Raw genomic sequence first — 144,179 nt, 5'->3', positions numbered from 1 at the left:
TGTAACTTCTTCTTTAAGAGGCTACTCTGACCTCCACTCGTTACCTGTATTAATGGCACCTGTTTGAACTTGTTATCAGTATAAAAGACACCTGTCCACAACCTCAAACAGTCACACTCCAAACTCCACTATGGCCAAGACCAAAGAGCTGTCAAAGGACACCAGAAACAAAATTGTAGACCTGCACCAGGCTGGGAAGACTGAATCTGCAATAGGTAAGCAGCTTGGTTTGAAGAAATCAACTGTGGGAGCAATTATTAGGAAATGGAAGACATACAAGACCACTGATAATCTCCCTCGATCTGGGGCTCCATGCAAGATCTCATCCCGTGGGGTCAAAATGATCACAAGAACGGTGAGCAAAAATCCCAGAACCACACGGGGGGACCTAGTGAATGACCTGCAGAGAGCTGGGACCAAAGTAACAAAGCCTACCATCAGTAACACACTACGCCGCCAGGGACTCAAATCCTGCAGTGCCAGACGTGTCCCCCTGCTTAAGCCAGTACATGTCCAGGCCTGTCTGAAGTTTGCTAGAGTGCATTTGGATGATCCAGAAGAGGATTGGGAGAATGTCATATGGTCAGATGAAACCAAAATAGAACTTTTTTGGTAAAAACTCAACTCGTCGTGTTTGGAGGACAAAGAATGCTGAGTTGCATCCAAAGAACACCATACCTACTGTGAAGCATGGGGGTGGAAACATCATGCTTTGGGGCTGTTTTTCTGCAAAGGGACCAGGGACGACTGATCCGTGTAATGGAAAGAATGAATGGGGCCATGTATCGTGAGATTTTGAGTGAAAACCTCCTTCCATCAGCAAGGGCATTGAAGATGAAACGTGGCTGGGTCTTTCAGCATGACAATGATCCCAAACACACCGCCGGCAACGAAGGAGTGGCTTCGTGAGAAGCATTTCAAGGTCCCTGGAGTGGCCTAGCTAGTCTCCAGATCTCAACCCCATAGAAAATCTTTGGAGGGAGTTGAAAGTCTGTGTTGCCCAGTGACAGCCCCAAAACATCACTGCTCTAGAGGAGATCTGCATGGAGGAATGGGCCAAAATACCAGCAACAGTGTGTGAAAACCTTGTGAAGACTTACAGAAAACGTTTGACCTGTGTCATTGCCAACAAAGGGTATATAACAAAGTATTGAGAAACTTTTGTTATTGACCAAATACTTATTTTCCACCATAATTTGCAAATAAATTCATAAAAAATCCTACAATGTGATTTTCTGGATTTTATTTTCTCATTTTGTCTGTCATAGTTGATGTGTACCTATGATGAAAATTACAGGCCTCTCTCATCTTTTTAAGTGGGAGAACTTGCACAATTGGTGGCTGACTAAATACTTTTTTCCCCATGTAGTAGGATTACTTTATTGATACAGTATGTAATAGTTATTCCTCCCAAACCACCCCTCATTGTTTGCAGTAGCTACATCCCACAAAGCTTTTTTTTTCCAACCATTTCACTTGACAATATTTGCAACTGTGGTACCTTGATTATCTACATAACAATTTGATTAACATAGTTGAACATGAGGAAGATAACAAAAGTTTATGTGCTTTTACATAAAATATAACATCATTCGGTTATAATTGAGATATTTTTTGTGTGCATAAAAGCCTGAGACATTATTCAGAAAAAGAGGTTGAATTCATTCTCATAAAAATGCATTCAGCGCTCACCCTAAGAAAAAAATGTATAGCAATAGAAAATAATTTACATTGAAATAAAAAAGCAAAATCAAGCCTCTGAACCAAACTCTAAAATAAAATAGAAGTTTATCACAAGCAGAGGATCATTGGTGATTCGGGGAGATGATGTCATATTCAGGAGACACGTCTTCCTTGACCAATGAGATGTAGGTACTATCTTCTTCTTTAGCTCTCTTCTTTTCACCCTTTTTGCTATTTAGTCACAAAAACATTGTTATCTGAGATGATTTTAGAGCCAAGTTGTGCAGTTCTGAAAATAGTAACATAAAGGAAGCGTCTACTGTACAGGAAGTTGCAACCTGTTTTGTAAGATTAAGATCACTTTATTGCACACAAGGTCCAACCGAAATTTGACTTCCTCTTTTAACCCAACATCTCTGAAAGAAACACATATATACACATATATAAACATTTTGGAGAGGTGTGGGGGGGCTGCAGCACTGTCCCGCAGGTTGACGTTTATTGTCATGAATGTAGCCCTGGAGGCAGAACGGAGCGAGTTTCGCTAGATGGGTCAGCTGCAAAGATTTTTTGTCTTAATTTAAGGTTAGGGTTAGGCATTATGGTTAGCTGTGTGGTTAAGGTTAGGGTTAAGTCGGTGTAAAATCAAATGTTATGACTTTTGGCTATGTCAGCTAGTGACCACTGCAGAGCTGCCTCCAGAACTAAATTAATGACGGAAAACACTAACCTGACACTGGGTGTGTGGGTTGCTCAAGGGCACGCAATGGCATCAATGATTTGATACCAGCAACCCTGGCTGGCTCGCCTCTCTAACCGCTAGGCTATGGTCTCTGGTTCCAACTTCAGTTAGCCAAACGGAGCTAAAAGGTTTTCCTTGATTATAATGTACCTCTCTCAGACAGTCCTACCTTGATTAACTTATTGATAAAAAAAAAGCTAAATATAACAATGATAAGAATTTTATGCCTCCTGACCTTATGCCAAATGTCCCCATGTGTTCAACTGTGGGGTTGTTATGTTGTCTTACCATTTAGAAGGACTGGTCAGATAGACAAGGAGGGCCACATTAAGGCTGAGGGACAGGCCAATGATTATCCAGGGAAAGACTGCAACATCCCTCTTCTCTGACCCAGGGATATCTATGAGAAGTGATACAAACTAATTGGTACGAAAACACTTTGTTTAATTTATCCAACACTATTCTACTTTAGTTCTACTCTTTACCCCACTAGCTAGGTTTCCATCCAATTGGCGACAGATATTCATGTGGAATAAAATGTGCACGTTTCCACCAAACTGACTTGTTGCAGATATAATCACTGCGTGATGACGTAATGCACACAAAATGTACATTTATGCTTAAGTTGTCATGTACCGAATAACTCTAGCGATAGTTTTGTCACAAAAACTGTTGCATTAAATAGCAAATGTGCCTACTCTGATCTTAGCAGATGCACTTTAGCTAACAGCACCCAGATACAGTGCGGGTACGCTGTGCTGGTAGGCTAGTCTACATGATGAGATTATTATGGATAAGAGTGAGAATATTTTTATTTGTCAAACTGCAGCCAAGCATCGATCATGTCACCAGAATCAGACCCTTGATATTTATTGGAAAGTAGCATCAAAATAACCATGCGCTTTCACCACCCTGTGAAGTTCATAATTTATTTAATTTGAAGCCTAATAAACTGCATGGTTTCCCGAGTCATAGTGGAGGACCACACACCATATCATTACTTGACTCCAAGTTTATACTTCGATATGATGGTGGTTATTTAAATATTTGCAATAAAGGCATTTCCCCAACAAATTGTATCAAAACTTCCTGTTTCCATCACTTTACTAGCATAAACATTGTGGATGGAAATGTGGTAACTGACATACACTGCATTACCAAAAGTAAGTGGACACCTGCTCGTCGAACATCTCATTCCATAATCATGGGCATTAATATGGAGTTGGTCCCCCCTTTGCTGCTATAACAGCCTCCACAACAGCCTCCACTTCTGAAAAGGCTTTCCACTAGATGTTGGAACATTGCTGCAGGGACTTGCTTTCATTCAGCCACAAGAGCATTAGTGAGGTCGGGCACTGATGTTGGGCGATTAGGCCTGGCTCGCAGTCGGCGGTCCAATTCATGCCAAAGGTGTTCGATGGAGCTATGACTTACAATGGCTAGAATAACTCTACAAGGCTTTTAGGTACCAACTGTGTGAGTATCTCTAGTTTGGGGGATACTGAAGAGAGACTTTGGAAGGCATTTGCAGGAGTATCCACCAGGTTGAGGCTCATGCAACCAGAAATGAAGCCATATCCAGAATACCTTATAAAGGTACCGATAAATAAATACTTTAAATGTAAGTATTCAGGAGAAGTAAAACCCGACCTAACAAATACAGCAAGGCCTTAGCACTTTAACACAGTCTCAAAGTGGGAAGAGGAACTAAACTAGGGCCCACAGTGTTGTAAGCTTTAGTCAAACTCTGTGAAGACGCACTAACAGGTCTGGTTAAAATACAATACAAATGTAATGGGAAACTGAGTTGAAGACAAAGAAGGCATAATGCCCTTTACTGTAACATTATTTTTAGAGAAATTGCAGTAATGGTCATTTATGTTGATCTTTGACTACATGCACTTCCATTACAACTACACAAATTGACACTGAAATTAATCTGACAGTTTACACATTACTGATACTTTATCAGGCATTGTTGAAACCAATTTCTTCCACTTCCGGCTGTGATCAGTTGCATTATTATCATTACTTCTTGTCATCACTCTTCAAAAGTGGGTCTGATATGTCTGTATAAGTGAAAGATTGTGGGCGGAAACAAATCGTCTGTCCTTGGTTGCAACACTAACTATCGAGTTCCAAACTGCCTCTGGAAGCAACGTCAACACAAGAACTGTTCGTCGGGAGCTTCATGAAATGTGTTTCAATGGCCGAGCAGCTGCACACAAGCCTTAGATCACCATGCGCAATACTAAGCATAGGCTGGAGGGGTGTAAAGCTTGCCACCATTGGACTCTGGAGCAGTGGAAAAACGCGTTCTCTGGAGTGAAGATTCACAAATCTGGGTTTGGCATTCTCCATATTATACACATGTACATGTTACAAACAGCCAATCTTGAAATATGTACACATTTTCTTATAGACATCTTATAGAAATCTTTCTTATAATAAAACTGCATCTAAATATAAAAGGCATGGGGATTGCAGTGTGTGTTGGGATTGGAGTGTGTGTTGGGATTGCAGTGTGTGTTGGGAATGCAGTGTGTTGGGAATGCAGTGTGTGTTGGGATTGTAGTGTGTGTTGGGATTGCAGTCTGTGTTGGGAATGCAGTGTATGTTGGGAATGCAGTGTATGTTGGGATTGCAGTGTGTGTCTCAGTTGGTAGAGCATGGTGCTTGCAATGCCAGGGTTGTGGGTTTGATTCCCATGGGGGACCAATACAGAAAACATTTATTGACTCTACTGGAAGTCGCTCTGGATAAGAGCATCTCCTAAATTACTAAAATGTAAATGTTAACCAAGGTGGTTTGCTGGGTTGGTTGATTATGGTCTATATACAGTACAGTAAGGCTGGACGGTAAACAGTACAGAGGGACTTCCTTGATTGTAGCACCAGGAAAGATAGAGGAGTAAGAGACTGGGACATGAAGTGACAGTTCACACCCATCAGAGTCTCACACAGGGCTCCTGATCACGAGGAGGAGAGAGCACACAGAGAGGTCATGTGCTGATTAAGTCTACTTTTGTGCATGGATCGAAAGACAAACTATTTAACCATTATATATTTTTGTCTCGTTACATTGAATGACCGTTAAAATGTAATTATGACTACGTAATGTAATGGTAATGTTCTATTAATGTCACGGATTCTGCCGAGACTGCTCCTCCTCCTGGTTCGGGCAGGCTTCGGCGTTCGCCGTCCCCGGAGTACTAGCTGCCACCGTTGAATGTTTCTTGGTGTGATTGCTTTCGTCTGTCTTTTACACCTGTGTCCGTTTGTGTTCTGATTACTTGTCCTATAAGTTCCTTGTTTTGCTTAGGTTAGATTGTGTGTTGTTTTTCGCCTGTCCGTTGTGCTGCTTGTTTCGTATCTGTTTTCTTGTTTATTTGTTTTACGCACAGTTTGCGTATTGCTCGCCTCTGTTTTATTGTTGAGGCCGTTTACTGTATTTTGCCTTTCGGTTGTCTCAGTAAACTTTATTGGACTAAGCTTCGGTGTCCTGCGCCTGACTTCCACACTTCATACACCTCAGCCCTTGACAATTAATCATTTAGGGCAAGGCAACCCATTGCTTCATAAGGCTTTATATAGCCTAGGCATAATTATTTATGAATGTAGTTAAAGATATTTATGAGCAGATATTAACACCTCTGTCATACATTATATGAAGTCACTCATAAGGAGTAATTTATTCATGTGCTTGTAATGTGTTATGAAGACGGCATTCATGTAAACTGTTAACATAACTTTTTCTTTGACATACTCTCTAGGAATTATTGCAAAATACATCTTAGTTTAATAAAAGTGATAAGAAGGTTGTCATAAAAAATTATGAAAGCAGTTAAAAAATATTAATGAGCAGTTATTAGCGCCTAAGTTGGGGATTATAGTGTATTATAAGGAGTCACTCATAAGGAGTTATACATGTGCTTGTAATGCATTATGAAGAAGGCATTCATATGAACTGTGACCATAAATGTTTCTTTGACATACTCTCTAGGCATTACAGCAAAATAGTTGAATAAAAGTGCTAAGAAGGTTGTTATGAATGACACTGTAGCACTCATAAAGTTGTAATGAAACATTATTATCAGATGTGTATTGCTACATGTTGTTATTATCACAACACCATTTCATATTTTAGTTCACACTTGTCTTGTGCTCCAGACCAGTAGACACAGACAGAGATAGTGACCATACAGAAAGAGGAGAAAGAGGAGAGAGACCCCAGTGCTGTGGTTGATTCATCGAGGCAGGATGTGGGTCCTCATCTGGGCAGCTCTACTTCTCTCCCTGACAGAGAGAGACACATGCAAACGTAAGGTGCCTTTTATCACTTCTATTGTTACTATAATAATCATTAGTAGATGTGGTAGTAGTATTGGTATGGCAAATATCTCAATAGATACTATATCATAAAATTTTTACGAACAAGTGAAGTAGTATCCAAGTGCTTTCTGCATTACTCATGGCTGTATTAATTTCCCTCCATCAGAACAGCCACAAACACCACCACCAACAAGAGCATCACCCTGGACCATCACCTTCAGTCCAGCAGAGATAACAACAGAGAAGGGATTATGTGCTGTTATTTCATGTACCTTCAGTCATGCAGAGAACTTCAATCTTACTGCAGCAATATGGTTTAAATGCTTCACTGTTGCACACTGTTGCCAGGCATAAGTTGTTATCATCACAACTTGTAGAGTCAGCACCTTTTGCAGTACACGTCCTTGAGCGCGGTTTAACAAAGAGGCAGTGTGTATGTGTCTGTGAGAAATACAAGTCTGTCTCACCCTACTCCCTAACATTCCTCACATGAATCACAGCTTGTTATGTTAAACAATTTATATCAGTACAGTACAAACCTATTATGTTTAATCATTAATGCGTTCTTTCTAAGCTAGGCATCACATCCAGTTATAAGAAAATAGTCCCCCACAATGGAAATGTGGTAACTTACATAAACTACATGACCAAAAGTAAGCGGACACCTGCGCGTCAAACATCTTATTCCTTTGCTACTATAACAGCCTCCACAACAGCCTCCACTTCTGGGAAGGCTGTCCACTATATGTTGAACATTGCTGCAGGGACTTGCTTCCATTCATCCACAAGAGCATTAGTGAGGTCAGGCACTGATGTTGGGCAATTAGGCCTGGTTGGCAGTCTGCGTTCCAATTCATCCCAAAGGTGTTCGATGGGGTTGAGGTCAGTGCTCTGTGCAGGCCAGTCAAGTTCTTCCACACCAATCCCGACAAATCATTTCTGTATGGAACTCGCTTTGTGCACGGGGGCATTGTTATGCTGAAACAGGAAAGGGCCTTCCCCAAACTGTTGCCACAAAGTTGGAAGCACAGAATCATCTAGAATGTATTTTTATGCTGTAGTGTTAAGATTTCCCTTCACTGGAACTAAGGGGCCTAGCCCGGCCCATGAAACAATGTGCTTTATAAAGAGGTGTTTATGATACTATAGTTTATTAAACTCTGCATAAACTGAGTATAAACAACATATAAAAATTAGTCGCCACTTTATAACACACATTGTTGAAGAAAAGTTTACCATTAAATCACACTGCCAGATTATAATGAGATTAATGGTGAATTTTGCACTTGACACAAATTTTGTACTATGAAAATGTTGTCCTCTACATCTGTGTGATTTGAGCTGAATTTGAGCAGAAATTCATTGGTGATTCTTCTTTACTCAAATTGTAAAATGTAACACTAGTCCTATACGTACACAGCATTTTACATTGAAGTGCTTACAGTATGTGTCAGGCTCCCTTCAGCTTGGTAGTATGGGGACCTCCATCTCTGTCTGGCCAACTACATTTCTGCTCACACACATCACGCTGCTGTTCTTGTATTCTGAGGCAGACATGGTGATGATGCTGTTCACGGTTTGGGCACTCCTCGAGACGATGACGCTGTAGCTAATATAGACCCCTAACATTGGCCAATCAATCACTGGTAAGGGAACCCCCTGACTGACACATACACAGCTCAGGACCTCTACTTGGACCACACACACAGAGCCATTCAGGAACTTGGGACGGTCTAGGGAAGACCAATCAATATTTTTTACATTCAACATCATGAGATATGGCTTTCTTATCTGAGACTCTTGAAGAATAAGTACTGTACTGTATTTTGATAATAAGGGAATGCTCTGAAAGTGAATGTTCTTACATTTGACAGTTAAAGTCACTGTTTTCTCCACTGTAATGTTGACCTTCCTGTAGAAGCCCACACGTGAGGTTGATGTTGTGATGGTCGGATTTAGGAGTGAAAGACAATGTAGCCTCACTGAATCCATTCTCTGCTGTTGATGGATTATCCTCAAATACATGCCTAGGTTCTCTGTCCCTCTCCAGTCTATGCCAACAAAATCTTCTTCTCATCTTCGCGGGCAGAGGTCATTTAGTTTGAGTGCATATACTGCGCAGGTCAGTGTGGCCCACTTTCCCTCTGTGAGAGAGGGTGTCTCCACAGTGGGTTTCTTCTGGGTTAGAGCTAAGCAGAATAGGTGAAGTTTAAACACTTTGACAATTAATTTTTCAAACATTTTCATGCAGATTATGCTTTGATGTGAAGAACATGATTATTATCGTTTGGTCGTTCTGCAACAGTGACAAAATATGCTGCAATTCAACATTATTAGAATTCAGACTGTGTAGTCTACATTTGTTCTCACTTGGACGCATAAGGTGACATTTTCATCAAGCAAACGCCTGTTCAAAATTACTGTAACACTCATAATCTGTAGCGTGATTTAAGACAATGAAAGTAGTATTATGTTGACATTGTTACCTACAGTGGGGGAAAAAAGTATTTAGTCAGCCACCAATTGTGCAAGTTCTCCCACTTAAAAAGATGAGAGAGGCCTGTAATTTTCATCATAGGTACACGTCAACTATGACAGACAAAATGAGAAGAAAAAAAATCCAGAAAATCACATTGTAGGATTTTTAATGAATTTATTTGCAAATTATGGTGGAAAATAAGTATTTGGTCAATAACAAAAGTTTCTCAATACTTTGTTATATACCCTTTGTTGGCAATGACACAGGTCAAACGTTTTCTGTAAGTCTTCACAAGGTTTTCACACACTGTTGCTGGTATTTTGGCCCATTCCTCCATGCAGATCTCCTCTAGAGCAGTGATGTTTTGGGGCTGTCGCTGGGCAACACGGACTTTCAACTCCCCTCCAAAGATTTTCTATGGGGTTGAGATCTGGAGACTGGCTAGGCCACTCCAGGACCTTGAAATGCTTCTTACGAAGCCACTCCTTCGTTGCCCGGGCGGTGTGTTTGGGATCATTGTCATGCTGAAAGACCCAGCCACGTTTCATCTTCAATGCCCTTGCTGATGGAAGGAGGTTTTCACTCAAAATCTCACGATACATGGCCCCATTCATTCTTTCCTTTACACGGATCAGTCGTCCTGGTCCCTTTGCAGAAAAACAGCCCCAAAGCATGAGGTTTCCACCCCCATGCTTCACAGTAGGTATGGTGTTCTTTGGATGCAACTCAGCATTCTTTGTCCTCCAAACACGACGAGTTGAGTTTTTACCAAAAAGTTCTATTTTGGTTTCATCTGACCATATGACATTCTCCCAATCCTCTTCTGGATCATCCAAATGCACTCTAGCAAACTTCAGACGGGCCTGGACATGTACTGGCTTAAGCAGGGGGACACGTCTGGCACTGCAGGATTTGAGTCCCTGGCGGTGTAGTGTGTTACTGATGGTAGGCTTTGTTACTTTGGTTCCAGCTCTCTGCAGGTCATTCACTAGGTCCCCCCGTGTGGTTCTGGGATTTTTGCTCACCGTTCTTGTGATCATTTTGACCCCACGGGGTGAGATCTTGCGTGGAGCACCAGATCGAGGGAGATTATCAGTGGTCTTGTATGTCTTCCATTTCCTAATAATTGCTCCCACAGTTGATTTCTTCAAACCAAGCTGCTTACCTATTGCAGATTCAGTCTTCCCAGCCTGGTGCAGGTCTACAATTTTGTTTCTGGTGTCCTTTGACAGCTCTTTGGTCTTGGCCATAGTGGAGTTTGGAGTGTGACTGTTTGAGGTTGTGGACAGGTGTCTTTTATACTGATAACAAGTTCAAACAGGTGCCATTAATACAGGTAACGAGTGGAGGACAGAGGAGCCTCTTAAAGAAGAAGTTACAGGTCTGTGAGAGCCAGAAATCTTGCTTGTTTGTAGGTGACCAAATACTTATTTTCCACCATAATTTGCAAATAAATTCATAAAAAATCCTACAATGTGATTTTCTGGATTTCTTTTTCTCAATTTGTCTGTCATAGTTGACGTGTACCTATGATGAAAATTACAGGCCTCTCTCATCTTTTTAAGTGGGAGAACTTGTACAATTGGTGGCTGACTAAATACTTTTTTCCCCCACTGTACGTACCAGACACTGAGACTCGCACCCTCTCAGGAAAAACATACATTTGATCATCTCCCCATGTTAACTTGAATCTATACTCGCTTTCTCCTTCTTGCAGGTCTTCAAGTAAAAAGCTGCAAGACCTTTCAGGACCTCTCAGGAACTGCCAATCAACACTGCACAGCTCTGCATCTGTTTAAAATACAGGTGAAAGTGGATCTCCTTTGAACCAGACTCTGCGTATGTAATCAGTAATGTTGCCTGGGTACGTGAATTTAGATGATATAGGAATGCACCGTCCAGCCTCTACTGTAACGTCTTGAGTCACTGTGATGGAGAACTCTGTACCTGTCTCACGAAGCTCTATAAAAAATAAGAATAACATTACATTTAAATTTTTTGACCAGCCAAAGCTTACAAAGAGAGTAATCTTATTCCAAAACATGTTACTTGACTCTTTTGTCAAGTCATACAAAATTATACTGTACCTATGCACTGACTACAGCTTGCTGTTATGACCCAGCGGATAGCCACGGTGGCAGATCTTAACCGGCATCTTCTGTTATCAGAGGACATAAGGAATCAATATTTATAAAAAAATTAAATTAAAATGTATGCACTCACTAACTGTAAGTCGCTCTGGATAAGAGCGTCTGCTAAATGACTAAAATGTCTAAAATGTAATGAGACACTAATCTATGCTGTAATAGAGAATATACAATTGGTTTCCGTAAACAGCTAACCAAATGCAAAAAACGATTAATCACTTCATAATATGCTGATAAATGACAGTTTTTTCAGTCTTTACACTAATGCATGAGGGCAGTTCTATTTCAGATTCAAATCATTGTGCATATGGTTCACATTGGTCTGTTATTTTATCCCAGGATAACACTTCAGTTTTTTGTGCATCTCAACGTATTACAAAAACAACAAAAAGCAAACAAAAATTCATTGGTAGAGCATACACAACTTCAATATTTTATGCTGCTGGTTGATCTCTACTAATAGTTGACTAATATCTGAATCAATAGATATCTTTGGCCCCGTGCACACTTAGTTTATACAACTGATGCACAACACAATTGACACCATGGCTGTGATAGCTGACATTTAGGTGATACAATAAAGAGTTTAAACAACCAATGTACAGGCTTCCACAATGCTTACGTAATTATATTTGTGCAGAAAAACCCTGTTTTATCACAACGGTTGTGCAAAATGCATCAGTTGACTATGTTTTACTTAGTTGTTTACCCACTTAGGTTTACCCTCAATTTCAGTTCAATTCCATTCAGTTTGACTTTGACTTACAATGGCTAGAATAACTCTACAAGGCTTTTAGGTACCAACTGTGTGAGTATCTCTAGTTTGGGGGATGCTGAAGAGATACTTTGGAAGGCATTTGCAGGAGTATCCACCAGGTTGAGGCTCATGCCACCAGAAATTCAGCCAAAATGAAGCCATATGAAGAATCTCTTCTAAAAGTCACGATAACATGTATTGTAAAAAACAGTTTTTTCTGCAGAATGAGGCCTGTTCAGGAGACCTGTACTTAACACCACTCTTTCAACAGCAGCAACACATACATAAGTCGCTCTGGATAAGAGCGTCTGCTAAATGACTAAAATGTAAAATGTAAATGTATTCCTAGAGCTGGCCGCCCAGCCAAACTGAGCAATCAGGGAGGTGACAAAGAACCTGATGGTCACTCTGACAGAGTTCCAGTTCTTCTGTGGGGATGGGAGAACCTTCCAGAAGGACAACCATCGCTGCAGCACTCCAACAATCAGGCCTTTATGGTAGAGTGGCCAGACGGAAGCCACTCCTCAGTAAAAGGCACATGACAGCCCGCTTGGAGTTTGCCAAAAGGCACCTAAAGACTCTCAGACCATGAAAAACAAGATTCTCTGGTCTGATGAAACCAAGATTTAAGTCTTTGGTCTGAATCCCAAGCGTCACGTCTGGAGGAAACCTGGCACCATCCCTACGGTGAAGAATGGTGGTGGCAGCATCATGCTGTGGGGATGTTTTTCAGCAGCAGGGACTGGGAGACTAGTCAGGATCGAGGGAAAGATGAATGGAGCAAAGTACAGAGAGATCCTTGATGAAAACCTGCTCCAGCGCGCTCAGGACCTAAGACTGGGGTGAGGTTCATCTTCCAACAGGACAACGACCCTAAGTACACAGCCAAAGCAGGAGTGGCTTCGGGACAAGTCTCTGAATGTCCTTGAGTGGCCCATCCAGAGCCCAGACTTGAACCCGATCGCACATCTCTGGAGAAACCTGAAAATAGCTGTGCAGCGACGCTCCCCATCCAACCTGACAGAGCTAGAGAGGATCTACAGAGAAGAATGGGAGAAACTCCCCAAATACAGTTGTGTCAAGCTTGTAGCGTCATACCCAAGAAGACTTGAGGCTGTAATCGCTGCCAAAGGTTCTTAAACAAAGTACTGTTTATAGGGTCTGAATACTTAAGTAAATGTGATATTTCTGTTTTTTATTTGTAATAAATGTGCTAACATTTCTAAAAACCTGTTTTTGCTTTGTCATTATGGGGTATTGTATGTAGATTGATGAGGGGAAAAAAACAATTTTATCAATTGTAGAATAAGGCTGTAACGTAATTTTTCTTGGGAAAAGTCAACGGTTCTGAATACTTTCCAAATGCACTGTAAGTGAATGATTGTGGAAGAAAAAAAATCTAATTTGTTGCTGATTTTGAATAAGGTATACAATCATCACAAAATACACTATTTAATCAAAAGTATGTGGAAACCCCTTCGAATTAGTGGATTCAGCTATTTCAGCCACACCTGTTGCTGGCAGATGTATAAAATCGAGCACACAGTCATGCAATCTCCATAGACAAACATTGGCAGCAGAAATGGTGTAAATGGTGTAAAGCTCGCCGCCATTGGCTGGAATGGTGTAAAGCTCGCCGCCATTGGACTCTGGAACAGTGGAAACGCGTTCTCTGGAGTGATGAATCACGCTTCACCATCTGGCAGTCCGACTGACAAATCTGGGTTTGGCAGGTGCCAGGAGAATCGCTACCTGCCCCAATGGTGCCAACTGTAAAGTTTGGTGGAGGAGAAATACTGGTCTGGGGCATGACAATGCCCCCGTGCACAAAGCGAGGTCCGTACAGAAATGGTTTGTCGAGATCGGTGTGGAAGAACTTGACTGGCCTGCACATAGCCCTGACCTGATCCCCTCGAACACCTTTGGGATGAATTGGAACGCCGGTTGCGAGCCAGGCCTAATCGCCCAACATCATCTTGTGGCTATATGGAAGCAAGTCCCAGAAGCAATGTTCCAACATCTAGTGGAAAGCCTTCCCAAAAGAGTGGAGGCTGTTGTAGCAGCAAAGGGGGGACCAACTCCATATACAGTACAAGTCAAATGTTTGGACTCACCTACTCATTCAAGGGTTTTTCTTTATTTGTATGGTTTTCTACATTGTATAATAATAGTGAAGACATCAAAACTATGAAATAGCACATATGGAATCATGTAGTGACCAAAAACGTGTTCAACGAATCAAAATATATTTAATATTTGAGATTGTTCAAATAGCCACCCTTTGCCTTCACGACAGCTTTGCACACTCTTGGCATTCTATCAACTAGCTTCACCTGGAATGCTTTTCTAACAGTCTTGAAGGAGTTCCAACATATGCTGAGCACTTGTTGGCTGCTTTTCCTTCACTCTGTGTTCCGACTCATCCCAAACCAACTCAATTGGGTTTTGGTCGGGGGATTGTGGAGGCCAGGTCATCTGATGCAGCACTCCATCACTCTCCTTTTTGGTCAAATAGCCATTACACAGCCTGGAGGTGTGTTGGGTCATTGTCCTGTTGAAAAACAAATGATAGTCCCACTAAGCCCAAACCAAATAGGATGGCAAATCGTTGCAGACTGCTGTGGTACCCATGCTGGTTAAGTGTGCCTTGAATTCTAAATAAATCATTGACAGTGTCACCAACAAAGCACCCCCACACCATAACACCTCCTCCTCCATGCTTTATGGTGGGAACTACACATGCAGAGATCATCCGTTCACCCACACCGCGTCTCACAATTTGAACTCCAGAACAAAGTACACATTTCCACCGGTCTAATGTCCATTGCTCGTGTTTCTTGGCCCAAGCAGGTCTCTTCTTCTTATTGGTGTCCTTTAGTAGTGGTTTCTTTTTTTTGTTGTTCTTTTTTAAAAAATTGTATCTTCTATCAATGTAATTGTCTGCATCACTTCCAATCCCCCATGTTTTTTTTATATATACTCCCCATAACTTACTTTTCAACCCCGCCATCCTTTCCCTACTTGGAGTAAATTAGTGAACAACAATGCCCAGGCCTCTACTTCCGGTCTATACTTACTATCTACACCTTATGGACAGAGTTTAATTTTACAATAATTCTATTATATATTTATTTATTTATTTATTTTTTGCTCCTGAACTTCTTCTACTCTCAACCTCTCCGATCATTTTCATGATGTCCATCCGGTTTGCTTCTATATGCCATATCTTTCTAACTGTGCTCTTTCCCAAAAGCTCCCAACATACAACCTATATACTTATTATGGACACAGTATGCTTACATTATTAGCTATCTTTGTTATTATTTGTTGTTATTTGTTATTAGTCCCATCCTTCAACTCTATTCAATACCTCCCATCTATCTCTTAACACCATCCATATAGGATTTCTATTTGCCATATATATTTCAACCGTACTGTGATGTTTTACAAATGTTCTGAACCTTTCTATTCTCATTGCTTCTACAGATTGTGAATTAAAAATAAACATTTTTGCTAAAAGTATTATTATATTATTGATTGATTGACTATGACTTTTCAGATCACCCAGTAGTGGTTTCTTTGCAGCAATTCGACCATGAAGGCCTGATTCACACAGTTCCCTCTGAACAGTTGATGTTGAGATGTGTCTGTGACTTGAACTCTGTGAAGCATTTATTTGGGCTGCAATTTCTGAGGCTGGTAACTCTAATGAACGTATCCTCTGCAGCAGAGGTAACTCTGGGTCTTCTATTCCTGTGGCGGTCCTCATGAGAGCCAGTTTCATCATAGCGCTTTATGGTTTTTGCGACTGCACTTGAAGAAACTTTCAAAGTAATTGAAATGTTTCATATTGACTGACCTTCATGTCTTAAACTAATGATGGACTGTCGTTTCTCTTTGCTTATTTGAGCTGTTCTTGCCATAATATGGACTTGGTCTTTTACCAAATAGGGCTATCTTCTGTATACCCCCCCATACCTTGTCACAACACAACTGATTGGCTGAAACGCGTTAAGAAGGAAAGAAATTCCACAAAATAATTTTTAACTAGGCACACCTGTTAATTGAAATGCATTCCAGGTGACTACCTCATGAAGCTGGTTGAGAGAATGCCAAGCGTGTGCAAAGCTGTCATCAAGGCAATGGGTGGCTATTTGAAGAATTAAATTTAATTTTGATTTGTTTAACACTTTTTTGGTTGCTGCATGATTCCATATGTGTTATTTCATAGTTTTGATGTCTTTACCATTATTCTACAACGTAAAAAATTGTAAAAATTAAGAAAAACCCTTGAATGAGTAGGTGTGTCCAAACTTTTGTCTGGTAGTGTAAATGCCCATGATTTTGGAATGAGATGTTCGACGAGCAGGTGTCCACATACTTTTGTTCATGTAGTGTATTTTAAATACAACCCAGTAGCCTCTAACATTGGTTATAAACGGAATACATAGTCAGTTGCACAACTCAACGCATTCAACCAAAATATGTCTTATGCATTTAACCCTGTCTTTCAGATTTTCCACTTTGGCTGCTCGGGAATTCAAACCAGCGACTTTCCGGTTACTGGCTCAACGCTCTTAACCTCTAGGCTAACTGTCGCTCACAGTAAGTGCATTCAGCACGCTTCTGAGTTACTTTAGAATATGGCAGCAAACGTGTTTTTAACTCCCACGGGCAGTACCCTTTTTGCAGCAGATCTTACATATTGGGGAAATGACTTCATTTATCAGACCACAGAGGGCTTCAAAAACAGTGAGAATATTGCCTGCGTCTCTCTATCCAATGCAAGGTATTTTCCATATTATTCACATGTACATGTTACAAACAGTCAATCTTGACATATGTACACATTTTCTTATAGAAATCTTTCTTATAGTGAAATAAAACTGCATCTAAATATAAAAGGCATGGGGATTGTAGTGTGTGTTGGGATTGTAGTGTGTGTTGGGATTGCAGTGTGTGTTGGGATTGTAGTGTGTGTTGGGATTGCAGTGTGTGTTGGGATTGTAGTGTGTGTTGGGCATGGTGCTTGCAAAGCCAGGGTTGTGGGTTTGATTCACACGGGGGACCAGTACAGGAAAAAGTACAAAAATGTGATGACTCACTACTGTAAGTTGCCCTGGATAAGAGCGTCTGCTAAATGACTAAAATGTAAATGTTAACTAATGTGGTTTGATAGGTTGATTGATTATGGTCTATATACAGTATAGTATGGCTGGACGGTATACTGTACAAAGGGACTTCCTGGATCGCAGCACCAGGTTAGAGGGAGGAGTAACAGACTGGGGACATGAAGTGACAGTTCACACCCATCAGTCTCACACAGGGCTCCTGATCAACAGGAGGAGAGAGGTAATGTGCTGATTCAGTCTAATTTTCTGCATGGTTCGAAAGACAAGCTATTTAACCATTATATATTTTTGTCTCGTTACATTGAATGACCGTTAAAATGTAATTTTGACTACGTAGTGTAATGGTAATGTTATATTAATCATTTACAGCAACACATTGCTTCATAAGGCTTTATATAGCCTAGGCATAAAAAATTATGAAAGCAGTTAAAAAATATTAATGAGCAGTTATTAGCGCCTATGTTGGGGATTATAGTGTATTATAAGGAGTCACTCATAAGGAGTTATACATGTGCTTGTAATGCATTATGAAGAAGGCATTCATATGAACTGTGACCATAAATGTTTCTTTGACATACTCTCTAGGCATTACAGCAAAATAGTTGAATAAAAGTTCCAAGAAGGTTGTTATGAATGACACTGTAGCACTCATAAAGTTGTAATGAAACATTATTATCAGATGTGTATTGCTACATGTTGTTATTATCACAACACCATTTCATATTTTAGTTCACACTTGTCTTGTGCTCCAGACCAGTAGACACAGACAGAGATAGTGACCATACAGAAAGAGGAGAAAGAGGAGAGAGACCCCAGTGCTGTGGTTGATTCATCGAGGCAGGATGTGGGTCCTCATCTGGGCAGCTCTACTTCTCTCCCTGACAGAGAGAGCCACATGCAAACGTAAGGTGCCTTTTATCACTTCTATTGTTACTATAATAATCATTAGTAGATGTGGTAGTAGTATTGGTATGGCAAATATCTCAATATTTACTATATCCTAAAAAGAAATGTGAACAAGTAAAGTAGTATCCAAGTGCTTTCTGTATTTATCACCCTGGACCTTCACCTTCAGTCCAGCAGAGATAACAGCAGAGAAGGGACTATGTGCTGTTATTTCATGTACCTTCAGTCATGCAGAGAGCTTCAATCTTACTGCAGCAATATGGTTCAAATGCCCTGAAAATGGCAAATGTGATCAGGATGAAGACATAATTATCCACTCTGAAACTCCCTCTAAAGCTCAGGAGGGTTATAAACAGAGAGTGTCTCTACTGGAGACTGATCTGACAAAGAAGAACTGTAGTGTGATCATCAACGACATCAGAGAGAATGATGCTGGAGAGTATCAATTCAGACTGCTAAGTGCATATACATACTCCAAGAAAGTGAAAATCACAGTGAAAGGTATTTCATGACTATTATTACCAGTTACAGTGACAGACTATTACTGTACTTCATTGTATACAGTACACACTTGCCAAGTTCCCTCTCAAGTCTCCCTTATTATAAAGTCCTCTCATAACAGGACAAGATGTCATTACTGGGAAGACTCCTATTCAGACTTAACACATCAATGCTGCTCTCCTTTGGCTGATTATGTGTCACTGCTGTTTAGTACACAGATGTAATAATAATAATAATAATATGCCATTTATCAGACGCTTTTATCCAAAGCGACTTACAGTCATGCGTGCATACATTTTTTTTGTGTATGGGTGGTCCCGGGGATCGAACCCACTACCTTGGCGTTACAAGCGCCGTGCTCTACCAGCTGAGCTACAGAGGACCACGTAAAACTCACTTCTGTGTTTGTATTTCGTGTCTCCAGCTCTGACCCAGAAGCCCTCAGTGTTGACTCCTCCTCTGACAGAGGGAGAACCAGCCACTCTGACCTGCACCACCCCGGGGATCTGCTCTGGAACGCCTCCTAACATCACATGGAGATGGAGAGGGACAGGAGACAACATCACCGAGCTCAGAGATAATACCACCATACAGAAGAGAGAGGACCTGACTAGCATCACAACATCCCACTTCTCAACTTTGACCTTTACCCCCTCAGCTGAGCACCACAACATGAAGGTTACGTGTCAAGTAACCTTTCAGAAAAAACGTCAAATTGAAGAGACAGTAACTTTGAATGTGACATGTGAGTACCATGTCACCTACATTTTACATTAAACACCTTATTACATAGAATCTTTGAAACCTAGGAATAACCTTGATAATAAGCAAATGATACAATATGCATTATATACACAGTTATGTCATGGCTTTGACCTTTTCCCTTGCTTTTTAATCATGATCCATTGTAATTAGTCCCTCAACCAATATAATTTGAATTTAGTGTATGTGTAACAATACATGTGTAAAATTAGAAACTCTATGCACTCAAAGATGTGAAAGACCCCCAAATAACTGGAAATAAAACAGTGAAGGAGGATGGTACCCTGGGTCTGACCTGCAGTGTTGACAGTTACCCACCATCTGACATCACTTGGAGTAAGAACGGGACAAGTGCCCCACTTCAGAATTACACTGGAAATGCCACTCTCACCATCTCCAATGTGACAAGAGAACATGCTGGGGAGTATGTGTGTACAGCGCAACACCTCAACAGGACTATGACAGCTTCCACTGTTGTCACTGTGATGTGTAAGTACATACTTGATTGAAATATACAAACTCATTTTATATTTTAAGATCTGGAATTACTCTGGCATGTTTTTAACATCAATCTAGCACTGATACCTCTCTCATCACTGTCTTTTTCCAGACCATCCTGTGATTCTTCCTGGCTCTGGGTGTGTGGATCAGGCAGAGGTCATGACCTGTGTGTGTGTCAGTCAGGGGGTTCCCTTACCCCTCATAGAGTGGCCGCTGTTGGTGCTCAACACAGAGAACACTACGTCAGTGTTGGGTTCCTCAGTGAACAGCACCCTCAGCCTGCCTGTTAGAAACCACAACAACACCACTGTGGAGTGTGTCAGCAGAAATGTGGTGGGTGTAGTGAGAGAGAAGTTGCAGGTCACCCAACATAAGAGCCAAGAAAATCAAAGAGGTAAATATATAAGTCAAGTTACTTGATTAGAGAGCCACAGCTTCCCAATCCCACCCAATGTATGCAATATTGAGAATGTTCTGTAGAATTAGTCGGAAAATTCTATATTTTTCTTCCAGAGGATATGAAGTAATGTGACCCAATTCTAATACAGAGTTGTTGTTGTCTTTTTAGAGAAGGAACGGGACGGCATTATAGCTATGCTGTCGGACCGAAAACTGATTATTGCGTTTGTGATTGGTGCAGCCCTCTCAGCCACCATCTGTTGTATCTTCCTGTGTTTGACAGGGAAATGTAAAAGGTACATGCATTCTATTACTGAAGTACATTTAGTGTTAACTGAGTGTTGTTTTTAAAATCAATTGCAGATTGTCTTTAGAAATTCATAAATACTATGAAGAGAATTATGTATATTGTCAAAAGTGCCAATGCCTTGCACCATATTGTAATGTATGTGCTTACTAACCCCTCCAAAGTATAGTTACTGAGAAATTTCATTTATTATATTTTCCTTAGACAAAAAGAGAGGATCCCAAAGGATTCAGACTCCAAAAGCCCTTTCATGAACCTGGAGATGGTGGCATGTGAAGACCAACAGGTGCAGTACCAGTTTCTTTCTTTATTCAGCTTTACCAACATTCAGTTAGCATTGACATGCCAATAGGAGTTGATAAGACAGCATGAACAGATCTGGGACCACCAAGCTAACAAAAGACTCCTAACACAGTGTTTTCTGTAATGTACTCCATAGATGGATGCAGGACAGGCTGTGGGGGGCGAACAGACCCCTCTGCAGGGGGTGCTGAGGGAGGGAGCTGAAAATGGAGGGCCCCAGACCAGTGGAGCCGTGGGAAAATATGCCACAGGGGAAGAACCAAATGAAGTGGACTACGTCAGTATCAACTACTCCCTACTGAAGAAGAAGACTCCTGAAGAGTCAGAGAAGAAGACCACCCCCACAGAGTCAGAGTACGCCAAAATCAAACGAGAGAAGAAGAAAGAAGGGGATGAAGATGGAGGAGAGGGGAGTGGAGTGATGGAGGAGGAGAAAGAGAAAGAGAACAGTAAGCCAGCAGCAGAGACAGATGAGGATACAGCGCTTTACTCCAACGTCAAGGCTATTATGGGCGGTGAGTGACACAGCAATTTTCGCGAGGAAAAGTTGGGGATAGCATACAGGATTATACAGCCATGGGTTCTTATATAATTTTCTGAATCCAGATTGAACGTTTTATGATGATACTGGGACTTTTGTTCAACTGAAACTACTGTAGTTAATCGTTTTGGTGTTGTTTCCTCATGTGCTGAATCCAGTTGGAATGTTTTATGTTAATACAGAGACTTTGTTTAATAACTGAAACTACTGTAGTTAAAAGTTTTGGTAAATGCTTTATTTTACAGCCCTGTGTCAGATGGTACTGTATGTGCCTGGTGGTTGTACAATTTTAGTTTTGTAACGATTCTGTTTTGTCACCATGAGGAAGGACTGACAAAGATGTGGTTTGGAAAAGTAGAGAGGTCAAACCATTTCTTGTTTTTCTCCTCTTTCCTTTCATTTTTGCATTTCGATTTGACAAGGGGGTGGGGATATTAGGTAGTATGTGTGGTTGTAACCAATATATTTCTGTACATAGAATACTGATTTACTGAAGAAAATGGTGTCAAAATGTTATAAAGAATTCTCATTTTGGGCTAGCCAGAGAGCTCAAATGAAATGAATCAGGAAAACAAAAACATTATGCTTTTAAAAGTTGTGTGCTATAGACGGGTTGGTTGTCTAGCCACAAAACAGATGCGTGCACAGCTATTGGGCAAAACAGACGGGTAGGCTTAGATTGTTGACAACATGTAAACTATATTTTGTCTCCACTGTTTATTGAAAATAAAAATACATTTGCACAATGAGCATTTGTTGTCTCTCAAATACATTATTACAGTTGTTGGTTAGCTAGCTAACGATTTTTTGACATATTAGCATAGACATGACATCAGTCAAAATAAGACATGGTATCAAGAACAAATAAAACTAGCTGAAACGAGCCACCTACGATTCCCCACATGGCAGCTTTGTGTCATTGTTGCTACTGTAGCTATCTGGCCACCCAGATTCACGATAACACACGGCCTTCTGCCCCATTGAAGCGTGTGTATCGTTTTCGTGACATTGTCAACTAACCCATCTATGAGAATATTTTTCTATTTATAAGTGTGCATTATTTCAACATTGTTTTATATTGAAGCACTACCTCACTTTTAATGGTTTTGTGTATTTTCATTGGTTTGTTCTCTGAAATCTGTTCAAAGCATGTATGAATGGTGTCTTTTTTAGCTATTTCCAACCTACCATCTCCACAAATTTAATTCAACAGTAATTATAGGCTACCGATGGTATAAATCAGGGCTGGGCAACTTTGATGGGGGTGGGGGCCACAAAAAATATGAACTCATCATGGGGGGCAGCAGTGGCTCGCGGGTCTGCCTACCCACATCCATACTCACACTTGTAGCCAGAGCCGGCCCTAGCCTTTTGGGGGCTCTAAGCTAAATGTTGTTTCCCCCACCTTGCGAGCACAACATTTTAGGGCCCCCCTAAACCACAGAGATTTCTTTTTTTTTTTTTTTTTTAATTTCCTGCAATTCTACACAATTTGCTTTGGGACTTAGAGAAATGTTGCAGTTTTAAAGCAAGTTTGCTGCAAACTTACACATTTTGTCATGGGGTTCAGAGAAGATTTTGCAATTTTATAACTAACTTCATGCTATTTTACTAATTTTGCCATAGGGCGGAGAGAATAATGAGCAGTTTATAGCCAATTTCCTGCAATTCTACACATTCTTACTCCAGGTGATGTTAGATCATTATGGTGGGTAGCTGTCAACACTGCAGGTCAGATTCAGGGTATCACCCTCTCTCACTGTGTTACTACCAGAGATATTGGGTTTCTCCACATCTAGAAAACAAAACGCAAACACAGTTAATCATGTTCACGAAACTGCCAACAGCTCCACGGACTCGTCCTCTAAACAGAGCAAGGCCCTGGTCTTGGTGAGAATCCTCACACCCACGCTGATGTCCACCATACAAGGCCACCAGGGGCACAGGAATGGCTGACATCCCACCAAAGAGCGAGGCGACCGCCCACCCCCTACGGAAAACCGTAGGCAGGGCCACCCCCTTGGCTTTCCGCGCCTCCAGGCTGGCCTCCCTCCTCTCTTCCAGGCTTTTCTCTGTGTCCATCTCGAAGGCCAGCAAGGCAAAGTACACTATGTCCCTCTGCACCGAGAGGGCCTCCAGGATCACCACCACGCTGTGTGCTGGAGACTCTGAGTGAACGCCATGACCACCACGTTGTACCGCAGGAACTTGACTCGCCCCATGTAAGCTTACGGGTCAAAGGGCAAGGCTGCTGGGACGGGTGGCAGGTCACACAGGCAGAAGTCTGGGTGTTTGGGGTGGGGTAGATGGCCAGATCCTCTGGAGGGGTGGGGGAGAGGGGGAGGGCGGCCCCTTCATCCTCAGGGCCCACACCACGGAGGGCGTTAAGGAAGGCAGCCTTGGCTGTGAGAAAGGGGAGGATGGACATTAGCATACGACAGCACATAGGAACAGACACACATCTTAATAGTGGAGGATTACATTTCTTGGGCACGTAATTGATCAATTCAATTGCCATATCAGTTAATGTCATTGACTGGCTGTTGGGTCCACACGGCTTAATACCGAGGTATTTATCAGTCTCTGATTAGAAGTCAAGGACAAAATTTGACATTCACAGCCCATGTGGACCGGTAAACGTGGACCTTTCTGCTTAATCATTTGGGGATAAAACAAAATTCATAAAATTAAACAGAATAACAATGTATACTACATAATTGGTCAAATTAAAGTATTGTGTAAACACACACACAATCTTAGATCGAACTAATTGTTTTACCTAGTCAGTTGCACAACTGAATGCATTCAACCAAAATGTGTCTTCCGCATTTAACCCAACCCTTCTGAATCAGAGATGTGCGGGGGGCTGTCTTAATCAATGTCTACGCCATCAGCATTCAGTTGTTGGGGGTTAACGGCAGATTTTTCCACCTTGCCGGCTCGGATTTCGAAATAGCAACCTTTCGGTTATTGGCCCAACGCTCTTAACCGCTAGTCTACCTGCCTTAACTTACACCTAGATGAAAAGCCCTAAGGGCAGATCTTAATAGGGAAAGCAATCCCTATTCCCAATTATCAATAGCAGATATATCCAGTGGCAACGCGTCATTCAGGGCAGAACCCCACCTGTTTTTAGCCCCACCTTTTTAGGTTTTGGGTTGTCTGTTTTGCATGTTATTTTGGCATTAATACGTGTCACATATCAGTTTGTAAAAAAACTAAAATAATCATTGAGTTAATAAAGCCGCATACAAACTTGGTGTCTTTTTTGCTTTCTTGAGTAAGGCAGCTCCAAAATGCAGGTGTTTAAACCTAGCTCAATGCTTTCTATGGTGATGGGGCAGCCAGTGGAAAATATGGAGCATAGGGGTTGGTAATGTTCTCTAGTTGCGCCGTGATTGGCTCAGTGTTCTGTCACTCTGACTGGGAAAATACGTTTTGAACGGTCATCCAACTCGGAATTGTAAGTCGGGAACTCTGGCTCCGACCTGAAGCTCCGACCTGAAGATCACTGACATCATCATGATTCAACATTGTTTTTTTTCCAAGTTCCCAGTTGTCTTGAAAGCACCACAAATCCAGATAATGCCAGACTTTGATGACAGAATTTGCCCACAAAGGACCGCTGCGCCACCTTCCTGTTCAAGTGTGCACAGCACAACAAGCTGAGTCCAAAAATGTATTGTATGTTGCTGCATAAATGATGTAATATGCCAGGGAGATATGTATACTGTAGCTAAGAAAGTAATACTAAGTGTATGTTGTGTAGTAAGCTGTTAGTGGCCCATGTGCTTCACCCTAATAATTTAGTCCCTTTACCCCTCTTAATTTTGCCTACTGTTCTGACTTGAAAGTGCACATGTAGCCTATAGCCTGTTTTAGAGAAATGTAATCATCGAATATTGTAAGAGGTTTCATTGTCTGCTTATATGCCCCCTTTATTTATCCTACAGTTCTGACTTGGTGTGCAGGGAGAATACTGTAAGAATGGCCCATGTTCTGAATTCTGTCACTGTACATTTCAAAAGTGCTGAGCAAATAGTTATATTGACTACATCCGTCCTAACTCGATCATTAATGTCTTAATCGAAATGACGGATTGCCTCTTATCCACTCATCGTCCCCTTATGCCATAGTTTGTACATCTCAATTGTCAGTAGAAACCACATTTGTTTAAGCAAGTCAGCCATATCAGCTATGTAAATTAGGCTAAATGAACTGTTTCGCTGCCAGACAAGGCTCCGCTGATAGCCAAGTGTATCAGTGGGAAGGTGTTGGGACTGCTGTTGGGACTCTGCTGTTTGGACAGCTTTATGTACAGTAGGCCCTAACAGTTTGTGGGCACTGTTAGAGTGCAATTCATGTATTGTTTAGTGTTGTGTTGTGTAGTGGCATGCATTAAAAAATGGACATGCTAAAATCGCCACTGGATATATCCTCAATCCAAGCGAAGTGTGCTGACTGTCTAATAGATCTATTTACAGGCTCTGTACTGTGAGTGGAACGTTCTAATCCTGTAGTCTCACCCTTAATCCAGTATGAGCACATACTCACACACATGACAGAGTACATGATCTTCATACTGACAGTTTGTTTGAGTGGAAACAATGGCAAAGGGACATGTTTTCATCTTAATTTTCTTCTAGTCCAAACCTAAGGAATAATATATGTATTTATAGTGAGTTTGTCCAGTAGGTCTTTGAGAATTCCTTGATTGTGACAGGTTAGTTTCTCTTCTTCAACCTGTGACACTCAACAAAGGAAAGACATTTTATTTTCACAGTATTAAAACAAAGAAGTAGGGTATAACTCTGTATTAGAATTTCTGTGTCACTTCTATGATAATGCCTTAATTTACTCTAACAATACTTAGTCTGATGTGAGTTTTCAACCTGGGCCTCTTGCCTGGCTATCCATGAACGTAGCAGTAGTATATAGCCTCGTTATTGTTATTTTATTGTGTTACTTTTTATTATTTTTAACTTTAGTTTATTTGCTAAATTTTTTCTTAACTCTTTCTTGAACTGCATTGTTGGTTAAGGGCTTGTAAGTAAGCATTTCACGGTAAGGTTGTATTCGGCGCATGTGACAAATACAATTTGATTTGATTTGATGATACTCAGCAGATTCCTACAGTACCAAAGAAACAACCACCATCACACAATCAGATTTTCTGTGTGAAAGGCAGTTGGATTGTCTCAATTTTCTGCTACTGTAACCCAAATCACACACCCTCTGTACATGGAACGGGCACGGACCGTGCCGGACTGGATACACGCACCACTGGTCTGGTGCGAGGAGCAGACACGGGCCGGACCGGACTAGGAACACGCACCACTGACTTGGTGCGAGGAGCAGGAACGGGCCGGGCTGGACTGGGAACACGCACCACTGGTCTGGTGCGAGGAGCAGGAACGGGCCGGGCCGGACTGGCGACACGCACCACTGGCTTGGTGCGAGGAACAGGAACGGGCCGGACCGGACTGGGAACACGCACCACAGGTCTGGTGCGAGGAGCAGGAACGGGCCGGGCCAGACTGGCGACACGCACCACTGGATTGGTGCGGGGAGCAGGCACGGGCCGTACCGGACTGGGAACACACACCACTGGCTTGGTGCGAGGAGCAGGAACGGGCCGGGCCAGACTGGCGACACGCACCACTGGCTTAGTGCGAGGAACAGGAACGGGCCGGACCAGACTGGTGACACGCACCACTGGCTTGGTGCGGGGAGCAGGCATGGGCCGTACCGGACTGGGAACACGCACCACTGGCTTGGTGCGAGGAACAGGAATGGGGCGGACCGGACTGGGAACACGCACAACTGGTCTGGTGCGAGGAGCAGGAACGGGCCGGGCCGGACTGGCGACATGCACCACTGGCTTGGTGCAGGGAGCAGGCACGGGCCGTACCGGACTGGGAACACTTACCACTGGCTTGGTGCGAGGAGCAGGAACGGGCCGGGCCGGACTGGGCACACCCACCACTAGCTTGGTGCGAGATGCAAGCACGAGGTGTACCGAACTGAGAACTGACGTTAGAGATCTCTGACTGTACCAGTCTTTCACTCTCCGCGCCCAGTCCTCCTCCCGTGAGGACTCCTCCACGAGTGCATTGGTCGGGTCTCTTCTCCATCGATCCCCGACCACCCTTTTAGCCCCACCCAAAAAGATTATTGAGGCTGTCTCTCGGACTTCCTCCTCGGCCGGCGCCTTCTGCGTTGCCATTGCTCCTCTCTAAACCGGGCCTCCACTGTCTCCTCCCAAGGACGGCGATCCATCCCAGCCTGAATCTCCTCCCATGTCCAGGATCCCTTTCCGTCCAGGATCTCCTCCCATGTCCAGGATGTCTGCTCCTGGGCACGCTGCTTGGTCCATTTTTAGTGGGATCTTCTGTCATGGGCGTTGAAGGACGGGTCAGACCAAGGCGCAGCGTGAAATGCATACATGTTTATTACAATAATAAACACACGAACAAAACAACAAAACAACGTAACGTGAAGTCCTCAGGCTAAACACAATACAAGCCTCTACACGGAACAAGATCCCACAACTAATGATTGCCAATAGGCTGCCTAAGTATGATCCCCAATCAGAGACAACGAGCGACAGCTGTCTCTGATTGGGAATCACACCCGGCCAAACATAGAAATACAACACCTAGAACGTAAACATAGAAATAACAACATAGAACTCCACACCCTGACTCAATATACTAGAGTCCCATAAGTCAGGGCGTGACAGACATCCAGCCAACTTGACACAACTGTGGGAAGCATTGGAGTCAACAGGGGCCAACATCTCTGTGGAACGCTTTCGACATCTTGTGCAGTCCATGCCCCGACGAATTGAGGCTGTTCTGAGGAAAAAAGGAAGGGTGCAACTCAACATTAGGAAGGTGTCCTTTAATGTTTTGTATACTCAGTGTGTATTAAGTCACTAAAAAAAGTGCCATTTAAGATTGATTTATTGAAACCATAATATCAACTGGTTATATTATATCCTGGAGCACAATCTTCAAAATGTAAGTAATCTCAGCAGTGGCACTTGCTTGTTAACTCAGCATTAAAAGAAACGTCCTCTCACTGTCAACTGTGTTTATTTTATATTATACAGACATGTGACTAACATAAATTGAATAATGTGTCCCTGAACAAAGAGGGGGTCAAAATCAAAAGTAACTGTCAGTATCTGGTGTGGCCACCAGCGGCATTAAGTACTGCAGTGCATCTCCTCCTCATGGACTACTCCAGATTTGCTAGTTCTTGCTGTGAGATGTTACCCCACTCTTCTACCAAGGCACCTGCAAGTTCCCTGACATTTCCGGGGGGAATGGCCCTAGCCATCACCCTCCGATCCAAGAGGTCCCAGACGTGCTCAATGGGATTGAGATCCGGGCACTTTGCTGGCCATGGCAGAACACTGACATTCCTGTCTTGCAGGAAATCACGCACAGATCGAGCAGTATGGCTGGTGGCATTGTCATGCTGGAGGGTCATGTCAGGATGAGCCTGTAGGAAGGTGTGATGTCACGAGAGGCTGTGTCCTGGAGGGACGTTACATCCCCCTGAGGTGGCTGCAAACCCAGACAGCTATGGCTCCATCTGCTGGTATGGTCAGGAACTCCACCCCTCTATGGCCAATCTTCCCACGCAGCTGAAACAAATGAGGGGCTGATGAGCTGAAGGTTTGTTGAAGGGAAGAGACACGGTCTCCAAGCTGGGCTCTCTGGAGGACAAGAGTGCTGCACGTCCACTTCCATGAGGAATATAAGGATTTGGAGATACTTACCTTTGGGAAATACTCACCTTTGGATATATGCACCTGTGGAAATACGTGAGAGACATTTGGAAGGACTTTTTGCTGGGTTGGCCACTAGCTGCAACGTGGACTACAGTAAGGCTGGGGAAAAGTTATCTGAGCGAGTGAGAATTATGATTTTGGATGTGGAAGAGACATCCCTGAACTGTTAACCCTTAAAGAGCCACAAGAGAACAGAATTTTGTTATATTTTCGTTAATTTCCCAAGACCTATAATAAAATCCTTGTTTTGTTTGAACCTTGTCTCCTTGCACTACTTGAGCAATCCCGCTGAAAGCTGTGTAGCCTCTCGTGACGTCACAGATGGTGGAGAATACGGGCACGCTCAAGCGTTAATAGTGCATGTCAGAGGAGGATACCGAAGGTTTGATCACCCAGTTTTCCAAGTTGGCCGTAGGCTCCCCGCCGACTGAAATGGAGGACATATTGAAAGCCCTTGTTGCTGGCCAGCACGCCCAGATGCAAGCAAACGTGGCTCTCTTGGAGGAGCAAAAGAAAGCCAACCTTCTGAAGGCAGAGGAATTGCAGTTGCAGAGACAGAGGGTGGTCCAAAATACCCGCCCAATAAAGGCAAGTGACTTTATATCTAAGATGGGAGCTACCGATGACATTGAGGCATACCTGCATGCATTTGAGGCCACGGCCACTAGGGAAGCCTGGCCCAAGCAACAGTGGGTTGGTCTGTTAGCCCCCTTTCTAACCGGGAATCGCTGAATGCTGTCCGGGACCTGGGCCCTGACCAGGTTACTGACTATGATGCCCTGAAGTCTGAGATCCTCAGCAGATATGGACTCACAAAGTTTGGTATGGCCCAGCGCTTTCACAGTTGGACCTTCCAACCAGACCAACCTCCTCGGGCGCAGATGCATGAACTTGTCCGAATCGCAAGGAAATGGCTGGATCCGCAGAGGAATACAGCAGCGGCGGTGGTGGAGGCCGTTGTGGTGGATCGTTACCTACGCGCCCTGCCTTATGAGGCAAAACGGTTCATCAGTCAACAGGCCTTGACCACGGCTGATCTGACCGTGGAAGCTGTGGAAAAGTACCAGGCCACAGCGGAGATGCTGAATGCTTCCCGAAAAGACCCCAGGAGTGCGGCCCCACCACAAATGAAAAGAACCCGTCCAAAGGACCCCAAGGTCTCGAACCCAGCCACGTCAGGACTTATCCCGGCTCCAGGGGGAGCCAGAAACCAGGCGGGTCCAAGAAGAGTACACCAGGAGGGGGAAACTCGACAGTGTTACCGGTGTGGGGAGATGGGACATATCTCCTGGCAGGGTGGGAAACCAGCCGAGGAACCTATGCCCACTGCGGAGTCCTCCAGCTCAGCACCCACACACCGTTTTGCCTCGCTCTTGGGAGTCGTAGATGGCGGCCCCGATCGACCCCCCACCTGCCCGGTAACTGTGAATCACCATGATGTGGAGGCCTTACTGGATTCTGGTAGCCGGGCCACCCTGGTGCGTAAGGATTTGGTGGGCCCAACGTGTCTGACCCCGGGGAAAGTCCTCCCAGTTTCCTGTGTCCATGGGGACACCAGAGAATACCCCATTACTGAACTTACAATGACCAGCACACGGGGAACCATACACACGACGGCGGGGTGGTTGATTCCCTCCCCGTCCCTGTCCTAATTGGACGAGACTGCCCAGCCTTTTACCCACTCTGGAGAGAGTCTCAGGAGAGGATAACCCGAGTACCTCGGAAACGGAGAGGCAAGACTCATCCTGGGAAGGCTCCGGTGCAATCCTCCGAGTTACTCACTCCCGCCCGGGCTCTGATAGGGATGGCAGGTGCCCAGACCGACACAGAGACGGAGCTACAGAATCTGGACAAAGAACTGTCTGGTCTGAAGGGGACCGCTGAGAGGTATCGTTTGTTAAAGCAACAGTTAGACATGAAGACAGAAGAGTTAGATATCCTCCAGGCTAAACTCCAACAGAGCTCCTTCCCTAAGCAACAGGAGGAGCTGGAGAGGCTGCGCAGGACCATCGAGGAGTGTGAGGAGACCCTGCGCAGTAGTAAGGAGGTCCAGAAGAAGGCAGAGGAGAAGTACAAGGTGTTGGAGAACAAGATGAAGAATGCGGAGGCAGAGAGAGAGAAGGAACTGAAAGCTGCTCAACAGAAGCTAAACTCTGCTAAAACCAAGGCTGATGCGTTCAGTAAGAAACTCAAGGAGAGACAACAGGAGGCTGAGTCCCTGGTCCTAGAGTTGGAGGAGTTGAAGAGAGAGCAGGCTGGCAAGCACCACGGCAATGCGGACGCCCTCTCCCGGCGTGATGCCTTCTTCGCTGCCTTTACCCCGACGAGGACGTCGGTCCCGAGGAGGGGGATGTGTGATGTCACGAGAGGCTGTGTCCTGGAGGGACGTTACATCCCCCTGAGGTGGCTGCAAACCCAGACAGCTATGGCTCCATCTGCTGGTATGGTCGGGAACTCCACCCCTCTATGGCCAATCTTCCCACGCAGCTGAAACAAATGAGGGGCTGATGAGCTGAAGGTTTGTTGAAGGGAAGAGACACGGTCTCCAAGCTGGGCTCTCTGGAGGACAAGAGTGCTGCACGTCCACTTCCATGAGGAATATAAGGATTTGGAGATACTTACCTTTGGGAAATACTCACCTTTGGATATATGCACCTGTGGAAATACGTGAGAGACATTTGGAAGGACTTTTTGCTGGGTTGGCCACTAGCTGCAACGTGGACTACAGTAAGGCTGGGGAAAAGTTATCTGAGCGAGTGAGAATTATGATTTTGGATGTGGAAGAGACATCCCTGAACTGTTAACCCTTAAAGAGCCACAAGAGAACAGAATTTTGTTATATTTTCGTTAATTTCCCAAGACCTATAATAAAATCCTTGTTTTGTTTGAACCTTGTCTCCTTGCACTACTTGAGCAATCCCGCTGAAAGCTGTGTAGCCTCTCGTGACGTCACAAAGGGTACCACATGAGGGAGGAGGATGTCTTCCCTGTAACGCACAGCGTTGAGATTGCCTGCAATGACAACAAGCTCAGTCCGATGATGCTGTAACACACCGCCCCAGACCATGACGGACTCTCCACCTCCAAATCGATCCCGCTCCAGAGTACAGGTCTCGGTGTAATGCTCATTCCTTCGACGATAAACGCGAATCCGACCATCACCCCTGGTGAGACAAAACCGCGACTCGTCAGTGAAGAGCACTTTTTGCCAGTCCTGTCTGGTCCAGCGACGGTGGGTTTGTGCCCATAGGCAACGTTGTTGCCGGTGATGTCTGGTGAGGACCTGCCTTACAACAGGCCTACAAGCCCTCAGTCCAGCCTCTCTCTGCCTATTGCGGACAGTCTGAGCACTGATGGAGGGATTGTGCGTTCCTGGTGTAACTCGGGCAGTTGTTGTTGCCATCCTGTACCTGTCCCACAGGTGTGATGTTCGGATGTACCGATCCTGTGCAGGTGTTGTTACACGTGATCTGCCACTGCAAGGATGATCAGCTGTCCGTCCTGTCTCCCTGTAGCGCTGTCTTAGGCATCTCACAGTACGGACATTGCAATTTATAGCCCTGGCCACATCTGCAGTACTCATGCCTCCTTGCAGCATGCCTAAGGCACGTTCACGCAGATGGGCATCTTTCTTTTGGTGTTTAAGTTTTCATAACTGTGACCTTAATTGCCTACCGTCTGTAAGCTATTAGTGTCTTAACGACCGTTCCACAGGTGCATGTTCATTAATTGTTTATGGTTAATTGTTCATTGAACAAGCATGGGAAACAGTGTTTAAACCCTTTGCAATGAAGATCTGTGAAGTTATTTGGATTTTTACCAATTATCTTTGAAAGACAGGGTCCTGAAAAAGGGACGTTTATTTTTTTGCCGAGTTTAGAAGCCTATAGCTGTGCAATGGTATATAGCCTTGTTCTGTTGATTTAGCAAACAAAACGCTCTTATTTCCCAAGCCCTTATCACAGTCAAGACATGCACATGTAGGCCTATGAACACGAGAGTCAAAGCAAATTAACTTTGCCTTCAAGACAAAAACTTTTTTTATTTTCAGCACATTCCACCAGATAGTTGTACAGTCGAGTCTCATGCCCATACCTACCTCCAACATTGACCTTTTTTTGTTTGAAGTGCTGTCATTGTCACCATGAAAATGCTTAAAACTTGTCTCAGCAGCATACATATTTGATGCAACAAGGGTAGAAATTGCTTATTTGGTCAATATTACTTACCAAGCAAAACAGAACTGTTTTATCGAGGTAGCTTACAATATCCTGTGCTTTTTAATTTTGTCCATAGGCACATACAGACAAAGCTTGGCTACATTGTAACCGCGAAGCGGCCACAGTGCGCTCACATATGGGGCTCAGCCAGGACTGACTTTTGAAACTGAATTAACACATTTTAACAATCTGATATAACTGATTGATGTTGGGAAAATAGATGACGAAATGAATGGCGTCAAATGCTTGTAAACAGCTTGGGGAGAAAAAATATTTCATATACAGTATTTAATCATGTAATTATGGCGATTCTACAAGAGGCTGCGATACAGCAAAGCCTAATCAGACATGTTCATCATGGTTCTTACAGGCAAAGTGACATTACAAAATGTGCTTGTGGTGAACGCCTCTCAAATGAAATGTAACAACACCCTGAGTGCATCGAACATGAAACAACGAAACAAATGTAACAGCACAACAAAATAGACAAGCAATTTCATTTTGTATGTGCCTTTCCATTTTAAACACCAGTGGAGCAACTAGTGATTTCTAAACGCCAACTTATGCTTGATGTGAAAATGTGGTCGGAGGCTTCATATGGAGAGCGTGACGCAGTTACGGAACCCGGAGGCATGCAGAGGCCAAATCGAGCTCCGTACTGCATTGCTGTGTACCTCCCAAACAATGCAAAGGGCGCCATATAGCTCCGCATTGACATGATTGGTTGATGGTAGGTGGGGATGGGAGGTCCTTTATAAACACAAACTCACTTCCTTGACAACAGCTCTGCTCAACAGCTCTGCACTGCTCCAAGAAGAGCAAGAAGTGTGAATGCCCTGACTTCTGCAGAGGCTGTATCACTGTAAATGCTGCACAGCCTATGCAGACAACAGATTGACCATGAAGGGCCTTTAAAAGCCAATTGTAGCTTGATCTGGAAATATGGCGCCATATGGATGGTGTGAAGCAATTGCGGAGCCTCCGGAGGCATGCAGAGGCCAAATTGAGCTCCATACCTCATCGCCGTGCACTGCCACAATTGTGTAACAATGCGGAGGTCTCCATATAACTGTAGATGCCAGATTGACCATGCAAAGCCTTTAAATGCACTGAACCAAAACAGTGGCTGCCATGAGCAATTTACCCCAACTTTTTTTTTTTTACAAGAAATTATCATGATCTATTGGGTATTTTGTTATTTTCAATTATCAGTAATGTTGAGTACACCCCCTCCCCCGTCGTCTCAAGATGAATGGTTTTGCCCACTTGAAAGTTTTGCAAGTTTTGCTTCCCCACTGCAATGCCCCCCCAATTGAAATGCAAAACTAAAGGAACAGAGGAGAAAAACGGGAAATGGTTTGAGACCTCTACCCCATGGTGACAAAACAGAAACATTACAAAAGTAAAATTACACTTCCTTAAAAAACATTACAAAATGTCAACATAGAATAAATGGTAAATGAACTGAAATAGTTGTATAAAAGTAGTTTTCTTTGTTTGTTTTTTATTTTTGTGTAAATTGTGCTTAACATTAATATCATCGGGATAATTACTGTTAGAAAAACAAATCTGGAGACGGTAGGTTGAAAATAATTTAATAAATACACCATTTATACATTATTTGAACAGATTTTAGAGAACATACAAATGAAAATACACAAAACCTTCCAAAGTGAGGTAGTGTCTCAATAACAAAACAGTACAGATTCATACATAAATAACAAAATATTCTCATAGCACACACAACTTTTAAAAGCACAATTAGATGTATTTATTGCATATTGCACCATTATTCTGCACTATATGAGTATTCTATGTTCAGAAGTATAATGATTACAATGACACGTCCTACCCCTACCCCATACCCCCAACACTTTGCCTGAAAGTGGGGGTGTCAAATAAATTAATAGAATTAAAGCATTTTTAAAACCAATTTCCTGCAATTTTATGCTGTTTCTTCACAGGGGGAATCCATATTTATGAACAGACACAACAATTTTTCTTAGGTTCTTCCACAATAAATGATATTGAACTAGAGTACTTGAATGAAGAAAGTATATAGGGCAGAGAAAAATGTGCGCATTTATCTAAATGACAACATTGCGCAACAATGCCTAATTTTGTGTCAAGAACTGCAACGCTGCTGGGTTTTTCATGCTCAACAGTTTCCCTTGTGTATCAAGAATGGTCCACCACCCAAAGGACATCCAGCCAACTTGACACAACTGTGGGAAGCATTGGTCAACATGGGCCAACATCTCTGTGAACGCTTTCGACACCTTGTGCAGTCCATGCCCGACGAATTGAGGCTGTTCTGAGGGCAAAAGGGGGGAGTGCAACTCAATATTAGGAAGGTGTCCTTTAATGTTTTGTATACTCAGTGTGTATTATGTCACTAAAAAAAGTGCCATTTAAGATGTATTTATTGAAACCGTAATATCAACTGGTTATATTATATCCTGGAGCACAATCTTCAAAATGTAAGTAATCTCAGCAGTGGCACTTGCTTGTAAACTCAGCATTAAAAGAAACGTCCTCTCACTGTCAACTGTGTTTATTTTATATTATACAGACATGTGACTAACATAAATTGAATAATGTGTCCCTGAACAAAGAGGGGGTCAAAATCAAAAGTAACTGTCAGTATCTGGTGTGGCCACCAGCGGCATTAAGTACTGCAGTGCATCTCCTCCTCATGGACTACTCCAGATTTGCTAGTTCTTGCTGTGAGATGTTACCCCACTCTTCTACCAAGGCACCTGCAAGTTCCCTGACATTTCTGGGGGGAATGGCCCTAGCCATCACCCTCCGATCCAAGAGGTCCCAGACGTGCTCAATGGGATTGAGATCCGGGCACTTTGCTGGCCATGGCAGAACACTGACATTCCTGTCTTGCAGGAAATCACGCACAGATCGAGCAGTATGGCTGGTGGCATTGTCATGCTGGAGGGTCATGTCAGGATGAGCCTGTAGGAAGGGTACCACATGAGGGAGGAGGATGTCTTCCCTGTAACGCACAGCGTTGAGATTGCCTGCAATGACAACAAGCTCAGTCCGATGATGCTGTAACACACCGCCCCAGACCATGACGGACTCTCCACCTCCAAATCGATCCCGCTCCAGAGTACAGGTCTCGGTGTAATGCTCATTCCTTCGACGATAAACGCGAATCCGACCATCACCCCTGGTGAGACAAAACCGCGACTCGTCAGTGAAGAGCACTTTTTGCCAGTCCTGTCTGGTCCAGCGACGGTGGGTTTGTGCCCATAGGCAACGTTGTTGCCGGTGATGTCTGGTGAGGACCTGCCTTACAACAGGCCTACAAGCCCTCAGTCCAGCCTCTCTCTGCCTATTGCGGACAGTCTGAGCACTGATGGAGGGATTGTGCGTTCCTGGTGTAACTCGGGCAGTTGTTGTTGCCATCCTGTACCTGTCCCACAGGTGTGATGTTCGGATGTACCGATCCTGTGCAGGTGTTGTTACACGTGATCTGCCACTGCAAGGATGATCAGCTGTCCGTCCTGTCTCCCCTGTAGCGCTGTCTTAGGCATCTCACAGTACGGACATTGCAATTTATAGCCCTGGCCACATCTGCAGTACTCATGCCTCCTTGCAGCATGCCTAAGGCACGTTCACGCAGATGGGCATCTTTCTTTTGGTGTTTAAGTTTTCATAACTGTGACCTTAATTGCCTACCGTCTGTAAGCTATTAGTGTCTTAACGACCGTTCCACAGGTGCATGTTCATTAATTGTTTATGGTTAATTGTTCATTGAACAAGCATGGGAAACAGTGTTTAAACCCTTTGCAATGAAGATCTGTGAAGTTATTTGGATTTTTACCAATTATCTTTGAAAGACAGGGTCCTGAAAAAGGGACGTTTATTTTTTTGCCGAGTTTAGAAGCCTATAGCTGTGCAATGGTATATAGCCTTGTTCTGTTGATTTAGCAAACAAAACGCTCTTATTTCCCAAGCCCTTATCACAGTCAAGACATGCACATGTAGGCCTATGAACACGAGAGTCAAAGCAAATTAACTTTGCCTTCAAGACAAAAACTTTTTTTATTTTCAGCACATTCCACCAGATAGTTGTACAGTCGAGTCTCATGCCCATACCTACCTCCAACATTGACCTTTTTTTGTTTGAAGTGCTGTCATTGTCACCATGAAAATGCTTAAAACTTGTCTCAGCAGCATACATATTTGATGCAACAAGGGTAGAAATTGCTTATTTGGTCAATATTACTTACCAAGCAAAACAGAACTGTTTTATCGAGGTAGCTTACAATATCCTGTGCTTTTTAATTTTGTCCATAGGCACATACAGACAAAGCTTGGCTACATTGTAACCGCCGAAGCGCCACAGTGCGCTCACATATGGGGCTCAGCCAGGACTGACTTTTGAAACTGAATTAACACATTTTAACAATCTGATATAACTGATTGATGTTGGGAAAATAGATGACGAAATGAATGGCGTCAAATGCTTGTAAACAGCTTGGGGAGAAAAAATATTTCATATACAGTATTTAATCATGTAATTATGGCGATTCTACAAGAGGCTGCGATACAGCAAAGCCTAATCAGACATGTTCATCATGGTTCTTACAGGCAAAGTGACATTACAAAATGTGCTTGTGGTGAACGCCTCTCAAATGAAATGTAACAACACCCTGAGTGCATCGAACATGAAACAACGAAACAAATGTAACAGCACAACAAAATAGACAAGCAATTTCATTTTGTATGTGCCTTTCCATTTTAAACACCAGTGGAGCAACTAGTGATTTCTAAAAGCCAACTTATGCTTGATGTGAAAATGTGGTCGGAGGCTTCATATGGAGAGCGTGACGCAATTACGGAACCCGGAGGCATGCAGAGGCCAAATCGAGCTCCGTACTGCATTGCTGTGTACCTCCCAAACAATGCAAAGGGCGCCATATAGCTCCGCATTGACATGATTGGTTGATGGTAGGTGGGGATGGGAGGTCCTTTATAAACACAAACTCACTTCCTTGACAACAGCTCTGCTCAACAGCTCTGCACTGCTCCAAGAAGAGCAAGAAGTGTGAATGCCCTGACTTCTGCAGAGGCTGTATCACTGTAAATGCTGCACAGCCTATGCAGACAACAGATTGACCATGAAGGGCCTTTAAAAGCCAATTGTAGCTTGATCTGGAAATATGGCGCCATATGGATGGTGTGAAGCAATTGCGGAGCCTCCGGAGGCATGCAGAGGCCAAATTGAGCTCCATACCTCATCGCCGTGCACTGCCACAATTGTGTAACAATGCGGAGGTCTCCATATAACCGTAGATGCCAGATTGACCATGCAAAGCCTTTAAATGCACTGAACCAAAACAGTGGCTGCCATGAGCAATTTACCCCAACTTTTTTTTTTTTACAAGAAATTATCATGATCTATTGGGTATTTTGTTATTTTCAATTATCAGTAATGTTGAGTACACCCCCTCCCCCGTCGTCTCAAGATGAATGGTTTTGCCCACTTGAAAGCTTTGCAAGTTTTGCTTCCCCACTGCAATGCCCCCCCAATTGAAATGCAAAACTAAAGGAACAGAGGAGAAAAACGGGAAATGGTTTGAGACCTCTACCCCATGGTGACAAAACAGAAACATTACAAAAGTAAAATTACACTTCCTTAAAAAACATTACAAAATGTCAACATAGAATAAATGGTAAATGAACTGAAATAGTTGTATAAAAGTAGTTTTCTTTGTTTGTTTTTTATTTTTGTGTAAATTGTGCTTAACATTAATATCATCGGGATAATTACTGTTAGAAAAACAAATCTGGAGACGGTAGGTTGAAAATAATTTAATAAATACACCATTTATACATTATTTGAACAGATTTTAGAGAACATACAAATGAAAATACACAAAACCTTCCAAAGTGAGGTAGTGTCTCAATAACAAAACAGTACAGATTCATACATAAATAACAAAATATTCTCATAGCACACACAACTTTTAAAAGCATAATTAGATGTATTTATTGCATATTGCAGCATTATTCTGCACTATATGAGTATTCTATGTTCAGAAGTATAATGATTACAATGACACGTCCTACCCCTACCCCATACCCCCAACACTTTGCCTGAAAGTGGGGGTGTCAAATAAATTAATAGAATTAAAGCATTTTTAAAACCAATTTCCTGCAATTTTATGCTGTTTCTTCACAGGGGGAATCCATATTTATGAACAGACACAACAATTTTTCTTAGGTTCTTCCACAATAAATGATATTGAACTAGAGTACTTGAATGAAGAAAGTATATAAGGGCAGAGAAAAATGTGCGCATTTATCTAAATGCCAACATTGCGCAACAATGCCTAATTTTGTGTCAAGAACTGCAACGCTGCTGGGTTTTTCATGCTCAACAGTTTCCCTTGTGTATCAAGAATGGTCCACCACCCAAAGGACATCCAGCCAACTTGACACAACTGTGGGAAGCATTGGTCAACATGGGCCAACATCTCTGTGAACGCTTTCGACACCTTGTGCAGTCCATGCCCCGACGAATTGAGGCTGTTCTGAGGGCAAAAGGGGGAGTGCAACTCAATATTAGGAAGGTGTCCTTTAATGTTTTGTATACTCAGTGTGTATTATGTCACTAAAAAAAGTGCCATTTAAGATTTATTTATTGAAACCGTAATATCAACTGGTTATATTATATCCTGGAGCACAATCTTCAAAATGTAAGTAATCTCAGCAGTGGCACTTGCTTGTAAACTCAGCATTAAAAGAAACGTCCTCTCACTGTCAACTGTGTTAATTTTCAGCAAACTTAACATGTATAAATATTTGTATGAACATAACAAGATTCAACAACTGAGACGTAAACTGAACAAGTATAACAGACATGGGACTAACAGAAATGGAATAATGTGTCCCTGAACAGAGAGGGGGTCCAAATCAAAAGTAACGGTCAGTATCTGGTGTGGCCACCAGCGGCATTAAGTACTGCAGTGCATCTCCTCCTCATGGACTGCCCAAAATTTGCCAGTTCTTGCTGTGAGATGTTACCCCACTCTTCCACCAAGGCACCTGCAAGTTCCCTGACATTTCTGGGGGGAATGGCCCTAGCCGTCACCCTCCGATCCAACAGGTCCCAGACGTGCTCAATGGGATTGAGATCCGGGCTCTTTGCTGGCCATGGCAGAACACTGACATTCCTGTCTTGCAGGAAATCACGCACAGATCGAGCAGTATGGCTGGTGGCATTGTCATGCTGGAGGGTCAAGCTCAGTCCGATGATGCTGTAACACACCGCCCCAGACCATGACGGACCTTCCACCACCAAATCGATCCCGCTCCAGAGTACAGGTCTCGGTGTAATTCTCATTCCTTCGACGATAAACGCGAATCCGACCATCACCCCTGGTGAGACAAAACCGCGACTCGTCAGTGAAGAGCACTTTTTGCCAGTCCTGTCTGGTCCAGCGATGGTGGGTTTGTGCCCATAGGCAACGTTGTTTCCGGTGATGTCTGGTGAGGACCTGCCTTACAACAGGCCTACAAGCCCTCAGTCCAGCCTCTCTCTGCCTATTGCGGACAGTCTGAGCACTGATGGAGGGATTGTGCGTTCCTGGTGTAACTCTGGCAGTTGTTGTTGCCATCCTGTACCTGTCCCACAGGTGTGATGTTCGGATGTACCGATCCTGTGCAGGTGTTGTTACACGTGGTCTGCCACTGCGAGGACGATCAGCTGTCCGTCTTGTCTCCCTGTAGCGCTGTTTTAGGCATCTCACAGTACGGACATAGCAATTTATCGCCCTGGCCACATCTGCAGTACTCATGCCTCCTTGCAGCATGCCTAAGGCACGTTCACGCAGATGGGCATCTTTCTTTTGGTGTTTTTCAGAGTCAGTAGAAAGGCCTCTTTAGTGTCCTAAGTTTTCATAACTGTGACCTTAATTGCCTACCGTCTGTAAGCTGTTAGTGTCTTAATGATGTTCCACAGGTGCATGTTCATTAATTGTTTATGGTTCATTGAACAAGCATGGGAAACAGTGTTTAAACCCTTTGCAATGAAGATCTGTGAAGTTAGTTGGATTTTAACCAATTATCTTTGAAAGACAGGGTCCTGAAAAAGGGACGTTTCTTTGTTTTCCGAGTTTAGAAGCCTATGGCTGTGCAATGGTATATAGCCTTGTTCTGTTGATTTAGCAGACAAGATGCTCTTATTTCCCAAGCCCTTATCACAGTCAAGATACACCTATTTTATAGTAAAAAAAACATGATGTACTATAACAGAATAAAATATAACCAAATATGTTTTGAAAATGAAAAAAGTTGGCAGTGGGAAGTGACGCTCATCTCCAGTCTGGAGCAGTTAATCTCAGAGTGATCATTTGAAACAGGGCTCAATATAGCCAGTTGAAATACTTTTTTTTCAGGGTGGGCTTAATGATTCTGATGAAAATATGCTCTTTGTCTTTATTAAACTAATGTTTTTGCATTTTATCAGTGTGGAACATGTCTATGTTTAGTGGGGTTATATCCTAACCAATTCTAAACTAGTAGTTTGCAAAGTAGCCTAAGTGGAAAATAGACAAGACACAATTATTCCAAAACTGCAACCCATTGTTGGAACACATATTTGTGATAAAACTGTCGCCGTTTTGCAAGGAATTTAGCTTGTGTATCCCATCAGTTAGATACGTTTTATAGGCATTTATATCTGTAGGCCTAATGGGAGCTTGTGCAAGCACTCAGGACGTGTGTGTAGAGGGAGCGGTCAGAACGCAATTGAATGAGTGACACAGAGCGAAAAGGGAATTTAGGGAGAAGAACTGCGTTATTGGCTTGGTTTATTTTTTGTTGTGCCCCGCAAATGCACATGTAGGCCTATGAACACGAGAGTCAAAGCAAATTAACTTTGCCTTCAAGACAAAAACATTTTTTATTTTCAGCACATTCCACCAGATAGTTGTACAGTCGAGTCTCATGCCCATACCTACCTCCAACATTGACCTTTTTTTGTTTGAAGTGCTGTCATTGTCACCATGAAAATGCTTAAAACTTGTCTCAGCAGCATACATATTTGATGCAACAAGGGTAGAAATTGCTTATTTGGTCAATATTACTTACCAAGCAAAACAGAACTGTTTTATCGAGGTAGCCTACAATGTCCTGTGCTTTTTAATTTTGTCCATAGGCGCATACAGACAAAGCTTGGCTACATTGTAACCGCGAAGCGGCCACAGTGCGCTCACATATGGGGCTCAGCCAGGACTGACTTTTGTAACTGAATGAACACATTTTAACAATCTGATTTAACCGATTGATGTTGGGAAAATAGATGACGAAATAAATGGTGTCAAATGCCTGTAAACAGCTTGGGGAGAAAAAATATTTCATATACAGTATTTAATCATGTAATTATGGCGATTCTACAAGAGGCTGCGATACAGCAAAGCCTAATCAGACATGTTCATCATGGTTCTTATAGGCAAAGTGACATTACAAAATGTGCTTGTGGTGAATGCCTCTCAAATGAAATGTAACAACACCCTGAGTGCATCGAACATGAAACAACGAAACAAATGTAACAGCACAACAAAATAGACAAGCAATTTTCTTTTGCACGTGCCTTTCCATTTTAAACACCAGTGGAGCAACTAGTGCTTTCTAAAAGCCAACTTATGCTTGATGTGAAAATGTGGTCGGAGGCTTCATATGGAGAGCGTGACGCAATTACGGAACCCGGAGGCATGCAGAGGCCAAATCGAGCTCCGTACCACATTGCTGTGTACCTCCCAAACAATGCAAAGGGCGCCATATAGCTCCGCATTGACATGATTGGTTGGTGGTAGGTGGGGATGGGAGGTCCTTTATAAACATAAACTCACTTCCTTGACAACAGCTCTGCTCAACAGCTCTGCACTGCTCCAAGAAGAGCAAGAAGTGTGAATGCCCTGACTTCTGCAGAGGCTGTATCACTGTAAATGCTGCACAGCCTATGCAGACAACAGATTGACCATGAAGCGCCTTTAAAAGCCAATGTTTGCTTGATCTGGAAATTGCGGAGCCTCTGGAGGCATGCAGAGGCCAAATTGAGCTCCATACCTCATCGCCGTGCACTGCCACAATTGTGTAACAATGCGGAGGTCTCCATATAACTGTAGATGCCAGATTGACCATGCAAAGCCTTTAAATGCACTGAACCAAAACAGTGGCTGCCATGAGCAATGTACCCCAACTTTTTTTTTTTACCAGAAAGTATCATGATCCATTGGGTATTTTGTTATTTTCAATGATTAGTAATGTTGAGTACACCCCCTCCCCCGTCGTCTCAAGATGAATGGTTTTGCCCACTTGAAAGTTTTGCAAGTTTTGCTTCCCCCCTGCAATGCCACCCCCCCAATTGAAATGCAAAACTAAAGGAACAGAGGAGAAAAACAGGAAATGGTTTGACATCTCTACCCCATGGTGACAAAACAGAAACATTACAAAAGTAAAATTACACTTCCTTAAAAAACATTACAAAAACTTGCTTCTTTGTACAACTAGCAAATATTATTTTGGAAAATGTACAACCACCAGGCACATACAGTACCATCTGATACAGGGCTGTAAAATAAAGCATTTACCAAAACTATTCAAAGCGGCATTGTAGCTCGGATTGAATCCTGGCCTGATTCTGATACTGCAGTTGCAATTATTGGCAGGTTACAGTGGCTTGCGAAAGTATTCACCCCTTGGTATTTTTCATATTTTATTGCCTTACAACCTGGAATTAAAATAGATTTTGGGGGGGTTTGTATCATTTGATTTACACAACATTACATTTACATTTACATTTACGTCATTTAGCAGACGCTCTTATCCAGAGCGACTTACAAATAGGTGCATTCACCTTATAGCCAGTGGGATAACCACTTTACAATTTATTTTTTAATTTATTTTTTATTTTTTGGGGGGTGGGTGGGTTGGGGTAAGGGGGGGGTAGAAGGATTACTTTATCCTATCCCAGGTAATCCTTAAAGAGGTGGGGTTTCAAATGTCTCCGGAAGGTGGTGAGTGACTCCGCTGTCCTGGCGTCGTGAGGGAGCTTGTTCCACCATTGGGGTGCCAGAGCAGCGAACAGTTTTGACTGGGCTGAGCGGGAACTATGCTTCCGCAGAGGTAGGGGAGCCAGCAGGCCAGAGGTGGATGAACGCAATACCCTCGTTTGGGTGTAGGGACTGATCAGAGCCTGAAGGTACGGAGGTGCCGTTCCCCTCACAGCTCCGTAGGCAAGCACCATGGTCTTGTAGCAGATGCGAGCTTCAACTGGAAGCCAGTGGAGTGTGCGGAGGAGCGGGGTGACGTGAGAGAACTTGGGAAGGTTGAACACCAGACGGGCTGCGGCATTCTTTATGAGTTGTAGGGGTTTAATGGCACAGGCAGGGAGCCCAGCCAACAGCGAGTTGCAGTAATCCAGACGGGAGATGACAAGTGCCTGGATTAGGACCTGTGCCGCTTCCTGTGTAAGGCAGGGTCGTACTCTCCGAATGTTGTAGAGCATGAACCTACAGGATCGGGTCACCGCCTTGATGTTAGCGGAGAACGACAGGGTGTTGTCCAGGGTCACGCCAAGGCTCTTCGCACTCTGGGAGGAGGACACAACGGAGTTGTCAACCGTGATGGCGAGATCATGGAACAGGCAGTCCTTCCCCGGGAGGAAGAGCAGCTCCGTCTTGCCAAGGTTCAGCTTGAGGTGGTGATCCATCATCCATACTGATATGTCTGCCAGACATGCAGAGATGCGATTCACCACCTGGTTATCAGAAGGGGGAAAGGAGAAGATTAGTTGTGTGTCGTCAGCGTAGCAATGATAGGAGAGGCCATGTGAGGATATGACAGAGCCAAGTGACTTGGTGTATAGCGCGAATAGGAGAGGGCCTAGAATGAGCCCTGGGGGACACCAGTGGTGAGAGCACGTGGTGCAGAGACAGCTACTCGCCACGCCACTTGGTAGGAGCGACCGGTCAGGTAGGACGCAATCCAAGAGTGAGCCGCGCCGGAGATGCCCAGCTCGGAGAGGGTGGAGAGGAGGATCTGATGGTTCACAGTATCAAAGGCATCAGACAGGTCTAGAAGGACAAGAGCAGAGGAGAGAGAGTTAGCTTTAGCAGTGCGGAGAGCCTCCATGACACAGAGAAGAGCAGTCTCAGTTGAATGACCAGTCTTGAAACCTGACTGGTTTGGATCAAGAAGGTCATTCTGAGAGAGATAGCAAGAGAGTTGGCTAAAGACGGCACACTCAATAGTTTTGGAGAGAAAAGAGAGAAGGGATACTGGTCTGTAGTTGTTGACATCAGAGGGATCGAGTGTTGGTTTTTTGAGAAGGGGTGCAACTCTCGCTCTCTTGAAGACGTAAGGGACATAGCCAGCGGTCAAGGATGAGTTGATCAGCGAGGTGAGGTAAGGGAGAAGGTCACCGGAGATGGTCTGGAGAAGAGAGGAGGGGATAGGGTCAAGCGGGCAGGTTGTTGGGCGGCTTGCCGTCACAAGTCGCAAGATTTTATTCTGGAGAGAGAGGGGAGAAAGAAGTCAAAGCATAGGGGAGGGCAGTGTGAGCAGGACCAGCAGTGTCATTTGACTTAACAAACGAGGATCGGATGTCGTCAACCTTCTTTTCAAAATGGTTGACGAAGTCATCCACAGAGGGGGAGGATGGGGGGGGGGGCAGATGCTTGGAATTTAGAGTGGTAGAAAGTGGCCTTAGCAGCAGAAACAGATGAAGAAAATGTAGAGAGGAGGGAGTGAAAAGATGCCAGGTCCGCAGGGAGTCTAGTTTTCTTCCATTTCCGCTCAGCTGCCCGGAGCTCTGACTGTGACAGCATGGAATTCAAATGAGGAGATAGACAGATGGGTCAGGGGAAAAATTGAGAATGTCCACTTGGGAGAGATGAGGATTCCTGTGCCACCACCCCGCTGACCAGATGCTCTCGGGGTATGCGAGAACACATGGTCAGACTAGGAGAGAGCAGCAGGAGTAGCAGTGTTTTCAGTGGTAATCCATGTTTCCGTCAGCGCCAAGAAGTCGAGGGACTGGAGGGTAGCATAGGCTAAGATGAACTCTGCCTTGTTGGCAGCAGAACGGCAGTTCCAGAGGCTGCCTGAGACCTGGAACTCCACGTGGGAGGTGCGTGCAGGGACCACCAGGTTAGAGAGGCAGCAGCCACGCGGTGTGAGGCGTTTGTGTAGCCTGTGCGGAGAGGAGAGAACAGGGATAGGCAGAGGCATAGTTGACAGGCTGCAGCAGATGGCTACAATAATGCAGAGGAGATCGGAATGAAATGAACTAAACATCTGGGAAAGGAGAGAGCGGGGCCTCCCTCACCACAACCCCCAAATATAACTCTCCCAACTTCCACCTCAGAAACTATAATTGTTGTAAACTACAGCGGTTCAATGTTTTCTAGGAATAGACTAACTTAGTTTATTCAGCTAGCTAACTAGGTGCAGTATTATTCCGTGAAAATCGTCCGGGCACCTCGTAATAAGACGCCACAGCCAGCTAGCATGCCGGCCACAACAAACCACCAGTGTATCAACACGCAAGCAGATCGTTCGTGTCCGTGTCTAACGTTGTGGGTTAGTCCCGACAGCTTGAGCGAGTCCGTCGTCAACTTATTCAGCCAGTTAGTTAGCTAGAATAGTTAGCAAACTAGCTAGCCATTGCTTTCAGACAAAGAAGAACCCCTCCTTTCACGGCACGAACACACAGAGAGAGCCAAACTAACGTTAACTAGTCACCCATGTCCCGAATTCCTTGAACGACTCGGGCTATCAATATGTAAAAAAGCAAAACACAAATGTAGGTTATGACTTACCCCTAGCAGCTACTGTTAGCTAGCCAAGTGCAAAGCTAGCCACTGAATTGACTCAGCCAGTTCGCGTCTGTTCGCTCGGTCGTTCCAGCTATTGTTTACTAGTAGCTATCCAGGTAGCAACAAGCTAGCTAAATTTCAAGCACAGTAGCCACTTGCTACCTAACGTTAACGGTTCAGACAATGAGGTTAGAAAACAGCTGAATGGTAGGCAATTATTGTATGTAATTATTGTAGGCAGCCAGCTGGCGTAATTACAGGCACTCTCAGGCGTGAAACAACTATACCGTTGCTAATAGCTACTCGCCAGCTAGTCCAGGTGGTGGGTTAGCTAGCTAGCTTCGTGCTACACCCGGCACAGCCGAATACAATACTAACCTACAATAATTACATACAACAACCCACGATAACTACCTACAATACCTAACTACAATCTAAATACATAGTTTAAGCCTTACTCGACAAAGCCCAAGCTATGTATAAAGCCAAGCTTACCCGACGCCAAGCTTACCCGACGACCTCCTCCTTCGACGACCTCCAGCATACATGCCTACCACCTTGAAGATGCAAACCGTCCCAGTCTCAAATCTCTGGAAGACTGAAACTGGTTTCCCTCAATAATTCCCCTGTATAGCGCCATCCATCATTCCTTCATTTCTGACCAGTTTCCCAGTCCCTGCTGATGAAAAACATCCCCACAGCATGAAGCTGCCACAACCATGTTTCACTGTGGGGATGGTGTTCTCGGGATGATGAGAGGTGTTGGGTTTGCACCAGATATAACGTTTTCCTTGATGCCCAAAAAGCTCAATTTTAGTCTCAACTGACCAGAGTACCTTCTTCCATATATTTGGGGAGTCTCCCACATGCCTTTTGGCGAACACCAAACTTGTTTGCTTATTTTTTTCTTGACGCAATGGCTTTTTTCTGGCCACTCTTCAGTAAAGCCCAGCTCTGTGGAGTGTACGGCTTAAAGTAGTCCTACGGATAGATACTCCAATCTCCGCTGTGGAGCTTTGCAGCTCTTCAGGGTTATCGTTGGTCTCTTTGTTGCCTCTCTGATTAATGCCCTCCTTGCCTGGTCCGTGAGTTTTGGTGGGCGGCCCTCTCTTGGCAGGTTTGTTGTGGTGCCATATTCTTTTCATTTTTTAATAATGGATTTAATGGTGCTCCGTGGGATGTTTAAAGTTTCTGATAAAAATTTTTATAACCCAACCCTGATCTGTACTTCTCCACAACTTTGTCCCTGACCTGTTTGGAGAGCTTCTTGGTCTTCACGGTGCTGCTTGCTTGGTGGTGCACCTTGCTTAGTGGTGTTGCAGACTGTGGGTTCTTTCAGAACAGGTGTATATATACTGAGATCATGTGACAGATCATGTGACACTTAGTTTGCACAAAGGTGGACTTTATTTAACTAATTATGTGACTTCTGAAGGTAATTGGTTGCACCAGATCTTATTTAGGGGCTTCATAGCAAAGGGGGTGAATACATATGCACGCACCACTTTTCCGTTAATTATTTTTTAGAATGTTCTGAAGCAAGTTCATTTCACTTCACCAATTTGGACTATATTGTGTATGTCCAATACATGAAATCCAAATAAAAATCCATTTAAATTACAGGTTGTAATGCAACAAAATAGGGAAAACGCCAAGCGGGATAAATACTTTTGCAAGGCACTGTACATGGTTAAACATATATTTGTGTGATGTAGAGATGGCATGAGGATAACTGTTAATAAAGTAATGGAGAACTGTAATTGGGGGGGTATTTCTACCTTACTGTTTAGGAGATGTGCTAAGAATACAGATTTCAAACGTGCCACATTTTCTGTTGTTTTCTTCATTTATTTTAGCTTGGAATCAAAGAAAGATGGCTTTTCTGTAGACGGGATAGACTTGGGTATTCAGCAAATCAGTGGCTGCCACTGGTTGGAAGATGATTAAAGGATTAGTCACCAGAAAATATACCACTATAATGTCCATGTTGAGCCATGAGGCCTGTTCTGATCTGAACATACTTTTTTCTAATAACAGCAACACATACTGTATTTTAGGGAGTATAGTTCAAATGTAAGTATTTAGGAGAAGAAAAAACCCACCTATACAAATACAGTAAGGGTGGGGGCACTTAAACACAGTCTTAAAGTATGAAGAGGAACTTAACTGCGGTCCACAGTGTTGTAAAAGCCATGGTCAAACTCAGTACAGTGAGGGAAAAAAGTATTTGATCCCCTGCTGATTTTGTACGTTTGCCCACTGACAAAGACATTATCAGTCTATAATTTTAATGGTAAGTTTATTTGAACAGTGAGAGACAGAATAACAAAAACAAAAATCCAGAAAAACCCATGTCAAAAATTTTATAAATTGATTAGCATTTTAATGAGGGAAATAAGTATTTGACCCCTCTGCAAAACATGACTTAGTACTTGGTGGCAAAACCCTTGTTGGCAATCACAGAGGTCAGACGTTTCTTGTAGTAAATGTTATAAATTGATTAGCATTTTATTGATGGAATTAAGTATTTGACCCCTCTGCAAAACATGACTTAGTACTTGGTGGCAAAACCCTTGTTGGCAATCACAGAGGTCAGACATTTCTTGTAGTTGGCCACCAGGTTTGCACACATCTCAGGAGGGATTTTGTCCCACTCCTCTTTGCAGATCTTCTCCAAGTCATTAAGGTTTCAAGGCTGATGTTTGGCAACTCGAACCTTCAGCTCCCTCCACAGATGTTCTATGAGATTAAGGTCTGGAGACAGGCTAGGCCACTCCAGGACCTTAATGTGCTTCTTCTTGAGCCACTCCTTTGTTGCCTTGGCTGTGTGTTTTGGGTCATTGTCATGCTGGAATACCCATCCACGACCCATTTTCAATGCCCTGGCTGAGGGAAGGAGGTTCTCACCCAAGATTTGACGGTACATGGCCCCGTCCATCGTCCCTTTGATGCGGTGAAGTTGTCCTGTCCCCTTAGCAGAAAAACACCCCCAAAGCATAATGTTTCCACCTCCATGTTTGACGTGGGGATGGTGTTCATAGGCAGCATTCCTTCTCCTCCAAACACGGCGAGTTGAGTTGATGCCAAAGAGCTCGATTTTGGTTTCATCTGACCACAACACTTTCACCCAGTTCTCCTCTGAATCATTCAGATGTTCATTGGCAAACTTCAGACGGGCATGTATATGTGCTTTCTTGAGCAGGGGGACCTTGCGGGCGCTGCAAGATTTCAGTCCTTCACGGCGTAGTGTGTTACCAATTGTTTTCTTGGTGACTATGGTCCCAGATGCCTTGAGATCATTGACAATATCCTCCCGTGTAGTTCTCGGCTGATTCCTCACCATTCTCATGATCATTGCAACTCCACAAGGTGAGATCTTGCATGGAGCCCCAGGCTGTGGGAGATTGACAGTTCTTTTGTGTTTCTTCCATTTGCGAATAATCGCACCGTTGTCACCTTCTCACCAAGCTGCTTGGCGATGGTCTTGTAGCCCATTCCAGCCTTGTGTAGGTCTACAATCTTGTCCCTGACATCCTTGGACAGCTCTTTGGTCTTGGCCATGGTGGAGAGTTTGGAATCTGATTGATTGATTGCTTCTGTAGACAGGTGTCTTTTATACAGGTAACAAGCTGAGATTAGGAGCACTCCCTTAAAGAGTGTGTTCCTAATTTCAGCTCGTTACCTGTATAAAAGACACCTGGGAGCCAGAAATCTTTCTGATTGAGAGGGAGTCAAATACTTATTTCCCTCATTAAAATGCAAATCAATTTATAACATTTTTGACATGCGTTTTTCTGGATTTTGTTGTTGTTATTCTGTCTCTCACTGTTCAAATAAACCTACCATTAAAATTATAGACTGATATAATATAATATAATATGCCATTTAGCAGACATTTTTATCCAAAGCGACTTACTGATCATTTCTTTGTCAGTGGGCAAACGTACAAAATCAGCAGGGGATCAAATACTTTTTTCCCTCACTGTATGTCTAACTATCAGATCTAGTTAAAGTAAAACACGTCATGGGAAACTGAGCTGAAGACCAAGAAGGCATAATGGATTTTACAGTAATATTGTTTTAGAGAAATTGCAGTTAGATCTCTGTATAGTGGTCAATGATGTGGTCAATGATGTTGATTTATGACTACATGAACATTACAACTACACAACATAACACTATTACTGGTTTTGAATAAGGTACAAATTAGAAATAATCTATCTGAATATAAAAGCTGTGGGGATTCCAGTGTTGGTTGATGGGTATGAATTGATGGTGTTTGATGTGTTGGTTTGATGGGTTGGTTGATTATGGTCTATATACAGTATAGTATGGCTGGACGGTATACTGTACAAAGGGAATTCCTGGATCGCAGCACCAGGTTAGAGGGAGGAGTAACAGACTGGGGACATGAAGTGACAGTTCACACCCATCAGTCTCACACAGGGCTCACAGTCAACAGGAAGAGAGAGGTAATGTGCTGATTCAGTCTTCAAATCAAATCAAATCAAATTGTATTGGCCACATGCGCCGAATACAACAGGTGCAGACATTACAGTGAAATGCTTACTTACAAGCCCTTAACCAACAGTGCATTTCTTTTTAATAAAAGAGTAAAATAAAACAACAACAAAAAAGTGTTGAGAAAAAAAGAGCAGAAGTAAAATAAAATAACAGTAGGGAGGATATATATACAGGGGGGTACCGGTGCAGAGTCAATGTGCGGGGGCACCGGCTAGTTGAGGTAGTTGAAGTAATATGTACATGTGGGTAGAGTTAAAGTGACTATGCATAAATAATTAACTGAGAAGCAGCAGCTTAAAAGATGGGGTGGGGGGGCAGTGCAAATAGTCCGGGTAGCCATGATTAGCTGTTCAGGAGTCTTTTGGCTTGGGGGTAGAAGCTGTTGAGAAGTCTTTTGGACCTAGACTTGGCACTCCGGTACCACTTGCCGTGCGGTAGCAGAGAGAACAGTCTATGACTAGGGTGGCTGGAGTCTTTGACAATTTTAAGGGCCTTCCTCTGACACCGCCTGGTATAGAGGTCCTGGATGGCAGGAAGCTTGGCCCCAGTGATGTACTGGGCCGTACGCACTACCCTCTGTAGTGCCTTGCGGTCGGAGGCCAAGCAGTTGCCATACCAGGCGGTGATGCAACCAGTCAGGATGCTCTCGATGGTGCAGCTGTAGAATTTTCAGTCTCCTGAGGGGGAATAGGCTTTGTCGTGCCCTCTTCATGACTGTCTTGGTGTGTTTGGACCATGATAGTTTGTTGGTGATGTGGACACCAAGGAACTTGATGCTCTCAACCTGTTCCACTACAGCCCTGTCGATGAGAATGGGGGCGTGCTCAGTCCTCTTTTTTTTCCTGTAGTCCACATTCATCTCCTTTGTCTTGGTCACGTTGAGGGAGAGGTTGTTATCCTGGCACCACACGGCCAGGTCTCTGACCTCCTCCCTATAGGCTGTCTCATCGTTGTCGGTGATCAGGCCTACCACTGTTGTGTCGTCGGCAAACTTAATGATGGTGTTGGAGTCGTGCCTGGCCATGCAGTCATGGGTGAACAGAGAGTACAGGAGGGGACTGAGCACGCACCCCTGAGGGGCCCCCGTGTTGAGGATCAGTGTGGCAGATGTGTTGTTACCTACCCTTACCACCTGGGGGCGGCCCGTCAGGAAGTCCAGGATCCAGTTGCAGATGGAGGTGTTTAGTCCCAGGATCCTTAGCTTAGTGATGAGCTTTGAGGGCACTATGGTGTTGAATGCTGAGCTGTAGTCAATTAATAGCATTCTCACGTAGGTGTTCCTCTTGTCCAGGTGGGAAAGGGCAGTGTGGAGTGCAATAGAGATTGCATCATCTGTGGATATGTTGGAGCGGTATGCAAATTAGAGTGGGTCTAGGGGTTTCTGGGATAATGGTGTTGATGTGAGCCATGACCAGCCTTTCAAAGCACTTCATGGCTACAGACTTCAGTGCTACGGGTCGGTAGTCATTTAGGAAGGTTATCTTAGTGTCCTTGGGCACGGGGTCTATGGTGGTCTGCTTGAAACATGTTGGTATTACAGACTCAGTCAGGGACATGTTGAAAATGTCAGTGAAGACACTTGCCAGTTGGTCAGCACATGCTCGGAGTACACGTCCTGGTAATCCGTCTGGCCCTGCGGCCTTGTGAATGTTGACCTGCTTAAAAGTCTTACTCACATCGGTTACGGAGAGCGTGATCACATAGTCATCCGGAACAGCTGGTGCTCTCATGCATGCTTCAGTGTTGCTTGCCTCGAAGCGAGCATAGAAGTGGTTTAGCTCGTCTGGTAGGCTTGTGTCACTGGGAAGCTCGCGGCTGTGCTTCCCTTTGTAGTCTGTAATAGTTTTCAAGCCCTGCCACATCCGACAAGCGTCAGAGCCGGTGTAGTACGATTCAATCTTAGTCCTGTATTGACTCTTTGCCTGTTTGATGGTTCGTCGGAGGGCATAGCGGGATTTCGTATAAGCGTCCGGGTTAGAGTCCCGCTCCTTGAAAGCGGCAGCTCTACCCTTTAGCTCAGTGCGGATGTTTCCTGTAATCCATGGCTTCTGGTTGGGGTATGTACGTACGGTCACTGTGGGGACGACATCATCGATGCACTTATTGATGAAGCCAGTGACTGATGTGGTGTACTCCTCAATGCTATCTGAAGAATCCCGGAACATGTTCCAGTCTGTGCTAGCAAAACAGTCCTGTAGCTTAGCATCTGCGTCATCTGACCACTTTTTCATTAACCGAGTCACTGGTGCTTCCTGCTTTAGTTTTTTTTTATAAGCAGGAATCAGGAGGATAGAGTTATGGTCAGATTTGCCAAATGGAGGGCGAGGGAGAGCTTTGTATGCGTCTCTGTGTGTGGAGTAAAGGTGGTCTAGAGTTTTTTTTTCCTCTGGTTGCACATTTAACATGCTGGTAGAAATGAGGTAGAACGGATTTAAGTTTCCCTGCATTGAAGTCCCCGGCCACTAGGAGCGCTGCCTCTGGATGAGCGTTTTCCTGTTGACTTATGGCCTTATACAGCTCATTCAGTGCAATCTTAATGCCAGCATTGGTTTGTGGTGGTAAATAGACAGCTATGACAAATATAGATGAAAACTCTCTTGGTAAATAGTGTGGTCTACAGCTTATCATAAAATACTCTACCTCAGGCGAGCAAAACCTCGAGACTTCCTTAGTATTTGATTTTGTGCACCAGCTGTTGTTTACAAATATACACAGACCGCCACCCCTTGTCTTACCGGAGTCAGCCATTCTATCCTGCCGATGTAGCGTATAGCCCGCTAGCTGTATGTTATCCATGTCGTCGTTCAGCCACGACTCGGTGAAACATAAGATATTACAGTTTTTAACGTCCCGTTGGTAGGATAACCGTAATCTTAGGTCATCCAATTTATTTTCCAATGACTGAAGATTGGCTAATAGGATTGATGGGAGCGGCAGTTTACTCGCTCGCCGTCGGATCCTTACAAGGCACCCCGACCTACGTCCACGATATCTCCGTCTCTTCCTCATGCGAATGACGGGGATTTGGGCCTTGTCGGGTGTCTGTAGGAAATCCTTCGCGGCTGCCTCGTTGAAGAAAAATTATTCGTCCAATAAGAGGTGAGTAATCGCTGTCCTGATATCCAGAAGCTCTTTTTGGTTATAAGAGACGATGGCAGAAACATTATGTACAAAATAAATTACAAATAATGCGGAAAAACACACATAATAGTACAATTGGTTAGAGGGCTGTAAAACGGCAGCCATCTTCTCCGGCGCATTTACATGGCTTATTCTCTGCATGGCAAAAAAAAACTACTCTTAAAGGACTTGGAGAAAATGTGCAACTCTGGACATTACTTGAAATTGTTTAACAAAACTAGTAACTCCTTGGTAGAAACAATTGGTAGTTTGTTTGTTACAATGACTCTCCATGACAACTTAGGTAAAATGGTATCTAATTACTCTGCTACCATGTGGTTTCTAAATACATTCCAGACAATTAGGGTAAAATAAAGCATTACTAGGAGTTTGACATCTTCTCTCCATGTATTAAATTAGTTGAAAAAATGTGCTAAGAAGGTTGTAACAATCATAAACGTGTCATGAAACGTTCATGTCAGATGTTATGAATGCCTATGTATTCCCCTTACACAGCTGCCAATGGGATGTATTGTTCTTATCATAGTAAAGAAGAAAAAGTCCCGCACACTGTTGAAACTCCCAATGCACCACTTTATTGACAACGTTTCGAGCCGAAACGGATCTTCGTCAGGTCAAACAAACTGAGTGCTCACTTTCCAAAATATACACATTTAATCTCAAATGACCAATACGCACAAAGCCTACCATCAGTAACACACTACGCCACCAGGGACTCAAATCCTGCAGTGCCAGACGTGTCCCCCTGCTTAAGCCAGTACATGTCCAGGCCCGTCTGAAGTTTGCTAGAGTGCATTTGGATGATCCAGAAGAGGATTGGGAGAATGTCATATGGTCAGATGAAACCAAAATAGAACTTTTTGGTAAAAACTCAACTCGTCGTGTTTGGAGGACAAAGAATGCTGAGTTGCATCCAAAGAACACCATACCTACTGTGAAGCATGGGGGTGGAAACATCATGCTTTGGGGCTGTTTTTCTGCAAAGGGACCAGGACGACTGATCCGTGTAAAGGAAAGAATGAATGGGGCCATGTATCGTGAGATTTGGAGTGAAAACCTCCTTCCATCAGCAAGGGCATTGAAGATGAAATGTGGCTGGGTCTTTCAGCATGACAATGATCCCAAACACACCGCCCGGGCACCGAAGGAGTGGCTTCGTAAGAAGCATTTCAAGGTCCTGGAGTGGCCTAGCCAGTCTCCGGTCTTAACCCCATAGAAAATCTTTGGAGGGAGTTGAAAGTCCGTGTTGCCCAGCGACAGCCCCAAAACATCACTGCTCTAGAGGAGATCTGCATGGAGGAATGGGCCAAAATCCCAGCAACAGTGTGTGAAAACCTTGTGAAGACTTACGGAAAAACATTTGACCTGTGTCTTTGCCAACAAAGGGTATATAACAAAGTATTGAGAAACTTTTGTTATTGACCAAATACTTATTTTCCACCATAATTTGCAAATAAATTCATTAAAAATCCTACAATGTGATTTTCTGGATAGTTTTTTCTCTTTTTGTCTGTCATAATTGACGTGTACCTATGATGAAAATTACAGGCCTCTCTCATCTTTTTAAGTGGGAGAACTTGCACAATTGGTGGCTGACTAAATACTTTTTTTCCCCACTGTATATTGAAATCATTTGTAGTTGTATAGATGTGGTAGTCGTAGTGGTAACCCATTTTAATCTCAACTGATTCTGTATCATCAAAAATGTTACGGACAAGTGAAGTAGTATCCAAGTGCTTTCTGAATTACTCATGACTGTATTAATTTCCCTCTTAGATAAGGCCCCTCCAGCAGCTGCAAACACATACAGCATCACCTTCAGTCCAGAAAAAATAACAGCACAGACTGGCCTATGTGCTGTTATTTCATGTACTTTCACTCACCCTGCTAACGTCAAGCCTACCACAGCAATATGGTACAAATGCCACTCAAATGGCAAATGTGATCAGCATAAAAACATCATTTTCCACTCCAAAGATCCCTCTGAGGCTCAGGAGGGTTATAAACAGAGAGTGTCTCTTCTGGAGACAGACCTGACAAAGGGGAACTGTAGTGTGATCATCAATGACATAAGAGAAAAGGACACTGGAATGTATCAATTCAGAATGTTAGAAGGACAATTTACATACCCACGGAAAATGAAAATCACATGTAGTGACAGGTACAGCATGACTATTACTGTCAGTTACATTGACATGACAATTACTGTAGTTAAATATGTACACTGACTGTAACATACAGCTACATACAGTGCATTCGGAAAGTGTTCAGACCCATTAACTTTTTCCACATTTTGTTACATCACATTCTTATTCTAAAAAGGATTCAATAAATAAAAAATCCTCATCAATCTACACACAATACCCCATAATGACAAAGCGAAAACTGGTTTTTAGAAATGTTTGCAAATGTATTAAGAATAAAAAACAGAAATACCTTATTTACATAAGTATTCAGACCATTTGCTATGAGACTCGAAATTGAGCTCAGGTGCATCCTGTTTCCATTGATCATTCTTGAGATATTTCCACAACTTTATTGGAGTCTACCTGTGGTAAATTCAATTGATTGGACATGATTTGGAAAGGCACACACCTGTCTATATAAGGTCCCACAGTTGGCAGTGCATGTCAGAGCAAAAACCAAGCCATGAGGTCAAAGAAATTGTCCGTAGAGCTCCGAGACAGGATTGTGTCGAGGCACAGATCTGGGGAAGGGTACCAAAAAATGTCTGCAGCATTGAAGGTCCCCAAGAACACAGTGGCCTCCATCATTCTTAAATGGAATAAGTTTGGAACCACCAAGACTCTTCCTAGAGCTGGCCGCCCGGCCAAACTGAGCAATCAGGGGAGAAGGGCCTTGGTCAGGAAGGTGACCAAGAACCCGATGGTCACTGACAGAGCTCCAGAATTCCTCTGTGGATTTGAGAGAAACTTCCAGAAGGACAACCATCTCTGCAGCACTCCACCAATCAGGCATTTATGGTAGAGTGGCCAGATGGAAGCCACTCCTCAGTAAAATGCACATGACAGCCCGCTTGGAGTTTGCCAAAAGGCACCTAAAGACTCTCAGACCATGAGAAACATGATTCTCTGGTCTGATGAAACCAGATTGATCTCTTTGGCTTGAATGCCAAGTGTCACGTCTGGAGGAGGTGAAGCATAGTGGTGGCAGCATCATGCTGTGGGGATGTTTTTCAGTGGCAGGGACTGGGAGACTAGTCAGGATCGAAGGGAAAGATGAACATAGCAAAGTACAGAGAGATCCTTGATGAAAACCTGCTCCAGAGCTCTCAGGACCTCAAACTGGGGTGAAGGTTCACCTTCCAACAGGACAACAACCCTAACCACACAGCCAAGACAACGCAGGAGTGGCATCGGAGGAGATGGCTGCCGTTTTACAGGCGCCTAACCAATTTTGCTATTTTGTGTGTTTTTTCACGTTATTTGTAACTTCTTTTGTACATAATGTTTCTGCCACCGTCTCTTATGACCGAAAAGAGCTTCTGGATATCAAGACAGCGATTACTCACCTCGTACTGGACGGAAAAAAAATATTTAACGAGTCGGACGCAAAGGATTTTCTTCACACACACGACAAGGCCCAGATCCCCGTCATTCGCATGAGAAAGAGACAGAGATATCGAGGACGTAGGTCGGGGTGCCTTGTAAGGATCCGATGGCGAGTGGGTAATCTGCCTCTACCGTCAGTCCAATTAACCAACTTACAATCGTTGGATAACAAAATAGACGAACAACGATCACGGATATCCTACCAACGGGACATTAAAAAATTGTAATATCTTATGTTTCACCGAGCCGTGGCTGAATGACGACATGGATAACATACAGCTGGCGGGATATACGCTGTATTGGCAAGATAGAACAGCTGCCTCCGGTAAGACAAGGGCTGGCGGTCTGTGTATATATATTTTATTTAACCTTTTTTTAACCAGGTAAGACCCATTGAGGTTAAAAACCTATTTTGCGAGGGCGACCTGGCAAGAAGGAAAAACAGGGAACTAGCAGCGTGTACATCAAAAATTACAGAAAAATACAAAATACACACAAAAGACAAAGTGTCACAAGTTACAGATACAATTGAAGATTAGAAACAACTGCAGCTATCACAAACAGTGTTGTCGATCAGATTCTTAAAAAATGGCAAGGACACTAACTCCCCTAACTTTAATATACACTGCTCAAAAAAATAAAGGGAACACTAAAATAACACATCCTAGATCTGAATGAATGAAATAATCTTTTTAAATACTTTTTTCTTTCCATAGTTGAATGTGCTGACAACAAAATCACACAAAAATGATCAATGGAAATCAAATGTATCAACCCATGGAGGTCTGGATTAGGAGTCACCCTCAAAATTAAAGTGGAAAACCACACTACAGGCTGATCCAACTTTGATGTAATGTCCTTAAAACAAGTCAAAATGAGGCTCAGTAGTGTGTGTGGCCTCCACGTGCCTGTATGACCTCCCTACAACACCTAGGCATGCTCCTGATGAGGTGGCGGATGGTCTCCTGAGGGATCTCCACCCAGACCTGGACTAAAGCATCCACCAACTCCTGGACAGTCTGTGGTGCAACATGGCGTTGGTGGATGGAGCGAGACATGATGTCCCAGATGTGCTCAATTGGATTCAGGTCTGGGGAACGGGCGGGCCAGTCCATAGCATCAATGCCTTACTCTTGCAGGAACTGCTGACACACTCCAGCCACATGAGGTCTAACATTGTCTTGCATTAGGAGGAACCCAGGGCCAACCGCACCAGCATATGGTCTCACAAGGGGTCTGAGGATCTCATCTCGGTACCTAATGGCAGTCAGGCTACCTCTGGCGAGCACATGGAGGGCTGTGCGGCCCCCCAAAGAAATGCCACCCCACACCATGACTGACCCACCGCCAAACCGGTCATGCTGGAGGATGTTGCAGGCAGCAGAACGTTCTCCACGGCGTCTCCAGACTCTGTCACATGTGCTCAGTGTGAACCTGCTTTCATCTGTGAAGAGCACAGGGCGCCAGTGGCGAATTTGCCAATCTTGGTGTTCTCTGGCAAATGCCAAACGTCCTGCACGGTGTTGGGCTGTAAGCTCAACCCCCACCTGTGGATGTCGGGCCCTCATACCACCCTCATGGAGTCTGTTTCTGACCGTTTGAGCAGACACATGCACATTTGTGGCCAGCTGGAGGTCATTTTGCAGGGCTCTGGCAGTGCTCCTCCTGCTCCTCCTTGCACAAAGGCGGAGGTAGCAGTCCTTCTGCTGGGTTGTTGCCCTCCTACGGCTTCATCCACGTCTCCTGATGTACTGGCCTGTCTCCTAGTAGCGCCTCCATGCTCTGGACACTACGCTGACAGACACAGCAAACCTTCTTGCCACAGCTCGCATTGCTGTGCCATCCTGGATGAGCTGCACTACCTGAGCCACTTGTGTGGGTTGTAGACTCCGTCTCATGCTACCACTAGAGTGAAAGCACCGCCAGCATTCAAAAGTGACCAAAACATCAGCCAGGAAGCATAGGAACTGAGAAGTGGTCTGTGGTCACCACCTGCAAAACCAGTCCTTTATTGGGGGTGTCTTGCTAATTGCCTATAATTTCCACCTGTTGTCTATTCCATTTGCACAACAGCATGTGAAATGTATTGTCAATCAGTGTTGCTTCCTAAGTGGACAGTTTGATTTCACAGAAGTGTGATTGACTTGGAGTTACATTGTGTTGTTTAAGTGTTCCCTTTATTTTTTTGAGCAGTGTATTTTGAAGCATGTTCCAGGATGAATCAAATCAAATCAAATGTTATTTGCCACATGCGCCGAATACAACAGGTGTAGACATTACAGTGAAATGCTTACAAGCCCTTAAACCAACAATGCAGTTTTTCTTAAAGAAAAAAAGACAATTAAAAAGTGTTAACTAAAAAAAAATTAAAGAGCAGCAGTAAAGTAAAATAACAGGCTATATACAGGGGGCTACCAGTACAGAGTCAATGTGCGGGGGCACCGGCTAGTTGAGGGTATGTACATGTGGGTAGAGTTAAAGTGACTATGCATAAATAATAAACAGAGTAGCAGCAGCGTAAAGGAGGGGGATGGGGTGGGGGGCAGTGCAAATAGTCTGGGTAGCCATGATTAGCTGTTCAGGAGTCTTATGGCTTGGGGGTAGAAGCTGTTGAGAAGCCTTTTGGACCTACACTTGGCGCTCTGGTATCGCTTGCCGTGCTGCAGCAGAGGGAACAGTCTATGACTAGGATGGCTGGAGTCTTTGACAATTTCTAGGGCTTTCCTCTGACACTGCCTTTTGTAGAGGTCCTGGATGGTCAGAAGCTTGGCCCCAGTGATGTACTGGGCCGTACGCACTACCCTCTGTAGTGCCTTGCGGTCGGAGGCCAAGCAGTTGCCATACCAGGTGGTGATGCAACCAGTCAGGATGCTCTCGATGGTGCAGCTGTAGAACTTCTTGAGGATCTGAGGACCCATCCCAAATCTTTTCAGTCTCCTGAGGGGGAATAGGCTTTGTCGTGTCCTCTTCATGACTGTCTTGGTGTGTTTGGACCATGATAGTTTGTTGGTGATGTGGACACCAAGGAACTTGAAGCTCCCACCTGTTCCACTACAGCCCTGTCGATGAGAATGGGGGCGTGCTCAGTCCTTTTTTTTTCCTGTAGTCCACAATCATCTCCTTTGTCTTGATCACAATGAGGGAGAGGTTGTTATCCTGGCACCACACGGCCAGGTCTCCGACCTCCTCCCTATAGGCTGTCTCATCGTTGTCGTTGATCAAGCCTACCACTGTTGTGTCGTCGGCAAACTTAATGATGGTGTTGGAGTCATGCCTTGCCATGCAGTCATGGGTGAACAGAGAGTACAGGAGGGGACTGAGCACGCACCCGTGAGGGGCCCCCGTGTTGAGGATCAGCGTGGCAGATATGTTGTTACCTATCCTTACCACCTGGGGGTGGCCCGTCAGGAAGTCCAGGATCCAGTTGCAGAGGGAGGTGTTTAGTCCCAGGATCCTTAGCTTAGTGATGAGCTTTGAGGGCACTATGGTGTTAAACGCTGAGCTGTAGTCAATGAATAGCATTCTCACGTAGGTGTTCCTCTTGTCCAGGTGGGAAAGGGCAGTGTGGAATGCAATAGAAATTGCATCATCTGTGGATCTGTTGGGGCGGTATGCAAATTAGAGTGGGTCTAGGATTTCTGGGATAATGGTGTTGATGTGAGCCATGACCAGTCTTTCAAAGCACTTCATGGCTACAGACATGAGTGCTATGGATCAGTAGTCATTTAGGCAGGTTATCTTAGTGTCCTTGGGCACAGGGACTATGGTGGTCTGCTTGAAAGATGTTGGTATTACAGACTCAGTCAGGGACATGTTGAAAATGTCAGTGAAGACACTTGCCAGTTGGTCAGCACATGCTCGAAGTAATCTGTTACCTGCTTAAAAGTCTTACTCACATCGGCTACGGAGAGCATGATCACATAGTCATCCGGAACAGCTAATGCTCTCATGCATGCCTCAGTGTTGCTTGCCTCGAAGCGAGCATAGAAGTGATTTAGCTCATCTGGTAGGCTTGTATCACTGGGCAGCTCGCGGCTGTGCTTCCCTTTGTAGTCTGTAATCGTTTTCAAGCCCTGCCACATCCGACGAGCGTCAGAGCCGGTGTAGTACGATTCAATCTTAGTCCTGTATTGACTCTTTGCCTGTTTGATGGTTCGTCGGAGGGCATAGCGGGATTTCGTATAAGCGTCCGGGTTAGAGTCCCGCTCCTTGAAAGAGGCAGCTCTACCCTTTAGCTCAGTGCGGATGTTGCCTCTAATCCATGGCTTCTGGTTGGGGTATGTACGTACGTTCACTGTGGGGACGACGTCATCGATGCACTTATTGATGAAGCCAGTGACTGATGTGGTGTACTCCTCAATGCTATCTGAAGAATCCCGGAACATATTCCAGTCTGTGCTAGCAAAACAGTCCTGTAGCTTAGCATCTGTGTCATCTGACCACTTTTTTATTAACCGAGTCACTGGTGCTTCCTGCTTTCGTTTTTGCTTATAAGCAGGAATCAGGAGGATAGAGTTATGGTCAGATTTGCCAAATGGAGGGTGAGGGAGAGCTTTTTATGCGTCTCTGTGTGTGGAGTAAAAGTGGTCTAGAGTTATTTTTCCTCTGGTTGCACATTTAACATGCTGGTAGAAATTAGGTAGAACGGATTTAAGTTTCTCTGCATTAAAGTCCCCGGCCACTAGGAGCACTGACTCTGGATGAGTGTTTTCCTGTTGACTTATGGCCTTATACAGCTCATTGAGTGCAATCTTAGTTCCAGTATTGGTTCATGGTGGTAGATACAGTGAGGGAAAAAATTATTTGATCCCCTGCTGATTTTGTACGTTTGCCCACTGACAAAGAAATGATCAGTCCATACTTTCAATGGTAGGTTTATTTGAACAGTGAGAGACAGAATAACAACAAGTAAGTCGCTTTGGATAAAAGCGTCTGCTAAATGGCATATTATATTATTATTATATTATTATATTATTATTATATTATATATTATATTATAATATTATAACAAAAAATCCAGAAAAACTTTTATAAATTGATTTGCATTTTAATGAGGGAAATAAGTATTTGACCCCCTCTCAATCAGAAAGATTTCTGGCTCCCAGGTGTCTTTTATACAGGTAACGAGCTGAGATTAGGAGCACACTCTTAAAGGGAGTGCTCCTAATCTCAGCTTGTTACCTGTATAAAAGACACCTGTCCACAGAAGCAATCAATCAATCCGATTCCAAACTCTTTACCATGGCCAAGACCAAAGAGCTCTCCAAGGATGTCAGGGACAAGATTGTAGACCTACACAAGGCTGGAATGGGCTACAAGACCATCGACAAGCAGCTTGGTGAGAAGGTGACAACAGTTGGTGCGTTTATTCGCAAATGGAAGAAACACAAAATAACTGTCAATCTCCCTCGGCCTGGGGCTCCATGCAAGATCTCACCTCGTGGAGTTGCAATGATCATGAGAACGGTGAGGAATCAGCCCAGAACTACATGGGAGGATCTTGTCAATGATCTCAAGGCAGCTGGGACCATAGTCACCAAGAAAACAATTGGTAACACACTACGCCGTGAAGGACTGAAATCCTGCAGCGCCCGCAAGGTCCCCCTGCTCAAGAAAGCACATATACAGGGCCGTCTGAAGTTTGCCAATGAACATCTGAATGATTCAGAGGAGAACTGGGTGAAAGTGTTGTGGTCAGATGAGACCAAAATCGAGCTCTTTGGCATCAACTCAACACGCCGTGTTTGGAGGAGGAGGAATGCTGCCTATGACCCCAAGAACACCATCCCCACGTCAAACATGGAGGTGGAAACATTATGATTTGGGGGTGTTTTTCTGCTAAGGGGACAGGACAACTTCACCGCATCAAAGGGACGATGGACGGGGCCATGTACCGTCAAATATTGGGTGAGAACCTCCTTCCCTCAGCCAGGGCATTGAAAATGGGTTGTGGATGGGTATTCCAGCATGACAATGACCCAAAACAAACGGCCAAGGCAACAAAGGAGTGGCTCAAGAAGAAGCACATTAAGGTCCTGGAGTGGCCTAGCCTTAATCCCATAGAAAATCTGTGGAGGGAGCTGAAGGTTCGAGTTGCCAAACGTCAGCCTCGAAACCTAAATGACTTGGAGAAGATCTGCAAAGAGGTGTGGAACAAAATCCCTCCTGAGATGTGTGCAAACCTGGTGGCCAACTACAGGAAACGACTGACCTCTGTGATTGCCAACAAGGGTTTTGCCACCAAGTACTAAGTCATGTTTTACAGAGGGGTCAAATACTTATTTCCCTCATTAAAATGCAAATAAATTTATAAAAATTTTGACATGCGTTTTTCTGGATTTTCTTGTTGTTATTCTGTCTCTCACTGTTCAAATAGACCTACCATTAAAAGTATAGACTGATCATGTCTTTGTCAGTGGGCAAACGTACAAAATCAGCAGGGGATCAAATACTTTTTTCCCTCACTGTAGACATCTACGAAAAATATAGATGAAAACTTTGGTAAATAGTGTGGTCTACAGCTTATCATGAGATACTCTACTTCCGGCGAGCAAAACCTTCAGACCTCCTTAGTGTTAGATTTTATGCACCAGCTTTTGTTTACAAATATACACAGACCGCCACCCCTTGTCTTACCGGAGTCACCCGTTCTATCCTGACGATGTAGCGTATATCCCGCCAGCTGTATGTTATCAATGTTGTCGTTCAGCCACGACTCTGTGAAACATAAGATATTACAGTTTTTAATGTTCCGTTGGTAGGATAACCTTAATCGTTGGTCGTCCAATTTGTTTTCAAATGATTGAACATTGGCTAATAGGATTGATGGAAGAGGCAGTTTACTCGCTTACCGTCGGATCCTTACAAGGCACCCCGACCTACATCCACGATATCTCTGTCACTTTCTCATGCGAATGACGGGGATTTGGGCCTTGTTGGGAGTCTGTAGGATATCCTTTGCGTCCGACTCGTTGAAGAAAAAATCTTTGTCCAATACGTGGTGAGAAATCGCTGTCCTGATATCCAGAAGCTCTTTTTGTTCATAAGAGACGGTGGCAGAAACATTATGTACAGAATAAATTACAAATAACGCAAAAAAACACACATAATAGTACAATTGGTTAGAGGGCTGTATTATGGGGAAAATATTGTTTCCCCATCTCAGTTCTAGCCTTAGGAACAGACAAAGACAGCAGCGACTGTGAACGAAGACTGTATTGAGTGACTGATCTGGTCAGTAAGGAACAGAGATACAAAGGGAATTGTCCTATCAATGCTTTGTACACAAAAGTGTACCAGTGCTTTAGCCTCCTGGTGGAGAGAGAGGTCCATTGCACCATGGCATACGAATCACAGTGACGGGTGAGTGATCTAGCATTTGTAATAAATCTTAAGTGGCGCAGTGGTCTAAGGCACTGCATCGCAGTGCTAACTGTGCCACTAGAGATCCTGGTTCGAATCCAGGCTCTGTCACAGCCGGCCGCTACCGGGAGACTCATGGGCGGCGCACAATTGGCCCAGCGTCGTCCAGGGTAGGGGAGGGAATGGCCGGCAGGGATATAGCTCAGTTGATAGAGCATGGCGTTTGCAACGCCAGGGTTGTGGGTTCGATTCCCACGGGGGGCCAGTATAAAAAAATAAAAAAAATGTATTCACTAACTGTAAGTCGCTCTGGATAAGAGCGTCTGCTAAATGACTAAAATGTAAATGATACACTGTGTCCAGAGTTTTTAAGGTACTTGCTGAGGCCTGCATATAGACAATACCACCATAATCCAGCACTGATAAAAAAGTGCTTTGAACAAGATCCTTTCTGAAAAACTTTGAAAAGCAAGATTTGTTCCTAAAATAAAAACTCAATTTCAACTTCAGTTTCTTGGTCAAGTTATCAATGTGCTGTTTAAAATTCAGCTTTTCATCAAACTAAATCCCAAGATACTTATAGGAGGTGACCTTATCAATTTGCTGGCCTTTTATAGTTAAAATGAGGTAGGGAATCTCATGATAAGCTGTAGACCACACTATTTACCAAGAGTGTTTTCATCAATATTTTTCATAGCTGTCTATTTCCCACCACAAACCGATGCTGGCACTAAGACCGCACTCAATGAGCTGTATAAGGTCATAAGCAAACAGGAAAACGCTCATCCAGAGGCGGTGCTCCTAGTGGCCGGGGACTTTAATGCAGGAAAATGTAAATCTGTTTTACCTAATTTCTACCAGCATGTTAAATGTGCAAACAGAAGGCAGAAAAAAACTCTATACACAGACGCGTACAAAGCTCTCCCTCGCCCTCCATTTGGCAAATCTGACCATAATTCTATCCTCCTGATTCCTGTTTACAAGCAAAAACGAAAGCAGGAAGCACCAGTGACTCGGTCAATAAAGCAGTGGTCAGATGACGCAGATGCTTAGCTACAGGACTGTTTTGCTAGCACAGACTGGAATGTGTTCAGGTATTGTTCCGATGGCATCGTCGGAGTACACCACATCAGTCACTGGCTTCATCAATAAGTGCATCGATGACGTCGTCCCCACAGTGACCGTACATACATACCCCAACCAGAAGCCATGGATTACAGGCAACATCCGCACTGAGCTAAAGGGTAGAGCTGCCGCTTTCAAGAAGAGGGACTCTAACCCGGACACTTACAAGAAATCCCGCTATGCCCTCGGACGAACCATCAAACAGGCAACGCGTCAATACAGGACTAAGATTGAATCGTACTACACCTGCTCCAATGGTCGTCGGATGTGGCAGGGCTCGCAAACTATTACAGACTACAAAGGGAAGCACAGCTGCGAGCTGCCCAGTGACACAAGCCTACCAGATGAGCTAAATTACTTCCATGCTCGTTTCGAGGCAAGCAATATTGAAGCATACATGAGAGCTGGGAATTTTATCGATCGCCAGTTTACCTATAAGTTAGGGATTCCTATTGTTCCAGTTGATGTGCCCTTCCCTATCCATGCCCTAGATAGCCGCACTTTGGGGTCAGGGTTGATTAGGGAGGTCACAGCGCCTCTCAGGATGGCCATGAGGAGATAATTTGTTTGTATTTGATTGATTCTCCTGCGTTTCCAGTGGTGTTGGAGCTTCCTTGGTTAACTTCTCATGACACCAACATTTCATGGCAACAGAGGGCTCTCAAGGGATGGTCTGATCAGTGTTTCGGGAGGTGTGTAGGTGTTTCCGTAGGGGCAACGACGGTGGAAAGTCCGAACCAAGTTCCCACCATGCACATTCCACCTGAATATGCCGATTTGGCTCTCGCCTTCTGTAAAAAGAAGGCGACTCAATTACCACCCCATCGACAGGGGGATTGTGCGATAAACCTCCAAGTAGGCGCTGCGCTTCCCCGAAGTCATGTGTATCCTCTGTCTCAGGAGGAGACGGCGGCTATAGAGACATATGTCACCGAATCTCTGAGACAGGGATACATACGGCCGTCCACTTCCCCTGCGTCATCGAGTTTATTTTTTGTGAAGAAGAAGGATGGGGGTTTACGCCCGTGTATTGACTACCGTGGTCTCAATCAGATCACAATCAAATACAGCCATCCTCTTCCTCTGATTGCTAGTATGACGTAGTCATTACACGGGGCGCGATTCTTCACAAAATTGGATCTCAGGAGCGCGTACAACCTGGTGCGCATTAGGGAGGGTGATGAGTGGAAGACAGCATTTAGTACCACCTCGGGTCACTATGAGTACCTCGTCATGCCATACGGGTTAATGAATGCTCCTTCAGTCTTCCAATCGTTTGTGGATGAGATTTTCCGGGACTTGCATGGACAGGGTGTAGTGGTGTATATTGATGACATTCTAATATACTCCGCTACATGAGCCGAGCATGTGTCCCTGGTTCGTCTGGTGCTTGGTAGACTGTTGGAGCATGACCTGTATGTGAAGGCGGAGAAATGTCTGTTCTTCCAGGAGTCCATCTCCTTCCTGGGACACCGGTTGTCCGCGTCAGGGGTGGAGATGGAAATTGACCGCGTTTCAGCCGTGCGCAATTGCCAGACTCCCACCACGGTGAAGGAGGTGCAGCGGTTCTTGGGTTTTGCCAATTACTACCGGAGGTTTATCCAGGGCTTTGGGCAGGTAGCAGCTCCCATTACCTCCCTGCTAAAGGGGGGTCCGGTGCGTCTGCAGTGGTCGGCTGAGGCGGACAGGGCTTTTAGGCATCTGAAGGACCTGTTTACCTCGGCTCCAGTGCTGGCACATCCGGATCCCTCTTTGGCATTCCAAGTTGAAGTGGATGCGTCCGAGGCTGGGATCGGTGCTGTACTGTCTCAGTGCTCGGGTACGCCACCTAAACTCCGCCGCTGTGCTTTCTTTTTGTAAGAAGCTCAGTCCAGCGGAGCGCAATTATGATGTGGGGGACAGGGAGCTGTTAGCTGTGGTTCAAGCCCTGAAGGTGTGGAGGCATTGGCTTGAGGGGGCTAAACACCCTTTTCTCATTTTGACTGACCATCGTAACCTGGAGTACATCCGGGCGGCGAGGAGGCTGAACCCTCGCCAGGCAAGGTGGGCTATGTTTTTCACCCGATTTGTATTTACGCTCACCTATAGACCAGGGTCCCAGAACGCTAAGGCAGACGCCCTGTCCCGACTATATGACACAGAGGAGAGGTCCATTGAGCCCACTCCCATACTTCCGGAGTCTTGTCTGGTGGCACCGGTGGTATGGGAGGTTGATGCGGACATCGAGCGGGCGTTACGTACCGATCCTACTCCCCCACAGTGTCCAGAGGGTCGGAAGTACGTGTCGCTCGAGGTTCGTGATCGATTGATATATTGGGCTCACATGTCACCCTCCTCTGGTCATCCTGGTATTGGTCGGACAGTGCACTGCCTTAGTGGGAAGTACTGGTGGCCCACTTTAGCTAAGGACGTGAGGGTTTATGTTTCCTCCTGCTCAGTGTGCGCCCAGTGTAAGGCGCCTAGACACCTGCCCAGAGGGAAATTACAACCCCTACCCGTTCCACAACGGCCGTGGTCTCATCTATCGGTGGACTTTGTCACGGACCTTCCCCCCTCCCAGGGGAACACTACGATCTTGGTCGTTGTGGATCGGTTTTCGAAGGCCTGCCATCTCATTCCTATGCCAGGTCTCCCTACAGCCCTACAAACTGCTGACGCCCTGTTTACACACGTCTTCCGGCACTACGGGGTACCTGAGGATATAGTGTCTGATCGGGGTCCCCAGTTCACCTCTAGAGTCTGGAGGGCGTTTATGGAACGTCTGGGGATCTCGATTAGCCTTACCTCAGGTTTTCACCCCGAGAGTAATGGGCAGGTGGAGAGAGTGAACCAGGATGTGGGTAGGTTTCTGAGGTCCTATTGCCAGGACCGGCAGGGGGAGTGGTCGGGATATATCCCCTGGGCAGAGATAGCCCAAAACTCACTCCGCCACTCCTCAACTAACCTTACGCCTTTTCAGTGTGTGCTAGGTTATCAGCCGGTCCTGGCACCTTGGCATCAGAGCCAGATCGAAGCTCCTGCGGTGGACGAGTGGTTTCGGCGCTCGGAAGAAACCTGGAACGCTGCGCATGTCCATCTGCAGCGGGCTATCAGGCGGAAATAGGCGAGCGCCGACCGTCACCACAGTGAGGCTCCGGTGTATGCATCGGGAGATCGGGTCTGGCTCTCGACCCGAAACCTGACCCTTTGCCTGCCCTTCCGGAAGCTGGGTCGGCGGTTTGTGGGGCCATTTCAAGTCCTGAGGAGATTGAACGAGGTATGTTATAGGTTACAACTGCCCATTAATTACCGCATTAACCCCTCGTTCCATGTGTCTCTCCTCAGGCCGGTAGTAGCTGGTCCACTCCAGGAGAGTGAGGTACGAGAGGCTCCTCCGCCCCCACTGGACATCGAGGGGGCTCCGGCGTACTCAGTCCGTTCCATCTTGGATTCGAGGCGTCGGATGGGGGGCCTGCAGTATCTCATGGAGTGGGAGGGGTACGGTCCGGAGGAACGGTGCTGGGTCCCTAGGAGGGACATCCTAGATCCCTCCATGTTGAGGGATTTCCACCGGAATCATCCGACTCGCCCTGCTCCGCGTCCTCCTGGCTGTCCCCGAGGCCGGGGTCGGCGCACGGCTCGGGCCGCGCGTCAAGGGGGGGGTACTGTCACGGATTCAGCCGAGGCTGCCCCTCCTCCTTGCTCGGGCAGGCTTCGGCGTTCGTTGTCCCCGGAGTACTAGCTGCTACCGATCTATGTTTCGGTGGTTGTCTTCTTTGGTCTTTTTTGTTTACACCTGTTCCCAATTATGTTGTATTGTATTCCCTATATAACCCTCTGTCTCTCATTGTGTATTGTGTGTGATTGTTTTTTTGTCATTTCGGCAGTTGCTATTGTGTGCGGGTTATTGTTCCTCCCTGTTAGGAGGTTTGTTTTGTACTCTGATTACTTTGTTCAGTAAAGTACGTTGCCAGTAGCTCAGTGTCCTGCTTTTGACTTCGCCTACCGCATACACGTCGCTTGACACCTTCCCAATTCTCCCTTTCCAAAGTCTGATTTTTTCTAAACATTGGTGGACCTTTTTTGGCATTATTTGTAGCAGTAAGACACTTTTTACAGGGGTAGCATAGACATGATGCTGTCACACTGTGTCTGATTATGTTTCTCTGACGTCTGGTACACAGATGTAAAACTCACTTCTGTGTTTTGTATTTCCTGTGTCCAGTTCTGACCCAGAAGCCCTCAGTGTTGACTCCTCCTCTGACAGAGGGAGAACCAGCCACTCTGACCTGCACCGCCCCGGGGATCTGCTCTGGAACTCCTCCTAACATCACATGGACATGGAGAGGGACAGGGGACAACATCACTGAGCTCCGAGACAACAGCACCATACAGGAGAAAGAGGACCTGACCAGCATCACAAGAACCCACTTCTCAGATTTGACCTTTACCCCCTCAACTAAGCATCACAGCACCAAGATCACATGTCTGGTGACATTCAATGGCAGCGTCACCACTAAGAAGACACTGAAATTGAATGTGACATGTAAGTACTGTTCGTTATCTGACCTTCACGTTGTGCTTTAACAGTTCTATTTCATGAACGTAATCTGTATGCACTGTTCTTTGTTTTCTAGATGTGAAGGAACCCAAGATCTTTGGTAGTAACAAAGTGAGAGAGGGTGATACCCTGAATCTGACCGGTAGTGTTGACAGCTAACCACCATCATCATCTAACATCACCTGGAGTAAGAATGGGACAACCGCTTTGGAACAGAATAGCTCTGGACTGGCCACTCTCACCATCTCTAACATGACAAGAGAGCATGCTGGGGAGTATGTGTGTACAGCTCAACACCACAACAGGACTCTGACAGCTTCCACTGTTGTCACTGTGATGTGTGAGTACAAACAGCACTGTACAGACTTGATTGAAAATGGCTTGCGACATGTTGTTACCTTTAAATTGCCTATGATTTATCTTCCCTCTCTGTCTTTCACCAGACCGTCCCGTGATTCTTGCTGGCTCTGGGTGTGTGGTCCAGGCAGAGGTCATGACCTGTGTGTGTGTCACTCAGGGAGTTCCCTTACCCCTCATAAGATGGCTTGACATCGATGAGTACAGTTTTACTACATCAGTGTTGATGTTCTTAGTGAACAGCACCATCAGCATGCCTGTCAGAAACCACACCAACACCACTGTGGAGTGTGTCAGCAGAAATGAAGTGGGCAGAGTGAGAGAGAAGCTGCAAGTCACCCAAAAAGAAAAGCAAGGAGGTAAAGATATAAGTTAAGATACTTTGTTAGAGAGCCACAGCTTCCCAGTCCCACCCAATATGAATGCAACATAGAGGATTTACATGCTTTGATTGAGAAAATATGTTTGTTTTCTTCAGAGGATACAAAGTACTGTGAGCCACTTCTAAAAGCATACATGTATTGTTCTCTTTATAGAGAAAGTTTCTAAAGACATCCTGGCTATGCTGTCGGACCCACCACTGATTACTGCATTTGTGATTGGTGCAGCCCTCTCAGCCACCATCTGTTGTATCTTCCTGTGTTTGACAGGGAAATGTAAAAAGTACATGCATTCTATTACTGAAGTACAGTTAGTGTTAACTGAATATGTTGTAAAAATCAATTGTAGATTGTCTTACTGATGTATTTCTATTTATTATCAATAACTTCAGATTTATTGTCAAAATGTACCAATGCCTTACACCATATTGTAATGGAAGTGCTTGCTAACCCCTCCAAAATACAGTTATTGAGACATTTCATTTGTAATATTTTCCGTAGACGCAAAGAGAGGATCCCAAAGGACTCCGATTCCAAAAGCCCTTTCATGAACCTGAAGATGGTGGCATGTGAAGACCAACAGGTGCAGTACCAGTTTCTTTCTTTATTCAGCTTTACCAACATTCAGTTAGCATTGACATGCCAATAGGAGTTGATAAGACAGTATAAACAGATCTGGGACCACCAAGCTAACAAAAGACTCCATAGACGGATGCAGGACAAGCTGTGTGGGGCGAACAGACCTCTCTGCAGGTGGAGCTGAGGGAGGGAGCTGAAAATGGATGGCCCCACACCAGTGGAGCCGTGGGAAAATCTGCCACAAGGGAAGAACCAAATGAAGTGGACTACGCCAGTATCAACTACTCCCTACTGAAGAAAAATTCTCCTGAGGAGGCAGAGAAGAAGACCACCACAACAGAGTCAGAGTACGCCGAAATCAAACGAGAGAAGAACAATGAGGGGCAAGAAGATGGTGGAGAGGGGAGTGGAGTGATGGAGAAGGAGGAGGAGGAGGAGATAGAAGGGGAGGAGATGATGGGGAAGGATGAGTAGCAAGAGGACGGTAAGCCAGCAGCAGAGACAGATGAGGATACATTGCTTAACTCCAACGTCAAGGCTATTATGTGTGGAGAGTGACACAGCAATTTTGGCTAGAAAAAATGGGGGATAGCATACAGTACTATGGCTTCTATTATACAGCCATGTGGTGTTTTCTCATATTCCAGATTGAATGTTTTATGATGATACAGAGACTTTGTTTAACTGAAACTACTGTAGTTAATACACTGCTTAAAAAAATAAAGGGAACACTTAAACAACACAATGTAACTCCAAGTCAATCACACTTCTGTGAAATCAAACTGTCCACTTAGGAAGCAACACTGATTGACAATAAATGTCACATGCTGTTGTGCAAATGGAATAGACAACAGGTGGAAATTATAGGCAATTAGCAAGATACCCCCAATAAAGGACTGGTTTTGCAGGTGGTGACCACAGACCACTTCTCAGTTCCTATGCTTCCTGGCTGATGTTTTGGTCACTTTTGAATGCTGGCGGTGCTTTCACTCTAGTGGTAGCATGAGACGGGGTCTACAACCCACACAAGTGGCTCAGGTAGTGCAGCTCATCCAGGATGGCACATCAATGCGAGCTGTGGCAAGAAGGTTTGCTGTGTCTGTCAGCGTAGTGTCCAGAGCATGGAGGCGCTACCAGGAGACAGGCCAGTACATCAGGAGATGTGGAGGAGGCCGTAGGAGGGCAACAACCCAGCAGCAGGACTGCTACCTCCGCCTTTGTGCAAGGAGGAGCAGGTGAAGCACTGCCAGAGCCCTGCAAAATGACCTCCAGCTGGCCACAAATGTGCATGTGTCTGCTCAAACGGTCAGAAACAGACTCCATGAGGGTGGTATGAGGGCCCGACATCCACAGGTGGGGGTTGTGCTTACAGCCCAACACCGTGCAGGACGTTTGGCATTTGCCAGAGAACACCAAGATTGGCAAATTCGCCACTGGCGCCCTGTGCTCTTCACAGATGAAAGCAGGTTCACACTGAGCACATGTGACAGAGTCTGGAGACGCCGTGGAGAACGTTCTGCTGCCTGCAACATCCTCCAGCATGACCGGTTTGGCGGTGGGTCAGTCATGGTGTGGGGTGGCATTTCTTTGGGGGGCCGCACAGCCCTCCATGTGCTCGCTAGAGGTAGCCTGACTGCCATTAGGTACCGAGATGAGATCCTCAGACCCCTTGTGAGACCATATGCTGGTGCGGTTGGCCCTGGGTTCCTCCTAATGCAAGACAATGCTAGACCTCATGTGGCTGGAGTGTGTCAGCAGTTCCTGCAAGAGGAAGGCATTGATGCTATGGACTGGCCCGCCCGTTCCCCAGACCTGAATCCAATTGAGCACATCTGGGACATCATGTCTCGCCCCATCCACCAACGCCACGTTGCACCACAGACTGTCCAGGAGTTGGCGGATGCTTTAGTCCAGGTCTGGGAGGAGATCCCTCAGGAGACCATCCGCCACCTCATCAGGAGCATGTCCAGGCGTTGTAGGGAGGTCATAACGGCACGTGGAGGCCACACACACTACTGAGCCTCATTTTGACTTGTTTTAAGGACATTACATCAAAGTTGGATCCGCCTGTAGTGTGGTTTTCCACTTTAATTTTGAGGGTGACTCCAAATCCAGACCTCCATGGGTTGATACATTTGATTTCCATTGATAATTTTTGTGTGATTTTGTTGTCAGCACTTTCAACTATGTAAAGAAAAAAGTATTTAATAAGATTATTTCATTCATTCAGATCTAGGATGTGTTATTTTAGTGTTCCCTTTATTTTTTTGAGCAGTGTAGTTTTGGAAAAAAAAAAAAATTCAGCCCTGTGTCACCCGGTATCTACCTGGTGGTTGTAAATGTTTATTACAATTTGTTGCTAGTTGCACACAGATAACAAGTATTTGCAAAATAAGTTTACGTAATATTACTTTTGTAATGATTCTGTATTTGTGTCACATTTTACATTTATATTTACGTCATTTAGCAGACGCTCTTATCCAGAGCGACTTACAGTTAGTAGTCACCATGGGGAAGGACTGACTAAGATGTGGTTTGGAGAAGTAGAGGTCTAACCATTTCTCGTTTTTCTCCTTTGTCCTTTCATGTTTTTGCATTTTGATTTAACCCTAACCCTATATATTGAGGCACTACCTTACTTTTGATGGTTGTGTGTATTTTAGTTGTTTTTTATCTGAAATTTGTTCAAAGAATTTGTAAATTATGTTTTTGGTTTTTTAAATATGCTCTGTATCAATATACGGTTTTATCTTGGTAAAGACGTTCCTAAAGTTAACACTATGGTGTCCCGTCTACTTATTAATACAGCAGAAGAGGCTGGTGGGAGGAGCTATAGGAGGACAGGCTCATTGTAATGGCTGGAATGGAATAGATGGAATGGTATCAAACATATGGAAACCACATGTATGACTCTGTTCCATTAATTCCAATCCAGCCATTACAACGAGCCAGTCCTCCTATAGCTCCTCCCACCAGCCTCCTCTGTAATACATGGTGTCACAAGTTGGATGTCTATTATCTCCACAAATTGTATTGGACAGTGACTATACAGATGGTATGACTGTAGAGAACAGTAGATGTTTTCTATAGAACTAATCCAGTTCATTCACCATTTATTCTATGTTGATTTAATTAAGATGTATCCGTTCAAGATCATGTCCTATAAACAACCACTAAATGGAGACACTCCATTTGACACGATAACTGCAAAGCCACATTGTTTACAAGCCCACTTCTAAACCCATTCTCAGTTTGAGCTTTTATCATAATACTCATTTATCAGAAAAGGAAACTGATTTAAGGTGATCTCAACCATCTGCTAGTGTAAGTGAAGACAGACCAACAGGCTCTGATTGGAAAGCAGATGTTTAAAATTAACCCTGAAACTCTCAGATGTCGGCAGAGGTTTCTCGCATGGTTTCCTCTAAACACAAAACACAAAGAGGTGTGTGTGTGAGTTAAAGTAGCAGGAAATGGACACTATCCAACTCCCTTTCACACTAGAAATCTGATTGTGTTGTGGTGGTTGTTTCTTTGGTACTGTAGGAAGTTGTTGTGTATCATAGAACTGCTACTTTAACAGATATCCAGGCATGAGGCCCTGGTTGGAAACTCACATCAGACTAAGTATCAATAGAGTAAATTAATGCATTATCAGTTACAGTTACACCCTACTTCTTCGTTTTAATACCAAACTGTGAAATTATGTGTTGAAGAAGAGAAACTAACCTGTAGCAATCAAGGAATTCTTAAAGAGCTACTGAACAAACCCATGTACAAACACCTGTGTTATTCCTCAGGTTTGGATTAGAAGAAAATGAAGATGAAAAAAACCATGTCCACGTCACCTGCCACCTGCCACTTGTCAGTGTGAGCATCATGGACTCTGTCGTGTGTATGTGCTCACACTCATACTGGATTAAGGGTGGGATTACAGGATTAGAATGTTCCACTCACAGTACAGAGCCTGTAAATAGATCTAGCAGACACAGTCAGCACACTTCACTTGTATTGAGGATATACAGTATCTGCTATTAATCATTGGATAAGGATGTATTTCCCTTTTAACGTCTGCCCTTAGGGCTTTCCATCTAGGTCTAAGGTAAGGCATAGACAGTAGCATACATTAGTACTGTAGACCAAGACAGTTATTTGGATCTAAGATTGTGTGTTTGTTTACACAACACTTACTACTTATCCAATACTGTAATTTGACCAATTATGTACATTATTATTCTGTTAAATACCTAAAATCTGATGCATTGTGTTAAAAAACGGTTTTATTGTGTTCCCACTTATCCCCAATTGACTAAGCAGTAAGGTCCTCAAGGGCTGCACTGTATGTTAGCGTTTGTTCTTGCCTTCTATTCAGAGACTAATAAATACCTCAGTATTAAACTGCGTGGACATAACAGATAATCAATTATCAATTGAATTGATCAATTACGTGCCCAAGAAATGTATTCCTCCACTATTAAGATGTGTGTGTGTTCCTTTGTGTTGTTCTATGCTAATGACCAACCTCACCTCTCTCACAGCCATGGCAGCAGATGTTGTATCTCACAGCCTGAACCTCCTGGAGACTCTCAAAGAGTCCATTGAGAACAACAAGCTGTCAGATGTCAAGGATGCTGTGGAGGACCTCCTGATCAGCCGGATCAACCTGGCCGTGGCAGGAGAGCGGTGTCCTGAGAAGTCTGCATTCATCAACGCCCTCCGCGGCCTGGGACCTGAGGATGAAGGAGCTGCCCTGTCCCCCTGCCCCACTCCTCCAGAGGAGATGTCCATCTATCCCAATCCCAAGCACCCTGACTTCAGGCTCTGGGACTTGCCACCCACCCCCGCAGCCTTGCCTTTTGACCCGGAAGGGTACATGGAGCGAGTGAAGTTCCTGCGGTACAACGTGGTGGTCATGGCGTTCACACAGAGTCTCCAGGCCAACAGCGTGGCGGTGTTTCTGGAAGCCCGCTCTGTGCAGAGGGACACTGTGTACTTTGCCCTGCTGGCCTCAGAGAAGGACACAGAAAAGGGTCTGGAGGAGAGGCGTAAGGCCAGCCTGGAGTTGTTGAAGGCCCAGGGGGTGGCCCTGCCTAAGGTTTTCCTAGTGAGGCCCTCCTGTCTGGAGAAACTTGACTTCCCAGGCCTCCTGGAGGAGATGGAGAGGGACCTCCCAGAGATCCGGGCCCATGCCCTCCTCCTGGCCCTGCCCACTCTCTCCCCAGTCCTGGTCACCCAGAAGAGGGACGCCTTCAAGGCCCTGGTCTGGGCGGCCGCGTCACTCTCTGGCGGGGTGTCGGCCATCCCCGTGCCCCTGGTGGCCTCCATGGTGGACGCCAGAGTGGGTGTGAGGATCCTCACCAAGGCCAGGGCCTCGCTCTGTCTGGATGATGAATCCGTGGAGCGGTTGGCACGGCAACGCGGCGTGGACCCGGCAAGGCTCAAAGCCCTGCGGACGTGTAACCTGTCGGCTGAAGTCACCAAGGGGGAGGTAAAGCTTCGGCTGGCAGCGGCAGAGAAGGAGTTGACCACGAACACAACCCGGCTGGTGGAGATGGCCATGCCCAGGCACGCCCGCTCAGCCGGTCGTTCCTTCACTGCCATGCTGCAGGCTCTCAATGGGGCCATCGATGAGATGGGGGTTGACGCAGAGAAGATACTGGCTGCTGCTGGTATAGGGGAGGGGAAATGAAGGAGGTCAAGAGGAGGGCTAAAAATACCTGGGTCATATTCATTAGGGAGTGCAATGAAAAAAGTTGTAAAACATTTGGCAATGGAAACGCAAATGTGCATTACATAGACCTTACCTGCAGTCAAATGACCTAGTGGCCTCATGGGTAAAATGGTATTAATATTTTTCATAATAAACACTATTTCAAAAACCCTGCAGAAAATCTGGTGTTTCTATGTCAAACAGTTTCGGTCTTCTGTGATGTGTGTAAAGTGTAATATTGGGACGCAAACTCAAAATGTTATACATTTCAACTCTATAGCTGACAGGGTAGAGGTGTCTTCTTTTTTAAAGCCCAGATCCATGCGTGTGAGGTGTATACCTTTGTTTCAAAGTAGATTTGTTAAAGACTACCAAGAAGCACTCTGTGTGACCCTGATTTAGCCCACTGCAGCAAAATCCAAGTCCATGTTTCAGTACATTTTCTTCCGTTTGCTGCCTAATGAATGTGACCCTGTTATTTTCATATCACTTTTGCTCCGTTTTTTTACAATGGGCTTTTACATGTTTTGTCATTCACAATCAATAGCAGTGCCAATGTGAATAGGAGTTATTCAACTTGAATCAAGTAACTTGGGCAGTATAGCATGTCGTCTTTATATGCAATAACATATTTTCACAGACAAATATGTGTCGGTACTGTATGTCTGCTTCAATCAGCACGGTTTTACTCAGAAAGTATTGTACAGTACGGTGCCTCATGTTCTTCATGTACAACAACCACACACACTACACATACTGTAAATTTGAACAAAACATCTGACAGATGAAGTGAGGCTAAGCTCACTTCACAAATACAGTACTGTACAGTGCAGAATGGAAAATAGATACAGTACCTCCCTCCATCATCAACCCCAAATCATACAAATAGATGCTTGTCTGTCATGCTTGGATGGACATGCAAAAACAAATGCAATGCCTGGCAGAAGGGTTCCTCTTTTAGTTTCTCATCCTTATTTTGAGAAGACAGATATGCTGCAGATATCTTTCACAAGACAGTCATCACAGCGAATCACTTCTGAGGTAAGAATAAATCATTTTGTGAATGTTAGCTATTTTTTACCTATGTCTACCCATTATAAAGTGAGAAATGTATCTTGGATACATCTTTATTCACAGTAATACTGAGCTGATAATATGAAATACAGAATGTGCACATTGATATGAACAGCTTTTAATAAGATTTCATGTTTTTAAAATGCTGTCAGTTCCTGTCTCAATGTGCACATTATGTATTTCACATTATCAGCTCAGTATGACCATAAACAAACATTTCTCACTCTAATATATAAGTAATTATAAAGTGTCACCAATACATTTCTTATATGAACATGTACAGTCATTTAGATATTTCTGTCTCAATGATATGGTAATAATGAGAGAGAGAACCAACAATTGCATGATAGAATAATCGAATGGGAAGTTTAAACTTAAGTTCCTGGCCTCCACCTGACCAAAGCTTTAGGAAAAACAAATTGGGTGGCGCCATCAAACAGGCAATAATATAGGCCTACACTAGGCTACTGTCAATATAATTTTCAGTTAACGTTACTTGTACAAGTTAAACTTCTAAACAGATATTCATATTATTGTGGAAGTGTTTATTCTGGCATAGACTACATTTATTTCGTCACAGATGCATCTGTGAATACAGGCTTTGAAAATTAAACAAATAAAAAGTGCAACGAGAACCATTTGGCCTATTTTTCTTTTCATTATAAATTAATCTACCTAAAGGTTTCTGGCAAGGAACACAATCATGTTCACCTTTTCTGGTTTAATAGACTGCAGAGGTGGGTAACAATATTGCCTGCTGTAGGCCTACTGAAAACACATTGCTTAGCTCTGCCCAGTGATGTCGTCTATCGTTAACATACGCACTCGATCTAATTGTCCAAAATCACAATTGAAATGGTCTCGTATCACACTGTAGGCCTACAACGTTTGATTCCAAATCACCATTCAAAGTTATCGGTACCACACATCACCGTATGATTGGTTTATATTTATTTATTTGCACACAAGAAAATACAATATTGGTAAGATGATTTGCACATTGTAGTCTAATGATTAGACTTTAATCGGTGGTTTGTGCATGACACAGGCTTCATTACAGACCATTTACAGCGTTGCTAGGCAACTCAACGAGGCGCTCCCCCCTGCCCCCTGTAAAAAAAAGAAGAAAATAAATAGACAATACAATCCTATATCAACGATGTTTGGACAGGTCGATGGGACGATGTGTCATTCCAGACATCGCCCAACCCTTGTAGAAAAAAACGAAGGAAAGGAAGCACTGCTAAGGTACACAATAGTAGATTTAGGTAGACAGAAGGTGCTCTTTGGTAAAAGCGGTAAATTGGTCATCATAAAGAAAGGAGGACCAAGGCACTCTTCATATAATTAATTAAAATGCCTTTATTTGTATGGCATGTATGACAACGTTTTAAAAAAAAACTCCGACGCGTTTCGGCTGCATGGCCTTCGCCCATTCATATACACCCCCAGGCCCAGGAAGAATACTGTAGCCCTATTCGCACTAATATTACTAGAGAACGTTGGTTGTTTTTACTACCCCCGAATATCCGTTATTCCAGAGTATGTTTCGTACGGAATGAGTTTTTCCCAAACTGCCTCCTGTAATTGTATTTATTTATACATTGACAGTTATGACCGAAGCCTGGAGTTTTTTTTCTTGGCGCGAAGATATTTCAGCAATTCCTGGCTACTGGCTACACCGATAACTCGAGCTTGGTTCCCAAGTTTCTAAACCATACCAAACCATCTTTACCAAACCATCTTTGGTATAGTGTCGCCATAATATTTTATTTAGCGATCCGGTGTAGAAAGCCCTATTCCGACGGGAAAAGTTTTACTGGGGGAGCTAAGGTAATGTAATTATGTACACATGCTGGGGTAATAATTACATAGTACATTTCACAGTAAATTGGTCATCAAAAAGAAAGGAGGACCAAGGCACATTTCATATAATTAATTAAAATGGCTTTATTTGTATGGCATGTTCAATGGAAACAAAGTTAGGGTAATAATTACATAACTGACGTTCTATAGTAATATTAGTCCCGTGCGAATAGGGCGGAAAACCTCCTAAATGCCCCACAGCCTTCAGATGTGAGCAAAACTTTTGACTGGGGGAGGTCTGGTAATGTATTCCAGACAGAATAACCTACTGTTTTTTTTTTTTCAAACTCCAAGCTCCTCAGATAATAGCCTACCAGTCCCGTGTGAATCGACATCCCTGTGTTTTGAGAGAAATGTCTGAGTTTGACAGGTGTTGCTCGCGGTTTGAGCAAGAAAATAATAACTGATTCGATCAATTGAACGAAGTGCTGCGCATAGCCTACATATGAAGGGCCTAATTGTAACATCTTTCAGATGTTCATTGGCAAACTTCAGATGGGCCTGTATATGTGCTTTCTTGAACAGGGGGACCTTGCGGGCGCTGCAGGATTTCAGTCCTTCACTGCGTAGTGTGTTACCAATTGTTTTCTTGGTGACTATGGTCCCAGCTGCCTTGAGATCATTGACAAGATCCTCCCGTGTAGTTCTGGGCTGATTCCTCACCGTTCTCATGATCATTGCAACTCCACGAGGTGAGATCTTGCATGCAGCCCCAGCCTGAGGGAGATTGACAGTTATTTTGTGTTTCTTCCATTTGCGAATAATCGCACCAACTGTTGTCACCTTCTCACCAAGCTGCTTGGCGATGGTCTTGTAGCCCATTCCAGCCTTGTGTAGGTCTACAATCTTGTCCCTGACATCCTCGGAGAGCTCTTTGGTCTTGGCCATGGTGGAGAGTTTGGAATCTGATTGATTGATTGCTTCTGTGGACAGGTGTCTTTTATACAGGTAACAAACTGAGATTAGGAGCACTCCCTTTAAGAGTGTGCTCCTAATCTCAGCTCGTTACCTGTATAAAAGACACCTGGGAGCCAGAAATCTTTCTGATTGAGAGGGGTCAAATACTTATTTCCCTCATTAAAATGCAAATCAATTTATAACATTTTTGACATGCGTTTTTCTGGACTTTTTTGTTGTTATTCTGTCTCTCACTGTTCAAATAAACCTACCATTAAAATTATACACTGATCATTTCTTTGTCGGTGGGCAAACGTACAAAATCAGCAGGGGATCAAATACTTTTTCCCCTCACTGTATACTGTATACAGTGGGGAGAACAAGTATTTGATACACTGCCGATTTTCCTACTTACAAAGCATGTAGAGGTCTGTAATTTTTATCATAGGTACACTTCAACTGTGAGAGACGACATCTAAAACAAAAATCTAAAAAATCACATTGTATGATTTTTAAGTAATTAATTTGCATTTTATTGCATGACATAAGTATTTGATACATCAGAAAAGCAGAACTTAATATTTGGTAGAGAAACCTTTGTTTGCAATTACAGAGATCATACATTTCCTGTAGGTCTTAACCAGGTTTGCACACACTGCAGCAGGGATTTTGGCCCACTCCTCCATACAGACCTTCTCCATATTCTTCAGGTTTAGGGGCTGTCGCTGGGCAATACGGACTTTCAGCTCCCTCCAAAGATGTTCTATTGGGTTCAGGTCCGGAGACTGGCTAGGCCACTCCAGGACCTTCAGATGCTTCTTACGGAGCCACTCCTTAGTTGCCCTGGCTGTGTGTTTCGGGTCATTGTCATGCTGGAAGACCCAGCCACGACCCATCTTCAATGCTCTTACTGAGGGAAGGAGGTTGTTGGCCAAGATCTCGCGATACATGGCCCCATCCATCCCCTTTGCAGAAAAGCATCCCCAAAGAATGATGTTTCCACCTCCCTGCTTCACGGTTGGGATTGTGTTCTTGGGGTTGTACTCATCCTTCTTCTTCCTCCAAACACGGCGAGTGGAGTTTAGACCAAAAAGCTCTATTTTTGTCTCATCAGACCACATGACCTTCTCCCATTCCTCCTCTGGATCATCCAGATGGTCATTGGCAAACTTCAGACGGGCCTGGACATGCGCTGGCTTGAGCAGGGGGACCTTGCGTGCGCTGCAGGATTTTAATCCATGACTGCGTAGTGTGTTACTAATGGTTTTCTTTGAGACTGTGGTCCCAGCTCTCTTCAGGTCATTGACCAGGTCCTGCCGTGTAGTTCTGGGCTGATCCCTCACCTTCCTCATGATCATTGATACACCACGAGGTGAGATCTTGCATGGAGCCCCAGACCGAGGGTGATTGACCGTCATCTTGAACTTCTTCCATTTTCTAATAATTGCGCCAACAGTTGTTGCCTTCTCACCAAGCTGCTTGCCTATTGTCCTGTAGCCCATCCCAGCCTTGTGCAGGTCTACAATTTTATCCCTGATGTCCTTACACAGCTCTCTGGTCTTGGCCATTGTGGAGAGGTTGGAGTCTGTTTGATTGAGTGTGTGGACAGGTGTCTTTTATACAGGTAACGAGTTCAAACAGGTGCAGTTAATACAGGTAATGAGTGGAGAACAGGAGGGCTTCATAAAGAAAAACTAACAGGTCTGTGAGAGCTGGAATTCTTACTGGTTGGTAGGTGATCAAATACTTATGTCATGCAATAAAATGCAAATTATTACTTAAAAATCATACATACAATGTGATTTTCTGGATTTTTGTTTTAGATTCCGTCTCTCACAGTTGAAGTGTACCTATGATAAACATTACAGACCTCTACATGCTTTGTAAGTAGGAAAACCTGCAAAATCGGCAGTGTATCAAATACTTGTTCTCCCCACTGTATATGAGAATTACAGGGGGCAGTTTGGAAAAAACTAATTCTGTCCGAAATGGTAATAAATACACAACCAACACTCTCTAGTAATACTAGTCCCATGCAAATAGGGCTTTAGAATGTTTGGGAATTACATATACTAAGCATTTGTGAAGATTCTTTAGCAATATAGAGCGGGAAAGCTGCTGAGCATTTGGAAAATTAATAGACACTGCAGTAAATAAATCTAATAAAAACATCTGTCTTGTCCAAGACAGGAGTCTACACAGACCGGTGCGCTATAGGCAATCAGAGCTACAGTAGGCCTTAACACAAACAAGCCTTTTGTCACACGGGCCAAGTGTTGCCAAGGTCGTGGTTTTCCTACAAATTGGGGGCTACTTTCAAAACTATGTCGCGGGTGAAAATGTATCGGTCGTGGGTGGAGTTTTTTTGGGCTACTTCAAAATTGCACAGCAATTTCTCTTTAAAAAATATATAAACAATACCAGTCAAAAGTTTGGACACACCTACTCATTCAAGGGTTTTTCTTTATTTTTACTATTTTCTACTTTGTAGAATAATAATGAAGACATTAAAACTATGAAATAACACATATGGAATTATGTAGTAACCAAAAACAGTGTTAAACAAATGAAAATATATTTTATATTTGAGATTCTTCAAATAGCCACCCTTTGCCTTGATGACAGCTTTGCACACTCTTGCACACTCTTGGCATATTTTGCTGTGAGGTGCTGCTGACTATCACGCAGTAAGGAGACTGTTACTGAGTGAGTGAGTGAATGGTGGAGAGGGGGAGGGCCGGAGGGGGGTGTGTATGTTTGAGAGCAATGGTTGAGAGGCAGCTGAGTCACGGAGACAGAGCAGCACGCGCTCAAAGCATATGTTCATGACCTGATTCATATTAATCATTTAAAATTATTTAAAATTCATATTAACCCCTCCTACAGAATATGCTTTGGCAAGATTTTGAGTGATGAAATAAATATCAAACATATTCTATAAAATAATATTTTGAGTGGTAAAGACTCCAGTGCTGATACATAATTCACAGATTCACCAAACATCTATTATAATTCTACGTTTAATGATTCCTGGTAGATAATACTGGTTATGATTGCAGACAGAGCCCAGAGAACGGGATGGTGCAATATTGATTTAGTAATATTTTGATAAGGTGCATGCATGGGGATGTCCACATTACCCAGAGAAATGGCCATGCTGTAGAGATACACCTAGCGGACTGAAACTTCACTGTTGTAGTCATAATCAGAGGTGGGTAGAGTAGCCAAAAATTGTACTCAAGTAAAAGTACTGTTACTTCAGAATAATATGACTCAAGTAAAAGTAAAAAGTAGTCATCCAAATAATTACTTGAGTAAGAGTAAAAAAGTACTTGGTGAAAAAACTACTCAAGTACTGAGTAACTGTTGAGTAACGTCTGATTTATTTTTTAACACAAGACAACAATCAGACAGACAAAAATACAAAATAATCATCTTTAGGCAAATTATAGTTCATCCAATCAATAAAATAAATTACAAATTAGCTTAAATTAAAATAATTCAGGTAAATTCAAGTACTTAAAAAATAAAATAATAAATAAATAAGCACAAGTAACACAAATGTCCAAACCTTTATACTTTTTTACCAGGCAGAACTAGAATGAGGCAGCCCATAAACTGTGTATGTGTGTCTCCACAGTGACAGAACAACAGAAGGAAACACAAACATTTCATACCAGGCATGCTGAACAGAAAACTGCACACCAGATGGAAGCGGTCAACGTAAAATAATCAATAGGTGTTGATTAGGCCTACTCAGTACCTTTGTATTGCATGGCAAGCAACAGCCCTTTTTCTGTGTGCCTAGAAATTAATACTCTGATCTGTGATTAGGCCACACTGCACATCTCACTGAGCAGAGGAAAAGAGCAACAGTACACATCAACTGAAAAAGCACCAGTCCATGATAGATGGCCAAATAAAACAATATTGCAGGCCTAGTATCCCAGAACACAAATTAAGCTGAATGCATGTTCTCTAAAAGGCATCAGAGGAGAGTGATGTAGTTGTAGATGGGGCATTATGTTTACTTCCAGTTCCAATATCTAACAAGAAAAGTCAGCAAAAAAAAGTCACACTTGTCTCTCCCCCCTTCTAACTATATTGCCACCCTGTGGTTTGTCACTGACACACTATAATCCTAAATGACAGTAACATTATACAGAGTTATATAGGTCAATGTCTACTGGTTCACATTTGAATTGATAAACAAGTATATTTACCAGCATTTAAGATGTTCTCCTCTGTGGTCCAGGATGTTCTGAATCTTGGTAGGAGTATTGCTGCAGCAATCAGCTCAGGCTCTTTCATGAGGTCTCCAAAATGTTTCTGGATCCCTTGCTGCAGGGCGTGAACAAGAGGTGTACACATTTTGCAAGTTGACTCCAACCTCTTCAGCTTGTCCCGCAACTGATAAAGTGTTGGCAGCAGGAGGCCCATATGCACAGATGATTCCCCTTGGAGGATATTAAAGGCCATGGCAACAGGCTTCATCACAGCAGCATACTCGACCAAAACCCAATTTCAGCTTGATTGAACCTATAAAAGATGTAACGATAAAAAAATTACTTATAGCTATTTCTGGTACAATGTCTTTATTATGCATTGTACATGTTAAATACACAAATAAATAAAAATAAATTAGTTAAATTATTTCATTCAAGTCATCCACAATTGTCACACCACCATGCAAAGAAAACTTAGTTACTTGAGACAAGTGGATTCACCCATTAATCAGCAAGGCTTATTTATTTTTATTATTCTTTAAAAACAAAATATAAATTGTCAACTTACATCTATCTTTAATGCTGTGCAGACATTGCGAATTGCTTGTTCTCCTTGCTCTCGGTGAATGCGCACAATCCTTTCTACAGCGAGGAACAGGGTCGGAGAAACTTCAGCTTGCATTCACGTTCCACTGTTTCATGAGCCATGGTTGACCTGCTGGTTTTATTCCAAAGAGCATGACATTTTGCAAAAGCAGACCGAGACAGCCTCTTGTAGGTTTCGTTTGCAGCTCCTCCTGCAGCAGTGGCATCAACTGTGGATATAAGATTGAGGAGATGGCATGCACACTTTTGGTGCCTTGGAAGTTGGTACTCAAGGCCTGTGTTGTCATCCAGAATAGCAGACACATCTTGATACTCCACCCCTGACTCACTCTGATCTTCTGTTGCATGATCAAGGGTGGAGTCACTCTCCTCTTGTACATTGATGGCTTCCTCCTCACCATATAATCGAAAGGCCTTCAGGAAGTTTGAGCCACTGTCTGTTGTCATCCTGGTCACTTTTTTCCCCTGATGTGGTACTCAGAATGTATTTCCTCGAATGCAGCAGCAAGGACATCAAACGTGTGCGAGCCTTTGACAGGTCTACAAGCCAATGCAGCGGAGTGCCTCTCCAGTGAGGTGTTGTCTATCCAGTGACAGGTGACACCTAAGTAGCTACGTTGTCTGGCAGACCAGCAGTCTGTTGTGGTAGCAACATAGTTCACAGCACTCAGCTTTTTGATGATTATGCTCTTCTTGTGTTTTGCAGCTTCTTGTATTCTTGTGCATAACGTTTTCCTTGTCATTACTGTATGAGGTTGCAAGGTTTCTATCAAAGTCTTGAAGGATGGCGTCTCAACCACAGAAAATGGTTGGTTGGCCTCACATACACAATTTAGCACCAGCTTGTCAAGCGTTGCTTGTGTTACCTGCCCTGGGGCAGCGAAGGCTGTGATTTTTGCATTTTTCACAAGAGTATCACTGGAAGAGGAGGATTTACGCTTTCTGTGGTTCTCTAGTAAGTCTGTGTACTTTGCCAGTTTGTTGAGGTGAACCCTCTGTGGATAAAAAAAAATCTGTGAGGCTACAGGGAGATCAAGACATTAAAAGAGACTCATTATCACATCAAATTTGGATATATATATATATATATATATATATATATATATAGAGAGAGAGAGAGAGAAAATGTTTAAAACATATGTAACCTAAAAGACAAACATTCGCCTATCCACAGCAAAAAAAAAACGAATTTAGGAAACTTACCGCTACATGTTTCCTCAAGTTAGATGTTGAGTTCTTGAATGCTGAAATGTCCGTTTGTTTTGGTAGACACCGCATAATGTAGCTGCTCTTTCGCACTTTTACTAAGGTAAACATGCTTTCAATATGAGGCCAGGGGTGCGGGTGTTCCTCCTCGTCTGTGTCTGCATTGCCGACGGCTAATTCTGACATTTGTGTTGCTACGACTGTAAAGCCAACCCGTACCGCCACTGAGATTGAGTATGGTAACGTGATGAGACTGCACAACTACGTTTGATTGGTGAAACACAGTCACGTGGTAGAGCCTTAGCGGAAGTCTCTCTCTCTCTTGTCAAAATAAAACATTAAAAATAAGGCATATGCGGGGGATAAAGACAATGACGCGTAGAGGTAAAAAGAAAAGTAACGACCTCATTGTAGCCTAATGTAGCGGAGTAAGAGTACAGTTTCTTCTTCACAAATCTACTCAAGTAAAAGTAAAAAGTATAGTGATTTAAAACTACTCCTAGAAGTATAATTTTTTCAAAAACTTACTCAAGTAAATGTAACGGAGTAAATGTAACTCGTTACTACCCACCTCTGGTCATAATACAGCTATCTAGACTTGTGCTGGCAAACAAATCCATTACTTTAGCTACCTAATGTGAAGTTAACTCAACTGAGTAATAGAGAATTGAGAATTTTAACTTGAAAATGTGCAGGATACCTCTTTACGGTTTCCCTGACTTCCGTTTTTTAAAAGACTGTGTTATGCTTGTTCGCGTAGAACTCCTCACAGGCCGTTAGGTGTACGTTTTTTTGTTTGTTAGTGAGATGAAACTGCCAAAACTCTGAAAGGTATTATTGTACATCAGAATTGCAACATAAGATTTGTTTGAGGCTAAACTGTTAGTCCGTAATTGTAACATGGTGTTTGTATGTTCACAGATGAAATTTCACATTTACGTTTCACGTTTCACGCATGGCTTTTCTCACAATCCTAACAATTTACGTATGGATTTTCTTACGATCCTAACGATACATACGTTTAACCTTTTGGCGGCTATCTCGCTCCATAAAAAAGTCAGTCACACACCCATTCCTCCATTGGCATGACATGACATCCTCCTAGCAGCTACCTAGCCATCTAGCTAACGTTAGGCTCCATGTTTTTAGCGTGCTACATAAATAGATACGCTAGCCTAGTAGCCACGTTATGACTGACTTGTGATCACTGCCCTTGCTAGTTGGATTGTATTGACATTCCCAGCCTTAGTTACATTAGTCCGTAACTGAAACTGAAACAGTGCATCCTGAATGGAGGCAGCAAACAATGTACCAGGCCAGCTGTGATTTACAACCTGATAGCAATATTTTTGGGACTAACAAGAAATGTATTGGTGAATTATATTAATCATGCATTGAACTGCATCCATCTATTCTGCCAACAATGCCTTAGTGTAGGTAATGGAATGTTCAGTCAAATATAACCTATTGTTAAAACCTCTTATGAAGTTGGTTTTGTAGCATAAACTGGAAATTTGATATTTTTGACTGAAATTATGTTTGTCTTTTTGTTTCATATCTCCAAAGTAGTTAAAACGCTGTCAGTTCCACTTTAAGTCATTAATATATAATGTATAAGGTATGTGTTTTAATACAGTTATTATACATTTTTACCAATATACAGTGGGGAGAACAAGTATTTGATACACTGCCGATTTTGCAGGTTTTCCTACTTACAAAGCATGTAGAGGTCTGTAATTTTTATCATAGGTACACTTCAACTGTGAGAGACGGAATGTAAAACAAAAATCCAGAAAATCACATTGTATGAATTTTAAGTAATTAATTTACATTTTATTGCATGACATAAGTATTTGATCACCTACCAACCAGTAATAATTCCGGCTCTCACGGACTTGTTAGTTTTTCTTTAAGAAGCCCTCCTGTTCTCCACTCATTACCTGTATTAACTGCACCTGTTTGAACTAGTTACCTGTATAAAAGACACATGTCCACACACTCAATCAAACAGACTCCAACCTCTCCACAATGGCCAAGATCAGAGAGCTGTGTAAGGACATCAGGGATAAAATTGTAGACCAGCACAAGGCTGGGATGAGCTACAGGACAATAGGCAAGCAGCTTGGTGAGAAGGCAACAACTGTTGGCGCAATTATTAGAAAATGGAAGAAGTTCAAGATGACGGTCAATCACCCTCGGTCTGGGGCTCCATGCAAGATCTCACCTCGTGGGGCATCAATGATCATGAGGAAGGTGAGGGATCAGCCCAGAACTACATGGCAGGACCTGGTCAATGACCTGAAGAGAGCTGGGACCACAGTCTCAAAGAAAACCATTAGTAACACACTACGCCGTCATGGATTAAAATCCTGCAGTGCACGCAAGGTCCCCCTGCTCAAGCCAGCGCATGTCCAGGCCCGTCTGAAGTTTGCCAATGACCATCTGGATGATCGAGAGGAGGAATGGGAGAAGGTCATGTGGTCTGATGAGACAAAAATATAGCTTTTTGGTCTAAACTCCACTCGCCGTGTTTGGAGGAAGAAGAAGGATGGGTACAACCCCAATAACACCATCCCAACCGTGAAGCATGGAGGTGGAAACATCATTCTTTGGGGATGCTTTTCTGCAAAGGGGACAGGACGACTGCACCGTATTGAGGGGAGGATGGATGGGGCCATGTATCGCAAGATCTTGGCCAACAACCTCCTTCCCTCAGTAAGAGCATTGAAGATGGGTCGTGGCTGGGTCTTCCAGCATGACAACGACCCGAAACACACAGCCAGGGCAACTAAGGAGTGGCTCCGTAAGAAACATCTCAAGGTCCTGGAGTGGCCTAGCCAGTCTCCAGACCTGAACCCAATAGAAAATCTTTGGAGGGAGCTGAAAGTCCGTATTGCCCAGCGACACCCCCGAAACCTGAAGGATCTGGAGAAGGTCTGTATGGAGGAGTGGGCCAAAATCCCTGCTGCAGTGTGTGCAAACCTGGTCAAGACCTACAGGAAATGTATGATCTCTGTAATTGCAAACAAAGGCTTCTGTACCAAATATTAAGTTCTGCTTTTCTGATGTATCAAATACTTACGTCATGCAATAAAATGCAAATTAATTACTTAAAAATCATACAATGTGATTTTCTGGATTTTTGTTTAAGATTCCGTCTCTCACAGTTGAAGTGTACCTATGATAAAAATTACAGACCTCTACATGCTTTGTAAGTAGGAAAACCTGCAAAATCGGCAGTGTATCAAATACTTGTTCTCCCCACTGTATGTCTCTGTTGTTGGTGTAAAGAAAAAGGTAAATAATTGAATAACCAAAAGAACAGCTGAAAGAATATCACCTCATGTCTTCAGCATCAAGGACAGTGTTTTGGGAGTGGCACAGAGTGTATTTTAGAGTGTCTTCTTAACCAGTGAACCAGAGAGTCATAGCAGCTGTGATATGCTTTGCACACACACACACACACACACACACACACACACACACGTACGTACACAGACACTCACACACACACACTCCCACGTATGTATGCAGACACACACACACTAATAGTATGTTTCTAATTCAGATATCCAGTTATAATTGTGATACTCAAGAGAACAGTTGCAATGTTCCATTTCTTGACAGTTCTTCTGGTGCTGTTATGTGGTAGGTAAACATTTTATCTCATTAAGTTACATATGAAATGTGCATTTCGAAGGTATTCAGACATTTTGTTACTTTACAGCCTTATTCTAAAATGTATTAAATTGTTTTATTTCCTCTATGTACACACAGTACCCCATAATGACAAAGCAAAAACAGGTTTTTAGAAATCTTTGCAAATTTATTAAGAATAAAAAACTGAAATATCACATTTACGTAAGTATTCAGACCCTTTACTCAGTACCTTGGTTAAGCACCTTTGGCAGCGATTACAGCCTCAAGTCTTCTTGGGTATGATGCTACAAGCTTGGCACACCTGTATTTGGGGAAGTTTTTCCCATTTTTCTCTGCAGATCCTCTCAAGCTCTGTGAGGTTGGATGGGGAGCGTCACTGCGCAGCTATTTTCAGGTCTCTCCAGAGATCTTTGATCGGGTTCAAGTCCGGGCTCTGGCTGGGCCACTCAAGTACATTCAGAGACTTGTCCAGAAGTTACTCCTGCATTGTCTTGGCTGTGTGCATAGGGTCGTTGTCCTGTTGGAAGGTGAACCTTCGCCCCAGTCTGAGGTCCTGAGAGCTCTGGAGCAGGAATATCATCAAGGATCTCTCTGTACTTTGCTCTGTTCATCTTTGCCTCAATCCTGACTAGTGTCCCAGTCCCTGCCGCTGAAAATAAATAATAATAATATGCCATTTAGCAGACGCTTTTATCCAAAGCGACTTACAGTCATGTGTGTATAAATTTTTACGTATGGGTGGTCCCGGGGATTGAACCCACTACCCTGGCGTTACAAGCGCCATGCTCTACCAATCCCCATAGCATAACGCTGCCACCACCATGCTTCACCGTAGGGATGGTGCCAGGTTTCCTCCAGATGTGACGCTTGGTATTCAGACCAAAGAGTTCAATCTTGGGTTCATCAGACCAGAGAATCTTGTTTCTCATTGTCTGAATTCTTTAGGTGCCTTTTGGCAACCTCCAAGCAGGCTGGCCACTACCATAAAGGCCTGATTGGTGGAGTGCTGCAGAGAAGGTTCTCCCATATACACAGAGGAACTCTGGAGCTCTGTCAGAGTGACCATCGGGTTCTTGGTCACCTTCCTGACCAAGGCCCTTCTCCCCCGATTGCTCAGTTTGGACGGGTGGCCAGCTCTAGGAAGAGTCTTAGTGGCTCCAAACTACTTCCATTTAAGAATGATGGACGCCACTGTGTTCTTGGGGACCTTCAATGCTGCAGAAATGTTTTGCTACCCTTTCCCAGATCTGTGCCTCGACACAATTCTGTCTCAGAGCTCTACGGGCAATTTCTTTAACCTCATGGCTTGTTTTTTGTTCTGACATGCACTGTCAACTGTGGGACCTTATATAGACAGGTGTGTGCCTTTCCAAATCATGTCCAATCAATAGAATTTACCACAGGTGGACTCCAATCAAGTTGTAGAAACATCTCAAGGATGATCAATGGAAACAGGATGCACCTGAGCTCAAAAACCTGTTTTCACTTAGTCATTATGGGGAATTGTGTGTAGATTTAGGGAAACTATTCATTTAATCCATTTTAGAATAAGGCTGTAACATAACACAATGTGGAAAAAGTCAAGGGGGTCTGAATACTTTCCGAATGCACTGTAACTGTTGCTTTCAGGTGCACTGAAAACAATACAGTCGTGGTCAAATGTTTTGAGAATGACACAAATACAAATTTTCACAAAGTCTGCTGCCTCAGTTTTGATGATGGCAATTTGCATATACTCCAGAATGTCATGAATAGTGATCAGATGAATTGCAATTAATTGCAAAGTCCCTCTTTGCCATGAAAATGAACTTAATCCCCCAAAACCATTTCCACTGCATTTCAGCCCTGCCACAAAAGGACAAGCTGCCATCATGTCCGAGATTCTCTCGTTAACACAGGTGAGAGTGTTGACGAGGACAAGGCTGGAGATCACTCTGTCATGCTGATTGAGTTAGAATAACAGACTGGAAGCTTTAAAAGGAGGGTGGTGCTTGAAATCATTGTTCTTCCTCTGTTAACCATGGTTACCTGCAAGGAAACACGTGCCGTCATCATTGCTTTGCACAAAAAGGGCTTCACAGGCAAGGATATTGCTGCTAGTAAGACTGCACCTAAATCAACCATTTATTGGATCATCAAGAACTTCAAGGAGAGAGGTTCATTTGTTGTGAAGAAGGCGTCAGGGCGCCCAAGAAAGTCCAGCAAACGCTAGGACCTTCTCCTAAAGTTGATTAGGCTGCGGGATCGGGGCACCACCAGTGCAGAGCTTGCTCAGGAATGGCAGCAGGCAGCTGTGAGTGCATCTGCACGCACAGTGAGGCAAAGACTTTTGGAGGATGGCCTGGTGTCAAGAAGGGCAGCAAAGAAGCCTCTTCTCTCCAGGAAAAACATCAGGGACAGACTGATATTCTGCAAAAGGTACAGGGATAGGTCTGCTGAGGACTGGGGTAAAGTCATTTTCTCTGATGAATCCCCTTTCCGATTGTTTGGGGCATCCGGAAAACACCTTGTCCGGAGAAGACAAGGTGAGCGCTACCATCAGTCCTGTGTCATGCCAACAGTAAAGCATCCTGAGACCATTCATGAGTGGGGTTGCTCCTCAGCCAAGGAAGTGGGCTCACTCACAGTTTTGCCTAAGAACACAGCTATGAATAAAGAATGGTACCAACACATCCTCAGAGAGCAACTTCTCCCAACCATCCAAGAACAGTTTAGTGACGACAAATGCCTTTTCCAGCATGATGGAGCACCTTGCCATAAGGCAAAAGTGATAACTAAGTGGCTCTGGGAACAAAACATCAACATTTTGGGTCAATGGCCAGGAAACTCACCAGACCTTAATCCCATTGAGAACTTGTGGTCGATCCTCAAGAGGCGGGTGGACAAACAGAAACCCACAAATTCAGACAAACTCCAAGCTTTGATTATGCAAGAATGGGCTGCCATCAGTAAGGATGTGGCCCAGAAGTTAATTGACAGCATGCCAAGGCGGATTGCAGAGGTCTTGAAAAAGAAGGGTCAACACTGCAAATATTGACTCTTTGCATAAACTTAATGTAATTATCAATAAAAGCCTTTGACACTCATGGAATGCTTGTAATTATACTTCAGTATACCATAGTAACATCTGACAAAAATATCTCATAACACTGAAGTAGCGAACTTTGTGAAGACCAATACTTGTGTCATTCTCAAAACTTTTGACCACGACTGTACATTCCATATCATTTTCTAAATGTTTCAATTGCTTTGGTGCTATGTTTTAAGTATGAGGTGAATTTTCTAAACTCTTAGTACAAAACTCCAAACTGGTAACGCTTGTGTAACGCACCAAGTCGTGTATTCAAAACCTTTTATTTTGCATTCATTTTGTTTGGACACATCTTTCACCATACAACATTTGGTCCAAATATTATTTCACTGTGAAATACCATGGGAACATTGATTTAATCACTCAAACATAACATAATGATATCTTCTCAATTTAGTTATTTTAACAACCAGTTAATCCAATAGCAAAAGATGCAAGATACATACACTATATATACCAAAGTATGTGGACACCCCCTCAAAGTAGTGGATTCGACTATTTCAGCCACACCCGTTGCTGACAGGTGTATAAAATCGAGCACACAGCCATGCAATCTCGATAGACAAACATTGGCAGTAGACTTTCAATGTGGCACTGTCATAGGATGCCACCTTTCGAACAAATCAGTTCATCAAATTTCTGCTCTGCTAGAGCTGCCCCGGTCAACTGTAAGGGATGTTATTGTGAAGTGGAAATGTCTAGGAGCAACAACGGCTCAGCGGCGAAGTGGTAGGCCACACAAGCTCACAGAACGGGACCGCTGAGTGCTGAAGCACGTAGCGCGTAAAAATCGTCTGTCCTCGGTTGCAACGCTCACTACCGAGTTCCAATCTGCCTCTGGAAGCAAAGTCAGCACAATAACTGTTCATCGGGAGGTTCATGAAATGCCTAAGCCTAAGATCACCAGGCACAATATCAAGCGTCGGCTAGAGTGGTGTAAAGCTCGCCGCCATTGGACTCTGGAGCAGTGGAAAAGCGTTCTCTGGAGTGATGAATCACGCTTCACCATCTGGCAGTCCGACAGACGAATCTGGGTTTGGTAGATGCCAGGAGAATTCTACCTGCCGGAATGCATTGTGCCCACTGTATGGTGGAGGAGGAATAATGGTCTGGGGCTGTTTTTCATGGTTCAGGCTAGGCCCGTTAGTTCCAGTGAAGGGAAATCTTAACGCTACAGCATACAATGACATTCCAGACGATTCTGTGCTTCCAACTTTGTGGCAACAGTTTGGGGAAGGCCCTTTCCTGTTTCAGCATGGCAATGCCCCCGTGCACAAAGCGAGGTCCATACAGAAATGGTTTGTCGAGATCGGTGTGGAAGAACTTGACTGGCCTGCACAGAGCCCTGACCTCAACCCCATCTAACACCTTTGGGATGAATTGGAACGATGACTGCGAGCCATGCCTAATCGCCCAACATCAGTGCTCGACCTCACTAATGCTCTTGTGGCTGAATGGAAGAAAGTCACCGCAGCAATGTTCCAACATCTAGTGGAAAGTCTTCCCAGAAGAGTGGAGGCTGTTTTAGCAGCAATCGAGGGACGAACTCCATATTAATGCCCATAATTTTGGAATGAGATGTTCGACGAGCAGGTGTCCACATACTTTTGGTCATGTATTGTATTTCAAAATTGCCTTTTGAATGTAATATGCTACAGTACTGTAAATTACAGTACGTTTTCACATCCATCAAAATGGACTGAAAATCTAATTTCCATAATTTATATCTCATGTGTGATCAAAGTTGTGATCATTGATGACATCTTTCACAATCATTGATACAAAGAAAAGTATGCATTGTTAATATATAATTACACTATTTAAAAATTAAAAACAGAACAGGAGCTAGTTTCCATCAAGTCTGTCTTGAGCATTTGGCCATAGGCTCTCATCAACATCACAGTAGATGTCCTCATTGTTCAAGCACCTGGGGAAAAACCTTCAGGCATGACTAATCTAAGCCCTACATACTGTAGATCTGGATTGATGTCATTGCATGCCTCATCCATGGCCTGAAGGAGGGTGACACGCTCATAGGGATGGCCATCATACACCTTCCACCTGTATTGTAATCATGTATTTTACAGTATTGTAGTGTACTTGTACATGTATTGAGGTGGTCCTTTGTGGCTCAGTTAGTAAGAGCATGGCACTAGCAACATCTGAGTTGTGGGTTCGATTCCCACTGGGGTCACATAAGAATATTTGTGGACTCTTTGGATAAAAGCCTGCTACTTGAATGGCATATATTACAGTACTGTATTGGCCAATGCAATGTGACCCTCCCCCATCAAAAAGACCCCAGCAACTTCATTTTGGATACATGTTTACTGTTTAGGGGATGCATTTTGTACATACAGTACATCTCTGATCTTGTCAATATCAGATATTTTTTTACTTACTGTGAACAGTCATCATCATAATAGTACATTACAGTATCATACTTTAATTGTTTATACTTAACAAACATACATTTCCATTGTGTAGTTCTCGAAATCTGTAGTAGACAAACCAATTTGAAATCTACAGGTTTACCAAATGGTTAAGTGATTATAAATTAAGAGCAGTCGGATTAAGTAATCGTGAAATGTATTTTAACAAATGAGAAGACAATCATATCAAAAGTAATGTGAGCATTGCATTGTGAAAAGCAATTACTTTCTATGAACATGTATTGCATTGTGAAACATGTTTTTCTAGATGAAACACTGATTATGTTTGGTGAAAAAGTGACTGTATGATTTTGTGTGTTGTAGTGAGTCAATTGAAAATGTGTTTGGAGTTTTGAAACTACCTTTTTGATAATCTGTTTTGAGTTTTGTACTAAGCATTGTTAAAATTTACCAAATACTTATGAAAATTGCATACAAAAAAACGGTACAATTCTAATCTTGCTTTCATCTGTGTCCATCATAGTTTCCTTTTGCAAACTTGAAATACCCTTCAAAATAACCAGAGAGCACTTGACCGCAAAGGAAGGTTCCTGCATTACAATCGAATGCACTGTCACTGGGCATATTAATAATGAACAAGAGCAATGGTTTTGGATGAAAAATGCAGAGTGGAGTGACACCATGAACGATTTCACCGGTACAATTGTAAACAGTAAAACAAAGGACCAAACCCCTGCCCCTGAGTTTGCAGACAGAGTAAAATACATTGGTTCTGTGAATTTTGGACGGGCCACACAAAGCGACTGCAGCCTACTCATCAACAACCTGCAAAAGACCGACAGTGGGATCTACAAATTCAGATATAAGGGAAAGGATGGAAAATGGATAACTGAACCAGGTCTGAATCTTATAGTTGAAGGCAAGTTCACCTTACAGACACATCTGGATATCAATTTCCAATAATAATACAAATAATCACAGCTATTTGATTGACAGTGTTGTCTGTACATGTATGCACCTGTTACAATATATATTAGTGTATATTATATTTTTTGTAGTAGGTAGAGATCTTGAACACACCTAGGTCTTACTGCCAAATATACAGTACCTTGGATTGACAGAGGCGCAAGGGTGTGTTCAAGATCTCAACCCTGTTACATTTTGTAATGTACATTATAGTGTTCAAATGTTAATCCAGAGTCTCTGTCTGATATCTTGTCACTGCAGATGATCCATGCCAGGTTAGTGTTAAGATGAACCAATCAATAGTCAAAGAGTCTGAGCCTGTGACCATTCGATGCTCCACGTCACTGCAATGTGGATCATACCCAGAGTTCACAGGACTTGGTCAGACCGTAATGCTTGATCGGAACTCCAAGGATAACCGTAAAAACACTGTGGTCAACTTTAATGCTCGCTGGCAGGATGATGGGAGGGTGCTGTCCTGTCAACCACAGGGGACCAACGACCAGTGTGTGAGCAAGAGCATCAAGCTGATGGTTGAATGTGAGTTCATTACTGACTTTCTAGTTCAAACTGTGTTTATCGTATCATGGAAGTTCAGCGTTACAGCATGTTTGAAATTTAAAGGCAATGTTACCGTGCATTCACGGTAAATGCTGCATATGTCGGCTAAATCAGGAATGACCTTTACATTTATATTGCACAATCTGTAATGCTTCAGCGATCCAGATAGAATAAAGCCCTTGGTTGGCCTTATCATGAGCATTGCATTCTTTTTGTTTCAACCATTTTTATTACAAAGAAATTACCCTACTATTTTGATTTGACTTTTGTGCTTCTTGTTTTCAGAATTTAGCTATTTCTATGATCACTTGACTTTTTTGTCTTCTCTTTAAAAGATGCCCCTAAGGAGACGAAGGCTGTTATAAGTTTGTCATACGTAAAGGAAGGAGAGTCTGTCACCCTCACTTGTTCCAGCAGAGGGCACCCCAATGCTACATACTCCTGGTTTAAAGACAGTGGAAATACCAAATTCAATGGAACAGAATTCGTGATCCAATCTATCACACCTACACAAAGCGGGAATTACCACTGCAAAGCTGTAAACCAACATGGGACCCACGACTCAAACGTTGTTACAATCAATGTTAAATGTGAGATATTCCCTTTTTGTGTAGTCCAGACATACGTTTTGTATCATAGGGAAATGCAATCAAGGAATAATTCATTTAAATAATGTTTTAGGCAGTCTCTGGCTCACATCCATGCTTATATAAATTGTGGAATTTACTTTTTAATACATAGACAATTAAGGCAGCCTATATAGTTTTTATTCAATTGGAATACTCTCTCTTTCAGATGCTCCTGTAGGAGTGCACATTGAAACAAATAAGGCTCTGTCTACAATCAAAGAAGGAGATCATATCAAATTAACTTGCATAGTGCAGAAAAGCAATTCTGAAGTGCATTCATGGTCTTGGTTCAAAGACAAGGATAAAATGGCCAATAGTTTAAAGGAGTATACCATCAAAAGTGTACGGCAAGAGGACAGAGGTCTTTACTATTGTGAGGCGAGCAATGATGTGGGCAGTACTAGGTCATCATCAGGATATCAGATAACGGTTTCCTGTAAGTATTTTCCCATTTGAGCATGTTCAAACACTGTACAGGCCAGAGGAACAACAATTATCAATTAAAATGTATGCTGAATGTCAAATTATTATATCCATCCATCCAATATCAATATCAGGAACTAATCATTAATATACACTGTGCTGTAGAAATTAATATATATATATATATATATATATATATATACAGTGGGGGAAAAAAGTATTTAGTCAGCCACCAATTGTGCAAGTTCTCCCACTTAAAAAGATGAGAGAGGCCTGTAATTTTCATCATAGGTACACGTCAACTATGACAGACAAAATGAGAGAAAAAAATCCAGAAAATCACATTGTAGGATTTTTAATGAATTTATTTGCAAATTATGCAGATCTCCTCTAGAGCAGTGATGTTTTGGGGCTGTCGTTGGGCAACACAGACTTTCAACTCCCTCCATAGATTTTCTATGGGGTTGAGATCTGGAGACTGGCTAGGCCACTCCAGGACCTTGAAATGCTTCTTACGAAGCCACTCCTTCATGCCCGGGCGGTGTGTTTGGGATCATTGTCATGCTGAAAGACCCAGCCACGTTTCATCTTCAATGCCCTTGCTGATGGAAGGAGGTTTTCACTCAAAATCTCACGATACATGGCCCCATTCATTCTTTCCTTTACACGGATCAGTCATCCTGGTCCCTTTGCAGAAAAACAGCCCCAAAGCATGATGTTTCCACCCCCATGCTTCACAGTAGGTATGGTGTTCTTTGGATGCAACTCAGCATTCTTTGTCCTCCAAACACGACGAGTTGAGTTTTTACCAAAAAGTTATATTTTGGTTTCATCTGACCATATGACATTCTCCCAATCCTCTTCTGGATCATCCAAATGCACTCTAGCAAACTTCAGACGGGCCTGGACATGTACTGGCTTAAGCAGGGGGACACGTCTGGCACTGCAGGATCTGAGTCCCTGGCGGCGTAGTGTGTTACTGATGGTAGGCTTTGTTACTTTGGTCCCAGCTCTCTGCAGGTCATTCACTAGGTCCACCCGTGTGGTTCTGGGATTTTTGCTCACCGTTCTTGTGATCATTTTGACCCCACGGGGTGAGATCAGCCTGGTGCAGGTCTACAATTTTGTTTCTGGTGTCCTTTGACAGCTCTTTGGTCTTGGCCATAGTGGAGTTTGGAGTGTGACTGTTTGAGGTTGTGGACAGGTGTCTTTTATACTGATAACAAGTTCAAACAGGTGCCATTAATACAGGTAACGAGTGGAGGACAGAGGAGCCTCTTAAAGAAGAAGTTACAGGTCTGTGAGAGCCAGAAATCTTGCTTGTTTGTAGGTGACCAAATACTTATTTTCCACCATAATTTGCAAATAAATTCATAAAAAATCCTACAATGTGATTTTCTGGAGAAAAAAAATCTCAATTTGTCTGTCATAGTTGACGTGTACCTATGATGAAAATTACAGGCCTCTCTCATCTTTTTAAGTGGGAGAACTTGCACAATTGGTGGCTGACTAAATACTTTTTTCCCCCACTGTATATATATATTTATATATATACATATATATTTACATTTACATTTACGTCATTTAGCAGACGCTCTTATCCAGAGCGACTTACAAATTGGTGCATTCACCCTATAGCCAGTGGGATAATCACTTATCAATTATTGTATTTATTTATTTTATTTTATTTTAGGGGGGTAGAAGGATTACTTTATCCTATCCCAGGTATTCCTTAAAGAGGTGGGGTTTCAAATGTCTCCGGAAGGTGGTGAGTGACTCCGCTGTCCTGGCGTCGTGAGGGAGCTTGTTCCACCATTGGGGTGCCAGAGCAGCGAACAGTTTTGACTGGGCTGAGCGGGAACTATGCTTCCGCAGAGGAAGGGAGCCAGCAGGCCAGAGGTGGATGAACGCAATGCCCTCGTTTGGGTGTAGGGACTGATCAGAGCCTGAAGGTACAGAGGTGCCGTTCCCCTCACAGCTCCATAGGCAAGCACCATGGTCTTGTAACAGATGCGAGCTTCAACTGGAAGCCAGTGGAGTGTGCGGAGGAGCGGGGTGACGTAAGAGAACTTGGGAAGGTTGAACACCAGACGGGCTGCGGCATTCTGGATGAGTTGTAGGGGTTTAATGGCACAGGCAGGGAGCCCAGCCAACAGCGAGTTGCAGTAATCCAGACGGGAGATGACAAGTGCCTGGATTAGGACCTGTGCCGCTTCCTGTGTAAGGCAGGGTCGTACTCTCCGAATGTTGTAGAGCATGAACCTGCAGGATCGGGTCACCGCCTTGATGTTAGCGGAGAACGACAGGGTGTTGTCCAGGGTCACGCCAAGGCTCTTCGCACTCTGGGAGGAGGACACAACAGAGTTGTCAACCGTGATGGCGAGATCATGGAACGGGCAGTCCTTCCCCGGGAGGAAGAGCAGCTCCGTCTTGCCAAGGTTCAGCTTGAGGTGGTGATCCGTCATCCATACTGATATGTCTGCCAGACATGCAGAGATGCGATTCGCCACCTGGTTATCAGAAGGGGGAAAGGAGAAGATTAGTTGTGTATCGTCAGCGTAGCAATGATAGGAGAGGCCATGTGAGGATATGACAGAACCAAGTGACTTAGTGTATAGGGAGAATAGGAGAGGGCCTAGAACTGAGCCCTGGGGGACACCAGTGGTGAGAGCACGTGGTGCGGAGACAGCTTCTCGCCACGCCACTTGGTAGGAGCGACCGGTCAGGTAGGACGCAATCCAGGAGTGAGCCGCGCCGGAGATGCCCAGCTCGGAGAGGGTGGAGAGGAGGATCTGATGGTTCACAGTATCAAAGGCAGCAGACAGGTCTAGAAGGACAAGAGCAGAGGAGAGAGAGTTAGCTTTAGCAGTGCGGAGAGCCTCCGTGACACAGAGAAGAGCAGTCTCAGTTGAATGACCAGTCCTGAAACCTGACTGGTTTGGATCAAGAAGGTCATTCTGAGAGAGATAGCAAGAGAGTTGGCTAAAGACGGCACGCTCAATAGTTTTGGAAAGAAAAGAAAGAAGGGATACTGGTCTGTAGTTGTTGACATCAGTGGGATCGAGTGTTGGTTTCTTGAGAAGGGGTGCAACTCTCGCTCTCTTGAAGACGGAAGGGACATAGCCAGCGGTCAAGGATGAGTTGATCAGCGAGGTGAGGTAGGGGAGAAGGTCACCGGAGATGGTCTGGAGAAGAGAGGAGGGGATGGGGTCAAGCGGGCAGGTTGTTGGGCGGCCTGCAGTCACAAGTCGCAAGATTTTATCTGGAGAGAGAGGGGAGAAAGAAGTCAAAGCATAGGGTAGGGCAGTGTGAGCAGGACCAGCAGTGTCATTAGACTTAACAAACGAGGATCGGATGTCGTCAACCTTCTTTTCAAAGTGGTTGACGAAGTCATCCACAGAGAGAGAGGAGGGGGGATTCAGCAGGGAGGAGAATGTGGCAAAGAGCTTCCTAGGGTTAGAGGCAGATGCTTGGAATTTAGAGTGGTAGAAAGTGGCCTTAGCAGCAGAAACAGATGAAGAAAATGTAGAGAGCAGGGAGTGAAAAGATGCCAGGTCGGCAGGGAGTTTAGTTTTCTTCCATTTCCGCTCCGCTGCCCGGAGCTCTGTTCTGTGAGCTCGCAATGAGTCATCAAGCCACGGAGCTGGAGGGGAGGACCGAGCCGGCCGGGAGGATAGGGGACACAGAGAGTCAAAGGATGCAGAAAGGGAGGAGAGGAGGGTTGAGGAGGCAGAATCAGGAGATTGGAGGGAGAAGGATTGAGCAGAGGGAAGAGATGATAGGATGGAAGAGGAGAGAGTAGTGGGAGAGAGAGAGCGAAGGTTGCGGCGGCGCATTACCATCTGTGTAGGGGCAGAGTGAGTAGTGTTGGAGGAGAGCGAGAGAGAAAAGGATACAAAGTAGTGGTCGGAGACATGGAGGGGAGTTGCAGTGAGATTAGTAGAAGAGCAGCATCTAGTAAAGATGAGGTCAAGCGTATTGCCTGCCTTGTGAGTAGGGGGGACGGTGAGAGGGTGAGGTCAAAAGAGGAGAGGAGTGGAAAGAAGGAGGCAGAGAGAAATGAGTCAAATGTAGACGTAGGGAGGTTGAAATCCCCCAAAACTGTGAGGGGTGAGCCATCCTCAGGAAAGGAACTTATCAAGGCGTCAAGCTCATTGATGAACTCTCCAAGGGAACCTGGAGGGCGATAGATGACAAGGATATTAAGCTTAAATGGGCTAGTGACTGTGACAGCATGGAATTCAAATGAGGAGATAGACAGATGGTTTAGGGGAAAAATTGAGAATGTCCACTTGGGAGAGATGAGGATTCCTGTGCCACCACCCCTCTGACCAGATGCTCTCGGGGTATGCGAGAACACATGGTCAGACGAGGAGAGAGCAGTAGGAGTAGCAGTGTTTTCAGTGGTAATCCATGTTTCCGTCAGCGCCAGGAAGTCGAGGGACTGGAGGGTAGCATAGGCTGGGATGAAGTCAGCCTTGTTGGCAGCAGAACGGCAGTTCCAGAGGCTGCCTGAGACCTGGAACTCCAGGTGTGTGGTGCGTGCAGGGACCACCAGGTTAGAGAGGCAGCAGCCACGCGGTGTGAGGCGTTTGTGTAGCCTGTGCGGAGAGGAGAGAACAGGGATAGGCAGAGGCATAGTTGACAGGCTGTAGCAAATGGCTACAATAATGCAGAGGAGATCGGAATGAAATGAACTAAACATCTGGGAAAGGAGAGAGCGGGCCTCCCTCACCACAACTCCCAAATATAACTCTCCCAACTTCCACCTCAGAAACTATAATTGTTTCACTGAAACACCCGAATAAAACTCTCCCAACTTCCACTTTAGAAATTAGAATTGTTGTAAACTACAGCGGTTCAATGTTTCAAGGAATAGACTCAACTTATTTTATTCAGCTAGCTAACTATGACGCCATAGCTAACTAGCATGCTAGCATCCAATAACACAACGTTTAGCACCAATACTTGGTTACAACAAACTACCAATAGTGTGTTAACGCACTAAACAGATAATTCGTGTCCGTGTCTAGTTCCTTTCATAACGCAGCAATAATTAAGCGTTGGCTAGCTAGCACAAAGATATTGTATTTAGCTGCTACAGTACTGCTAGCTAGTAGTGTTGGCTAGCTAGCAATGGCTGCTGTGTTGACTTTGTTTGGGAAAAAAAAAACGGCGTCGCTGCGAACGAATGTAGGTGGCTAAAATTATATTGTATTTAGTTGCTATAGTACTGCTAGCTGGTAGCGTTGGCTAGCTAGCAATGGCTGCGGTGATGACTTTGTTTGAAAAACGGCGTCGCTGCGAGCGAGTGTAGCTGGCTAGCTAACCTCGATAGTTACTCTATACTACACCTTTATCTTTGATACAAATACAACTATGTAGCTAGCCAACATTACACTAATCAAATCGTTCCATTGTAATGTAATGTGTCATATTACCTGTGGAGCGAAGTACAGCATGACTACTCACCTCGCCTACCGAACTAGCACCAATCTATTTTCCCCTTCACATAATGTTGGTTAACCCAGAACATATATATATATATATATATATATATATTGTGATGTCACGAGAGGCTGTGTCCTGGAGGGACGTTACATCCCCCTGAGGTGGCTGCAAACCCAGACAGCTATGGCTCCATCTGCTGGTATGGTCGGGAACTCCAACCCTCTGTGGCCAATCTTCCCACGCAGCTGAAACCAATCAGGGGCTGATAGGCTGGAGTTGTTTTTGGAAGGGAAGGGACACGGTCTGGAGGGGGCTCGGGGAAGGAGAGAATTGTGTTATAATTTCGTTAGTTGCCGAAGACCTTGAATAAAAAAATCCTTGTTTTGGTTGAACCTGGACTCCTTGCACTACTTGGGCAACCCCGCTGGAAGCGGTAGCCTCTCGTGGCATCACAGATGGTGGTGAATACGGGCACGCTCAAGCGTTAATAGTGCATGTCAGAGGAGGATACCGAAGGTTTGATCACCCAGTTTTCCAAGTTGGCCGTAGGCTCCCCGCCGACTGAAATGGAGGACATATTGAAAGCCCTTGTTGCTGGCCAGCAAGCCCAGATGCAAGCAAACGTGGCTCTCTTGGAGGAGCAAAAGACAGCCAACCTTCTGAAGGCAGAGGAATTGCAGTTGCAGAGACAGATGGTTGTCCAAAATACCCGCCCAATAAAGGCAAGTGACTTTATATCTAAGATGGGAGCTACCGATGACATTGAGGCATACCTGCATGCATTTGAGGCCACGGCCACTAGGGAAGCCTGGCCCAAGCAACAGTGGGTTGGTCTGTTAGCCCCCCTTCCTAACCGGGGAAGCGCTGAATGCTGTCCGGGACCTGGGCCCTGACCAGGTTACTGACTATGATGCCCTGAAGTCTGAGATCCTCAGCAGATATGGACTCACAAAGTTTGGTATGGCCCAGCGCTTTCACAGTTGGACCTTCCAACCAGACCAACCTCCTCGGGCGCAGATGCATGAACTTGTCCGAATCGCAAGGAAATGGCTGGATCCGCAGAGGAATACAGCAGCGGCGGTGGTGGAGGCCGTTGTGGTGGATCGTTACCTACGCGCCCTGCCTTATGAGGCAAAACGGTTCATCAGTCAACAGGCCTTGACCACGGCTGATCTGACCGTGGAAGCTGTGGAAAAGTACCAGGCCACCGCGGAGATGCTGAATGCTTCCCGAAAAGACCCCAGGAGTGCGGCCCCACCACAAATGAAAAGAACCCGTCCAAAGGACCCCAAGGTCTCGAACCCAGCCACGTCAGGACTTATCCCGGCTCCAGGGGGAGCCAGAAACCAGGCGGGTCCAAGAAGAGTACACCAGGAGGGGGAAACTCGACAGTGTTACCGGTGTGGGGAGATGGGACATATCTCCTGGCAGTGTGGGAAACCAGCCGAGGAACCTATGCCCACTGCGGAGTCCTCCCGCTCAGCACCCACACACCGTTTTGCCTCGCTCTTGGGAGTCGTAGATGGCGGCCCCGATCGACCCCCCCACCTGCCCGGTAACTGTGAATCACCATGATGTGGAGGCCTTACTGGATTCTGGTAGCCGGGCCACCCTGGTGCGTAAGGATTTGGTGGGCCCAACGTGTCTGACCCCGGGAAAGTCCTCCCAGTTTCCTGTGTCCATGGGGACACCAGAGAATACCCCATTACTGAACTTACAATGACCAGCACACGGGGAACCATACACACGACGGCGGGGGTGGTTGATTCCCTCCCCGTCCCTGTCCTAATTGGACGAGACTGCCCAGCCTTTTACCCACTCTGGAGAGAGTCTCAGGAGAGGATAACCCGAGTACCTCCGAAACGGAGAGGCAAGACTCATCCTGGGAAGGCTCCGGTGCAATCCTCCGAATTACTCACTCCCGCCCGGGCTCGGATAGGGATGGCAGGTGCCCAGACCGACACAGAGACGGAGCTACAGAATCTGGACAAAGAACTGTCTGGTCTGAAGGGGACCGCTGAGAGGTATCGTTTGTTAAAGCAACAGTTAGACATGAAGACAGAAGAGTTAGATATCCTCCAGGCTAAACTCCAACAGAGCTCCTTCCATAAGCAACAGGAGGAGCTGGAGAGGCTGCGCAGGACCATCGAGGAGTGTGAGGAGACCCTGCGCAGTAGTAAGGAGGTCCAGAAGAAGGCAGAGGAGAAGTACAAGGTGTTGGAGAACAAGATGAAGAATGCGGAGGCAGAGAGAGAGAAGGAACTGAAAGCTGCTCAACAGAAGCTAAACTCTGCTAAAACCAAGGCTGATGCGTTCAGTAAGAAACTCAAGGAGAGACCCCAGAGACCGGCACTGTACAACACAGCACCAACTCACCGGATGGAGTGGAAACAGCCGAGGGCTGGCAAGCACCACGGCAATGCGGACGCCCTCTCCCGGCGTGATGCCTTCTTCGCTGCCTTTACCCCGACGAGGACGTCGGTCCCGAGGAGGGGGATGTGTGATGTCACGAGAGGCTGTGTCCTGGAGGGACGTTACATCCCCCTGAGGTGGCTGCAAACCCAGACAGCTATGGCTCCATCTGCTGGTATGGTCGGGAACTCCAACCCTCTGTGGCCAATCTTCCCACGCAGCTGAAACCAATCAGGGGCTGATAGGCTGGAGTTGTTTTTGGAAGGGAAGGGACACGGTCTGGAGGGGGCTCGGGGAAGGAGAGAATTGTGTTATAATTTCGTTAGTTGCCGAAGACCTTGAATAAAAAAATCCTTGTTTTGGTTGAACCTGGACTCCTTGCACTACTTGGGCAACCCCGCTGGAAGCGGTAGCCTCTCGTGGCATCACAATATATATATATATATATATATATATATATATATATATATATATATATATATATTATCCGTTATCTTTTGCAGATGTTCCAAGAAACACTCAGATCACCCAAAGTGGAGGTTCCCATGACAACCAGGTGAAGGCGGGCTCTCGGCTAAATCTCACCTGTATGGCTGATGCCCATCCTGCCCCCAGTAGCTACACCTGGTACCACAGTAGTGGAGTACCACAATGGAGACTAGTTTCACCCACAGGCCACACACTACTCTGGGATAGGGTGGACGTAACAGACGAGGGGTGTTACATTTGTAGTGCCACTAATGACATCGGCACGGGACAGAACAGCAGCAAATCATGCTTCAATGTTCTATGTGAGTATTATTCATCACAGCTGTAAAGGCTGTTCTTATTGTATAAATGCATCCAGATCTCATATCATAGCCTCCTCTTACTCAGTATCTGAGCACTGCTGACCCCGTTTCCCCTCTCAAAAATAATAGGTAATAGATTAATAGATAATATATACAATATTTTGGCTAGCTTATTCATGATTACTTAAATTGCAGCCTGTATATTCTCTTATGTTTGTGTTCATATTTGAAATATGCATATTGTATCTACAGTCCTCTGACAAACATTTGAATAGGTACAATTTAAATTTGAATAGGTGGTTATTTCAATGTGAGTATTATTTCCTCTCCACAGACGGCCCAACCAAACCAGTGCTTTCTATGATGCGTACAACCCAGGAGGGCCGACTGGTTAGTATCAACTGCACCGTGCAGAGTTTCCCAGTCTCTCAGCTCACTCTGACATGGACCCCCCGTCCATCTGGCTCACCTATGTCTAGCTCCCCTCTTCACATGCAGCCTCAACCAGTTCTTGGGTTCCTCCAACGTTCTACCAATGTTGTCTGGGGTTCTTTTAATGTCACATTCCTGCAAGGAGGGGTTTACACCTGTAGAGCCCAGAACTCTGAGGGGGTTAGCAGCACAGAGCAGGAGCTGGAGGTCACATGTGAGTACAATGCATCATCACCATCATCACCACCATCATCATCATTCTACTATCATTATGATTAAATAGTCAAACATATTCAATTTCCAACATAACAATTCTGCTTATAATCATGTTTTTCCATGATGCTTTCTCTCTGCTATGATTCCTACAGACAGCCCCAAAAATGTGACGGCCTCTGCTCACCCTGACACGGTCCTGACTGAAAACAGCCAGCTGGTTCTTACCTGCACTGCTCGTTCCAACCCCAATACCACCACCTACACCTGGGTTCAGATCAGCACAGGAGAGACCAGGATAGTGGGGCTGGTCCAGAAGTTGACGGTGACGTCCATAACCCCGTCCCATAGTGGACTGTACAGGTGCACTGCCCAGAACACCTTAGGAACTGGGAAATCCCAACAGGTTGAAGTTAAAGTCAAGTGTGAGTACATCTCTGTTGCTGCTTTATGACAACTACCCCAAAGACAAACTGTATGCCCTATGTAGATCTGAGAGGAATGAATAGGCGTTATCAATAAGGTGATAATTCCACCTGGCCTCCACCTGGAGGGAGATGCAGCGCTCCTAGTGGCCGGGGACTTTAATGCAGGGAAACTTAAATCCGTTCTACCAGCATGTTAAATGTGCAACCAGAGGAAAAAAAACTCTAGACCACCTTTACTCCACACACAGAGACGCATACAAAGCTCTCCCTCGCCCTCCATTTGTCAAATCTGACCATAACTCTATCCTCCTGATTCCTGCTTATAAGCAAAAACTAAAGCAGGAAGCACCAGTGACTCGGTTAATAAAAAAGTGGTCAGATGACGCAGATGCTAAGCTACAGGACTGTTTTGCTAGCACAGACTGGAACATGTTCCGGGATTCTTCAGACAGCATTGAGGAGTACACCACATCAGTCACTGGCTTCATCAATATGTGCATCGATGATGTCGTCCCCACAGTGACCGTACGTACATACCCCAACCAGAAGCCATGGATTACAGGAAACATCCGCACTGAGCTAAAGGGTAGAGCAGCCGCTTTCAAGGAACGGGACTCTAACCCGGACGCTTATAAGAAATCCCGCTATGACCTCAGACGAACCATCAAACAGGCAAAGAGTCAATACAGGACTAAGATTGAATCGTACTACACTGGCTCTGACGCTCGTCGGATGTGGCAGGGCTTGAAAACTATTACAGACTACAAAGGGAAGCACAGCCGCGAGCTGCCCAGTGACACAAGCCTACCAGACGAGCTAAACCACTTCTATGCTCGCTTCGAGGCAAGCAACACTGAAGCATGCATGAGAGCACCAGCTGTTCCGGATGACTATGTGATCACGCTCTCCGTAGCCGATGTGAGTAAGACTTTTAAGCAGGTCAACATTCACAAGGCCGCAGGGCCAGACGGATTACCAGGACGTGTACTCCGAGCATGTGCTGACCAACTGGCAAGTGTCTTCACTGACATTTTCAACATGTCCCTGACTGAGTCTGTAATACCAAATGTTTCAAGCAGACCACCATAGTCCCCGTGCCCAAGGACTCTAAGATAACCTGCCTAAATGACTACCGACCCGTAGCACTGACGTCTGTAGCCATGAAGTGCTTTGAAAGGCTGGTCATGGCTCACATCAACAGCATTATCCCAGAAACCCTAGACCCACTCCAATTTGCATACCGCCCCAACAGATCCACAGATGATGCAATCTCTATTGCACTCCACACTGCCCTTTCCCACCTGGACAAGAGGAACACCTACGTGAGAATGCTATTCATTGACTATCAATCAATCAATCAATTTTATTTTATATAGCCCTTCTTACATCAGCTAATATCTCGAAGTGCTTTACAGAAACCCAGCCTAAAACCCCAAACAGCTAGTAATGCAGGTGTAGAAGCACGGTGGCTAGGAAAAACTCCCTAGAAAGGCCAAAACCTAGGAAGAAACCTAGAGAGGAACCAGGCTATGAGGGGTGGCCAGTCCTCTTCTGGCTGTGCCGGGTGGAGATTATAACAGAACCATGCCAAGATGTTCAAAAATTTTCATAAGTGACAAGCATGGTCAAATAATAATCAGGAATAAATCTCAGTTGGCTTTTCATAGCCGATCATTAAGAGTTGAAAACAGCAGGTCTGGGACAGGTAGGGGTTCCATAACCGCAGGCAGAACAGTTGAAACTGGAATAGCAGCAAGGCCAGGCGGACTGGGGACAGCAAGGAGTCACCACGGCCGGTAGTCCCGACGTATGGTCCTAGGGCTCAGGTCTCTCAGTTGGCTTTTCATAGCCGATCATTAAGAGTTGAAAACAGCAGGTCTGGGACAGGTAGGGGTTTCGTAACCGCAGGCAGAACAGTTGAAACTGGAATAGCAGCAAGGCCAGGCGGACTGGGGACAGCAAGGTGTCAGCATGCCCGGTAGTCCTGACGTATGGTCCTAGGGCTCAGGTTCTCAGAGAGAAAGAGAGAACGAGAGAATTAGAGAGAGCATACTTAAATTCACACAGGACACTGGATAAGACAGGAGAAGTACTCCAGGTATAACCAACTAACCCCAGCCCCCCGACACATAAACTACTGCAGCATAAATACTGGAGGCTGAGACAGGAGCGGTCCGGAGACACTGTGGCCCCATCCGAAGAAACCCCGGACAGGGCCAAACAGGAAGGATATAACCCCACCCACTCTGCCAAAGCACAGCCCCCGCACCACCAGAGGGATATCCTCAACCACCAACTTACAATCCTGAGACAAGGCCGAGTATAGCCCACAGAGGTCTCCACCACAGCACAAACCAAGGGGGGCGCCAACCCAGACAGGAAGATCACGTCAGTAACTCAACCCACTCAAGTGACGCACCCCTCCTAGGGACGGCATGAAAGAGCACCAGCAAGCCAGTGACTCAGCCCCTGTAACAGGGTTAGAGGCAGAGAACCCCAGTGGAGAGAGGGGAACCGGCCTGGCAGAGACAGCAAGGGCTGTTCGTTGCTCCAGAGCCTTTCCGTTCACCTTCACACTCCTGGGCCAGACTACACTCAATCATATGACCTACTGAAGAGATAAGTCTTCAGTAAAGACTTAAAGGTTGAGACCCGAGTCTGCGTCTCTCTCACATGGGTAGGCAAACTGTTCCATAAAAATGGAGATCTATAGGAGAAAGCCCTGCCTCCCGCTGTTTGCTTAGAAATTCTAGGGACAATTAGGAGGCCTGCGTCTTGTGACCGTAGCGTACGTATTGGTATGTACGGCAGGACCAACTCGGAAAGATAGGTAGGAGCAAGCCCATGTAACGCTTTATAGGTTAACAGTAAAACCTTGAAATCAGCCCTTGCCTTAACAGGAAGCCAGTGTAGGGAAGCTAGCACTGGAGTAATATGATCAAATTTCTTGGTTCTAGTCAGGATTCTAGCAGCCGTATTTAGCACTAACTGAAGTTTATTTAGTGCTTTATCCGGGTAGCCGGAAAGTAGAGCATTGCAGTAGTCTAACCTAGAAGTAACAAATGCATGGATTAATTTTTCTGCATCATTTTTGGACAGAACATTTCTGATTTTTGCAATGTTACGTAGATGGAAAAAAGCTGTCCTTGAAACAGTCTTGATATGTTCGTCAAAAGAGAGATCAGGGTCAAGAGTAACGCCGAGGTCCTTCACAGTTTTATTTGAGACGACTTTACAACCATCAAGATGAATTGTCAGATTTAACAGAAGATCTCTTTGTTTCTTGGGACCTAGAACAAGCATCTCTGTTTTGTCCGAGTTTAAAAGTAGAAAGTTTTCAGCCATCCACTTCCTTATGTCTGAAACACAGGCTTCTAGCGAGGGCAATTTTGGGGCTTCACCATGTTTCATTGAAATGTACAGCTGTGTGTCATCCGCATAGCAGTGAAAGTTAACATTATGTTTTCGAATAACATCCCCAAGAGGTAAAATATATAGTGAAAACAATAGTGGTCCTAAAACGGAACCTTGAGGAACACCGAAATGTACAGTTGATTTGTCGGAGGACAGACCATTCACAGAGACAAACTGATATCTTTCCGACAGGTAAGATCTAAACCAGGCCAGAACTTGTCCGTGTAGACCAATTTGGGTTTCCAGTCTCTCCAAAATAATGTGGTGATCGATAGTGTCAAAGGCAGCACTAAGGTCTAGTAGCACGAGGACAGATGCAGAGCCTCGGTCTGACGCCATTAAAAGGTCATTTACCACCTTCACAAGTGCAGTCTCAGTGCTATGATGGGGTCTAAAACCAGACTACAGCTCAGCATTCAACACCATAGTGCCCTCTAAGCTCATCACTAAGCTAAGGATCCTGGGACTAAACACCTCCCTCTGCAACTGGATCCTGGACTTCCTGACGGGCTGCCCCCAGGTGGTAAGGGTAGGTAACAACACATCTGCCACACTGATCCTCAACACGGGGGCCCCTCAGGGGTGCGTGCTCAGTCCCCTCCTGTACTCTCTGTTCACCCATGACTGCATGGCCAGGCACGACTCCAACACCATCATTAAGTTTGCCGACGACACAACAGTGGTAGGCCTGATCACCGACAACGATGAGACAGCCTATAGGGAGGAGGTCAGAGACCTGGCCGTGTGGTGCCAGGACAACAACCTCTCCCTCAACGTGACCAAGACAAAGGAGATGATTGTGGACTACAGGAAAAAAAAAGAGGACTGAGCACGCCCCCATTCTCATCAACGGGGCTGTAGTGGAACAGGTTGAGAGCTTCAAGTTCCTTGGTGTCCACATCACCAACGAACTATCATGGTCCAAACACACCAAGACAGTCGTGAAGAGGGCACAACAAAGCCTATTCCCCCTCAGGAGACTGAAAAGATTTGGCATGGGTCCTCAGATCCTCAAAAAATTCTACAGCTGCACCATCGAGAGCATCCTGACTGGTTGCATCACCGCCTGGTATGGCAACTGCTTGGCCTCCGACCGCAAGGCACTACAGAGGGTAGTGCGTATGGCCCAGTACATCACTGGGGCCAAGCTTCCTGCCATCCAGGACCTCTATACCAGGCGGTGTCAGAGGAAGGCCCTCAAAATTGTCAAAGACTCCAGCCACCCTAGTCATAGACTGTTCTCTCTGCTACCGCACGGCAAGCGGTACCGGAGTGCCAAGTCTAGGTCCAAAAGACTTCTCAACAGCTTCTACCCCCAAGCCATAAAACTCCTGAACAGCTAATCATGGCTACCCGGACTATTTGCACTGCCCCCCCACCCCATCCTTTTTACGCTGCTGCTACTCTGTTAATTATTTATGCATAGTCACTTTAACTCTACCCACATGTACATATTACCTCAACTACCTCAACTAGCCGGTGCCCCCGCACATTGACTCTGCACCGGTACACCCCTGTATATATAGCCTCCCTACTGTCACTTTATTTTACTTCTGCTCTTTTTTCTCTCAACACTTTTTTTGTTGTTGTTTTATTTTTACTTTTTTTGTAAAAAATAAATGCACTGTTGGTTAAGGGCTGTAAGTAAGCATTTCACTGTAATGTCTGCACCTGTTGTATTCGGCGCATGTGACCAATAAAATTTGATTTGATTTGATTTGAGATTAACCATACTGTTTACTGCAATCCTCTCAGATCTACATTTGGGATCAGAGTGATCATTTCAAATGGGTCAGGTTCTCTACGACTTTCTGGAATAAAGACTTAAGTGGTTATTTGTGTGGAGCCTGAACTTATCTCCTTCTAATACTATAACTAAAGACAATTCAACACAAGGAAAACGCAAATGCGTCTCTGTATTCAAATGTACAATAATCATTTTCTTCCATTATTTTCCATCACAGATGCTCCAAAGCTCACCGAGGTCATTCACAACATGACCAATAGGTGGCAGAGTGATGGGGGGAGCCCTGTGGCACTGACCTGCCACAGTCACTGTTACCCCCCTGTCATCAGCTACAGGTGGTACAGGCTGGTCGAGGAAAGGGAGCATTTCATCATCAATCACCAGAACATCACTGTCCACCCGGACAAGCCTGGGACGTACTACTGTGTCGCCACCAATAAGATGGGGGGGAAAGAATCAGAAAGAATCCAGCTGTTTCTCAACCGTGAGTGCATAGAGACTGACAGTCACTTTGGAAAGTCAATAGAGTACAGAAGTGTGACTTATTCACAACTGATTAACATTTTTCCCTCAGTATTTCTATCTCACTTGTGAGATTCATATGATGCCTACACTCTTAGAAAAAAAGGGTTCCAAAAGGTTTTTGGGCTCCCCATAGAATAACCCTTTTTGGTTCCAGGTAGAACCATTTTGGGTTACATGTAGAACCCTCTGCAGAGGAGGTTCTACATGGAACCCAAAAGGGTTCTACTTGCAATCAAAACAGGTTATTCAAAGTGTTCTCCTATAGGGACAGCCGAAGAACCCTTTAAGGTTCTAGATAGCACCTTTTTTTTCTAGTGTAGCATATTTCATTCTCCCCCTGATATGCTACCTAAATTTATGAATCAATGATGATACAGGCCTTAACCAAACATCCTTCAAGATGTGAAATTGATTGTTTGCATACAGTAAGAAAGTATAGTATGTAACAACACATAGGTGGTATTGGTATTTAAAGTCACAGTTCCACACAACATGCCAAAGACTGTAGCAAGAATGTCTCAATGGTCTAATATTGACACACTTCTCTGTCTCGTTTCTCCTCCCTCTCTTCTCTCCCCACAGGAAGTGTCTTCCATGTCCTCGCTCTCATCCTTTCTTTCTGCTGTGTTCCGCTTGTTCTTTTACTCATCTTTCTGGTCTACAGGTGAGTCCTCTGTCAACACTCACTCACTTCACTCCTCTTGTTTATAAAATATACACTACTGTTCAAAAGTTGAGTATCTGGAGCATCAGTAATTGTGGGTTCGATTACAGGCTCAAAATGGCCAGAAACAAGTCTATTCTTGTTCTGAGAAATGAAGGCTATTCCATGCGGGAAATTGCCAATAAACTGAAGATCTCGTACAACGCTAGACACTCTAATGTATTTGTCCTCTTGCTCAGTTGTGCAAAGGGACCTCCCACTCCTCTTTCTATTCTGGTTAGAGCCAGTTTGCGCTGTTCTATGAAAGGAGTAGGACACAGCGTTGTACGACATCTTCAGTTTCTTGGCAGTTTCTCGCATGGAATAGCCTTCATTTCTCAGAACAAGAATAGACTGACGAGTTTCAGAAGAAAGTTATTTGTTTCTGGCCATTTTGTGCCTGTAATCGAACCCACAATTGCTGATGCTCCAGATACTCAACTAGTCTCAAGAAGGCCAGTTTTATTGCTTCTTTAATCACCACAACAGTTTTCAGCTGTGCTAACATAATTGCAAAAGGGTTTTCTAATGATCAAATAGCCTTTTTAAATTATAAACTTGAATTAGCAAACACAACGTGCCATTGGAACACAAGACTGATGGTTGCTGATAATGCTGAGAGACTGGGCCTCTGTACGCCTATGTAGATATTCCATTACAAATCAGCCATTTCCAGCTACAATAGCCATTTACAACATTAACAATGTCTACACTGTATTTCTGATCAATTTTGATGTTATTTTAATGGACAAAAAATTTGATTTTCTCTCGAAAACAAGGACATTTCTAAGTGACCCCAAACTTTTGAACGGTAGTGTATATATTTCTTAACCATACATATTGACTACAGTTAGCAATGACTAGAAGCTCACCACAACACCACTGTTTGTATGAAAATATCCACTTTTTGTTTTGCGTTTTTCAGACACAAGAGAAACAAATTGATCCAGCAGGGGACATCAAATAAACTACCATGTTGTGTTCACTTTGGTTTTCTGGTACTGTTGCATTTCACAAATACTGCATTATACTCTTCCATTTATTCTGTAGTTCATTGTGTGAAAATCCCTAGTTAATTGAACATGTTTGTGGGTGTGTGTGTACCCCTATGCCTGTGTGTGTCATCATCAGGGCTGGCGTAATGGCACAAATGAGAACCTGGTGACTGAAGGGGGTGCAGCAGTAGCAGACCCCCCGGGGAGCAGCAGAGATCAGCTGTGCCCAGACGGCCCCTACCGCCCAGAGCCCTTACCCCAACCGCAGCATCCCCATCCCAGCAGGACGTCGTATCCAGACAGCACGTAATAGCATCGAGCATGGTGTCACACGGACAAGAGCACACACTGTAGACAAACACACACATAAGCACCCACATTTGCACGCACACACACACACGTCTGGATGGGCAGACATACGCAAGTCTCAATGAGTCCATTTTAGCAGGCCTCCCTCACTCACAATGGGATTCCATTATACTAGTTACTGTGGATCACCACTACTTGCTGTCTCAGTTTGAACATCTAAAGGAAGATATAGTCTACTTGTCAGTCTTGGAAGAGTGATTCAATTTGTTTGTTATTTCTTTAAAGGTCGACCTCTGACATACACACTGTGTACAGTGTTCTGAAGGTATCAGGTGGAAAGCAGGTGAGAGAAATCGAACAATGTTGTTGAAGGGGTTAAATTTGGAAGAAAGAGGCCTTTATATACTATAGCTCCACAGTTGACTATTTACAATCATTCAGTGTTCAGTATTCAGTACGTCATGAATGACTGAGCATAGCATATACATTGTACAGTTATGAATGAAGGGATGAATTAACTATTTCAATTCTTGACATTCTTTTTAATGCATTCCATCTCATCTATTCAGGGTCTTTCACCAAGCCATCCAATCAGAAACAAAGATGGACACACTGGACACACACAGGAACATGAAGTCAACTATGCCTCGTTGCAATTCAGGGGCCAGGAGATGTAAGATTGATATTTTTTCTGAGAATGTGGGGAAGGCAGATGAAACCAGGATAGGTTCAAATTAAAACACATCACATTGACAGCTACAGTACTGTATCCATTTTAGGGCACCCCCAGGCTCAAACCTAACCCTTTGAGGCTGAGGGTGTCCTAAAATGGACACCGTACTACAGTACCATAGAGAGCATTCTTCAGTCATTCCAAACAGTGAATGCATATGATGTGGGATTACATACAAATTACCTCAAATACAGTGGGGAAAAAAAGTATTTAGTCAGCCACCAATTGTGCAAGTTCTCCCACTTAAAAAGATGAGAGAGGCCTGTAATTTTCATCATAGGTACACGTCAACTATGACAGACAAATTGAGAAAAGAAATTCCAGATAATCACATTGTAGGATTTTTAATTAATTAATTTGCAAATTATGGTGGAAAATAAGTATTTGGTCACCTACAAACAAGCAAGATGTCTGGCTCTCACAGACCTGTAACTTCTTCTTTAAGAGGCTCCTCTGTCCTCCACTCGTTACCTGTATGAATGGCACCTGTTTGAACTTGTTATCAGTATAAAAGACACCTGTCCACAACCTCAAACAGTCACACTCCAAACTCCACTATGGCCAAGACCAAAGAGCTGTCAAAGGACACCAGAAACAAAATTGTAGACCTGCACCAGGCTGGGAAGACTGAATCTGCAATAGGTAAGCAGCTTGGTTTGAAGAAATCAACTGTGGGAGCACTTATTAGGAAATGGAAGACATACAAGACCACTGATAATCTCCCTCGATCTGGGGCTCCACGCAAGATCTCACCCCGTGAGGTCAAAATGATCACAAGAACGGTGAGCAAAAATCCCAGAACCACACGGGGGAACCTAGTGAATGACCTGCAGAGAGCTGGGACCAAAGTAACAAAGCCTACCATCAGTAACACACTACGCCGCCAGGGACTCAAATCCTGCAGTGCCAGACGTGTCCCCCTGCTTAAGCCAGTACATGTCCAGGCCCATCTGAAGTATGCTAGAGTGCATTTGGATGATCCAGAAGAGGATTGGGAGAATGTCATATGGTCAGATGAAACCAAAATATAACTTTTTGGTAAAAACTCAACTCGTCGTGTTTGGAGGACAAAGAATGCTGAGTTGCATCCAAAGAACACCATACCTACTGTGAAGCATGGGGGTGGAAACATCATGCTTTGGGGCTGTTTTTCTACAAAGGGACCAGGACGACTGATCCGTGTAAAGGAAAGAATGAATGGGGCCATGTATCGTGAGATTTTGAGTGAAAACCTCCTTCCATCAGCAAGGGTATTGAAGATGAAACATGGCTGGGTCTTCCAGCATGACAATGATCCCAAACACACCGCCCGGGCAACGAAGGAGTGGCTTCGTAAGAAGCATTTCAAGGTCCTGGAGTGGCCTAGCCAGTCTCCAGATCTCAACCCCATAGAAAATCTTTGGAGGGAGTTGAAAGTCCGTGTTGCCCAGCGACAGCCCCAAAACATCACTGCTCTAGAGGAGTGTCCAAAATAGGAATGGGAGGAATGGGCCAAAATACCAGCAACAGTGTGTGAAAACCTTGTGAAGACTTACAGAAAACGTTTGACCTGTGTCATTGCCAACAAAGGGTATATAACAAAGTATTGAGAAACTTTTGTTATTGACCAAATACTTATTTTCCACCATAATTTGCAAATAAATTCATAAAATATCCTACAATGTGATTTTCTGGAATTCTTTTTCTCATTTTGTCTGTCATAGTTGACGTGTACCTATGATGAAAATTACAGGCCTCTCTCATCTTTTTAAGTGGGAGAACTTGCACAATTGGTGGCTGACTAAATACTTTTTTTCCCCACTGTACATCATAAATTGATATTATCCTACCATAATGTAGTAATGTATTGAAACCACAACTGTGAAAATGACTGTAGTAGTCGACCAGAATGTACATAGGGAAATAACCTGATGAGACAACAAATATGAGTCAAACGCAAACAATGACACAACTTGTCTTCCAGGGGTAGCTTGGGTCCTAGAGACCAAGCGAGAGAGGATGACGTCTATGCTAAGGTTGCCAAGCCAAAACTGAAGGAAAAGGTCAGTCAACCGTAATAACAAATATGTGTACCAAAACATTGGACAACATCACACATTAGCCCTTATGCCATGAAGTTACACTGTAACTTCTTTGATCACAAGAATGTTATTATTCAGCTTTACACTGTAACTGCAGCTAAGATAGGCCTACATATAATGAGGGAATTTTAAGGAAGCTAGTCAAATTCTGCTTCAATTTGAATTATTTGTATAGTTACTCTGTAACCACATGATATCAGTTCAACTTAATATAAAGTTAAACCGAACATTGTGAATGGAAACTTTGAAGTGAAGGGTCATAATCACTTTGTTGCAAATCTACAAACAAACCAAAACTCCACTGTTACTTAAACAGGATATTGAGGTAAGAGTACACAGAGATCCTGTAAATTATGTAATTCTATTTGTGGTACATCTTACATAATCGTTTTGTGTAACACACAAACCTTAACCTTCAATTAACTGTATCATGATGATCCTGAGGCCATCAAGCCTGTGTTTAGGAGGCATTTCCTTATTCATTACCACTCATAGATGGCTAAATGTGTAGAAGGATGTTTGTACACCACAGGAGGCTGCTGAGGGGAGAATGGCTCATAATAATGGCTGGAATGGAGTGAATGGAATGGTATCAATCAAATGGAAACAATGTGTTTGATGTGTTCGATACCACTCCATTTCATCCTTTCCAGCCGTTACTATGAGCCCATCCTCACCAATTGTGGTGGCACCAGCCGCCTGTGTTGTACACTCAGTCCAGCAGCAGCAGAAGGGATCTCACAACATCAAAGGAAATGTGAAAATGACTTCATGTGTTTTACTCGACCTTGATGTTATCACTTGATAGTTTGGAAAAGGCAAATGAACTCGCACAGCCTTAAGATATTTGATAAGAATAATTTAGAAACAAATCTGACTGCCCAAGACAATTAATATTCTCCGGATTTACAAAATAGCAACATTCGAGCTGCTTCATTTGGAACCTTTTTGTATAAATCTCTTTCTATATTCAGACTGATAAGTGGGATGACTACGAGAACATTAAGGAAGTGTGTGCTCCGAAGCCCACCATCGAGCCAAACATGGACATGGAGACAGAGAGCAGTGAGGATGATGTGGAGATCAGCTACTCTGACGTCACGTTCCGAGCAAAGCCAGGACACCAGAGAGTCTGTAGTTCTCACCCTCATCACCGCAGGGCAGGCCACAGCAGCAGCTCAGATGAAGAAGACTACACAACCCAGTACTCTGACGTTAAAATATAAGAGGAAGTTTAATTCACAGTCAAAAATTATTATGGTTTATTTTTAAATATCTGTAAATATTTGTATCACACCTATATCTGGATTGTTAGCAATAAAAACACATTCAAGTACCGGTAGTTGCCTTAACTGTACTGGAATTACATGTCAGACAAGACCACAATGGCAGAAAACAGTATTTATTGACGGCAAAGTGGGTTTGAACATCGTGTGGTACATCAATGTAATGTGTGCTTATTTGGCTGTCAAAACAGAAACGCTTCACTGTTAAGTAATTGCCCATATTACAGGATGTGCTATTGTGTAGATGCTATGCAACTGACACCATGTCTTAATATTTGTTCAACATTGCAATGTGCATCATTACTGACTTCTGACTTTACATAATTACTGAATAATGCTGAAATTACTGACTGCTTTTAACCTGTATTCAGCTTTAAACATTGTAAATACATTTTCAATTACAAATAAAATAAAAACAATAATACAACATGTTGAAGTGATTCATAATCATCACACACATTTTGTGAGTTCATAAATACACATTTTCTGTAACAAGTTACAAATTCATAGAAGAGGAACAACTCAGCGAAAAACAACAACAAATATTACACTCTTAAACTGTTGAGAGGTGAAATTGAATTAATTTAAAATGTATGTAAGGAATGACACTAATCTATAATAACACAGTTAAAAAGTCAGAATAAAACACACTGCCTAGTGAAAGTCTACGCACCCCCTGCACAGTCTTCAAATTTTGCTGCCTTAAAATTTTATTTTAAAATGTATTACATTTGATTGCTTTCCTACCAATGTACACGACTTACTCCACATTTTAAAAGTGAAAGAAGAATTATATAACATTTTCCAAATTAATGAATAAAAAAAATAAAACAGAGCTGTCTTAATTACTGATGTCTTCACACCCCAGAGAAACCTCAGAGAAAATACTTGGTGGAAGCACCTTTGGCAGTCATTAGAGCTGTGAATCATTTTGAATTAGATTCTACCAACTTTGCACACCTCATAGGGCAACATACACACATTGTTTTTGTCAAAATTGCCCAAGCCCAGTAAATTTGGTTGGGAGTCATTGATGGACAGCAATATTCAAACCATGGGCTGGATTCAATGCATATCGCTGAAGTACCACGAAAGATCCGTTTAAAATGTTCATTTCTGATTGAGACGACATTTGCAGCATTTAACATGAATGCAGTCTCCGCGAACGCGGGAACATAGCCTTTACATTTCAATCGAGCTATAACACGGATCTTCTGGAGACAGTACAGGTGCATCAAAGCTGGGACCGAGAGACTGAAAATCAGCTTCTTGATTTGATTTTAATTTGATATGACTTCGGCGATATGGATTAAATCCAGCCCCTTGTCTCAGATTTTCAAGCAGATTTAAGTTAGGACTGAGACTGGACCATTCAGAAACACTCAACAGCTATTGGAAAGCCATTCTTGTGTGTCTTTGGCATTAAAACGCTGAAAAAGAAAACTCTATCCCAGTGTTTGGTATTCAGAAGAGTGAGGCAGGGTTTCCTCTAACTTTTTATCTGGGCTTTGCTCCTTTCATATTTATTTTGATCCTGACAAACTCCCCAAACCCTGCCGGGGACAGGCATACCAATAATACGATGTTGCCATCACAAACAGGAGGATCAACAACATTGCATTCACTCCACATTTCTGGCCTGTATGACAAAGTGAAAAGAAGAAAGCCTGTGTTAAAAAATCCACTCCAAATCATCCATTCTGTTTGCAACAAGGCTGTAAAGTAATACTGCAAGACAACACAGCAAATAAATAAATGTTTTGACCTAAATTAAAAACCACAGGCCAAATCCAGTACTAAACAAAACACAGTGAAACCCTATGTATTTTCAAGTATTGTGGCTTGTACTGACTTAAATCTGCTTGAAAATCAGAGACAAGGTTTGAATTTTGCTGTTCATCAATGACTCCCCAACCAAATTTCCTGAGCTTGAGCTATTTTGACAAAAATGGGTATGTGTTAATCTAAGAGATGTGCAAAGTTAGTAGAATCTTATTCAAAATGATTCATAGCTGTAATGGCGGCCAAAGGTCCTTCCACCAAGTATTACCTCTGAGGTATGAAGGCATAAGCAATCAAGACATCTTTGATTTTTTGTTTTATTAATTTGGAAAAAATATGTATAATTGCTCTTTCACTTTGAAAATGTGCAGTTGGTTGTGTAGCTCAGCAGGACAAAATCTAATGTATTCCGTTATTGGATTTAATTTTAAGCCAGCAAAATGGGAGACTATGCAAGGGATGTGCAGACTTTCACTAGCAACTGTAAATAACACAAGTTCTACTAAAACATTTAGTGAAGTTAAAAACTTGTTTCAATTATACAAGTATGCAGATACTAAAACTCAGTCTCTGGAAAATACACTACATTACCAAAAGTATGTGGACACCTGCTCATTGAACATCTCATTCCAAAATCATGGGCATTAATATGGAGTTGGTCAACCCCTTTGCTGCTATAACAGACTCCACTCTATAACAGACTTTCCACTAGATGTTGGAACATTGCTGCGGAGACTTGTTTCCATTCAGCCACAAGAGCATTAGTGAGGTCGGGCACTGATGTTGGGCGATTAGGCCTGGCTCACAGTCAGCGTTCCAATACATCCCAAAGGTGTTAGATGGGGTTGAGGTCATGGCTCTGTACAGGCCAGTCAAGTTATTCCACACCGATCTCGACAAACCATTTCTGTATGGACCTCGCTTTGTGCAAGGGGGCATTATCATGCTGAAACAGGAAAGGGCCTTCCCCAAACTGTTGCCACCAAGATGGAAGCACAGAATCATCTAGAATGTCATTGTATGCTGTAGCGTTAAGATTTCCCATCACTGGAACTAACGGGCCTAGCCCAAACCATTAAAAACAGCCCCTGACCATTATTTCTCCTCCACCAAACTTTACAGTTGCCACTATGCATTCAGGCAGGTAGCGTTCTCCTGGCATCCGCCAAAACCAGATTTGTCCGTCAGACTGCCAGATGGTGAAGCGTGATTCATCACTCCAGAGAACGCATTTCCACTGCTCCAGAGTCCAATGGCGGCGAGCTTTACACCACTCCAGGCGACGCTTGGCATTGCGCATGGTGATCTTAGGCTTGTGTGCTGCTGCTCAGCTATGGAAACCCATTTCATGAAGCTCCCGACGAACAGTTCTTGTGCTGACATTGCTTCCAGAGGCAGTTTGGAACTCAGTAGTGAGTGTTGCAACCGAGGACAGACAATTTTTACACGCTACGCTCTTCTGCGGCCTACCACTTTGCGGCTGAGCCGTTGTTGCTCCTAGACTTTTCCACTTCACAATAACAGCACTTACAGTTGACTGGGGCAGCTCTAGCAGGCCATTCTACTGCCAATGATTGTATACACCTGTCAGCAATGGGTGTAGCTGAAATAGCCAAATCCACTAATTTGAAGGGGTGTCCACATACCTTTGTATATATTGTGTATATAGAAATGAAAATCCAACTGATGAACAGACACTGTAGAATAACTGGTGTTTAAAAAAAGGTGGACATAGTGGCTCTTCAGTATGGAAGATGACGATGATGTCTCTGCAGTGCATTATGGGGGATTTTTCACAACCTTGTACTAGCTTATCTGCATATAAGCTTTACTCCCTCTATACAGCAGCTTACTATGCCTTCACACTCTCCTCCTCCTCCTCTTCCTCCTCTTCCTCGTCCTTCTTATCTGACTCAGGTTGTCCCTAATTTGCCTCAGATATGACCTGACCACGACATATGTTCCCATACGTTACCTCCTCTTCACCATTAGAGGAATCTTTCTGCTCAGAAAGCAGTGTCACCTCATCCGCTGCAGTTTCTGCTGTGTTGTGCTGCTCAGATTGTCCCAGTTGGGACTCCTGGACACTGAAGGCAGAACTAGTCACGCCCTGTAGCTCTGGCTGCCCAGAATACTTTGCAACTTCTTCTTCCCCATCACTCTTGTGCCCTGCCTGGGTTTCTTCTAAGACTTTAGCTCCATGCTCTTCAGCGTGATCCCCCTGCTCCAGAGCAGGATTGGCCTCCTTCTTCCCAGCCCCTCCCTCGATACTACCTGTGGAGTGCAGGCGGATCACGGCATACTCTGCCGTCTTGGAGGCGACTCCCCTGATCTCTCCCTCCCCCTCCCCCTGCTCGGCCACCTTGGCCTGGAGTTTGGACAAGTTCAAGTTGGCGTAGTGGAGGAGGTCTGTGTCGTCAATTTCCCTGTCCACTGTCTTGTTGGGCCCCAGGGCCTCCTCCAGCATGGCTTTATTGGCATATACATCGTCCTCCTCCTGAGAGAGGGTCTGAGGGGTAAGCATCACGTTAAAGGGGTTTATATGTTTACTGGCAGAGTTGTTTTTATGTGGACTCCTATTAGCTGTAAATTCCTGGTATCCACACAAAATACAATGCAAAATAATAATATGAGCAAATCAACCACTGGATAGGAAAGGGCTAGTTGTTAGTTGGTTGTTTACCATGAGATCCAGACAATATGGTTGCAAAAGACTCGATTACAGTAATGTACCACTCTAGCCTAAACTGACTTGAGTTCCTCTTCATGCACACTGTTGATGTTTGCATAGTCAAAAAAAAATTCAACCAGCCAAGCTACCTCCAATCTTTCACTGCAACAAAAATACCAGTGCTGAAATGTGTGCGGCATCTAGGATACTGTGCATTCGGAAAGTATTCAGATCCCTTCACTTTTTCCAAATGTTGTTACATTACAGCCTTATTCTAAAATTGATTTTTTTTTTTATAATCCTCATCAATCTACACACAATACCCCATAATGACAAAGCAAAAACAGGTTTCTGACACATTTGTGCAAATTTATGAAAAAAAGAAAACAGAAATATCACATTTATATAGGCATTCAGACCCTTTACTCAGTACTTTACTCAGCCTTTTGGCAAACTCCAAACCTTTTACTGAGGAGTGGCTTCCGTCTGGCCACTCTACCATAAAGGCCTGATTGGCGGAGTGCTGCAGAGATGGTTGTCCTTCTGGAAGGTTCTCCCATTTCCACAGAGGAACTCTATAGCTCTTTCAGAGTGACCATCAGGTTCTTGGTCACCTCCCTGACCAAGGCCCTTCTCGCCCGATTGCTCAGTTTGGCCGGGCAGCCAGCTCTAGGAAGAGTCTTGGTGGTTCCAAACTTCTTCCATTTAAGAATGATGGAAGCCATTGTGTTCTTGGGGACCTTCAAATGCTGCAGAAATGTTTTGGTACCCTTCCCCAGATCTGTGCCTCGACACAATCCTGTCTCGGAGCTCTACAGACAATTGCTTCGACCTCATGGCTTGGTTTTTGCTCTGACATGCACTATCAACTGTGGGACCTTATATAGACAGGTGTGTGCCTTTCCAAATCATGTCCAATCAATAGAATTTACCACAGGTGGACTCCAATGAAATTGTAGAAACATCTCAAGGATGTTCAATGGAAACAGGATGCACCTGAGCTCAATTTCGAGTCTCATAGCAAAGGGTCTGAATACTTATGGAAATAAGGTATATCTGTTTCTGCTTTGTCATTATGGGGTATTGTGTGTAGATTGCAGATTAATCTAATTTTTTAATCAATTTTAGAATAAGGCTGTAACGTAACAACATGTGGAAAAAGTCAAGGGGTCTGAATACTTTCAGAAGGCACTGTATGTAATAGGGTGTTCATGCACACACTTCTGTGAAATATGAATATCAACGCCTTTCCACATTGTTAGACTGTAAGCACATACACATGGGCAAAGTCGAAATGTTAGTGTAGTTCCTTACCTCATCAGTCACTATGAATTCTGCTGTGTCCTTCTGTGTTTTGTTTGGTGACTGTCTGGCTCTCCTATGCCTGAGAGCAAAACAACAGAGATAAGATAATGGCGTCAAATACCAGTCCAGACAAAAGTCGGACCAATCCAGACAAAAATCTATCCAAAGGTCTTTTACATTATCATGCCTGCCCTGGCCCCTGTGTCAGTCACTTACTTGCAGATGAGAAGCAGTGGGATACATAGGAGCATCATCACTCCTGCCCCCACAGCAGCCCCGATCAACAGAGAGAGAGGGTGGAAACCTGCACAATCACAACATAGAGCAAACAGGTGAGGTGCAAAACAACCATTCATTCTTTGTCTTAAAAATTATTCTTATTTGGCAATGTGAGAGCTTAGGACTATAAGGTTATATCTGCAAAAAGATGATTCTGAGATAATTGGCTTTAATGTTCCGAACCCTCATTGGTTTGAATGGTGTCAGCAATTTCTATCTTGTATTATTTTGAACTTAACAACATGAATACAGGTATTTTTACTATATACATAGAGAACATTGAACAGAACAAGGCTATGTCAATAACTCAATTTTGACAAAAATACAGATAGAACCTTATAGTCCCAAGCTCCTGAATGGTTAGTGGGACCGGGGAACTGTTAAGAACTAATTCTGGTGTAGAGCAGGACAAATGTCTCCTAAGTGTACCTTCATATGTTTTCATTGATGTTAAGTTAAATGAGAAGCTGTCAAAACCATCAGAGTTGGTGCTGAGGCAGACCAGACTCGGTATTTCCTCCTCCTGTGATTGGCGGATGGTGAGGGAGGTCCTCAGGCCTGCTCTGCCCATTGGCTCCTCCCTGATGATGGTGTTAGTGGAGTGATTGACAGATTCTCCAGCCAACTGCCACACCAGTGTGGGAGCAGGGTTTCCATGGCTATCACAGGAACATCTGATCTGAGATGTAGCTGAAATCCTGATGCAGCGAGAGGTGTTCAGGATCTCTGAAGCAACTAAATTGAACAGACAGGGAGGACACGATTGTTCTTAATAGTTCATTCACATTAATGAGTAATTGCTATTCATAATCAGTAGAATAAACACTATACAGTACATACATGTTACATCGATTCTGATGGCTTCAGAGTTCTGCAGTCCATGGACATTCTGAGCCTCACAGTAGTACTGTTCATTTGAAAGCCTGGTCACATTGAAGATGTTGAGGTCCTCTTCAGACCCTACAATGTCCTTCTCCCATCCCTCAACTCTGTACCAGGTGTAGTTCTTCACTGCTGGGTTGGCATTGCTGCTGCAAGTCAGAGTCACAGAGCTGCCCTCTGCTACTGAGCTAGAGGGACTGACTGACACTGAGGTGTTCTTGGGGGGATCTGGAAGAAAACAGTGCTGTGTTATCATAAAACATTACTGAGCATTATGCACTTCTCAACAGTGGTGTTAGTCTGTCCATACTTCCCATACGACATATCTGTAATTCTATACAATTAAGCCAGCTGTTGGCCAGATTCATTTGCCATACATAAGCCAGCTCCTCTCCACAATAAGGGCCAGACCTGGGTCGGCATGTGGATGTGGCCCAGTTACCACTTTGAATTACACCAGAAGTGGGCCGCATCTACCTTGATAGACTAGGTCTGGCTTTTTCATGGCAATGATCTGGCTTAGTTATGGCAATCAAACCTGGCCCACTTTTGGACCATAATTCCAAGTGTTAACTAGGCCACATAAACACGCTGGCGGATTGTAAATGTGGGCCTGATTTGGGCCATAATAATTTCGCTTTCTGGGTTTGTCTTTGGTAACCCTTCAGTTGAGATAAAACATAATATGTACCTGGGGGGGTGGGGGGTTGATCTGTAGAAATCTTGACTAGGAAATGCCAATGGCAATACAGAACAAACAGCCATGCATAAACATATTCACACTGCCATACAAACTGCACAACAGGCTTCAGTGATGGAGGGCCATTGACACACACACACACACACACACACACACACACACAGTAAAGTTTCATGGTTGTCACGCAACAGGACAATGGCTCGCTGTCATTGGACCAGACAGTCTGGGCACTGGCGTGAACCCATGACCCAGACGTTGGCCACACACCAGGTGTGGCTGGTCACAGCAGCTAGATGTGTGTGCCTCAACACAGAGTCATTCAACCAGTCATAAATAGACTGTTTATGGCATCTTGGTAACACAGCATCTTGGTAACACTTTACAATAAGGTTATGGATTAGCATCAACTATATTAGTGAAAGGTTCCACATGTACCATTTCAAAATGATGGCTAAGATATGACATGTTCCTTTACCATTAGTAAAGGTTTAACAAATGCATTGACACAATTTAACAATACATTATTTGATGCCAATTAATGTAGCCTTATGGTAAAGTGTTGGCAGCATCTTGATGTTTCTGTTTCTGTTCCTACACTAGGAGCTATACTGTATTATACCCAGGGATGGAAATTAAACTAGCCCGCTAACCCGTCGCTAGTACTTTTCAGACCGGGCTAGTAGAAAATGTGCCCGACTAGCCTGCCAGCTAGTGACATTTTGACTTTTCAAATATTACATGGCACATATTTTGGACCCAGACTAGTAAAAATTGCAGTCTACTCTCTTGGCTGGCCAGTGCCCAAAATCCTTAAATTCCATCCCTGATCATACCATTGCAAAAGTATCATGTATATAACTTACATTGAATATCCAGCTGAACAACTGTGGCTTTTTCCGTACCAAGTGCATGCAGTGCTTCACAGCAGTACTCCCCACTATCACTTGCTTTACTGTCTAAGGTAAAGCTCTCTCCAGATCCTAAAATGACAGCCTCAGTCCCATTGATTTTGTACCAGGTATAGTTCTTCACTGCTGGATTGGCATTGCTGTTGCAGGTCAGAGTCACAGAGCTGCCCTCTACCACTGAACCAGAGGGACTGACTGACACTGAGGTCTTCTTGGGAGGGTCTGGGGGAAAGAAACAATAGATATTGTATGTCAAGAGTCAATTTAGTGTGTGTTATGATGCTGGCTATAGTTGAAAATATTGTTCATATTTGGTTTCATTTTGTACATACACATCCCATCTAGTTGAATGACAGATGAGTTCTCTGTTCCATGATCATTGCTGGCTTCACAGTAGAAATAACTGTCATCTGCTGGTACCTGGACAGATAGCATTCTTCTAGCCCCCACTGTTGTGACCTGTTCTCCATTGACTCTGTACCAGTTGTAGCGCCCCACTGCTGGGTTGGCATTGCTGCTGCAGGTCAGACTCACAGAGCTGCCCTCTACCACTGAACTAGAGGGACTGACTGACACTGAGGTGTTCTTGGGAGAGTCTGAGGGAGAGTGCACACAAAGTTGACAAATTCTATAGAAATAATTAACTTACAATACATGAATCAAACGTACCATGCATGAATCAACTTACAAAGAACAGAGACTGTCAGATACGTTTTGGATGATTTATCACTCTTGCCAGCTTGTCGTTTGTACAACGCAGTGCAGGAGATCTTCTCTCCATGGTGGACATGTGAAGCAGTGAAGTTCAGGATAGAAGTTATGACTTGATTCGGAGTCTCCTGAGAATCCTCCACACTGTCACTCAGTGTGGGGGTCCAGGTCAGAGTTGGGGGGAGTGAGGGACAGGGGGCTGCAGCAGAGCAGATCAAACTCACTGAGGTCCCCTCCATCACATCCACTGTTGCTGGACTTAGAGTGGGTGTGGATGGATATTCTGAGGGAGTAAAAAAAACAACGTTTATTCCTTGATCAGTGCATTAAATACAGCCAGTTCAAACCTGCAACGTAAATGAATACAACACAGCACACACAACACAGAAGTAGCATATTCTAATGATACTCTACCTTTTACATCAATCGTGACTCGTTCTGGAAAATTTAATTTCAGAGCGTCACATTCAAGTCTGAAGTAAAAGTAGTCATTGGAATCAGATGTGAAGTCATTCAGGATTGTGGTGCATTCCTTCTGCTGCAAGTTCCCAGTTAGATTCCCTTGAATGATATTTAAGCCTGACCCTGTGAGACTAGAATCAAACACGTGTCCTCCTCTCCATCCTTTCTTCCATATTCCTTTACATGAAGCTGTGAGGAACGACTCATATCGAGATTCCAGTGTAAAGGAGCAGGGAATGGCCACACAAGATCCACTCAGAGAATCTATATACGGAGGCATCAGAGCTGCAAAGTCTAGGCACAGAACACCTGAAACACATACAACAAAATATTAGACTGGGTTGTTAGCTGGTAATGAAGGAATGCAGGAATCACATACATCTTTAAATAAATTACTAACTTTAAAGGATGGTTTACTTTTTGAAATGTAGGTTATTTTCAACTTCACTAGGGTGTTGTTGTTTCCTCCAAACCATTAAAACATTTGTTGGGTAGTTATTTAGAGATGTGCAGAATAATCTGGCTAGAATTTTGGGGGGATGTAGCAATGCTAGTAGAAATTGATTGTTTGAACTATCCCTTTAAAAGGACCAGTGCAGCCGTTTTATCTCAATATCAAATTATTTCTGGGTAACTATAAAGTAACTTACTGTAATAGGTTTCCATTAAAATTGTACTAAATAAACAAATTGGGTTTTGTTTTGCAAAAGAAAAAATATCAGGCAAGAATTTAGATAGGGAAGGGCACAAAAACGGTGCATTAACAGTGTGGATCAATCCACCTGAGCAGAGGAGGGATATGTCACCTTAAAACTAGCTGTTATTGGCAGAGAGGTTTGGAATGGTCTTTGTTATTGGTCTATTAATTTTATCCCCTGGTGATGTCACCAGGCAAGCCAAAACTCCACCCAAGCAAAACCTGCTGAGTAGAAGATCCAGCAATTCAACCAGCAACTATCGGGAAATAACACTGATCACATTTTTACAGTTAGTTATAAATACGATACAAAACACAGGAAAAACTGAATTTTGACTGCACTGGGCTTTTAAGAAGGATCAGAACACTAACCACGTTTCCATCCACAGTTTTTATGCTAGTAAAGTCATACCGTATAAAGAAAAATGAAAGCAGTAGCTAGGTTTCCATCCAATTGGCGGCAGCTTTTCATGGGAATATTCAAAAATCCGATAAAGAAAATATGCGCATTTTCCCACCAGTGGTGTGTTTCCACCAAACGGGTAAAAATCTGTGCATGATGACATAGTGCACACAAAATGTACTTTTTCGCTTAAGTATTATGTACCAAATAAAAATCAATAGTTCGTAGTGTTTCCATCACATTTTCAATAGATATTTTCTTTATGCAGATTTTTGAAAATTCACATGAAAATCTGTTGCCAATTGGATGGAAACCTAGCTACAGCTAAATAAAATGTAAATGGTAAAGTGCAATGGGAGATGCAAGAAAACAGTGCATCAGACCCAGCCTTTCCCACAGCAACCCACCTTGTAGCAGACAACCAATGATGATGAGTCTTTCAGCTCCTGTCATATACATGATTCTCTGTATCAGAAAGGGCCAGATGAGCTCACCTGATATGAAACACTGTCTGGACAGACAGACAGACATACATATTCAATACAGATGCAGCACACACACTTCATTACTTTGTCTTAATTTTTTGTTGTTGATAAAACTAACAGTGAAAATACCTTTTAATTAAAGTTGAAATAAAAACTGAAATAAAATGTTGAAATGTTAGTTTTGATATGTCATTAATAGAATGATTCTACACATATTTTGATTGTAGGGAACTGAAACCACATTGACCCTATTCGCCACAAGACTGGGTTTTCTTGCTTTTTTCTTTGACCTGTTGGCTACACTACAATAATTTGTATCAGAATTAGATTTAAATCATAGTAATATGAACATATTTCTCACATAATAAATATAGAATACAAAATTATTCAATTATACCCTAAAGCCAATGAAGCTGTGTTGATTCTGAGTAGGTCTAAATACCTAAATTAAGCTTAATAAAGTCAAACAGGTGTAGATTCATTTCCATTGAAAATACAGACCAATAGAACTTAATTAAGTGTAAAGAGCTATGAGCTGATTAGGTTGATATTTGTGCAAATGTAGATGTAGCCTACACCTGACACACTAAAGAAAATGTAGCCAAGTTGAACTTGACAATATCTAGAATTTGATTTTAATTAGATGCAATCAATATCAGAAATGTGTTCCCAAATCCAACACAATCCGAAAATATCAACACGTGGGGACACATGAACATAAACTTTAAAATGTTGCACTCCACATTGCAAAACCGTGACAGTCGCATTAATTAACATAACATAAATAGTACAAACAGAAATAGTGCCAGCGACCTCTTACCAGTATTCACGCGTTGGTCATCTGTTCAAATCCAATGCACACTTCAGACTTTATAAATGACACTTGAAGTGGTATTCTGTTGTCTAGCTGCCTGTTACTGTAGACAGTCAGAAGTGGCGCTGCTGTTTGCAAGACACGGAATTATCCTTCACTGAATAAGCGACAACTCCCAAGCGCTTGCCTTCCTCTGTATTATCAAATGATCATCAGATTTTTTTTAAACTCACATTTACCGGTGAGATGTATCAAGCTTCACAAGGAGGGCAACATCCTCTGATTCCTTTAAATGCATGAAGATACATAATCCACTGACTAGTAAATTATACAGAAAGCTATAGCCCCTTGCAATATGTGTCTTTATTTCTCTTTTTTATTTATTTTTTATTTAAAAGGAATATAAAAGAGTAATCTTTACAAGCTAACAGTAATTCGACCAGAGATTTAAATCCACAAATGTGATGAAATAGTCAAGTTTCAAGTTTCAAGTTTCGAGTTCCTGGTTAATGGGGCAATAACTGTGCAAGAAATCTGTGGCTGATGGAAATTACACATTTGCATTTTGCATAACTTGTTGCTTTCCATAGTTACTACTCAATGGGCTACCATTCAAAGAAGGTGTAAAATACATACTTTGATGTGGATATCATAAATGTACAATTCAACAGTCTTAGAAACAGAGAAATTACATGAAGAAATTAATAAAAGGCTCTTCGATTACGAATTGATATTAATTTTACTCTACACAATATATAAACTCTTCAGTGTTGAGTATATATATATATATATATATATATATATATATATATAATAGAAATGCCATTTAGCAAACACTTTTATCCAAAGCGACTTAAGGACCGTTCGAAAAATTCTGGGGGGAAGGGGAGGTCCAATATTTGCTTTGGGGAGGGTTGTGTGGTTTTTTATTGGGCACAGGGAGGGTAGTGCGTTTTTTCCAGGCTTGCTGCCTGGCCGTAGCATTTAAATTTGAATATTTCCCCCCTTAACACACGGGATGGGTAATCAATAAACTCAGCACACGCCAGTCTGCGCATTTCTGACTCCCTGAAAAAGAAAATCACACCCACAACGCTGATTGAATGGACTGGACTCGACATTTCTGACAGAAGCCTCCTAAACTCTTCAGTGCGAGTGCCAGAGCGTTGTAGTTACATTGTCATGCTAGCCTACATGGACATGATATTGTAATGACCCAGCTGGGTCATAAAGTAAAAGAGAGACGGGCACCAGGTGTACAGGCAGAACACAGGTTTATTCCTGAATGGGCTATTGTTCAGGCCACAACCCACGCCGCTAAACCTCGAACATACACAAATATAACATGTCAAAATCAAGGGTCCCGAACAGAAGAAGAGAGATGAGACCGTAACCCCTATTTAAGCATTCCAAAACCCCGCGGGATTACCCATCATACCCCCCCAACCTTTCCATCTGTCCTGACATATTTAACCCCTGCTAGCACCCATGAGAACGATAACACACCCATGAACACAGAACACAATACAGGGTCGTTACATAGCCCCCCCCCCCCTTTCTAAACCCTAGCCCCTAGGGTTACAAAACAAAATCCTTAAAACGACCCGGAGGTCGCATCAGTCTCTTGTGCCTCCCCTTGACTCTCACTGGTGGACCCCAGAACACTCATCTGCCCCAATGTCATTTCCAGCGCCCTCCGAAGAGGCAGCCCCGTCCCAGGCTCAGCTTGCACTAGAGTCTCCTCGCTAGACTGTCCCCGTGTGCTCACATCAGAGTCCTCACTTCCATTCCCCTACCGTTTTCCTCCCTCTGTAGGGGCGCCAATCGGTCCCCGGTGGACCACCACCTTCCTGCTCCGTGGGGGAACCTCCACCCGGTACGTCACCTCCCCCACTCTCTCTATCACCAGGCACGGCCCCACCCAGGCACTGTCCAGCTTTGGGCACCGCCCCTTCTTGCGCGTGGGGTTGTGAAGCCACACGCGTTCTCCCGCTCCAAAGTGCCTCCCCCTAGCGCGTGAGTCATAGTGGCGCTTTTGGCGCATCCCTGCGTTCTCGAGTTGCTCTCTTGCGAAGGTGTGAGACGCTTCTAACCGGTTCTGCAGACGACGAACATAGTTCGGGCCAGGCAAAACCCCGTCGTCGTTATCAGGAGGGTGGCCAAACGTCAGTTCGGCTGGGGTGCGCAACTCACGACCTAACATTAGTAGCGCTGGGGAGCACGCAGTCGATTCTTGAACAGCCGACCTACATGCCATAAGAATAAACGGTAAGTGGGTGTCCCAATCTCTCTGGTGTTTTGAGGTAACGATAGCCAGCTGTTGTGCTAATGTTCTGTTAAATCTTTCCACCAGCCCATCACTCTGGGGGTGAAGCGGAGTAGTGCGCGTCTTCTCCGCGCCCTAACCGTCTACACAACTCTGAGAACACCCGTGACTCAAAGTTTCTCCCCTGGTCGCTGTGTATAGACTGTGGCACCCCAAACCGACTGATTATTCCCCCTACCAATGCATCAGCTACTGTTTCTGCCTCCTGGTCTGGGAGAGCGTAAGCCTCTGGCCACTTGGTGAAGTAGTCCATAGCAGTTAGAATCCACCTGTTACCGCTGTCTGTGGTTGGAAACGGTCCAACTATGTCTACCCCCAGTCTCTCCATGGGCTCCCCTACTGGGAATTGTTGTAGGAGGGCGTGTGACTGACCTGGAGGTCCTTTCTTAGCAGCACACTCATCGCACTGCCTGCAAAAGTCCTCCACATCCCTCCTGTGCCTGGCCCAATAGAAGCCTTTACGTACGCGCTTTAACGTTTTGGAGACCCCAAAATGCCCTGCGCCTACTCCCCCGTGAAGCTGCTGTAACACGCTCCCCTTGCAGCCTTTTGGGAACCACTACCTGCCACGTCATTTCTCCAGTAGCTGGCTTTTTCCACCCCCTCTGGAGCACTCCCTCAGCCACTCTAAGGACTGAGAATTTAGCCCAGAGTCCTTTGGTGACTGGTGATAGAGGGGCTACTTCCCCCCATGGCGGTCGTCTTCTCTCTTCCACCCACCCCAGCACAGGACGCAGCTCTGCGTCCTCCTCCTGGCGACGCCTCCACTCCCCGACGTCCACAGCCTCAAGCTCCCGGCACTCTGTCACCCTCAGCTGACTCACCGTGGCGGTGACTCCCTCCTCCATGCACAGTTCCCTCTCTCGCTCCACCCGTTTGGCGCAGTACCCACAGCCGTCCTCAGCACACGGGCGGCGGGACAAGGTGTCTGCATTGCTGTGGCGAAGGCCTGCCCTGTGCTCCACCTGGAAGTCGTAGGGTTGCAGCTCCTCCAACCAGCGGGCGATCTGACCCTCTGGCTCCTTGAAGGAGAGAAGCCACTGCAGGGCGGAGTGATCCGTCCGCACCACAAACGGCAGGCCCCCCAGGTAGTACTTGAAATGGCGTACTGCTGCCACGACAGCCAAAAGCTCCCTCCTTGTCACGCAGTAGCGTTTTCAGCCTTATCAAAAGTTCTGCTGTAATAAGCTACTACGTGCTCCCCGTCAGAACCACGCTGAGCCAGCACGGCCCCCAAGCCCTCATTGCTTGCGTCGGTGTCCAGGATAAACGGACGGTTCGGGTCTGGTGAGGACAGGACAGGGGCCTCCACCAGGGCACGTTTGAGGGCCTCAAACGCCCGCTGGTGCTCTTCGGTCCACTGAAAAACAGTGTCCTTCTTGAGAAGGTGGTTCAAAGGAGCTGCTATCCCCGCAAACCCTTTCACAAACCTACGATAGTAGGATGCCAGACCCAGGAAGCTCTTAACCTCTTTTTTTCCCCCTTGGAATTGGCCACCCCCTCACAGCCTCCACTTTGTCTGGCATCGTGCTGATACCCTCACCACCCAGCTGATGACCCAGGAACGCCAACTCCCTTTGCATGAAATGGCACTTTTCCGGGTGTAATTTTAGCCCCGCCCCGAGATCCTCTCCAGCACTCGCCTAAGTGCCCCCCAGTGCCCCCTCAAACGACGTGCCGTGTACCAATATGTCGTCTAGGTACACGACACACTCGTCTCTCGGAACCCCCGCCAGCACTCTGTCCATGAGCCTCTCAAAGGTGGCAGGAGCATTACAAAGCCCGAAACACAGCACCTTGAACTGCCAATGGCCCCTATCCGTGGAGAAGGCCGTTTTTTCACGTGCCCCAGGCGAGAGGGGCACCTGCCAGTAGCCACTGCGCAGATCAAGGGAAGAGAACCACGAGGACCCTCTGACGTGGTCTAGCGACTCATCGATCCTCGGTATGGGGTAAGAGTCTTTAGTGGTGACAGAATTTAGGCCCCTGTAGTCCGCACAAAACCTAAGTTTACCCCCCTTTCTTAGGCACCATGACGACCGGCGCGGACCATGGGCTATCTGATGGCTCAATGAAATCAGCCCGCAACATGTCAGCAATAGCTGTGGCTGCTGCTTCCCTCTTGGCAAGGGGAATGCGACGGGGCCGAATTTTAATGGGTTGGTTGTCCCCAGTGTCGATGTCGTGCTGAACCAGGTGCGTTTGCCTTACCTCATCTTCCCCCCAAGCGAAGCTATCTTTAAAGTCAAACAGCAGCTGCTTTAACTGTCTCTGTTGTCTCTCGTCCAGACCTTGACAGTTTTTCAGCCACACAGCCTCAACGGCGTCGATAACTTCCTCCTTCCCCCCGTCGGGCTGATGGGGTGAAGGAGCCAGTGTGTTTTTGGCTACTGGGATGCCTGTGCTTGCACCATTATGGGGAGTGAAGGTCGTTGCCGCCGGAGACAGCTGCTGGGATGGCACAACGACCAAGGGAGCAGCCGGGACGACCAGTGGAGTTTCGGCAAGCTTGGAGGAAGACGGAGGGACAGCCCTGCCCCTGCTGGCCCTCCCGAAGGCGACATTCCCACTGTGGGCCCCCCGACAGCCTCAAAGTGCCCGAAGCTAAGTCCAACTGAGCCCCACAGTTTTTCAAAAAGTCCATTCCCAGTATACAGGGGTCCTGTACCGCTGCTACCCACACCGGACACCCCACAGTTCTCCCCCCCACAGTCACAGACAACCGACACTTCCCTAACATGGGGGCTAGCTCCCCCGTGACAGTTCGTAGCTGGACAAGGGTCGGCTCCACCCGCACCCCAACAGGTAGTATGTCTGGTCTCACCAGGGTTACTGTAGAGCCCGTGTCGACCAGGGCCAAACATTCCACCCCCTCTACCTTGACGATGACATTGCAGAAGTCCCCAATGGTGGTACGTCCCACCACAACTACCGGACTAGGAAACACGGTGGCAGCTACACCCTGGGGAAGCAGGTCCCCACCCTCTTGCCTGCGCTGCTGGGTACCTCTTCTGCTTACTGTGGGTTCGGGGCGGAGGGGTGGGCCCGCGCTGCCCCTGCGCGAGAACCCGCTGTCGTTTCCCTGTTGACTGGAGAATCTGCCACACTCCCGCTGAATGTGGCCAGGCTGGCCACAACCCCAGCAGACAATGGAAGTTGAGCTGACACTGCGATGTTGTCTGGAGCCCCTCTCAATGACAAGCGAAGCGGTCTTGACTAACCCGCCCAACTCGTCGACCCACTCTGGTTTGGTGACCCCCGGCACCCCGGCCGCCGCTGCTCTCACCTCTGGTTGACTGGCAACCTCCACTCTCACTCCCTCACCCCAGATCAGCTCCCTCTTCCTGGCTATCTCCACTGCAGCCCGCAGAGATGCTGGGTCCGACATCTGAACATGCTTACCCAGTTCGGTGGGGAGAGCGCTCTAATAAAACTGTCCCGTGCCAGCTCGTCTTGCACCCCAATCGGCATAGTTGCATAAGCCCGCCTGGTCAGGCTCAGAATATCACTTGCCAACGCCTTTAATGATTCCCCCTGAAGTCTCTTTTTGTTATTCAGTTCAATCCGCAGCATGTTGGGCTGTGCATCACTGCCGAAACGGCCCCCCAATGCCTCCACTAGCGCACCGTAGTCGCCCCTCTCGTCCGGGGCTAGCGTTAGCAGGCATTCCGACGCCTCCTCTGCCAGGCTCAGGGCAAGCTGTAACCCTTTCGTCTCGTCAGACCACCTCCCGGCTCTAGCCAACAACTCGAATTGAGTGAAAAAAACTTCCCATTTACCTTGTCCATTGAACTTTGGAAGTTTAGCCGCTACCGTGGCTAATGGCAATAGGGCGCTGCCATCTCTGTTTACATAAGGAGGCCCAGCCATTTCCGCACGCGGTGACGTCGATATCTCCGTCGCCGTGACGTCTGTTCTGGTCGAGCGGTTTGAAGGAAAACCCGCCCGTTCTGCCATCTTGCTGACTGACAATTTAACTTCCGCCATGTGGCTCTCCAGCTCTTCTACAGCCGTCATCGCCTGACCCTCCCGACCGGGTACACCCGAGCCCACAACGGACACTTTGTCCGACTCTTCCTTAACTTTCCGCCTCGCCCCGATCATCATGACCGTAGATGCGAGTCACGCTAAAGCTAACCACGGCCTATACTGAAACAGCTAACTCGCCTAATCTCGATCTATCCCGTCGTTCGAAAGCACTTCTGACACCAATGTAATGACCCAGCTGGGTCATAAAGTAAAAGAGAGACGGGCACCAGGTGTACAGGCAGAACACAGGTTTATTCCTGAATGGGCTATTGTTCAGGCCACAACCCACGCCGCTAAACCTCGAACATACACAAATATAACATGTCAAAATCAAGGGTCCCGAACAGAAGAAGAGAGATGAGACCGTAACCCCTATTTAAGCATTCCAAAACCCCGCGGGATTACCCATCATACCCCCCCAACCTTTCCATCTGTCCTGGCATATTTAACCCCTGCTAGCACCCATGAGAACGATAACACACCCATGAACACAGAACACAATACAGGGTCGTTACAATATGTATTGAATAATAACCATTTGGCTGGCAAGTGTCTTCACTGACATTTTCAAACACTCCCTGTCTGTAATCCCTACAAGAACGCCAAGGTAACCTGTCTAAATGACTATCGCCCTGACGCACTCACATCTGTAGCCATGAAATGCTTTGAATGGCTGGGTATAGCTCACATCAACACCATCACCCCAGACACCATGGACCCACTCCAATTCGCATATAGCATCAACAGATCCACAGATGATGCAATCTCTATTGCACTCCACGCTAACCTCTCCCACCAGGATAAGAGGAACACCTACAGTAGGTGAGAATGCTGTTCATTGACTACAGCTCAGCGTTCAACACTATAGTGCCCTCCAAGCTCATCACTAAGCTCAGGACCCTGGAATTGAACACCTCCCTCTGCAACTGGATCCTGGACTTTCTGACAGGCCGCCCCCAGGTGGTGAGGGTAGGCAATAACACATCCGCCATGCTGACCCTCAACAAGAGGGCCCCTCAAGGGTTTGTGTGCAGTCCCCTCCTGCATAGCAGGTGGAAGAAGTTTGGGGGTGGGGGTGCTGCGATTTTTTTTGTCAACGGGGGTGTTTTGCAGAAGGCTATATAGGTCAGCTAATACAGGACTATTAATAGCCCAGTCCACCACTTTTGTGAAAACTTTTATTTTTTCCAAAACAAATATACTTTTTAAATTAATATAATTTTTTATTCTGATTTTTCTGGGGGTGCTGCAGCACCCTCAGTACCCATACTTACCGCGGCTATGCCCTCCTGTACTCCCTGTTCACCCACGACTCCAACACCATCATTAAGTTTGCTAACGACGCGATGGTTGTAGGCCTGATTACCGACGACGATGAGACAGCCTATAGGGAGGAGGCAGTGTGATGCCAGGACAACAACCTCTCCCTCAAGACAAAGGACTTGATCTTGGACTACAGAAAACGGAGGGCTGAGCATGCCCCAATCCACATCTACAGGGCTGTAGTGGAGCGGGTAGAGCGCTTCAAGTTCCTCGGTGTCCACATCACTAAGGAATTAACATGGTCCACACACACCAACACAGTCGTGAAGAAGGCACGACAATGCCTTATCCCACTCAGTAGGCTGAAAAGATTTGGCATGGAACCTCAGATCCTCAAAAAGTTATACAGCCACACCATTGAGAGCATCTTATCTGGCTGTATCACCACTTGGTATGGCAACTGCTTGGCATCCGACCGTAAGGCACTACAGAGGGTAGTGCATACGGCCCAGTACATCACTGGGGCGGAGCTCCCTTCCAAGACCTTTATACCAGGCGATGTCAGAGGAATTCAATAAAAATTGTCAAAGACTCCAGCCACCCAAGTCATAGACTATTCTCTTTGCTACCACACGGCAAGCGGTACCAATACACCAAGTCTGGAACCAACAGGACCCTCAACAGCTTCTATCCCCAAGCCATACGACTGCTAAATAGTTAACCAAGTAGCTACCCGGACTATCTGCATTGACCCTTATTGCACTAACTCCTCTGAATCATCACATACACTGCTGCTACTGTTTATTATCTATCCTGTTGCCTTGTCACTTTACCCCTACCAATATTGTATGTACATACAGTATGTACATACAGTATAGGTATGTGGACACCTGTCGTCGAACATCTCATTCCAAAATCATGGACATTAATATGGAGTTGGTCCTCCCTTTGCTGCTATAACAGACTCCACTCTTCTGGGACTTGCTTCCATTCAGCCACAAGAGCATTAGTGAGGTCGGGCACTGATGTTGGGCGATTAGACCTGGCTCGCAGTCGGTGTTCCAATTTATCCCAAAGGTGTTAGATGGGGTTGAGGTCAGGGCTCTGTGCAGGCCAGTCAAGTTCTTCCACACCGATCTCTACAAACCATTTCTGTATGGACCTCGCTTTGTGCACGGGGGCATTGTCATGCTGAAACAGGAAAGGGCCTTCCCCAAACTGTTGCCACAAATTTGGAAGCACAGAATCGTCTAGAATGTCATTGTATGCTGTAGCATTAAGATTTTCCTTCACTGGACTTTAGGGGCCTAGCCCAAACCTTGAAAAACAGCCCCAGACCATTATTCCTCCTCCACCAAACCTTACAGTTGGCACTATGCATTGGGGCAGGTAGCATTCTCCTGGCATCTGCCAAACCCAGATTCGTCCATCGGACTGCCAGATGGTGAAGCGTGATTCATCACTCCAGACAACGCGTTTCTACTGCTCCAGAGTCCAATAGAGGTGAGCTTTACACCACTCCAGCCGATGCTTGGCATTGTGCATGGTGATCTTAGGCTTGTGTGCGGCTGCTCGGCCATGGAAACCCATTTCATGAAGCTCCCGACGAACAGTTATTGTGCTGACATTGCTTCCCGAGGCAGTTTGGAGCTCAGTAGTGAGTGTTGCAACCAAAGACAGATTATTTTAATGCGTTACGCGCTTCAGCACTCTGGGGTCCCGTTCTGTGAGCTTGTGTGGTACCGCGGCTGAGCCGTTGTTGCTCCTAGACTTTTCCACTTCACAATAACAGCACTTACAGTTGACCGGGGCAGCTCTAGCAGGGCAGACATTTGATGAACTGACTTGTTGGAAAGGTGGCATCCTTTGATGGTGCCACGTTGAAAGTCACTGAGCTCTTCATTACAGGCCATTCTACTGCCAAAGTTTGCCTATGGAGATTGCATGGCTGTGTGCTCGATTTTATACACCTGTCAACAACGGGTGAGGCTGAAATAGCCGAATGCACTAATTTGAAGGGGTGTCCACATACTACATCAATTAATTGGTTCCCCTGCACATCGACTCGGTACTGGTACCCCGTGTGATTAATACACATTGTGTATTTTTCTATATTGTTCGGAAGAGCCAGTAAGTAAGCATTTCACTATTAGTCTAGACCTGTTGTGACAAATTAATTCGATTTGATTAGATTTTAGCACATAACCAAACACGATTTACATTATAAATTTGAACAGAAGTGAGGCGAGTTAGAACAGAAGTCACGCACCTGCCACTTGGGTGTCGCTCCGGGCTCAAACACGCAACAAGCTCAATTCCCCTCCCCACCAAACCATTCACATCATCAGACAGTATCCATGTGTTTTGCCCCCTGATCATAGTTATGAGGTCGACATACTTTGAAACTGTTACTGTGGTCGTAATCATTATTCTGAGTTAATTCAATGACGGGGAGGGTAAAGCAAAGGGAAGGATCACGTGAAAATATGTTAAACTTTTTTATTGACACCCCCTCTCCCCCAGCAATTTCTGAACGGTTCGTTACAGTCATGTGTGCATACATTTTACATATGGTTGGACCCGGGAACCGAATCCACTATCCTGGTGCCATGCTCTACCAACTGAGCTACAGAGGACCACAAGTGAAGAACCATCTAGTACAATTAACCAATTCATCATCATCAAGAAATTAATA

General features: G+C 44.4%; 5 protein-coding genes and 1 long non-coding RNA gene across 8 annotated transcripts in view; 3 read left to right on the top strand and 3 right to left on the bottom strand.

Moving 5' to 3' along the window:
* The first annotated feature begins 17,356 nt into the window (after nt 1-17,356).
* On the top strand, nt 17,357-21,488 carry LOC121558824 (sialic acid-binding Ig-like lectin 5). Its single transcript, XM_041872184.1, has 8 exons — nt 17,357-17,491; nt 18,024-18,174; nt 19,103-19,423; nt 19,672-19,929; nt 20,051-20,335; nt 20,510-20,636; nt 20,852-20,933; nt 21,087-21,488. Exons 2-8 carry the CDS (start codon nt 18,114-18,116, stop codon nt 21,471-21,473), a joined length of 1,521 nt encoding a protein of 506 aa, XP_041728118.1. The 5' UTR covers nt 17,357-17,491; nt 18,024-18,113; the 3' UTR covers nt 21,474-21,488.
* A 55,389-nt stretch (nt 21,489-76,877) lies between these two features.
* Nucleotides 76,878-78,816, top strand: LOC121558832 (interferon-inducible GTPase 5-like). The gene is made up of 2 exons (XM_041872192.2): nt 76,878-77,041; nt 77,478-78,816. Exon 2 carries the CDS (start codon nt 77,480-77,482, stop codon nt 78,626-78,628), a length of 1,149 nt encoding a protein of 382 aa, XP_041728126.1. The 5' UTR covers nt 76,878-77,041; nt 77,478-77,479; the 3' UTR covers nt 78,629-78,816.
* Nucleotides 78,817-79,608: 792 nt separating this feature from the next.
* Nucleotides 79,609-122,194, top strand: LOC121558836 (B-cell receptor CD22). Of its 2 annotated transcripts, none has more exons than XM_045216426.1 (17): nt 79,609-79,690; nt 92,093-92,172; nt 98,192-98,587; nt 98,896-99,174; nt 99,531-99,785; nt 99,991-100,260; nt 108,614-108,901; nt 109,236-109,547; nt 109,702-109,971; nt 115,353-115,619; nt 116,243-116,324; nt 117,289-117,361; nt 117,495-117,664; nt 117,953-118,010; nt 118,237-118,340; nt 120,364-120,442; nt 121,456-122,194. In XM_045216426.1, the coding sequence occupies exons 2-17, from the start codon at nt 92,133-92,135 to the stop codon at nt 121,705-121,707; spliced, it is 3,195 nt and encodes a 1,064-aa protein (XP_045072361.1). In that variant the 5' UTR covers nt 79,609-79,690; nt 92,093-92,132; the 3' UTR covers nt 121,708-122,194. The 2 variants fall into 2 exon arrangements, with proteins under 2 accessions (XP_045072361.1, XP_045072362.1); XM_045216427.1 differs by lacking the exon at nt 79,609-79,690 and adding an exon at nt 88,876-88,908.
* Nucleotides 122,195-125,974: 3,780 nt separating this feature from the next.
* On the bottom strand, nt 125,975-127,826 carry LOC121558837. The gene is made up of 3 exons (XR_005998613.1): nt 127,742-127,826; nt 127,535-127,604; nt 125,975-126,058 (listed from the first exon to the last, which is right to left on the bottom strand). It is a non-coding gene; the product is annotated as an uncharacterized LOC121558837 (long non-coding RNA).
* Nucleotides 127,827-127,902: 76 nt separating this feature from the next.
* LOC121558835 (B-cell receptor CD22-like) lies at nt 127,903-131,264 on the bottom strand. Its single transcript, XM_045216425.1, has 6 exons — nt 130,983-131,264; nt 130,627-130,890; nt 130,250-130,516; nt 128,645-128,914; nt 128,234-128,539; nt 127,903-127,928 (listed from the first exon to the last, which is right to left on the bottom strand). The coding sequence occupies exons 1-6, from the start codon at nt 131,242-131,244 to the stop codon at nt 127,903-127,905; spliced, it is 1,395 nt and encodes a 464-aa protein (XP_045072360.1). The 5' UTR covers nt 131,245-131,264.
* A 12,704-nt stretch (nt 131,265-143,968) lies between these two features.
* Nucleotides 143,969-144,179, bottom strand: part of LOC121558838 (B-cell receptor CD22) — an 11,694-nt gene continuing 11,483 nt past the window's right edge. For both annotated transcript variants that reach the window (XM_041872198.2, XM_041872199.2), the window contains exon 12: nt 143,969-144,179. This exon is cut by the window's right edge and continues 345 nt beyond it. The gene's annotated coding sequence lies outside the window, so the exon portion shown is untranslated.

The sequence above is a fragment of the Coregonus clupeaformis genome, unplaced genomic scaffold, assembly GCF_020615455.1.
Source record: "Coregonus clupeaformis isolate EN_2021a unplaced genomic scaffold, ASM2061545v1 scaf0707, whole genome shotgun sequence".
Lineage (NCBI taxonomy): Eukaryota > Metazoa > Chordata > Actinopteri > Salmoniformes > Salmonidae > Coregonus > Coregonus clupeaformis.
The sequence above is the reverse complement of the archived record's forward strand: the minus strand, read 5'-3'. Positions and strand labels throughout refer to the sequence as shown.

Coding starts and splice junctions, on each gene's coding strand:
- LOC121558824 (XM_041872184.1), top strand. CDS start 18,114: ATGTGGGTCCTCATCTGGGCAGCTCTACTTCTCTCCCTGACAGAGAGA. Junction 18,175..19,102: donor AGAGAGAGCCACATGCAAAC/GTAAGGTGCCTT, acceptor TCGTGTCTCCAG/CTCTGACCCAGAAGCCCTCA. Junction 20,934..21,086: donor TGGCATGTGAAGACCAACAG/GTGCAGTACCAG, acceptor TGTACTCCATAG/ATGGATGCAGGACAGGCTGT.
- LOC121558832 (XM_041872192.2), top strand. CDS start 77,480: ATGGCAGCAGATGTTGTATCTCACAGCCTGAACCTCCTGGAGACTCTC.
- LOC121558836 (XM_045216426.1), top strand. CDS start 92,133: ATGTTCCATTTCTTGACAGTTCTTCTGGTGCTGTTATGTG. Junction 109,972..115,352: donor GGTTGAAGTTAAAGTCAAGT/GTGAGTACATCT, acceptor TTTCCATCACAG/ATGCTCCAAAGCTCACCGAG. Junction 117,362..117,494: donor GTGTTCACTTTGGTTTTCTG/GTACTGTTGCAT, acceptor TGTCATCATCAG/GGCTGGCGTAATGGCACAAA.
- LOC121558835 (XM_045216425.1), bottom strand. CDS start 131,244: ATGGAGGGGACCTCAGTGAGTTTGATCTGCTCTGCTGCAGCCCCCTGT. Junction 130,517..130,626: donor CATTCAACTAGATGGGATGT/GTATGTACAAAA, acceptor TCTTTCCCCCAG/ACCCTCCCAAGAAGACCTCA. Junction 128,540..128,644: donor CATCAGAATCGATGTAACAT/GTATGTACTGTA, acceptor TGTTCAATTTAG/TTGCTTCAGAGATCCTGAAC.